General features: G+C 38.0%; 5 protein-coding genes and 1 long non-coding RNA gene across 9 annotated transcripts; 2 read left to right on the forward strand and 4 right to left on the reverse strand.

Annotated features, from left to right (window-relative positions):
• Nucleotides 1-553: 553 nt before the first annotated feature.
• Nucleotides 554-1,851, forward strand: LOC149268849 (uncharacterized). Its single transcript, XR_016270353.1, has 2 exons — nucleotides 554-1,390; nucleotides 1,550-1,851. It is a non-coding gene; the product is annotated as an uncharacterized LOC149268849 (long non-coding RNA).
• A 2,518-nt stretch (nucleotides 1,852-4,369) lies between these two features.
• Nucleotides 4,370-5,284, reverse strand: LOC108617280 (uncharacterized). Its single transcript, XM_018013012.2, has one exon. It carries the CDS (start codon nucleotides 5,207-5,209, stop codon nucleotides 4,544-4,546), a length of 666 nt encoding a protein of 221 aa, XP_017868501.1. The 5' UTR covers nucleotides 5,210-5,284; the 3' UTR covers nucleotides 4,370-4,543.
• A 6,527-nt stretch (nucleotides 5,285-11,811) lies between these two features.
• Nucleotides 11,812-15,548, forward strand: Targ (Tarag). 3 transcript variants are annotated; one of them, XM_018009279.2, is made up of 7 exons: nucleotides 11,812-12,065; nucleotides 12,128-12,510; nucleotides 12,665-12,957; nucleotides 13,022-13,358; nucleotides 13,411-14,036; nucleotides 14,098-14,647; nucleotides 15,127-15,548. In XM_018009279.2, the coding sequence occupies exons 1-7, from the start codon at nucleotides 12,040-12,042 to the stop codon at nucleotides 15,399-15,401; spliced, it is 2,490 nt and encodes an 829-aa protein (XP_017864768.1). In that variant the 5' UTR covers nucleotides 11,812-12,039; the 3' UTR covers nucleotides 15,402-15,548. The 3 variants fall into 3 exon arrangements, with proteins under 3 accessions (XP_017864768.1, XP_089328464.1, XP_089328465.1); XM_089472338.1 differs by having other exon boundaries at nucleotides 13,420-14,036; XM_089472339.1 differs by having other exon boundaries at nucleotides 11,813-12,061.
• Nucleotides 15,391-85,281, reverse strand: mspo (M-spondin). 2 transcript variants are annotated; one of them, XM_018013008.2, is made up of 6 exons: nucleotides 84,433-85,281; nucleotides 32,340-32,707; nucleotides 32,057-32,278; nucleotides 28,258-28,493; nucleotides 17,398-17,841; nucleotides 15,391-17,263 (listed from the first exon to the last, which is right to left on the reverse strand). In XM_018013008.2, the coding sequence occupies exons 1-6, from the start codon at nucleotides 84,917-84,919 to the stop codon at nucleotides 17,245-17,247; spliced, it is 1,776 nt and encodes a 591-aa protein (XP_017868497.1). In that variant the 5' UTR covers nucleotides 84,920-85,281; the 3' UTR covers nucleotides 15,391-17,244. The 2 variants fall into 2 exon arrangements, with proteins under 2 accessions (XP_017868497.1, XP_089328467.1); XM_089472341.1 differs by lacking the exon at nucleotides 84,433-85,281 and adding an exon at nucleotides 32,772-32,955.
• On the reverse strand, nucleotides 21,357-21,853 carry LOC149268850 (uncharacterized). Its single transcript, XM_089472342.1, has one exon. It carries the CDS (start codon nucleotides 21,791-21,793, stop codon nucleotides 21,482-21,484), a length of 312 nt encoding a protein of 103 aa, XP_089328468.1. The 5' UTR covers nucleotides 21,794-21,853; the 3' UTR covers nucleotides 21,357-21,481.
• Nucleotides 22,162-26,648, reverse strand: LOC108617281 (uncharacterized). Its single transcript, XM_018013013.2, has 3 exons — nucleotides 25,842-26,648; nucleotides 24,688-25,780; nucleotides 22,162-24,609 (listed from the first exon to the last, which is right to left on the reverse strand). The coding sequence occupies exon 3, from the start codon at nucleotides 23,706-23,708 to the stop codon at nucleotides 22,632-22,634; it is 1,077 nt and encodes a 358-aa protein (XP_017868502.2). The 5' UTR covers nucleotides 23,709-24,609; nucleotides 24,688-25,780; nucleotides 25,842-26,648; the 3' UTR covers nucleotides 22,162-22,631.
• Nucleotides 85,282-144,179: the final 58,898 nt, after the last annotated feature.

Below are 144,179 nucleotides of genomic sequence, written 5' to 3' on the forward strand. Positions count from 1 at the left end.
TTTGAATTGCGCGGCACGTTTGCTGCCTATTTGAATTACGAGTTTGTCAATAGAATCCCACGCGCTGCGCCCGCTCCCTCTCCTAGGCCATCTCAAATAAATGTCAATAAACATGACAGCCACTTGTGACAGCAGCAAATGCTGAAAAGCACCCACTCGCTCGAGTGTTGAGTGCTATTTTGAGCTGCTTCAAGATATGTCGACATATTACGTTATGGGGGCTCGAAAAATATTTTTATTTTTGCACATAGAATAATATTTTAAATTAACATACAAATATACATACACAGACTATAAAAAGAGGTTGACAAATATTGCAGTGAGATAGACTTTTGAAATAAATGAATAAATAACTATTTCCCAGTCATATTTAAGTAATATGGATAAAAATTGGAAAACAATTTAATGGGAAAAAAACAAAATTATATTTGGCCAAATTGTAGAGAATGTCAATAAGGAAAAATACTCTTGAAAAATATATTAAAGATGTGACATTTAAAAACTTTACTTTAACTTTTTCTTTCAATATAATACACAAAATATTTTGAAACTACATCTGCTATATCTTTATTTATTACATTTATTTAATACATAATATATATCTCTTATATAATATTAATTTTATATACACATATCTGACGTACATGTGTTACGATCTAAGTGCATTTTAATTACTTTCGCTTTTCAATAATAATTCACTACAACTTTTAAATTCTGCGATTCAATGAATGTGTGATTTCCTGTTAAGAACGCGAATCGTACGGGTTTTGGGTAGCTCATACTCAGGCACTCCCCACTGGAGCTGCCCTACGCGTTTCAGTTTCTGTTTTCCTTAAAGCCTTAAACATGTTTCCGAGAATGTCCTTCACGCACAGTTACGTCTATCACAGCTGCATAAATGAACTTAACATGGCTAAATCGCCCCTTAGCCGGCACTAACAATTTATGGCAATGGCTGCATTCGCTGAACAGTTGGCAGCACACTTGCGGCACTTGGGCCGGGATGTTTTTAAACAGCATGGCTGCCATTCCCGGGGCCATGCAGCGGCAATAAAAGAAATTATAAAATAATATTAACAATCCAGCAACAACTATGGCCGAGCTGGCATTTAGCGCCGCACCACGAACCAGACTCAACAAAGTGTATAAAGTGTAGCCATCTAAAAAAAAGGAGAAAATAAATGAAAAACCAAAATATAAAAGCAGAAGAAAGTGCCATTTTACGTTAACGGTTATGTGGGTGCAGTCCGCTGCGACCTGCGACCTGCGACCTGCGACCTGCTGCGGTATGTGGCAACTGTAGGCGGGCTTAAAGGCTAAAGCGGCAAGCTGCAAGTTGCAAGTTGCAAGTTGCAAGCTGCAAACTGCAAATAGCAACAAACGGCGGCAGGTAATAAAGGCAAAGGCCAGGACTGCATTTAAGCAGCAGCAGCAATTTAGACCCCCGACTAATTGTACGACTCTCTCTGACTCTCTCTCTCACTCCCTCTATCTCTCTCTTTCTCTGTCTCAATTCTGGCCATAGCTTAATTTTGTTTTTTTTTTTTAGATTGTCACTCGTGCGAGCCTAATTTGAGTGAGCGGAACGGTGGAACAAACTTTTAGCGCAGCTACTGAAATGTATGATCTGACGAAAGTAGGCGTGGCTCATAAAATAAAGAGCTGCTCATTGTTCAAAGCAAACATTGTTCAAAGGAATCAGGAACTCAATCCTCAATCTGCACCCTGTTGCACACGTTGCACGAGGTGCTTAGTCAGCTCAGTTAGGGCATATGACTCTAGCTTTAACTTTTAGAAATAGTGTTCTTAGGTTTTAGTTGATATAGTTTGAAATAAAGTTTTGTCACAGTATTGCTTAATTTGTATATGTAAGCCCTGAATCCATTGCAGATGACAAATGTTTCTTTTAAATGTATATAACAAGCAGTAGGAGGCGAGGCAGATCCTATAACGTTTACATATTCTTCATCGGAAGGACGAGCTTAGTCGGTGTAGACCTTTCCGTCTGTGTGAACATGTCGACTCAGTAGCTATAAGAGCTTGAGAGCATTATAGCATATTCACGAATCGCGTTCTGTATTGAAATATGTTTTTATTGTCTTCGAATTGTATCTGTAGTTTTAGCCACTGCTTCACTTTTGTGTTTTGAACGTGGCACCCTTGCAACGAAGTTTTTTCGTTCCTGCCGTTGCCTCAGCCTGAGCACATCAAGTTGAAATTACCCGCGTGATTCCTTCAACTTGTTATTTTGTGTGAATTTATACAAGGGATTTTTTTGCTATTTATTTATTTATTATTATATTTATTATTATTATTATTATTATTATTATTATTATTATTATTATTATTATTATTATTATTATTATTATTATTATTATTATTATTATTATTATTATTATTATTATTATTATTATTATTATTATTAGTATAGATCAGTTTGATAAATTGAGGAGTTTTATATCGTTCGAGCATAGTGTTTTAAGCAACGTATTAATTGCCACATGAAATCTAATCTGAATCCTACAATTATATTTTGTTAAAAGAACATTTACAAAAATATTTTACTAAAGCTAATAGAGCGCATTTCAGGATAAACATCCTTTCGCCCACCCCTAAAAGAGAGCACACATTGTGGAGCTCGCACATTTGTGGTTAGCTCTTTGCACATATCGTGCTACTGGCCAGGCGGGTGGCTGAGGTCCGTATGCGACTCACAGAGCTCTCTGCATCAGTGGCCCATTGCTGTCGTAAAGCCTCATTTTGTTTAGGTGGTGAGTCATGTGACACGGAGCACCCAGCTCAGTTAGCTGGGGCATGGGGATGGGGGCGAAGCAGCCAGGCAAACATGCATAAAAAAGTTTTATAATAAAATTATTTGTTTGGGCCCAAATAGACAAGTTTTCAGCCATACATTTCATTTGTGCGAAATGTCACTCTGGGGCATACTTTTGCCCAACAACCGAGCAACTGAACAGCAGCAGCACCACCAACAACAACAACAACAGCAACAGCAACAAGGACACATGTTTTGGCAAATCTGCAAGTGAGGTTCAGGACACGCAGGATTCCCAGCCGAGGAGGCAGTCGGCAGGCCGTCAATGCCAGATCTCTGGCAATTAAACATGGCCTGGCCAAACATTTGCATTTATGTGAAAAGCTGCAGAAAATAAAAAAATTAAATGGAAATAAAATGCATTGCATTTCTGTTGGCGCTTTTCATTAGCCAGGCCCCAAGGAGCAACAGCAGCAAAGGCATCAGCTGCTCCTGCGGCTCCTGCTGTTGTCTGGCACCCAAAGTGACTTTCAATGTAAACGTCAGCGCTTTGTGCTGTTGACATTTGTGTTCGTCCAGACGACAGTCGGCGGGGACAAGGACAACGACAACGACAACGACAACGTCGACGTCGACGTCGACGTTGAGGGCAACAATTTGCGATAAACATCTCAGCGGCATGCAAATCCCTTTTAGGAATGCCACCAGGCGCAGAAGTACACTTCGCCATTTCGAGAGGCGCGCCACAAAGCAAAGTAGCTGCAGCTCTATGCTCGGTGCGGCATCCCTTTCGACTTGGCATTAACCAACACTGGCAGCATTAACATCAACTTCAGATTGCACTCGAATTGAGTAGACAGCCAAGCTATAAGCTGCGCCCAAGGAAGCCTAGCTAAATGCACTAGCAATCGAATTAAATACATATATAAACAGAAGTACATACATATATGAAGTCATTGCAAGAGATCACAAATTATGGCAAATACTTCAAAGTATCTGCAATGAGCCCCATTCAAAGCTACTTTTATGTATTTACAATGAGTGAGGGCATATAAACAGCAAGAGAACTGCGTAACATTCTTGCAAATCCCCTCACTTACGCCCCACCAGGGCAAGCTCTGCTACTATCCCCATTCGCAAAACATCTTGTCCAGCATCGAATGCATAATGGAAGCCAATTTACTATAATAGATATAATATAATACAAATTAGTCGGAATCAGGGCATTAAGGTCAATACAAACAAATAATTGTCAAATGCCCTATTTGAAGAAATCATACCTCAGTTGATCTTTCAAGGCCACAAATACAATTAAAAAGCCCTATAACTGAGACAGAAAATGATTTGTTGCCCTCGTCCGACATATCATCCATAGAATGGGATGGTTCATAGGAAACTAGCAAAAATCTTCAGCCTTTTTTCGGATTTAATATAGCAAAATATTTATTTATATAATTAATAATAACTTTTAGCCCCTTGTTTCTTTGCAATTTGCAATGAACAAATTAATAATTATGAGTTATAAACTCAGCAATGAGTATTCAATATATGTATTATATAAAATATTTATATAAATACTTATACTTATAGACACTGTTTATAATATACATACACGACTTTAATATATTATATTTTCTCTGTACAACTCATTATGGATTATTGACAATTTGGTATTAAATATGATAAACAAAACGATTTGTTTTTTTAGTCTGGATCACGTCAATTATAAACTTGTCTAACATGTGGCCTACGTTGCTTGACCTTCTGTATTCACCGATATAAATTTTGGTAGTAGCGCCACACATCGCAAACGGATCGCGGATGGAGACTATCCGAGGATGCTGACTTCCATGCCGCAGTACACTCTGAGAAACTCGGATAGCGGGTTCGCGGCCTCTTGCTGGCTTTCTGCACTGCTCTGTCCTCAACTGTGCCCTTCAGGCCCTCGGACTCGGGGCCCTCGGTTTCTGTGGATAGCTGGTCGGGAGTATCGGGGGGACAGTACGGCCTGGGTGTCTTAACGCGACGTTTGATCTCTGGTGGTATCATCTGAATATGTTTGATGGTCTTTCTTCTTGGGGCACAGTCCACCCAGTTGGATTGGAATGCCCGATCTAAACTCTTACTAGGCTTGTATAAGCGCGTATCAAGTCGCGTATTACCAAAATTTGGGACTATACCATCTGGTCTGTTTGGCACACTAAAGCTCGGAAACCCTAGACGAGGTTTTGCCCTACTCCCGACATCTGATTTTTGTGGCCGGACCTGCTCCTTATCCACTGGCTTCATGGTCTTCTGTACCCAGTACGACTCCTTCTTCGCATGTGCTGCATGGACTTTGGAGCTAACCATGCGACGAGTCGGTACCCTTTTTAAACATATTCTGGGAAGATCTTTAAAAAAAGCCGTCGAGTTACTAAAATTTTTTAAACTCATGATGAAAAAAGTTGAAAATTTTCAAATGCGTACAAAAAGAATGTTTGAAACCCAACAGAATACTGACATAATGCCTACCAAAAAACTCTATGTGGCCTCGCCGAGTGACAACAAAAGCAATACCAACTGTAGATTGTAGAGAATTAAAGTCGGAAGAGAGAAACAAAATTGACATACATATTTTCCCATCCCGTTACATAATCTGGGTTCATTTAATTGAAATTATTGTTAATTTGAATATTACATTTTATTATTAATGATCATTATATAATATAACAGCTCTAAAGGCTTTCATTTAATTTAAGTATGCATTTTGGACAGCTCAACAAATAATGCGGAGCAAAACTAAAAAGCAAAAAAAAAAAAAAAAATAATTAAATAAAAAAATTATGCTACACTTTTGAGTATGAGAGTCGGCTTGGTATTTGAAATGCATTCAGAGAGTTGATTCGCAGTTGCGAACCGGACCCGGTGCTAGACCAGCTAAAGTGCAAGGCAGCCGAGGCACTGTTGAGGCAATTCTGGGGAAAGTTCCAACAGCAAACAATAAACAAAACGCACTAATTAATTAGTGAGTGGGCATTTTGTGCCCTCTGGGCCAATAGATGCCTGCCCGTTCACCAACGCGTCCCAGAGCCCGGGTGCGAATTTTCGTTTTCGTCCATTTCCGTTTTTGCAAACAACAGCTCTATGAGAAATTGTTTTTATACCCTGAACCCATTGAAAATGGGAAATCAGGGTATAATGGTTTTGTGAAAAGTATGTAACAGGCAGAAGGAATCATCGCAGACCCCATAAAGTATATATATTCTTGATCAGGACGACGAGCTGAGTCGATATAGCCCTGTCCGTCTGTCCGTCCGTCCGTCCGTCCGTCCGTCCGTCCGTCCGTCCGTATGAGCAAAAGGATCTCAGAAGATATAAGAGCTAGAGAGCTGAAATTTGGCAAGCATACTCGTGTATACCATAGGCAGTACAAGTTTGCTTTATTTTTTCGATAACTCATCCGATAACTTTTTTATCGAGAATAATCGAAAAATCGACAATGTTTTTTCAGCTTATTTTGAACACTTTTAGACCTGGAGACTTCAAATTTGCGTTGTATATAAAGTTAATGGATACAAAGATTTTGTAATTTACAGATTTTGGATACCACGCCCCCTTCGCCCCCAATTTGTAAAAAACGCATTTCAAGTACTAGAGACTTGTGCTTTGAAATGTACACACATTTAAGCCATATGATTACGCTCTAAAAGTTTCATTAAGATCGTATGTCTACAAAAGAAATTATTCAACAAATAAATTCTCGTTATATTGCCCACACTGCAGTGCAGCCCAAGCGCAGCCGCTGCTAGCTGCGCAGTTTGCAAAGCGCGTGCTTATACGTGCATGTGTATGTATGTGTGCATAAAAGAAGTCCAGAATGATTAGAATATCAGTTTGGAGGGTTCAGGGTATCTCCTAGTCGAGCAGTCTCGACTGGAGCCTTCTTACTTGTTTTTTTTTTTTTTTTTTTTTTTTTTTTTTTTTGCAAAAGGCATGGATGGTCCTACGTTTTTTTTCTGAACTGGTAGCAGCAATTTCAGGCTTGCCAAATTGGGCCCGGGGCAGCTGCCTTGAAATCGAAACGGCCAAAAGATTGCGCCGCCAAATTGTTAACAGCAATTGACCCAATTTTATGGCCCTGCACTCATGCATATCTCGCAGGAGCTGGAGGAAAAGTATGGCAGGCGAATGCGGCGTAAAAGCGAAAACTGCCGGAGTCCGTTGAATGTCCAGGCACGGCGTAAACTTAATGTTTTTTCCGTGCATTTTTGCACCCCTCCTAAGGATTGGGTTTGCTTTCGTTTTTTTATTTTTTATACCCTGAACCCATTGAAAATGGGAAGCCGGGGTATAATGGTTTTGTGAAAAAGTATATAACGGGCAGAAGGAGTCATCGCAGACTCCATAAAGTATATGTCGGGTCTTCGTTATCATGTTCGTAGTTAACTATTTCTTATTAACGCTGGAGCTACGTGAATTCCGTGTACGTGTGTTCATATCTTCAAAATACAAGTCATCTCCCCGAGACATCTCTTAACAATCTGGCCATACTATATGTTGCCACCTCATAACACTACGTGACACGGACTACACTCAGCAATCGGACAGTTTAGTAATCCTGATTGCCACTCACAGCATATAGCTATCGATATTACCAATCGATATCTACAGTCATTCTCCGACACGGCCATACTGACAACAACACGTCCTCGTGTTATTTTCCCTTCAATATTACACTCAGTAACCATGATTGTCACTCACAGCATATAACTATCGATATTACCAATCGATATCAACATTCAAATAATTCTCCGACACGGCCATACTGACAACAACACGTCCTCGTGTTATTTTCTTTTCAAATATCTTAACTCAGAACAAATTTATTTCACAATATTCTACTACTGAAGACATTCAGGTCCCATGCCATCCAACACAACATATCACAACAGTCTAGAGATCCAACTTTTTGGCATTCACCTCTCTGATGCCTCAGCAACACAATTTTTTGGCAGTCGCATCTCTGATGCCTCAGCAACACATTTTTATGGCAGTCTCATCTCTGATGCCTCAGCAACACATATCTATGGCAGTCTCATCTCTGATGCCTCAGCAACACATATCTATGGCAGTCTCATCTCTGATGCCTCAGCAACACATTTTTATGGCAGTCTCATCTCTGATGCCTCAGCAACACATATCTATGGCAGTCTCATCTCTGATGCCTCAGCAACACATTTTTATGGCAGTCTCATCTCTGATGCCTCAGCAACACATATCTATGGCAGTCTCATCTCTGATGCCTCAGCAACACATATCTATGGCAGTCTCATCTCTGATGCCTCAGCAACACATATCTATGGCAGTCTCATCTCTGATGCCTCAGCAACACATTTTTATGGCAGTCTCATCTCTGATGCCTCAGCAACACATATCTATGGCAGTCTCATCTCTGATGCCTCAGCAACACATTTTTATGGCAGTCTCATCTCTGATGCCTCAGCAACAACTTTCATAACATCTCTTTCGATGCTTTCATTATCGTCTAATTCTGCAGGATCTTGTTGTGTTGGCATGGCTAACAAACTATCATGCGAATACTTTTAAGTCCTTAAGTGTATATCTGTCTCCATCTAATACATCAACAATCAAAAACGGACCTTTGTACTTGGGGTCCAAGTTAGTTTTATGTCTTTCTTGGGCCTTAAGTAGGACATGATCTCCTATCTTAAACTTTACGATTTTAGCTTTATCTTTATCATATTTAGTTTTATCATATTGAGCATTGCGTCTCATATTATTTTTAGCTTGTACCCTGACTGGCTCTAAATCTACGCGATGCTCCTCATCGCCAATAGGCAAGAGACCAAGCGGTCGAGATACCTTTCCAATCAAAAATTCTAACGGGCTATACTTAGTGACACGACTGTTTGTGCCATTTATAGCTAATTGTATCTCTCCTAAAGCGTCTTGCTAGGAACGCTGACTAGTTTCCACTGCTGTAAGCATGTTCTTTAGTACACTCATGATGCGCTCAACTTGTCCATTAGCTTGACTGGCACCGGTCGCTACCAAATGAAAATCTATTTGATTACTTGAGCAAAAATCTTTAAAGCCGTTACTTGCAAAGCTTCTGCCCTGATCTGCAATAGTACGATTGGGTCCTCCAAAAAGTGCTATAGCAGATTTTTCTTCAACGCAACGTGTGATGAACAGTGACATATTCCTTCACATCACCTTTGCCACTCAACTTGCTCCTAATGTATAATGCCAAGGTATTTCAATTTTAGGAATGTGATACATTCCATTTGTATTTTCCGGACGAAGGCTTAGAAAATTTGTATGTTATACTATGCCATACACATTTCCTTACATATTTCATCATACTTTGAAACCAACAAAATGTACTAGAGATCCGTACCTCGGAACACACACATCTGAGCACCACGATCACGCTCCGAAAGTCCCACAAAGACAGTCCCACCACAAGAGAAACCATCCAAACAAAAAAATCCCACAACACCGGTCTCAACGCAGCGCAGCCAGCAGAGCGGGTGCATGCGCCACCGTATGTGTACACAAAAATGCGCAGAATAACCAGAACAACAGCCCAAGGAGCCAAGGGCATCAAGCAGTCGAGCAGTCTCGACCGAGCACTGTCACTTGTTTCATATGCAAAGCTATCTTTAGCTAAGGACTAATACACCAGAATCAAAGATAATTGGAAAGCTCTCACCTCGGATCAGTATACTTATCTTCGATTCATCTACCACACATATTTCAGCTACAGTCGGACATCAATTTTCAGCATCAACGTCTGCCACGTCAGCGTTAAATTTTCGTAGAATGACGTCACGTTTCTGCTGCTCACTTCACGTATGTATTGGTAGCCTTGACAAATTCCATCAAATTTCGGTTTTGTAGGTCCAAAATTCGTACGCCACTGCTCCTCCGAGAACGTAGGAGGTGGTGCCGATCCCACTTCTGATGTCGGGTCTTCGTTATCATGTTCGTAGTTAACTATTTCTTATTAACGCTGGAGCTACGTGAATTCCGTGTACGTGTGTTCATATCTTCAAAATACAAGTCATCTCCCCGAGACATCTCTTAACAATCTGGCCATACTATATGTTGCCACCTCATAACACTACGTGACACGGACTACACTCAGCAATCGGACAGTTTAGTAATCCTGATTGCCACTCACAGCATATAGCTATCGATATTACCAATCGATATCTACAGTCATTCTCCGACATATACATATTCTTGATCGGCACGACGAGCTGAGTCGATATAGCCCTGTCCGTCTGTCCGTGAGTGCCATAGGCAGTACAAGTTTATCACATTTTTCGATAACTCATCCGATAACTTTTTTATCGAGAATAATCGAAAAATTGATTTTGTTTTTTCAGCCTAATTTGAACAACTTTAGAGAGACTTCAGATATACTGTGTAAATACAGTTGATCGATACGAAGATTTTGTCGCTTTCAGATTTTGGATACCATGCCCCCTTCGCCCCAAATTTGTAAAAAAAATCAAGCACTAGAGACTTGTGCTTCGGAATGTATATACATTTTAACCATATGATTACGCTGTGAAAGTTTCATTAAGATTGTACGTCTATAAAAAGAAATTATTCAACAAATAAATTCTTATAATGTTGCCCACACTGCAGCGCCACCCAAGCGCTGTCGCTGTTTACTGCGCAGTTAGCAGAGCGCGTGTTTATAAATGCATGTGTATGTATGTGTGCATAAAAGAAGTCCAGAATGATTAGAATATCAGCTTGGAGGGTTCAGGGTATCTCCCAGTCGAGCAGTCTCGACTGGAGCCTTCTTACTTGTTTTTATTTGTGTCTTTTTTATTGTTTGTTTATTTTTTGACGTGCGCAGCAGACCAAAAAATGCATGAGCCTGAATGAGAGCACTGTTATGCCTACACTTTACCTGATTTTATTTTTCATTGGCTTTTATTGCTGTGCCGAGCCTTGAGTGGCTTAGCAGCTGCCACAGAAACGAGAGTACTCAATACATTTGCTTGCAGAGAGCATTTATCTAATCAAGTTAACAGTTAACAAATTAAACAGCGAAACCCCATTTGCGGATATCAAAGTGAAACTAAGGGACGATAGAAATTTTGATGGATAGTTCCCTCAACTGATATGAATTGCAGTTGCCCCTAGAACAGTCTTTACACGCTTCAGCATGGGCAATTAAACCAACTCCTTCAGCTTTAAAGCTAATACAGGATGTTAGGGAGAATAGAAGGTAGAAAGTATATAACTGTTGTTTAATACCTATTTAATATATCAATATTATTTTATTGCCAGTGCTATGGGTTGACCTACACATAACTAATACTACGAGATGGATGAGATACAATACGAGCAATGAGAAGTTATTACATAGGGATTAATATACGCTCTTTAGATATGTATAACATTCCCATTCAATCAGGCATGTGAGCATGCGAGAGAGAGAGAGTTACAAAGATTATGTAATGTGTATATGTGATATAAGAGAATAATATAGTATCATCCATCATTTGGCTGGCAGTGCGAGTCTCTTTGGCCTATGGTTTCCCATCAAATTGCTCTTCTGCCGTTTGAATAAATAATGCTGTAAATTAAGTAACTAGAGTTCACTACTCAAAATTCACATAAAGCGCAAATGCACTTGGCACTTTCCTAGACGAACATGCGCGCATTCTCCGCCGGAGCCACAGCCAAAGAGTGGCGGACGTGGGAGCCGTAGAAGAAGTTGTGTGCGGGACATTGGAATGATTTCATTTACTTGCAATCAATGAAATTGCACTGATGCAATTTCGCCGGGCCAAAATAAACAACAACTGGAGTGGGGAATGGCAAAAGTAACAGTCGCAGTAAAAGCAACTTGCAACTTACTACTTGCAACTGTTGCAGGAATGCGGGTGCGGGTTGCTGCAGACTGCCTGACTGTCTCTCTGTCTGTCTGCCTGCCTGTTTGTCTGCCGCAACAGATGCCGGTTCGACGTCAATGTTTGGGTCTCGCGGTCTGCAGCCGGGAATTTCTCATATTGCAGCCGGGACATTTCTGGCTAACAGCACGTTGCACCCGGACAGGCACCGGGACCGGCACCGGGACTGGGACGAGGCCATACTCAGCGGCTGCTGTGACTGCTGCCTTACAGCTGTCTTATGCTGATAGTTCACGCGCTGCCATTGAAGTTAAGACTGGGGGACTGGATGTGACAGCCAGCACAGGGATTTGAGAAAAATGTCAGCTTGCTTCGAGTCGAAAAATGAGCAGAAAACGTAGTCAGGGTAGGTGAGTACGCCTTGGCGGTGCGTAGTAGCTCCCAGCTAACCACCGGCTTAACCCATCCACAGTCGAGCGTCTCCGACGCAACATGCCGCGCCCGAGGAGGAAGGCGACAGCACGGCACAGGGAATGACTGCATCGAGGACCGACGCTGAGACGGTGCCCTCCGATGCGACGAGCCTCAGCACCGATGAAGGCCAACAAGAGCTACCAGGGATTCTGTCGGCGCCCGTCATCCTGGTGGCTGGTCCATCACCACCTGAAAATGACGATGCGGAGGCCAACACTGATCCTGAGCGCCCGCGCAGTCACGAGACAGGTGGCACTGAAGGCAGACGAAAGGGGCCATCTCAGAGTCAGGGTGTGCAGACGAGGAGATCCTCCAGCAACTCCTACGACTATGACAGAGAAGAGCCGCTGCTCACCAAGAGGACTAAGGTATACAAAAAAAGTACGTTTGATATGTTTGAATTTGTGGAGAATACTTCAGTCTTGGCAACCCTAAGTTGGGGAGGAAGTGAATGGACTTTAGCAATGGCTTCTTAAGAACTCACTTCTGGAGTGCTTCCGTTCTTAAACATCTCCCCTTTTTTCTCTGTTTTTAGGAAGTGTATCACGAAATCCCGCTGTCGATAAATCGGAAGACTCGATTCTTGATGTTATCACGTCCTCCCACCCTGCATACAATTCACAGTTAGTATCAGGAAATGATATGACAGATTTTCCGCAGTCTGAACCATCGGATAGGGAAAGAGCTACCGAAAGCAGCAGCAGCCTTATGTACAGCAGCAGCGGAACGATAATACTAACCGAGGCGGAGTTAATGGATCTCGATCCAGTCGACTTTCAGCAGGGCAATCTTCCGCCGCATATGAGGCTGGAGTCCGGCCTGGCCTTCGTAAGTGGGTGAGTGGAGGACGTTAGTCAGTCGCAACTGACATTCGCTTGCAATTACCACGTAGATCTACATGGCGATCCCGCCGGACGGTGGCTTTGGCTGGGTCGTGCTCATTCTCAGCTTTCTTGCCCAGCTCATTGTGGATGGCATCATTTTCTCGATTGGCATTCTGCTGCCCGCCATGGAGAAAGACTTCAAAGTGAGCACCTCCGCGGTGGCCCTGGTGGCCAGCATACAGATTGGATGCTACTTCATGGGCGGCGCCTTCTCCAGTGCGCTGATCAACAGCTACGGATTTCGGCCTGTGGCCATGCTGGGCGTGGCCATCTCAACGCTGGCCTTGTTGGTGGCCAGCTTTAGTCCGAATTTGACTGTCATGATATTGGTCTATGGCATCGTTGGTAGGTACCAAGTGGGACTGTGTGTACTAACACCCAACTACAAAGGCCGCAGTCGCCGCAGGTGGACCCGGATTGAGCATGATCTGGGTGAGCTCTCAGCTCATCATTGGATTCTATTTCGAGCGCTATCGTGCGCTGGCCAGCGGCTTCTCCTGCTCTGGTGCTGGTGCTGGCATTTTGATCTTCTCGATTACTAACAATTTGATGGAGCAACAGATTGGCTGGCGGAATACGGTCCGGTGTCATGCCTTCCTCGTCTGTCTTCTGATTTTTGTGTCGATGGCCTATTTGGAGGTGAAGCCATCGCCAGTGGGCGTAGTTCATCGCTTTCCGGAGATCAGCTCCACTTCTTCCGAGTACTACGGCAATTTCTACGTCCACAATTTTCTGAGCGAAGACCTCTCCATGAAGAGATCTCATCCCGTGCTAGATACTTTCGAGCCCAACAAGAAGAAGGAGACTAAGCGCAAACGATGTAGGAACCTCATTTGTCCCTGTTGTGTCAAGACTGATCATGACGATGATAAGTCCATGCGCTCTGAAGTCAACTATCTGGTACGGCCGGATCCTATGCAGCGCGACGATCTCTTCTACACGGGCCCCGTTGACTACGACGAGCCGCATCGCAGGGAGCAGTTTGATGGCAAGGAACTCGAGCTGGTGGGCACCGAGACTCATGTAAGCGAACCTCATCAATGCCCGGCCAAGGATCTCAGCACATTTTCTTTGCTTTCTCCAGCTGCAAAGTGCCGCCTATGGTCTGCACAATATTCACAATTATGACAGCACCGACATGTCGGAGTGGGTGTCCGTCTCTGACGGTTACGTTGATCACCGTCCGGTTATTCACAAGCGCGCCGCGACCCCCGTTTCTACTCAACAGAAACGCCACGTGTCACACAAGAGTCGCTGCTGGATCCATCAGAAAATCTTAAAGGCCATGAATCGTTTGTTCGACATGCATTTGCTGAAGAGCTATGAGTTCCGTGTGCTGCTGGCGTCCGCTTTCCTGTATCCCATGGGCTTCAATATACCCTTTCTCTACTCTAAGATGCGCACCACGGTTCCCAACCAACACGCCCAGATGATTGGCCCCGCCATCGGCACCTCCAATTTCATAGTGCGCATTCTGTGCGGCTTTGTGGCCTACAAGCTGAGAAACTGGACGAACTACATCTGTGGGGGTGGCATGGTCCTAGGCGGCATCGCGGTCTTAGTCAGTGCCTTTTTCGGCAGCGACTTGGTCTGGTTTCAAATTCTCTACGGGCTCTGCTACGGCGTTGCTCCAGGTGCCTTTCCCTGACTAAAACAGCACAGAGACCACGCTTTGATACTCTGTTCACAAGACAATGTTTGATGACTGACCGGCACTTGACTCTTAATGAAGAACATTGACTTTGAGTGAATCTCCTACAGTAGAATTCGGCTATAGCGATCGTCGTTGTAGTCGACCGACGATGCTATAACCGTATAAGTCTACTCATACGTGTGTAGAGGAACCAGATGTTATAAGCGGAGTGGTGATAGCCGGACAGATCTTCGTCTTTACAGCTCAGCTGCCAACGAATCTGCTGATGAGCTTTACCCTCACTCACTCTTGCAGTAACGAACTTAAGTCGTAGTCGTAATACTCATTCGTTGATATTGACTAACGGACTTTTCACACAACCAGTATACCCTTTTTGTAAACTTCTGAACAGAGTATTCCCAGACAGTCGGCATTCTTGCAGCCCACACCTTTTACCTTTTCGCGTTTCTCTCTTTTCAGCTGTCTATGCCACGTTGCGAGCCCTCATCTATGTGCGGTATTTGGGCCTCTCGAAGCTGACGACCGCCTTTGGCATTACCGCCCTGGTCATGGGGGTAGGCGTGTTCCTGGGCACCACCTTGGGTAGTGTTATGGTGGAGACGACTGGCGGTTTCATGGCTGCATTCGCGTTCGCCGGCTTGTGCATAATAATGTCGGGAATGCTGAAGCTGATTTTACCTGTTTTGATAAAGTCGAGAAACAATCGCTTAAAGAAAAAGGCTGTTTTCGTTTAAAGTACAGTTTACGATGCATTGGTTTTATTAATTATTGTTGTTGCTTTTGTTCTTATAGCTTGTTGTATTTTACAAAATATTTTATGCACTTGCACGGCTCGCTTGTTTTCCTGTTCTTGCAATATATATGGTTTTTGTTTTTACATTTTTTGTTATGTCTGTTTAATGTCTAAATGGATTTATTTTACATTTTATTGGCTACTCAAACTGTGGCGCGCACTGTGCATGTCCAACTGTCCAAACTCGGCTTCGACTTTTATAACTAAGCTCAAACAGAATATTTGTATTTTTTACATTACATTTCATTGACTGACTCTAGCTAGGCTTCTCAAACTGTCCAGTTATCGGCAATTGTAGGTTCAATAGTTGGCTATTCCCAAAGATCTATGCAGCTCGAACTGTGCTCTTCAATGCTTACTGTGTGACTCTCGAACTGTAAGTGCTAGATGCAGATCAGAGATGATATCAAATCAAAATCTTGACTTGAACTTATATAGCTGCCACCTCACGTACAATCTATGTTAGTTTCAAAATATCCGAATGATTGGAAACTATCGATATCTGAGTTTTAGCTAAAATTTGTTGATATTGCCTACGCTGTGACTCCCAAACTGTCTGTTAATCAACATGACCATCAAACCTTACTTTTATTTTGGCCTCTAATCTCCAATGAACGTGCTTTCTTTTCTAATTAATGTTTGACCTTTTCATTCTACATATATTTCGTCTGTGGCTCTCAAACTGTTTGTGGCTTACTCGAGCTGAATTTGCTAGATTTTCATCGACTGCAGTTGCTTGACTTTTGCTTTTCTGTTATTGCATTCTGTTAAAGTTTAATTAGCTTAGTTTACATCTAATGTTAGCTTAATTGCTGTTACACACACACGCACACTTTCATAGTGTAAGAGTATGTGTGTGTGTGCTGTTTTTTATATTTTATTACCTTGTTTGGTTACGCAAATGTTCACGCTTTGTTTTTTATTTTATTTTATTTTTATTTTATTTATTTATTTTTTGGTTTAATTTGATTTTAAGTTAATATACTTTGATATGCGAGGGCGGTTTAATAAAATGCCAAAGGTAAGTGTTACAAAATCTCTTAAAATTTCGGTTAAATGAAAAGCTAATTTTTGTATATTAATTGTTTTCATTCGAAATATTTAATTAATATTTACTAAGCCGCTCTCGCATCGTCGCTTTGAATCTTAAATTTGTACGTCTACTATAAAGATTTTGTTGTTCGCTTTTGTTTTTCTTTATGTATATGTATATATATATTTATATATGACACATAATTTGAAAGATTCGCTTGATTTGTTTATACATTAAAATTAGCTTAAGCAACTGAATTAAGAACTTAACGACAATTTATTGGGACTTTTTATTTTCTTGATTTCATCATTTCTTGTTTCGTGTTAGCCAAATGAGTGAGAGCTATTTTGCTTCACTTGATTCCTTTCCTTTAAATCCTTTTTGCTTTTAATATTGTCAGTAGTCTTCGGTTTCATATGCAATTTCCATGATTTTCCCTTTCATTATTTTTCCATTTATATATATGTATGTATATATGTCGAAAATGTTACTGTCTGCATTTGCGTGCACTTTTAAAATCAATTTTCAATTTCGTATCGTAATCTAAATTTAAATTAAAATCGCTCAGCAGTTGTTGGGGTTTGTCTCTGCCTCTCTCTGGTCTCTCTGGTCTCACTGCCTTATTCCTTCTGGCCCTCTCGCTCTCCCGCTCTGTCTCTCCCTTCCTCTCTGCACTGTTGTCCACGAAAAGCAATTCTTACGCCTTAAATTAAAATTATATATATATGGCCTGAGCTGGGGCAGAGCGCGTTCATGTGTCTGAGTCGGACCTGCAGTCATTATGGAAGAAATTAAATGCATATTTGAATACAATTGAGCACATTGGGCAATGAGTGGGGATGGACTGGGCAGGAGCGCAGGGTACTAGGGGTTAGAGACGATGGGGTGCTTGTCCGGCACTTACCAATTAAAATAGCTCTGCGGCCCGTGACAGTTGCGCTCGGTGCCACACCATTTGGACTGCTGGAGCGCCGGGCAGGGTCGGCCGCCGCGCTTGCCATGCTTGATGACTTTGCGATATCGATGCATCTCGCCAATGCCGCAGCTCTTGCTGCAGGCCGTCCACTCGGACCAGTGGCTGACGCGGCAGTCGCGACGCCGCTTTGACGCCAATGAAGCGCGACGCCGCGTCGAGCCTGCGCCGGACTCCGATGCAATACCCGATCCAGAGCCCACGCGTTCTGCTGTACCCGCAGCCGAAGCTGCGACCTTTGCCGGGTAGCCGGTGATGTTGTTGTTGTTGGCCGCATCGTTGCGTCTGTAGCTGCTCGCAATACTCTGCAGCAGTGCATGCTTATCGTTCTTGGGCACCACGTTGCCCACTCCCGACAGTTGGCTGTTGTTGTAGCTGCGAGTGCGAGAGAGCAGGCAGAAGTGGATGTCAAATTAATTAAATGGAAGATACATAATATCGATAGGATGCTTAAGCTACACATATAGTATGAATTTCATGAAAGAATAAATATCTATTACTTAATATATGGAATTTATTCAGATTTATTTTCCATCATCTTGTTGATGGAAAATAAATCTGAATAAATTGATATCTTTTCATACGTATATAAATATATAAATATGGTCTGAAGTCTACTAAAATATTTAACCAGAATTTCTGATATTTCAATGTATTTGTAAATATTATGTGATATTTGAATCATTTATTTCATTAATTAAATTTCCTTTTTTTTTTCTTTTTTCTTTCGAGTGTCACATTCCGTAGAACTGAAGATACCTAAAATGACGGTGAGTTGGAGTGGAAATAAGTGCTATGAAAGTTGAGTAGATAAATGATGATGATGAGTGAGTGGCGAATAGAGATGATTACATGAAATGATTGAATGAAAAACAAAATTACGCAGAAAAATATCTTTAAAAAATTAAAATAAGAGAAATATAATAATAATAATAATAATAATAATAATAATAATAATAATAATAATAATAATAATAATAATAATAATAATAACAATAATAATAACAATAATAATAACAATAATTTTTATTATGATAATATTAATAATAATAATGGAGTAAATGTTGCAAAGTTGATGAACGTGGATATCAGATGGATATTGCGTGATTACAATACTCCTATTAAATACCTGAAACATTTATAAAAAATAATTCTTTAAAATATTTATAATTCCATCCAAATGGATGGAAGCAGAACTTGAAAGCCCCTTTTGGAATATAATAAATAGACTGATTAGGGTTTTCTATGTACTCAATGCTAAATATTGTTATCAGGTAAATGCCGCTCACTGTGCACAGTAGAATCGGGTATACCTTGGCATCGTTAGAGAGTTGTCTGGATGGATCTAAGCGATATTTTTCGTCGCTTGTCGCAGACACAGTGAACGAGCACAAATTGCGCATAAAATAACATTTACTTGCTAAAGTTTGAGGCGCTCGTCTAACGGTAATTGCCATAAATATGATCAGCGCAAATTGTTGCTAATAGCACACTCGCACACACATTCACATATGCACACACACATATACGCTGTGCTGGAGTACATTTTTGACTCTGGAGGAAAAAAGTAATGTTTGTAATTTCAATTTGGGGAATTTTCTTCATTACTTTCGCCAGGCAGTCGACAGTCGCGAGGCAGCTGCGGCCTTTGGCAGTGCGACAGTGTTTTCGTCGCTTTTCCACAGTTTTCTTCGCTTGGCTCTGAGGCTTTTCAGTCTGTCGACTCGGTTGGACTCTTTAGTCTGTCGCTACACGTTTTCAATATTTTCGCCAATTTACTTGCCATTTTTGCGGGTCGGAGCAGAAGCCCCCTTCCTGCTCTTTTGATTCCTTCTTTTTTTTCTTTTCATTATTATTTGCGCGATTTTGCACGGCATATACGCGGCATGTGTATGCAAATAAACGAAAAGTGCAGGAAACAAAACACGGAAGCCAACCAGGAAGGAAGGAAGGAAGGAACCTGACGGCGGCACAGCAAATGTTGCTTACATGCCCCGCCCCGCACCGCCCATCCTGCTCTCCACTGACCTGTCCCGTTCCGTTCCGCCTCGCTCAGCACAGCGGGCGAACTGCAAAAGGCAAATTTAAATTGAAATTGTCTACAGCTGACGTGCTGAAATAAGAACGCGCACAGCGCAAAACACCTTGCAACAACATGGTGAATACGTAATCTCTCTCGCTCTCTCTCTCTCTCTCTCTCTCTCTCTCTCTCTCTCTCTCTCTCTCTCTGGGATGGGTAATTCTCACTGTGGGCGTAGGTGTATTAAGGAGTAAGCCACACAGCTTTACATATCGTGAGCTACTTAGCGCAATCATAAAGGCAATTCTATCGATTTACAAGCAAACTCTTAATATAAGTCAAAATTCGTTCTACATGCTGATGCTGTTGCTAAAGAGAATTTTAATGATAGTAGATTAGTTTTAGCAAAGAATAAATGAAAATAAATTCTGAAATTATTTGCTGTTGACAGTGAGAGCTAGTTTAAATAGTTCCGCTTGTCTTTCCGTTTTCATTATATTATATTCTCCTGCTTCATATTTTGTCAAATCCGTCATAAATCTACCTGAACCGAATAAAATGATTTCTATTGTCTACATAAAACAATTTTGGGTCCGTCGAATATGGCAGCCTTGAGGGTTACCGTCGAGTACCTGTAATAAATCAGACTTCATGATTTTCTCTAGTAATATTAAATATTTTGTTAACTATTCAGTTTTTTCTTAGCTTTTCAGCTTATCGTTTTCAAATTTGATTTTTTTTGTTTGGAATTTACTTCCATGTGCTTGGTTATATTTTAAATAAAAAAAATAAAATAAAATAAATAAATAAATAAAAAGCAAGTAAGAAAGCTTTAGTCGAGACTGCCCGACTACGAGATCCACTGAACCTTTCGAGCAACTGATATTTCAATAATTATTCGCATATTTACACATAAACGCACACACACAGACATACGTACGCACGCATAAACACGCATTGGCTGCAGTGTTGGCCTACTATAGGAACTTAATTATTTAATAACTTTTCTTCTGGAATATCTTCATGAAACTTTCAGATTATGAATATAACATATAACATTTGCCAAAGCACAAGTCTCTAGTATTTGAAATACGCCTTTTACAAATGTAAGGGTGAGGGAGTGAATTAGGGGTGGGGGGTAAATTTTAACAAAACCCGAAATTGTATAAATCGCATATAATTATACATTTAAATTTTGGAGACTCTAGCTTCAAAGGTGTAGGAGATATATAAACTTATTACTGGTTTTCGACATTGTTTTTAATCGACCAGTTATCGATATTTAATGATGAACTCGATATGCGCGTGCTATTCACGGACCTAGAAAAAAATTCAAGTCTCTAGCTCTTATATCTTCTGAGATCGACGCGTTCAAATATACGGACAGACGGACGGACAGACGGACGGACAGACAGGGCTAAATCAACTCAGCTCGTCGCCCTGATCAAGAATATATATACTTTATGTCACGCCTCCTTCTGACTGTTACATACATTAAACAAAACCATTATACCCTGATTTCCCATTGAAAATGGGTTTAGGGTATAATAAAGCCACTTGCTATTTTGAATTTAATTCTGTGTAACAATAAGTAAATAAATAAAATATTTTAAATTTCAGAGACCTTTGGTTTGTATGAATTATAAAATTAGTTGTTTGGTATAATTTTATTCTAAAGTTAACAAATGATTGTTTTAGTTTTAAGATTCTTATATTTAAGCCGGTACTCGAAGAACCCTCTGGTAATACGACTCAGCTCAGTGCCAGTGTTAAAGACATTTTTTGGGGGATATTTTTTCAAGTTTAAGTAAACATATAGACAACACACTATAGATATACATATACTCCCTCCTGCATAACAACAACGAAATTGCGCTTCAAAAACTTAGCAATTTATTCACAGTCATAACATAAGGATAGATAGAAATGAAACATATACATATAGGAGATATTACGGGTTACACACAGATTCACACACGCTGAACGTAACTAAGTCTACATTATGATACAACAACAAACTTCCGGCTGGGTGTAGACCGTGGCTGTGGCTAAGCCGGGTGCTGGCGGTCCGTAGTTCTCAACAATGACGGGTGGTCGTGGGGCAGCGCCGACAACAATTGGCGGTGCGCCAATAACGACCGGCGGCGGAGCAAGGTTAATGCCCACTCCTATGGGCGGTGGCCGAGCGCCAATGTTGACATCCACATTAACATTCGTGCGTCCGGGTGGCGGTGGTCCGGGCCGAAAGCCCGGCGGGGGCGGGCGTTGCGCTGGGCCGGGCCCGTAACCGCGTCCTGGTGGCGGCATCGTTCAGATCCTCGAGTGTAGTTCCGCGGCCGTTGACTGACCGCTGACTGAATGCCGTCAAGTGTTTTTATCGCAATGGTCATTCACTGTGGAGTTGCCCACGAGTGGGTAAACTAATTAATTATCAATTACGCTTTGGCAGCGACGGTGATTTTGTTTGCACCTTCGATTAGATAAGACGCTGCGCGACAGTGGCGCTGGCTTAACTTCACATGCTGCTGATAAGACGGCTTTGTCATCGATAAGCGATGACTGTGCTGCCCCAGCGGAATGTGAGCCACTTAAACAACTCTGCTCTAATCGAGAGCTGAATGTTAAGTAAGCGAAGATTCTGACTAACAGAACAGCAGCTGTAGTGCAAGGGAGATAGCGATAGTTGAACTCGAACTCGAACACGTAACAGAAGAAGGAAGTTCTGTGCGCCGTAACAGAGCTTTGACTGTTAGTTTTCTCTGAGATTAACAACATTCGAATTTCCTTTAAAGTTAACAGCGTAATGTTATGTGCGTATTGATAACTCTGTTAATTACTGTTAAAATGCACAATCGTGTAACGTTATGTTAACAGTTGTTTACTTTGCTGTATAAATGTAATTGATTTGAACTATGTATACCAAAAATTACGTAAGAAATGTATTTAAGCAATTCGTTTTCTTAATTTTTTTTATTATACCCTGATTTTGTAATTGTGTGCGTATGTAATCGTATTAAGCAATATGCGTAATTAACAATATTGTTAATTACGTAAAAACGGTTTTATGTAATTCGATTTTCCGGCTATTTCTATCTAATCCCGTATAGTCTTACAGACTCAACTCAGTTTGGATTTGCATTGTTGCCTAGCAAATGGCGCAGCAGCAGCGCTTCTTGATGCCCTGCGATGCGGCCTCACTGGAATCCGTGCTAACTCTGTAGTTCTTGCTGCGCGTGTCGTTGTGGTCCACGGATACCTTGCCGACGAGCAGCATGGGTGGTGCAGGTGGTGCAGCCGTTCGCAACGGCGTCACTGTAATAATCTCCATTTGGCTAACAGCCGCTCTTGATGGACTTGCCGTTGGTGGAGTAACTGGTGTTAGTGGTGGACTCGCTCCTGTTGCTGCTGCTGCTGCTGCTGCTGTTGCTGCTGCTGTTGCTGCTGATGTAGGTTGTGTGCTGACGACGGCCAGTCTCTGCACCACCCACCCCGAACTGTTGGGTGTGGATGGCACCTGTTGTGGTTGCTGCTGAACTGTTTTGGGCGCCGGTTGCTGAGGCGGCGTATTCGAATCCGGTGGCCCTACTGTCTGCTCAGTGGTTGCAGCTGGTGTTGGAGGTGCGGACAGATGCAGCTGGGACTCAATTATGCGCGCTGTTTGCCTCACAGTACCCGTCGGCGAAGGGGTGGCTGGTGGTTGACTGCGCCTGAAGTTGGTGGGTGACGGCGGTGTCTGAATTACAGGTGGATTCGGTTGAGCAGCCGATGCCATCGACTGTTGTGGCGAAGCATCCAAATCTGTTAGCCATACAAGCTGATCCCCCTCCTCGGTGGGCGTTAGATATGGCGGTGAGCTGTCTGGCAGTGGTGGTGGCAAGCTTAGCTGTAGTGCAGCCTGTTTATGCTTATGCTGGTGGTGGTGATGGTGTTGCGTGTGCTGCTCTTCTTCTTCCTCTGCTTCTTCTAGCTGCTTAGTCTCCATAACTTTCTGCTCGTCACTGACATCAGTTATGGTCAAAGTCGTTGCCTCCTCCTCCTCCTTCGTCTGCTGATGATGACGATGATGATGATGTTTGTGGTGATGATGGCGATGATGATGTTCACGTATCCCTTGTGGTGTTTCAATTGTGGTTATATCTATCTCTTCATTTATCGTGGTGGCACCACTTATCGTTTCTGAGCTAATTTCTTCAATGCGCATTGTTGTTGTTGTATTTTCCATTGTATTTCTTGCACTCGCGGTCCGCTGTCCGTTGGGTATTCTCTGCGCTGCCTGACTAAAATTTCACAGTCACGACCCCGACAATTTATAGTCTAATGTTTATGTCATAGCAAATGTATTTTCATGCCACAAATCCATACCAATGGTCGCTAGTTAACTGATAAGATAGTTGCCAAAACTAGCTTTTATTTTGTCACTTATTCCGCTTTTGGCAACGCCAATTGAGTTTTCTGACAAAGGCGGAAATAGCAGTGCATTGAAAAACTATAGCATCCCTATAACTATATCAAAAGCTAACAATAGCCATTTCTATGTAAATTTGTGCGTTAGCTTTGAAGATGTTATCAGAAAACGTTTTATGGATTGGTGCAGTTGTGGTCAGAGAAGCAACAACCGACAGCAAAATTCTTTCAAAATAATAATATATACATATATATCTAATACACATGTTTCTAATTGAATACTTTTAATATCGCCTTACTACTGGAAAGAAAACAGTTTTTATTTGGAATGCTACTTTGTTTTAATAAATTCACATGAAGAGCTACCTGCAGTATTACTGTCATAGATGGGGTGCCTGATATATAAAAAGTCATAACATATACATATGTATCAAATTATTTTATACATAAATCTAAATAATTATATTTTTTTTTCTCGACATAACCCACTAAAAATAAATATCTTATCAATTTACTTGCTAGCCCCGTTTCCATAAGAGTATTTAATCTTCGGCTTATTGAAATAGATTTTGGTTTATTTGTTGCCTTCAGTTTTTAGCTTATTTGGCAGCTCTTTGATTTGGCATTTATCTCTGGTGGCTGCTGGGGCATTTTCTCTGCAGCTGCACCTTCTGCCTTGCTGGCTTGCTTCATCTGCTGTTGCTGCTGTACATTTATCTCTGGAAATTGCATTAATTTTTGATATGACTATTTCGATATAAGTTCCATGTACTTCGATCAGTTCTTATCTGTCTTACTGCTGCTCTTCGTTTCTTGTTTTTGGCGCTGTCTTTGTGCATTGGTTGCACTCGCTCCAATAACCACAAGTGTCGCTGGTGGTATAGACATCTCTCGGATTGTTGATGCTTTAGTCTGGGCGCTGCTGAGGCTACTGTTGCCACTCACAGGCATTTGCCTTACTTTTATTAGTCGCACAAGGCAGAGGCTTCACGGCCTGATAAGATATTAATAGATACTTCATACCTGTCCAAATGCCTGGGCTCATTTCATACTATAATTGATAACTCGATGACGTCATGTGCTTAAGGCAATTCAGGTGCGAAAATATTCTTGAGGGTATTCACTCGATTATGGACTGATAGATATTTTAATATAATAATAAATTATTGACTATTGCAATGTACTGTGGATTTTTATTTTATTTTTTATCTTCTGTTTATTCGTATTCATACACATAATTTTGTTCAATTAAGGATGTCTTATATATATTGCATTCTATTTTTTTTTTTAATATCTTTTGAGAACGATAAACTCGCTCGATATATATTAGTGGAATTGGAATTGAATTTCTGGGATTTTTTTTTTTTGGTCCTCTTGGAGATCTCTTGCTTGATGTTTTCGTTTTAGTGTGCTACGTATATTTGGTAATTTATTGGTTATTTTCTATAAAAGCAACCTTCTAAATATTGTAAACTCGAGTCAATCAATATACGATTTTCTCTGTTTCTTTATTTCTGCGCATAAATATTTTACAGACTTTTCACTTGCTCCATTTCTGCTTTTAAAATAATAGAATACTATAGAGATACAGTTAGATCATCTGCTTCACTGAATTGAAGTTCTACGAGTGACTCTAGAAGTGATATCGCTACAGAACTTCTTAGCTTCTATTTCGATATTAATTGTTTTTAATCTTTATTCATCATTAATCAGGCATGAATAATTTTCTTTCGCTTCCTTCTTTAATTGGCAGTGTCTTGTCCTCTGCATTTTCCATGTCGGATTCTTTTTTCTCGTGCCCTTTCAACAGTTTCTTGTACCACTTTCTATGTGTTTTCTTGGTGTTTTCTTTCAGCTGCTGCTTTGCCTGCTGCCGTTGCTTTCGCTCAGCTGCAGATTTGATATATTTTTAATAATTGAATACTGTTTTTCTTGCAAGTTTCGAGCTTACTTTTCGCCAGCTGCAGCTCGCGTTGGCGCTGCTGCTGCAGCTGCATCTGCATCTGCTGCATGCGTCCCGGCTGCTGTTGTTGCTGCCCCTGCATGTTGCATGCGCTGTTCATAGCAATGAGCGTGATAGTCGGTGCCAATGCGTACATGTTGTGGCCGCTGAGTGCAGGGTCGAGTGAGTGATGTGGGTGGCTTTCGAGTGCCTCGGCTCTTATAAACAGACAGAGCAGCGGAGGCGCGCGCGCTGGCATTGATAAGATTGCGAGTAATTACACTGTCCGAGCAGGTTTTGGCGCTTGGCATTGCTTTGGCTGCTTTGGTTGCTCTGGCGCTGTTGGCGCTTTTGTCAGCTTGCCAATTGCTGTTGAAGCCAGCCAGCCACGCCCACGCATGGCCATCGGCACTTTAGCCAGCTGGCACTCAGACACGTACGCAGCCACCCTCCAGCCGTGCAACGCCTCCTGCTTAGCTCCGGCTTCGGCTTGTCATTAAATATGCAGGTTAGCAGTGCCAATGGTGCCAAAAATCCACTCCAGTTGCACGATGCATCGTGATGGGCGTGGCACTGGATTAGTTGTCGCCTTCGCGCTTCGCATCCTGCACGTCGAGGACACTGTTGTCTATGTCGAGTTGAAATCCTGTCTTGAGTTTTTCGAGCCCATTTGTATACCCTGGCAAGCCACGGTAAATGAATTACGCTGGATCTTATATCACTTAATCAATGTGCAGTCGATGGCAAATATATCAATACAATATAAAATTCGAATATTTCTTAGCGAAACTCTTCAATTTCAGCATGAATTTTGGTTTATTATTATTATTTTTTTTTTTTTTTTGCTATTTTTATCTAATATATAGTAAGTAATATATTAACTTAAAATATTTGTGCTAAATCGTGCTAAAATAATCGCTTTTAAGCAGATGGCAACCAATTAACCTTTATTGATATTATAAATTGAAAATTTATAAATTTAGTAGAACTCAGATATGCCGAGTTATACCCAAAAAATAAACACACATTTTATTCTATCAAAAAACTTTTGCCGACGACTGTCTATATATATAACCCAATATCTCATCTTAGCCCAGGCCTGCCAATAAATAAAAAGCGAGTAAATTATTCTTTATGACCCGCCTATTGGCTATAGAAATTTATCTGAACAGACGTCAGGAGATCATCATCACAGCATCACTTCATGCACTTGTAAATATATTTGTTAATGGGGATTGTGAAACGAATTTACTCATCCAACTATCTCATGGTAGGGTACTCGAGAGGCTCCTTCGCTCAACTATCTTTTGTCAATCGGATCCTGAGCTATCGAATTGTTAAATCTCATGGTAGGGTATTCTTTAGCTGTCTCTTTCGCTCAACACCAGCGTTTTCTTTCTTTGTCTTCCTTTGCTGCTGCTTTGGAATTGGGGCGAGTTCTCTTTAAAGTTGCAACATTAGCCCAGCTACGTGCCACGCTCTCAGCCAGTGTCTTGGGCCCACTTGCAACCTTCTTGCAGTGGCGTAGTGTAATGTGCCTTGAAGTGTGTTGGGCTGGAGAGCAGCTTTTGTTTGCTGTTGCTGTTGCAGTTGTTGTTGTTGTTGTAGTAGTTGCAAGCAGCTGCTTGAAATATGCTGCAAGCAGTTTTCCACGTCGCAGACAAACACCTGACGCATATGTTAAGTATGGCAAATTGATGTTTGGCTCGCATTGGCAAGGATATGCAGACGGATCCTGCCTTTCAGGCTGCATTCCGTCATTCACATTGCGCATACGTCACGCAGCTGCTTAAGCAGCTTACGGCTGGCTCTATACACATGTACAGACATATTCATAGATATCTCTCGATAGACATGCATTGACAGAGCTTAAAATTTAAGCACTGACAGTTGAAGCAGCCTTTCGCTTCTGAGGGAACCACGGCATTACGCATACGCCTGGTGGGTTCTTTACTCTTCATCTACTAACAAATCACTTTTCTATTTTTAGCTTCAATGAAATTATTCCGTATTCATGAACAGCTGAGATTTAAATATACAATTTCTCGAAAATTATAATTAGCTCTGGCCTTGAGCTCAATTGTTATGGATTGCTCCCCAAGAGACTCCATTAAAGCTAATTACGCACATTAGTCGATATACTACATTCAAATTAATTGGCTTAATGTGAAAATTCTTTTAGGCACTGGTAAATTAAGAAATGTGGAGTGAGATGCACGACAAATTATTATGGAATATTTTATTATTTTGGGTTTGGGTTTTTATGCTTTACCGTACTCTTGTACGTATCTTGTATTTAAGATATCAGAATTGTATGCAATTCCTAAGAATATATAGGAACATTAAACATTTCCAGCAGTATTTACTTTACGTATTTCCTCAGTTACAATTTCAAATATAATATGAATTCCCTGGGTCTACTCACTTGGGGTTCATTTTGGCCAGCAGCTGGGAGCGAATGCGCTGTCTCTCATCAGTGAACGGTGTCTGCAGTGCCCAGTCCCTGTCCCGCTGCCTCTCCCGCTCGATGCTGGCTGAGAGCTCGTTGTTCATCTCCACGTGATTGTGCTCGGCGTCGAGGTGGGTTTGGGTCTGAACTGTTTCATATTTGCGATCGTCCTCGGCAATGTTGAATACTTCGCTCAGTTCGTACTCCTTTAGCTGCAAGAGCGGAAAATGACGGAATTTCAGACTGGGCAAAGCAAATGTTAAACACACACACACTTACATGAGCTCCTCCATGTGTATGTGTGTGTGTGGCATATTAATTTACGCGGATTATGTGCCTGGCATGAGCAAAGCAAATGCTTCCAGCTAAATACAAAACAGGTGCATGAATAGCTCCAAGTGTGTATGTGAGTGTGTAAGTCGTATTTGTGTGTGTGTGTATGAGTACAGGTGCAGCTAACGCGCTGCTAATTTCAATTTGTGGCAAATATTGACACAGACACAGCACAGAATAGAACGTTGTGGCAGGTGTGCCCGTCGGGGAGGAGGCCAAAGAGGCAGAGAGGCAGCTCTTCCTGGCTACGGGGTCTGTCTGACAGCGACTGGCGGAGGGAAAGCAGGGAAGGAGAGAGAAAAAAACTTTTGCTGGCGCGCTGTCGCGCATTTTAATTTATTTGTTTGGGCTGCTGTCATTTTCTATATAGCAGCGCCTCGCATTGTTATTGCCACATTGTTGTCGTTGCTGGGCTGACTGTTTTTGCCACAGTTTTGGGGCCAGCAGCGGCTTATCAGGGGCTACCTTTTCGCAAATGCGTCGACAGCGCACGGCTCAGAACGGCGTGTTGCTTTTGTGGCATTAAAATACACACACACACTCACACGTACACTCATATACATATATAGACATAATCCGCACACTGCGAAATTCCTTGTGGATTACAAAAACAGAGCCAGATCCAAATCCAGCTCTCAGCTCTCGCAGTCTCAGTCTCAGTCTCAGCCTCACACAAATTCCATTCCAATCCGAGATTTCATGCCCTTTTGGCATGCGGCAAATAGCGTACAGAGCATTTCTGGCATTCACTTTTGCATTTCACAGAATTTAAGAATTTAATACCCAACCAAATCAACACATAATTATACCGAATAGCAGGCAGTGGTTAGAGGACAACAGGCAGAGAGCAGGGGGCAGTGGGCGAAACTGGAGCTTGGCTCGGTCCACACATGTCTTGGCCATAAAATGAAGCAGACGCACATTTCGCCTAAGTAAATAACTTTCCATTTCGTTGGCCATAAACAAAAGTAGACAAAAATAAGCTGAATAAATGCAAGAGTACCCCTAACAGCGGGTATTGTATACCCTTTCGTCTCTACTAAATTGTCTTGGAAAAACATATGACATAAGAAAAGGATGATTTTAACATAAATATTGTATAAATATTTTCTTCTCATTATATTTAACAAATAAATAATTAACTCATTAAATGAATGAGTAAATAAATAAAAAACAAAAAAAGGGAAATATAATTTCATTAAAAAAATTAAATTTCTTCTTCTACGTGTAAAATATAATAATTTATTAGAAGATATGCGATAGTCCATATACTCGGTGTTAGGGCAAACAAAGGAGTAGCCACTTTTACTGCCTTCAGTTCTTCCCACAAGTGCCACGCCTCCAGCCATAGAAAATAAAACTAGAATTAGTAGTGTCAAAAAGGCGTTACAATAGCAGCAGCAGCAACAACAAAAACAACAACAACAACAACAATGACAATAACAACAGCCTCCCCACACAAGAACGAGGCTTTGGCCAACTGGCGCTGAGGCTGGCCGGCAAATAAAGAATAATGACCGCACGTACAGTGTAAGTGCCACGCCCACACCCAAGGCTCAAACTATGCAAACGTAGTCGAAACAGCTGCCAGCCAAGGACTAGGCGTAAATTTTATGTGCGGCCGAGAGACGCACATAAAAGCAATTTTGATGAGCGCCAACGACTGCGGGTCCGTTCCCCCCGTCCGAGAGTTGTGGCTGCTCCTAGGGGGAGGTACAAGCAGCGGGAGGCGAGAGGCGAGAGGCAAGTGGTACGATTCTATGTGCAGTGTTCCTTATGCATGGTGGAAGTGTAAGTGCCGCACTTTCTGAACAACGTACGTCCAGCAATATAATTACAATGCCTGAATAGCCGCCCTCTCTCTCTCTCTCTCTTTCTCTTTGTCACTCTCTCTCACTCTCACTCTCTGTGCAGACGTTTTTACTGGGCTTTTTTTGAGGGTGCCTTTCCACCCATAAGAAATTTAGCATTCAGATTGTGCTGAAATGTTTCACGTTCAGGTTTCACGATTTGCGGCAACTAATGGATAGACGCTTATTAAGGCCAGTGGCAATGGAGCCCATGGAAATGCGACAGACCCCATTTGGGTGGTGGGGGCCAATCGAGATCGTGGCCAAATGTAACTAAGTAATGTAATGGCGATTTATATATAATTTATTGAATACAAGTATTCCCGTAATTGACGCGCACTACGGGGACTGCATTTATATGCGATCTGCGACAGAGAAGCCTGCGCCTGGGTTATATTTTACGAAATTGATTGGGGACCATGGGAACCATTTGCTAGTTATATGAAGTACTTCGAGCTAGCCAGCGGAATATTGACGGGACTACATTAAGGGAACTGCATTTCGTTAGGGTTCCGGAATTTGCTGCATCTGCTTAAATTTAGGAGACATATGAGGCATTCATTGAATGAATCACATGTAATTGATATACAAACTATAAACTAGAAAGGGATATCATTCATCATTCATTGCTGTTCGTCTCATCAAATGCTGCCAATCACCTCTCATGTGCAATCTCAATACTAACTACGAATTAAGTCATAGCCATGAGAAAACTTTAAACTTATATCATTTATACATATATATAATGTGTATAGAATTTCAGTTCAAATTACTTAAATTAATGAATATTCAAATTAATGAAACTGATCTCGCCAGCCTAACAAACATGCCAAGTAAAGCCTCTGAGCTTTAAGGCTTGAACAATCAAAATCAATCAAATCAACCACATTAAACAATAACTATTTCACCCATCAATAGCATACATGCATTTATTCATATATGAATTATTATATTCATGTATTGACACAACTTTCGTTGCATATTCCATCTTGAATTAAATTCAATATTTTGACTTATATTCTTCTATTCTATTCTATTCTATTCTATTCTATTCCATTCTTGTTGTACTACTCTTGACCCTGATCGCATAATACGATTGTCTGGCCAGCACTTATGAAGGAGGCAAACCAAATTCAGCCATTAAAAATTCATTGTTGGGGCCACAGCTTTTCAACATTTCATTTAAATGAAATTAACACAATTTCCTTCATTTTTTTTTTTTTTTTGCCGAACAAATTCTTCTGGCTCGCGTTTTTCGTTCGGCCCGCTTAGCGTCAGCTGCGCGGCGAAGGCAGCTGATTTATAAAGCGCATTAGCACGCAGCCACAGGAATACGGTCTGGTACCTCGGAGCACACCCACACACCCACACACACAACGGCGTTACACATGTTTGACGCCATTGTAATGCTAATGGCTCATTAGCACTTTGATTTTTTGCGTTGTGGACTGGGAGTGGAGTCTTTGAAGGGCGCACATGAAAAGTCATTATGGCTGTAAACGGGGGCACCATTTTGACTGCTAATTTGCAGTTAATTAAGTTGTTTAAGCTTTTTCAAGAGCGTTAACTCTGTGCGCGTCCAGCTCCCTTACCTTGATAAACTGGAAGGTGGCGATGGGCGGCAATCGCTTGCTCTTCGGATAGTAAAAGCTGCCCGCCGGATGGGCCGGATAGCGCGAGGTGATGCGATAGATGACGCCCTGGGGCGCCGTTGGCCAGTTGGGTGCGGTGAAGGTGAAGCCGTTGTCGGTGCCCGCATCGAGTGGATCCAGCTCCACGGTCACCGTATCAATCCAGGAGCCGCCCACGCAGAGCTGAAGGAGAAATTGAATAATGCTGGGTCAAGCGCATCGGAATTGATTTGCGGGGTCTCACCTCAAATGAGTCGACGCCGATGAACCAGTCCGGCGAGGGCACAATGCGTGTCATTAGCGACACCAAACTGTGATTGCTGTCCACAAACACCTTCGCCTCACTGCGTCCCGCTCCCAGCTGGATGGCCGGCAGGCTAAACTCGTCAAACACGCTGCGCTCGGCCGTTGCAGGAGCAGATCCTGCACTACCAGCACCGGTTGCTGCTGCCGCTGAGGTTGCCCGTGCCTGTGCCTGCATCTGTTGCTGCTGCTGCTCGCCGGCATTGCTGTCCAGCAGCTCCGTTTTGCCCGTCTCGGCGAACTGCTTAACGCCTCCCGTTGCCGGCTGTCCGATGTGGTATAGCGCATAGTTGGCATTGTGTGTGCGACCTGCAAGTGAGAAAGAGAGCGGGAGTGAGTAAATGAGGGCGCTGAAAGGTGTTGAGTCATTTACATTTAATGAGCTTTCGCAAAAAAAAAAAAAAAAAACAAAGCGAGAAAAAGATGAAACAATTGCACCAAATTGCGCAAACATTTGCATTGCAACCGGCACGCGACAGTCGACACTCGCAACTCGAAGCAGGAGACTGTGGACTCGGTTCACTGCCGTCAGCTGCTTTCATTTGCCGTCAGCTTAAATATCAGATTAAGCATACGCCGCGTGGCACAAATTGCCCCCGCAGCTGCATTAGAGCAACGCTCATGTGTGCGCGCTAAAGTATGTCATTAGTAGGGCGCTTTCGCTGCTCACATATGATACGTTCATTATAGCAGGTGCTGGAAAAAGCGCATGGAGTAGGCACTTAGCTCTTAGCAGAAACAACCTGAGCATTCATACGGATTATATGAAATTGGAATATTTGTAATTATTATATAATGATGGATTGATTATAATGATATAATAATATTCTAAACAATGTTGGAACTAATTTTAAAACCAACAATTAATATAAAAATATTCCATATTATCTGACAAGTGAATCAAATATCAAGAGCAGTTAAAAATATTTTTAGATATGGCAAAGTTTACTTCCCGTTCAAAATATGGAAAGAGAGTCAGAGAAAGAGAAATGAAAAGCTGACCAAAATTTTACAGCTTGAGTTGAAAATCGATTGATTGGTAAGGAGAAGAAAATATGAAATAATATTCGATACCTAATGTATATTATACACAATGCAACTATTAATTTCTTTATTTATACCAAGTCATATGAGTTTAGTCCTCATTCACATACACAAATACATACATACATACCAAGAAATATATTTGACTATGATGGTGTTTAGTAACTTCATTCTTCTGAATCAGGATGTTTATACCTAGGCTTATGCATATTTTCAATCCTCAAATCTACTGATGAGTTTGTAAGGCTCGAAATTCGTCTCTTACATACTCAGATCACTCAGGGGCTCAGTCCACACATTGGCCACTTATTGATTCCTATCGTAGGAGGCATGAATGCGTTGCTTGTATATATGTATGTTCATGCATGAACATATACATTTATATATTCATACATATTTATGTACATACATGAGTAATTAAAGCATTTGTTAATTCTAATTTTCATATGGAAGACTTACAGGTGTTGCATTTAATCGTCCCCCATTTAGCGGGGCAATCCCATTCAAAGTTACTCAATTCATCAATCAAATACTCGTGCAACTTATTCGAAACAAAGTTTTGCATTGATATATATATGAGGCCATTCCCTGTTTTTGTCAGCCGAGATGAGCATCTAAGTTATAAAATGCACAAATGGCTATTCACAATTCCTTGGGCAGTTCTTGGCATCGCTCGTGCTGGCACACAAAAACTTTAGCCGTGCCCTACTTAATTAGGGCCATAAAAAACGTCTTCTACTTATAAGCCGTCAACATCTTTCAATCTCAATTGCTTTCATGGCAACAGGAATCCAGGCAAAGTTTCCGGACAGCAGAGTCAAAGCCAATTCCGAGGTCCGCGCAAAGCGCCATTTGCAATTATTGGCAAGCGACCCAAAAGTATGCAACAAACTTGTCAATTACACAAAGTGCAGGGCAAATAAACAGAAATAAGCGAAAAAATGGGCGAAAGAAGGCGGAGAAGCGAAAATAAAAAGCTGAAGCATAAATAATAATATTGCATTTGACACAGTTTCCAAACAGGTTGCCCATAGGCACCCGCCCGCGTCCCTGCCCTCGCTTCCGTCTCCGCCAACAACCCTCTCTATTTGCTGGCGGCATTGCATAAAAGCGCAAAAGTTGAAAAGGCAAAAAAATGCTTTGTAGTTGGGGCTTTCATTAGCCAAGAACGTTGTCAGAAAGAGAAAAAACTTGTAAATTAAAAATAAGTACGAAAGACGGAAAGAGAAAGAGAAGGAGAAAGAAACAGCTAGGAGGGAGGGAAAAGAAAACTAATAAATAAGCTGACACACTGTGGGAGCCATTGAAAAGGCAAATGGCAAAGAAAGGAAAGCAAAGAAAATATCTCAAATACACAGGAAAACAAGACAAGTCGGCGAGATAAAAAAAGAAACACGAAATGTGGCACAAGTGGCATGTTGCAATGTTAATTGAAGACAAATAAAAGCCTAGCAATGGCAGCTGACTGAGACAACTGATAGCAAGAGAGGGAGAGGGCGAACGAATGGGGAAGGTGGGCCGAGAAGATGTGGATGAAAACAGACGGAAAACCGCAGCCAAGAGCAGCCGCTGCGATGCGGCTATAACTTCAAAGGCGCTGCAGCGTATGTGACAGAGTGGGCGTGGCAGTGGGCAGCAGCCACTGCGGCAGCGTGTGACAATTTCGTTGAGCCACTAAAAACAAACAGAAATAAAACAGAAACAGAAACAGAAGCAAAAGCAGAAGCAGAAAAAGACATCGCTCTGCCCGAAGGCGAATTGGAGCGCAACATTTTAAATTACTTGTGGCAATGGACATGATTTTTCTCTCTCTTACAAAAGAAAAGAAAATATGTGTGAATAGAGGGGGTGAGAGAGAAAGAGAGACTATATATGAAGCATGAATATTCTATGAGGCTTTGGCAAATAAAAAAGTCTGAACGAAATCAGTTGAAAAGTCGTAAAGAGATAAAGTATCAAGTGTTAGAAGAGCAATCCTGAGATCTGAAAAAATTACATTATTGAACTAATTATGCAAGAAGTCAGAGTAACCCTATGCACTCAATATGAGCGTGACAAGCTATCAGATACCCTGAACCGACCTAACCGATCTGCATTCACAAAGATACCAATTTTAATCCGTACATGAGCACACACACAAATAAACATCTAGAGTTCTAAGCATTAAACTGGATGTCTTTAGCTCTTATAAGTACTGAAAACAACCCATACATATGGATAGACTAAGAAATATATGTACATTCAATTATAAAATAATTGATGATGGCGTCAATAATATCAAATGTAGTTAAAATGTGTATTACCTTAGAAATGGCTAAGCAGTTTGTTTCATCTCTGTTGTTTTCACTGAAGCCGAATTAGACTTGCTTCTGTGGTAACAACAGAGATCACTGATTTCAAGATCTTGCATTGGGTGCCTTATATATGTTAGAGTTAATAAAAAATTACTGACAAACGGACATATATTTGGGTATCTTTGATCTTTGATATCAGCTTTAACAATACAAGACGTGCTGCCTGGACTGCGCACAGGTAGAACATCTTCAGGCCTCGAGCCAGAAAGGGTCGCTAGATGGCTGCTTTACTTCCACTATTTTAGCCAGCCTCTGTTCCTCAGCCTTAACAAAAAAGAATTTACGTCCGTTTGCCTTGCACTCGGATATGTTTGTCTGTCAGCCATTGTAATGCACTGTTTGGATATCTGTAAAATGGGGACATTGTCCACAGTAGGACCTGAATAAGATAAGATTAAGAATGAGAGGGTGAGAAAGAGAAAAGGCGAGGAGGCATTCAAAAAGTCTATAAGGGTAGATTATTAAATGCAATGAGTTCAGTCTACCACATGAGTAGAATCAAGTCAGAGGAAGAGACTATCTGAATATTACCAAAAATAAAAAAAATAAAAAAAATAATAGTAATTAGCTGCATGAGTAAAGTGAATTTTGGAATTATTTAAACGCACATCTTTAAACAAAGAAACCTCAATGACGCGTGATATTAATATTAACATACAGTATATATTATAGCTTCATTTTACCAGCTTGTATCGGCATCATTGTGGGACAGCAGATAATACAATATCAATAATATTTTCTCTCTTTTAATGCTCTGCCATATTTCAAACACATAAACGTCATTAGGCCATGACAAATGCACATCTGTCACTCGTATCAGCGCTGGGGCTGGGTTCGGCTGGAGCTTATGGCCACTTTCGCTTTCTGGCCAATATGCCGATATGGGCAGCAGCTCAATCAATTACGGAATGGTCATTGTGTTGCCCACAAAATAAGCATAATAAATTTGCAATTAAACGCTTAAACTGTGCAAATGGTTTGCCAATGCGGTAATGCTGATTGTGGTGCAGTCAGCGCTGCTCAAATGGTCATTGGTTAAATGACCATAGCGAAAGCAAGCAACAGAGAGGGAGAGGGAGCAACAGCGAAAGGGAGAGAGAGCGGCCAGCAGATAGATCTGTGCCGTCTGGGAAAGAGATAAATGCGCGCTGTAAAAGCAAACAATGAAAAAGCCAATGCGTGCGACCGAAATAGGCCGGGAGAGAGAGAGAGAGAGAGAGAGAGAGACAGATCCAACAGGACGTGAGTGTAATTAATGCTTAATTATGCACATTAAAAGCCAAAACCTGACAGGACGGCTGCTCCGTACACCGCTGGCCACGTAATAAATGCGCGCCACGTATGGCCCATAAATTACGCTTTCTCTTCCCCCACCCCTCCCATAGAACTGTATTGTGCGCATGCCGCAAGGAGCGCGGGTCGAACTGCCATGGCAGCTGCAAAGCTATTTACAAATATCGAATCAAAACTATTTGCTCATATCATAATTGGGAATCGCAAACTGCAATCCATTAATACAGACTTGCCGAATCGACAAAAAAAGAAACTAAGAGAACAAATAAGACATCTCGAGACTGCACGACTACGAGCAATTCATATTTCAATTATTCTTCGAGTTTTTTCTGCAAACAGATGAAGGTTTATTATGGGAACTTTGCTGTTTAATTGTTTTATAACTTTTCTGGTAGGTGGTCAATATTTATAACAACAAGTGTATAGTTGCCAAAGTCTGGAGTATATGAAATACATTTCTTTTGACGAATGGAGGGAAGGGAGTGAGAATTTCAAAGTCTATTAAATTCATATAGGTTTAAATGTAAAAGTTTTAGAGCCTACCTCTAAAGATGTAGAAGAAATTATTTTATAATTGCTTTAGGTCAGGGTTTTAACGATAATAAAAAAAAATAAATAAATAAAATTAAAATACTTATCGAACTGCAACAAATTTTTAATTGTCTAGCTCTTACATATATATTCTGTAATCGGCGCGCTCAGACGTAATGCAAGCAAGAAAAAACTCTTTCGACTCAGCTCGTCAGGTATATACATATATGGAGCGCTGTATGGGGTGTGCCACGGATCCTCTTGCGTGTTACATACATTTCAACAAGCCATTATACCCAGAGTTGCAATTTTCAGTGGTTCAATGGGTATAAAAAAGGCCAAATAAAAAACTAAATTGCAGAGAAATGCAATGTGGCGCAGTGCCAAGAATTCTGTCATGGGCGTCTCTATAAATAATTGGATGATAATGTGAGTTTTGAACTTTAGAGAGATATGCCGACTCTCTGAAAAAGTTTGCGCAAGGGCAAATATAGAGCTGAAGAGTTGGAATCCAGCTATCATAAAATAAAATAATCGAGGTTCTGGATTAAGTCTTTGTCTGTGTTAGGTTAACAGCAAAGAAATATGAGATATATAAAATGACAATATCTATAGTTGGCTAACGAGTATTTTATATGTTATGTAAATTCATTTGACCTATCAGCAAGTTAAATGTTAAATGCATGTACAAATAGGTAGTCTTATTAACATCTAAATAAATCTCTTTACATGTAAAATGAATCAAATTAAATAATATTGCTGTTTTTTATACCCTGAACCCATTGAAAATGGGAAATCAGGGTATAATGGTTTTGTTGAAATGTATGTAACGGGCAGAAGGAGGCGTGGCAGACCCCACAAAGTATATATATTCTTGATCAGCGTGACGAGCTGAGTCGATTTGGCCCTGTCCGTCTGTCTGTCTGTCCGTCTGTCCGTCTGTCCGTCCGTCCGTCTGTCCGTCTGTCCGTCTGTCCGTATGTTTGAACGCGTCGATTTCCGAAGATATAAGAGCTAGAGACTTAAATTTTTTTGTAAAATGTTCGTAATTACAGCGCGGATATCGAGTTTATCATTAAAAATCGATAACTCATCCCAATCTTTTTTTATCGATAAAAAACCCTATCGAAAACCAGTTATAAAATTATATCTTCTACACCTTTATTGCTAGAGTCTCCAAATTTATAACGTATGCTTATATGCAATTTATACAATTTCGGTTTTTGTTAAAATTTACCCCCCACCCTTAAATTCACCCCCTCACCCTCACTTTTGTAAAAAGCGTATTTCAAATACTAGAGACTTGTGCTTTGGCAATTACATGCATATCCATGTTATAATCATAATCTGAAAGTTTCATGAAGATCGTACGTCCATAAAAAAAGTTATTAATCAATAAGTTCTCATAGTAAGCGCACACTGCAGCCCATGCGTGTTTATGCGTGGGTGCTTGTGTGTGTATGTGTTTGTGTATGTGTGTATGTGTTTGTGTATGTGTGTGTGTATGTAAGTGTGTGTATGCGTGTGTGTGTATGTATGCCTGTGTGCGTACGTGCGTGTGAAAGACGCGAAAAATTATTGAAATAGCTAACACTCCAAGGGTTCAGGGGATCTCGTAGTCGAGCAGTCTCGACTAGAGCTTTCTTACTTGTTTTTCTTCTTTTTATACCCTGAACCCATTTTCAATGGGAAATCAGGGTATAATGGTTTTGTTGAAATGTATGTAACAGGCAGAAGGAGGCGTGGCAGACCCCACAAAGTATATATATTCTTGATCAGGGCGACGAGCTGAGTTGATTTGGCCCTGTCCGTCTGTCTGTCCGTCTGTCCGTCCGTCCGTCTGTCCGTATGTATGAACGCGAACTATATTTGTATTGATTAAATTGTAGTACCTATTTGCTTTTTAAATGATTTTAAAACAATCTTATTATTAAATTATTCCTTTGGGAAATATCAATATCAATCAATATCTAAATCATAGAAAGTCGTTATTGCGAAATATTTGTAAGTAGGAATATTGGAAAATAATAAACAATAAATATATAAACATGTATGTCCACTGAGAAGTCTGAGAAGTATATAGCTATTTTTACAATATATAATTATGTCTATATTAGACTATCTCTATGTTATTATTAACACATCTGCTGTTAGGTAAAGATATACATACATACGTATATTTTATTCGTTGTATTTATTTAGAAAAATAGAAAATAAAGTAATATCATTAATATCATTAGCTAATGCCAGAATTGTCCATATGACTTGAAACTGTTAATATGGTCAGATGAAACAATAAACAACCATTTTGAGTCATATGGATAATCTCGGCATTAGCATAGAGATCCTACAGTCTAGTCTGTTGACTGTAACATTACAGGCAAACTGTCAATGACTCAAAGAACACGTCTAATCTGGTCAAAAAGTGGATAATATGGCAAGGATTCAAGTCCCTGAAGTGTCCTGAATACTCTTCAGACATGAATATCATTGAAAATATATAGTCATGTGAAATCGCAGCTTGCGAATTATGGGTGGCTCCAAATGGAATGAAAGAGCTGTGGGAGAGGAACAAGGACATTTGGTGCGCGAGTTTGCTGAAATGGTGCGACAAAAATGATGGCAAATGACATTAATGAGCAAAAAAGTCAAAAGTGCTATGCATAATTATTAAAAAATGATTAATAAATACATTTGTTGAAAAATGACCCGGGTGCAAAACTGTAACATTTGACATTCTTTACATTTTTATTTCTTATAATTATTCCAGTCAACCGAATGATTTCAAATTTTCAGGTAAGACAGCTAAATACCATACTAACAAAATAAAATTAAGATCTTAAACATCCATATAGCAGAAGCAAAAATACAGACTCTTGAAGTTACAACATTGAACTCGTGTTACAGTTTTGCTCGTCACTGTACATACTTATATTTTATTCGTTGTATTTATTTAGAAAAACAGAAAATAAAGTAATATCAATAATGAAATGAAAGGAGAAGCAAGGCAATTATGTCTTTCCATCAATATGAAAACAAATAAATTTTCGCATAAAAAGTATAGGATATAAATTTTCATTTCGTGTGAGCAATTTAAAAGTAATTTTCTACAGAACTGCCCGAGGCATGACTCATCCGCCGCGTCGCCATGCCACTCGATTGGCAGCGAATTTTGTTGGGGGCCGCGACTTTTTAGCACGCCTGAAAGTCAGGTATTAATAAACGCGCGGCTGTATGACACACATTTGCTCAGTTCGCTGAAGCGCTGATGCACAGCTGACACACTTTGGCCATCATCGGCAACACGATCATGATCATCGGCATCGGCATCGGCATCGTCATCATCGTTTTCATTTTTATGCAATTTCGCTTAAACTGTACAAAAATGAATTACGCACACTTTTTGCCCGGCTGTCACGCTCGATTTCCAACAATTTCCGCAAAAATTGCCATGAAATATTTTCACTTTGCTCTCTTTTCAGTGACACTTTTTCTTTTCATGCCCGGCACGAATTTTAATTATAGGCAATAAATTTGTTTTTAATAGCCGGGCATTAAGCACAAAGCTCAGCCAGGCTGCGCAAAAATGACTAAATAAAATAGTAAAAGAATCAACCTGGCATATCCAACTTCTGATGGAGCTGAAAGCTGCTCGAAGATGCATTCACGCTGCAAGCCCGAATGGAACACGTGTGCTCCATCAGCCGCAGACAGCAGCAGATCTGCGAACTGTCACAGCAGACAGATATATACATATACATATACATATATCTCTGGCGAAATAAACATGCATATGTATGCCTGGGTGACTGTTGAATTTATGGCATTTGCCATTTGCCGGCGTGAAAAATTGAGAAATTGCTTTTGTGTATCTGGCCAGTGCTTAAATGATTTGTTTTCTATTTGAGCTGCTGGCCATGAAACACGATATTCATTTTTCAGACACCGAATATTATTTATAGAAATATGAAAAACACAGGTGCTTCGCCAGACAGGTTTAAATAGTATAAATGAATATATAATGGACTTAGGTAATTTATTCTTATGTGGCACTTGGAATGACACATTTTATTTCAGTGCAATCGAGCAATTTGAAATATATATAAAATAATATTATTTGAATTGCAAAATTTTATGTTTGTTTTAAATAAATATTGTAGATAAACAAATATATACTTGCGCAAGAGAAAATATTTTCAAAGATGAAATTTCGTTACTCAATTCAAAAATGAAATTTTACGTTCACCATGTTATTAAATGCTAATATAAAGTGTTGCTAGTCCAATAAAATGGACTAAAACACTATACAAAAATTATAGCAATATTAAAATTTAAGTAATTTGAAAAATTTGAATGGCAATTGAGTTCGCTCTCCATCCGTTACAACAATGATTATTTATTTAAATTACTACAGTAGACAATCAATATATGGTACTATAGACAGGCGCCACAACACTTCGATGCTCGATGCAATAAATTTAATTCCATGCTAATTAAAAATGCAATACACCTGTCCACTTAATGTTTGAACTCCTTTTGCGCTCTCCCGCATTTTCACTTAATTATGTATGTCAAATTTAATTGGCTTGTCAGTTCGCATGCAAACAGAGCGCCGCATGCACGCAGCGAAATCTGAGCGGCACGCTATAAATATATTACACAAATGTGTGTGTGTGTGTGCGCACACCTGGCGTATGCATGATATATTGAAAGATACGTATGTATGCATATTTTTATGGCATACGCCTCCCTCAAAGAGCACAAACAGTTGTTAGACAGATGCACACACACTCGCACACTCCAAAACAAACACACACACACTCGAGTATAAATATCATTTTTGGGGCTGTATAAATATTTGCATTTTGCTAATTTCATTGCTCAACGATGCGTATGCGCAATATATGCCAGCTACATAATGCAGCAGCCGAGGCAGAGGGAGGCCAATTTGAGCAGCAAATTAAATTTTAAAGCGCGTGCCAAGGAGATGCTTGTGACTGCCGGCATGGGTATGGGCGAGGGGATCGGATAAGTCAGCATCAGAAACACACAATCAGAAATCCTTGCAGCAGCCATTTGAAATGCAAAACTCGTGCGCTGCATTTGGAAATCTGCGACATTGTCACATATCCGAGAATTCAGATGTTCTCTCTCTCATTCTAGTCAGCTACTGCCTAAACGTCAAATGTGTGTGTGGGCGTGGGCTGTCACCCCAGAGCCGGGCTTAAAAGGACCTGTGTGCGCATTACGTATACGCCGCATATGCAAAATGTGAAAAAAAAATAAGCAAGAAAAGAAAATGCTTATGATCTGCGTTGCTTAATTCTATAATACCCTGTAATTGCGATAGAGATAAAATTTATAAATTTATGTTTTATTCGCGATCTGTTACAATACAAACAAAACTATCTAATTATCTACTAATTTATCTATCTATTTTAAAGTTTTTAAAAATAGATTTTAACTATATATATATTAATTTGTTTACTAGCTGAATCTAAAAAGAAATCATTAGAAATACGGTATTGGAATTGAATACAAAATTGAAACTTATTTGATGTACCTAAAAATATTAGAATTTGAGGAATAGCTTGATTTGCTGAACATGGATAGAGAATATAGAGATAATAAAAAGTATATATTTCAATTTTACTGAATTATCTCTAGCCATTTAAACTTCCACTCTTCATGGCTTTCTAGTTACAGGGCATTCAGATATATGTAGATGTTGAAATTTTGATGCGCCCCATAAAGCAGCCAAAATGTTGGCAGTGCGGTTCGCGTAGGTGGGAGTCTGAGACAGAGCCTGTTAATAGTAATTTCGAGTCATATTTGCTGCAGCACTTCGCAGTGCGGCATTGGCACTGATAAATTGTCAACTTGCTGACGTCTGTGATGGAGGAGGGGAGTAATAGTGTCTGCAGTTCAGAGAGAGAGAGAGAAAGAGAGCACGCTTTCGTTTCTCTTGGCCTCTTTAGAGGCCGGAGATTGACGGGCAACGGCTGGGTGTGGGGTAAGCCGCAGCCCGGGCCAGTTAGCAGCCAAATAAAATTTAGCCATTACTTTAATAGCCCAGAGAGCTGGCTGGCTGGAGGCTTATGCAACCTTTTTCGGGTCCGACCGAATGCAGTTTTGTGGCTTGGCCCGAGCAATGTCTTTTATAATTAATGTGTGTGTATGTGTGTGTGTGCTTGTGTGTGAGCTAACAACGTAGACATAGAAGCATAGACCGGGCTTAGGCGAGCTCTAAGGCTTAGGCCAACATTGCGGCATTTAGGCAAATGAGAGACTCAAACTACAGTGAACCCTGCACCCGCACGAACACCCCAAAAAGCCATCAACTGGGGCAATTATGTAGACAAACAAACAAGCTGGCATTAGAGTTGTCACTTCACTCCGCCTATTGATGTGTGTGTGTGGGTGTGTCTGTGAGCAGGCTCAAAGGGATTACAAACGAAATTGACCAGCAACATAACAAGACAGCAACAATAAAAGCAACAACAACAAGCAGAAGGAGAAGAAGAAGAAGCAGAGCAATAGGCAAGAGCCTTCTGTCTTAGATTTGCAGTTTATAAAATCACGTGACAAATGAGGGTTGGCTAAGCCCCTTTTGTCCATCCAGCTATCCAACTATCCATCTAACTGTCCAACTAACCGCCTAGTTTTGTCCTTGCTGCCAGCTGTCATTTGTCTTATGGCCCACATGTGATTTGGCCCAACGTAGGTGCACGTCCCAGCCAATTATTCGAGCTCCGAGTGCCCAACAGCCATGCGTCTTCAACCAAGCTGTAAATAATAATGGACAAAGTCATGATGAGACTGGTTCTCTTGTAGGTGAACGTACGTACGTGTGTGCGTGTGTGTGTGTGTTTTGTGTTTGTTTTAATGATAGTTATCGCAAGGCATGTAAATTATGTCATATACATATGTTAAGAGATAAACTTTAAAGCAATCAAAATAAATTTGGCTCTCTAGGAATTTATCTGGTACTTAATTTGTGTTCTTTTATTTATTTTATATATACATTTACACATACATATACATATATTACAAATAATATTTTTGAATGCATTCAAAAATTCCTTTTCAACGTTTAAATTTTTGTTTTTCATCATGAATTTTTATTGAATTTGAATAAACTCAGATGATTTATTAGCTTTAATGTCTGTATTTAGTCTGCATTTTTTTTGCTGCACTCAATGCCTACCAAACCGCATAACGAAGAACTTAAACTTTGTAGCTTTTCAGCTCAACAAAAAACGGAAAAAATTTGTGGTTTCATGGCTGAAAATTGCATTGGAATAAATGTATTTAGATATCAGAACATTATGAAGTCATGAAGAGTGTATGTATGCATGTGTGTGTGGGTCTGTGTGGGTTTGTTATATTTTTCATGCCACTCGCTGGCCTGCAAAAAAACTCGAACTGTGATTGAGTATTGGTATATATGTATATAGGAAAGTGTGTGTGTGTGTGTGTGTGTGTGTGTGTGTGTGTTGGTATTTTGGCTTACACTCTGGTTACATTCATTATAATGGCTTATTGTAGCATGAAAAGTGTGTCAGTCGTGTTAGCTGCAAAGGCAATGCTGGCAGCAAAAACAAGCTTGGCAGCAGCAGAAGGAGGCAGTAGGCTAAGGGGCGTGGCTGCAATGTGTGGGGGCTGCAGTGACAGTTGACTGCAGCTCACAGTTACAAGGCACGTCACGGCATTGTCCTTTGTTTGCATTGCACTAAGCAAACACAAAAGCCAGACAGGCACACACACACACACACTCACACGCATACAAATAGATAGTCTTTCCTATATGAAGAGGGCTTAGCAAGGACATGTTTCAACTACACACAAATTGATGAGCATCGCGTGCGCATTTGTTACTTTCATTTTTTTTTTTTTTTTTTTTTTTCATTATTTTTACCATATACCCTGTGTGTGTGTGTGTTTTTTTATGTATTTTTTCTTTTTTGTGTTGCGGCAATTTTGATTGATTTCTTGTGGCAAGTCAGCGACGTCTCCCACAGATTGCCGACTGCCAGCGCCCACTCGCCACATGCTCAATCTTACAGCACAGTGACACACTTCTATATCTGTGTGTATGCACACATATATGTATATGTGTGTGTCGTAAATTGGCAAAAGTAAAAGTCATAAAATGTTACTGGCAAATTCCTCAGAGCCAAGTTTCTTGTACGTGCCGTAACAGTCAACACATTTGTTGCATTAAAATAATTGAACAAAATTGTAAAACAAATAAAACACAAGATATATACGTATATAAATAAATACATGTATCTTAAATTGTATATATATAGAGCCGTTCGCATCGATTGATGTTTGCCTTGCGAGCCTCTCCGGCACTTGACTGACTCGCAACGCTTACTTACAGCGACGTAGGGGGCGTCATTGGGGGAGTGGCAAATGCTTTTCTTACTTTCTCGTGTCAGTTGCTGCGCCGCGTCGCAGCATGAAAATGTTGGCAAATTGCAGACAGCAATTCGAATAGTGAGTACAATTCAAGTATCAAGTGTGAGTATGTGCCAGACATTCATAATATAATAAATGTATGTGAGTGCTGAGTGTGTGTGTGCACTGAAAGTGCCTGACGTGTGTGTGTGAGTGTGTTTGGCACTTGAGTGATGCTAAATGTCTTGCAAGAAAGCAAAATGACATTAAAGCACAATTTACAAGTGACTGCGCTTCAAGTCGAACATATTTTCCAAATCGAAAAGCTGAAAATACTCTGGGTTCGTTTCGTTTCGTTTGCGAAGCAGTAGCTGCAATAAAAATGTATTTTTCATCTCTTCTATAAGAGATACTTCAAGTGGAGAGCTGTATAAATAAATAAGTTATTCACTCCAGTTAAAATATAGAAAACAAGAAAATTCCAGAAGTTTTATATATATTTAGTTATATTCATAGACAAGAAAATTAATTCAAATTTGAGCTTTGAATTCTAAGAAATATTTTATATTATTGATACCAGCTCATACATCATTTTCCATTACTTTCATTTTCTGTTTACTTTCATTTGCATAATTCCTTTATTTTGAGCTAGCCGTTGAACTACTGCCAAGAAATTGGCTCCACATGAAGCCAATTATCGCATTGGCCAAAGGCAGTAACAATTGCTAAGATAAACGGAAGCCGTTGAGGTAGAAAGCTGCACGCTTGGCTTATTCCACATAGTTAATCACGAACTGGAAGTGATTTTTGCTTAACTGCAGCAGCTTAGATGCAACAGAAGTTGCCTCAATCTCAGTAAACGAAAGTAAATTCACTGAAGCGAAGAAGTGGAAAATTCAAATGGAAAACACATGTCAGAACAAATATATATAGAGAATATATGTATTTATATTCTCAATCGATGCTACTGCCTGTTGTTGCTGCTGCTTGGTGCTCGTCCATTCATATGCGAACAATGCAAATGCAATCAACCAGCATCGATGTAGTCCACACATCAATTACATGGAAACCATTTTTGCAGCTGCTCTTGGGAAACTAATTTTGATTCCAATTTGGATTTGCAGTTGAGTCGAAGAGATCGAAGTCCAATTAATTACCAAATGCAACTTGGAAGCCACAAATGTGACTTAAATAAGAGGGAAAACTAATATCCTAGTCGATGCTAGCCTGAAACGCTTAGCTAAGAGATGCTACTTACTATGTAATACATCAAATACATCAAATACTTTCAATAAGAACCAGTTTTTTATCAAATAAAAAGTTGAGTCTTTATTGTAATTTATTAAAATTATCAAAAATATTGAATTTTTAGTATTTTGAATTAAAGAAGCAAGCAAATATAAAGGTTTCTTTAGAGTTCACAATGAAGTCATTGTGAACTCTAAAGAAACCTCTATATTTGCTTGTAATTTATTTAAGGTTTTTCCTATCCTATTTTTCAGCTTATCAAGCTTTCTGTCACTGTTTACTTTGCTTATCTAACTATCAAGTCATTTCACCTGATTTTATCACGAAAATATCCTTAATAATATAAGGATTCCCTCTAGTTTCACGTATTTTTATACCCTGAACCCATTGAAAATGGGAAATCAGGGTATAATGGTTTTGTTGAAATGTATGTAACGGGCAGAAGGAGGCGTGGCAGACCCCACAAAGTATATATATTCTTGATCAGCGTGACGAGCTGAGTCGATTTGGCCCTGTCCGTCTGTCTGTCTGTCCGTCTGTCCGTCTGTCCGTCCGTCCGTCTGTCCGTCTGTCCGTCTGTCCGTATGTTTGAACGCGTCGATTTCCGAAGATATAAGAGCTAGAGACTTAAATTTTTTTGTAAAATGTTCATAATTACAGCGCGGATATCGAGTTTATCATTAAAAATCGATAACTCATCCCAATCTTTTTTTATCGATAAAAAACCCTATCGAAAACCAGTTATAAAATTATATCTTCTACACCTTTATTGCTAGAGTCTCTAAATTTATAACGTATGCTTATATGCAATTTATACAATTTCGGTTTTTGTTAAAATTTACCCCCCACCCTTAAATTCACCCCCTCACCCTCACTTTTGTAAAAAGCGTATTTCAAATACTAGAGACTTGTGCTTTGGCAATTACATGCATATCCATGTTATAATCATATTCTGAAAGTTTCATGAAGATCGTACGTCCATAAAAAAAGTTATTAATCAATAAGTTCTCATAGTAAGCGCACACTGCAGCCCATGCGTGTTTATGCGTGGGTGCTTGTGTGTGTATGTGTTTGTGTATGTGTGTGTGTATGTAAGTGTGTGTATGCGTGTGTGTGTATGTATGCCTGTGTGTGCGTACGTGCGTGTGAAAGACGCGAAAAATTATTGAAATAGCTAACACTCCAAGGGTTCAGGGGATCTCGTAGTCGAGCAGTCTCGACTAGAGCTTTCTTACTTGTTTAAGGTATATTTATTCATTTTAAAAGAAAAGAAGCTAAATAGAAAGAAAACAAAATTAATTTTATTGTTATGTGCATGAATCGATTTAGACCTATCGATAGATGACAGCGCTGCCGAACATCTGTATATTTAGCTTCTATATGGCTTGGTTCTCAACAGTTGATGATACCAATTAGTTAATTCTATTTCACACTACCCCTTTATCACCAGCTGCACATTTACAGGGTATAGCTGCAGGCAGTGCAGCCACATCGCACACATGATTCAAAATCAATCAATGAGTCAAGCGCCAGGCACAAATGTATTTATATTACAATTGCTGCAATTCCTACAAGCACTAGTTAGTGGGCGTGGGCACACCCACCCACCCCAACTAATTAGCATTTATTTAATTAATAAATTGGTTGTATTATTGAACTCGGCGCTGGCGAGTGCAGCTGACTTCAAATCCAATCGAAACTAAAGAGCAAAGTGCAACTGAAGCTCGTTCATTATGCGCAATCACAAACGCATATATTCAGCATGTGTGTGTGCAATTGTTTGTGTGGGTGGGTGCGTGTGTGCGAGTGTGGTGTGTGTATTGCGCTCTAGCGCATAAATAAACAACGCAAATTTGCCAATTTTATACATATATAAAATGTACCAAATGGCTGCAAACAGCAGCGCCGCAAACTTTCGCCAACAACCTGTCCCTACTCCTGCTGCTCCTGCTGCTGCTCCTGCTGCTGCTCCTACTCCTGCTCCTGTTCAATGGGTAACAAGTTTACACAACAAAATGGCGCCACGTACGCAGACTACAAGTGCAGCGTGCACAGCGAAGCTCCACGAAAAAAGAGTCAACTTTATATAAAAACAAACTTTTGTTAAACGCAATGTTTATTGAGCGTCCCCAAAGTTTGGAACGCATCTTAAGGTAACCAGCTGAGGATGAGCGCGCTGCGTGAGTGACTCGTGAGTGCATCTCATGAAATTGACATACACTTTGTGCATATAGAAATATTAGCTAAATTTGTAATTGAATTTATAATGGAATAGCCTAGATAGAGTAGAGGTATTAGCTTATGGAAACTGAACCAAACTCTGTTTATTTCAGTCAGCTTATATTTACAGTAGCTGCTAGTCATGATTTATACATTAGCATATCGAGAATACATAAACCGGAAGGGAATATGATTAATATCTAAATATTAGCACAATACAATTAAGACTTTTATTTTAAAATTTGGTTCCTTGAGCTGCGTAAGGGTTTGAGAATCATGCTTATATCCTCTCATCTTAATTAATTAACAAAACTAATACATAATCAACAGAAGTTCTTTGTTTACTCAATTTCCATACATTAAATACTCAAATCAATATGAACAATTATTGGAGCTGAGAAGTTTTCTTGCTTAATAAATTTGATTAGAGTTTAGATAATTTGAATTATTTGCCAATTTGAGCCGGATAGTAGATCTTGCATATTTATATACATACATACATATATATTTTAAGTGTTTACCAACTTTCATGTCACGCAATCATCTCGACACGCACACACACTCACCAACCCACACGTGTGTGTGTGTTTGCACATTGTCAGCGCTAGGTGGAGCCAGCGGCAGCCGAGCAGAGCCAAAGAAAATGCCATTTCACTGTTTATTTGTTTGTTTGCGTGTTGTTTGTTTATTAGTGGAATTTTTAATCAAAGTTGCAGAACTTGACATACCTGAGCAGTAGCAGCAGCAGCACGAGAACAGGTCAAAGTTTCCTCTTTTTTTTTTTTTTTGGTCTTTTTGCTTTTTGTAATCAGGCGACCGCGCGGCGCTTTTTGGCTTTTTTCCCACTGTGTGTGCTCTGTGTGTAATTCCTTTTGGCTGTTTTGTTGGCTAAACTCTTGAAACTTTGCTGCCATGTAAACTGTCAGCGACTGCGTGCACAATACACAAACACACGCACACACACACACACATAGAGAGAGTCTACACACTTGAGCGCTTATCTTACTAAGGTCTAAAAAACTTTTGTTTACACGTTGCGCCCTCGAGACACATACGCATACAAAGCAAAAATACTAACTAGGCGTCCACACAGAGAATTGTTTATGTTTATCTACAACTTTTTCCTGTAGGTAGCAAATATATATATACATGTGTATTAAATAAATATACAAGCAAATAGCACATGCCTAGCTCTGAAGTGCTGTAATAATAATATTCATATCTATAAATGTAACTATTATTAAATCTTAAGTGTCTACATGAATACGTCTATAGTTACAGACGAATATTTATAGAGAAGTCGATTTATAATAAAACAATGCATGAAATATAACATCGCTTAAAGATATGTTAGTTTTGTTATTAAAAATAGAAACCCAAATATAGAAGCCGAACCATAATTTTTTCATGGGCTTCAATTTCAATCAACATTTTTGATAGTGTAGTTATAAAGGTATTCAAATATATTCTGTGCATTGCTTATTCCCAATGTAGAGAGTTTTGCTACCAAAATGTGCTAGACACGCTAGAAAAAAACTGAAATTTGATTTATGACGTTTACATCTATATATACATATATTACATTATTATACATACAGACATTTATATTATTATAGATACAATGTATAATATGTAATATATGTATATAGTATATATGCTTACATACATAGTTACACATATGTAGATATTTACATAATACATCTGCATATTGAAATTCACAGAAATGATGCCGCTTATTCATTTGATTGACATTGACTATTTGCAGATACTGTTATTTCTGAAGATATAATACACAATATTGATTTGAATTATTTCAGTGTTGGTTATTGTGAATAAGAGCGGCGAGAACTGAGGTGGCAGGAGAAGGCTACAGCTCTCTCATTATGCTCTCCTCATATATTGTAATAAAGCCAAAATCATTTTGAGCTCAAAAACTCTAGTTGATAGCGAGCTCTTATTTCATAGTAAGTGTTCTAAAATATATACTTTTAGTTTCTCCTGCCTCTACGTGTGCTCGGCTGCCTGCAAGCCCACACGCTTCTTAAGCTGTTATATATATTGGAAATCTGCTACTGAAGGCTACGCTCTTGCCCTAGACTATCGCAATGTTAACTCTTTTGAATTCTTATATTTAACTCCATTGTCAAATAGGTATGTGTAGCTTTTCTTCATATACAGAATATATCGGGTATCATTGTAGTTTTTTTTTTTTGGGTGTTAAAAATTCAGCTGACTTTTTAAAGCCACTTGACTTTTAACCAAAAATTAATCAATTAGCCATATTCATGTGCCGAGTTTTGCAGTTTAATTAACTTTTGAAAAATACCAGACTTTACGCTCTACCTTGATCAGCATTCGCTGGACAAGTCATTGAAGTCAGTCAGCCAGGACTTTCATATGTGTGATGCAGATATTTTCTTGACCACATTTATTGAATATTTACGCCATATTTCTGTGTGGCTATAAGCCGCATTTTGCCAGATTGTTTTTTTTTTTTTTTATTTATTTAACTTACTTGCTGAGATCGTTTTTTAATTAAACGCAGTTCGGTCACGCCAAATGGCATTAAAATTGTTCTCAATTTGCATATGGAAAAGAGGGCAGCATCCATATGGCATATACATACATACATACATATATAAATCTGAATGCATTGATAAATGTGAAAATATTACACACACGTCGGATGGCCAATTGAAATGAAAATAAAATACGCTAGCAAATTTCAAGTGCATGTAGTGCATGTGCGGGCATGCTTTCGGGTTGTGCAATATTTTTTACAGTATTTACATTTTTAGCATATTTATGCAGTCCCAGCAGGAGCAGCAACAGCAGCAGCAGCAGCAGCAGCAACAATGTAAGCACGTCAGCAACTGCAGATTTTTCGAGTGGTTGTTGTTGTTGTTGTTGGTGTTTGGCATGGCATGTTGTTGCCCAGCAGACCGTAAAGGAATTGCAATGCAAACAGAATGTTAGACATGCTAGACGACGCTTTCAATTTCGAACTGCAGGTGCACAAAACTCAAACTCAAACTCGAAATCAAACCCAGCCGAACCCTTTGACTCCCACTCGCAGCTGCATCTAAAGCTTAAATGAGTTTTCCCAACGATTTTTCCAGCTGTTTAAATGGTTGGCTCGCAAATGGAAATAGTTGCATTGCTTTACTCTGCGCTCAATCGAAATATGGCAACTATTTGGCAATTTAAGCGTCCGAAAGCCTCGAGCAATGGTCCAAAGTTTTCACCCCAGCAACAACAGCAACAACACCAACACTAACAACTCCAACAGCAGTAGCGGCCGCACAAAAGTTGCGCAAAAAACTAAATATAAACAAGCATATAAAAAGGGGCAACTAGCTGGCAGCAACAAAATCACATAAAGGAAAACTTGGGAGCATAATAAAGGCGAGAGTGCACGACTCGAAGTTGACCTGCAGCTGGGGCTAAGTAACTCGGATTAAGCAAACATACATTGCATAAGGGATGAGGCTAGAGGTAAGCCTGCATACCAAATGTGCTTGCTCAAGTTCTTATACTAACTAAATTTATAGATCTAAACCGAGTTTGTCCGGCTTCTGTAACGAAGTCTAGGTACAACTTTGGGATTGAAGAGATGAGAAGTCTTGTGACAAGTTCATAAAGACGGAAACAGCTCATAGAAATCCTATCTAAATAGAAAGATTTATAATGAATAGACATGAATAGTGAGCTCTTAAACTGCCTTAACTCTCCTCCCGCACTGCCAGCCACCTGTTTCAGGAGTGAAAATGGCTTTATGTTGCATGCAACTGCTGCTCGTTCCGCACAAATTACAGGGTATGTAAAATATGTGAGGCTGCCGCAAGCTGTACAAGCCCAACAAAAGCGTAGCAAAAATTCATTTCCCAATAACGAAATGGAAAAAAAAAACAAATTTTATACAAACACAAATACTGACGCAGGCAGCTGCGGTAAGCAAAAGCCGCAACTGGTCAAAGGAACGCAACGGGTTTTTTCATTTTTGTTAAAATGGCTAACAATTTGTTAACGGGTTCGCCTCAAAGATATTCAATGGATATCTATATATTAATAAAGATGAAGAGCACTGTCCCTCGGGTGGATCGAACGCCATCAAATAAAATGAAATGAGCAAAATAATATAAAATTGCAGAATATTGAAAATTTTTATAAAATAGATATATGATTGCGTATACGTCGCTAGCCAAGTGTTGATGTTACGTGAATTATTTATATATATATTTGCCACAGTGCGCAAGGTTTCGTAAAATGATTTAAATATTTTACATTTGCTGCCTAATTATATTTCAATGAAAATTCACGTATTTTGTGATAGATGACGAATAGTAATAAGAGAGGCCCTTGAGCTATTAAACCACGCATATCTCTACTGCTCCATAGCCACAGCCAACCACATGTGTATGCCTGAAAGTGGGTCAAAGCCCAATGCCGCAATGCCTGTGCCGCTCTTGCCTGATATTTCTGTTGCCAAAACATGAATCAATATGAGTTTCTATTTTCCAATATTTTGTTTTTATACCCTGAACCCATTGAAAATGGGAAATCAGGGTATAATGGTTTTGTGAAAAAGTATGTAACGGGCAGAAGGAGGCGTGGCAGACCCCACAAAGTATATATATTCTTGATCAGCGTGACGAGCTGAGTCGATATAGCCCTGTCCGTCTGTCCGTCCGTCCGTCCGTCCGTCCGTCCGTCCGTCCGTCCGTCCGTCCGTCCGTCCGTCCGTATGAGTGCGTCGATCTCAGAAGTTACAAGAGCTAGAGAGCTGAAATTTGGCATGCATACTCGTGTGTACCATACGCAGTACGAGTTTGCTTTATTTTTTCGATAAATCGTCCGATAACTTTTTTATCGAGAATAATCGAAAAATTGATTTTGTTTTTTTAGCCTAATTTGAGCATTTTTAGACCTGGAGTCTTCAAATTTGTGTTGTATATAAAGTTAATAGACACAAAGATTTTGTAATTTACAGATTTTGGATACCACGCCCCCTTCGCCCCCAATTTGTAAAAAACGCATTTCAAGTACTAGAGACTTGTGCTTTGGAATGTACACACATATTTACCATATGATTACACTCTGAAAGTTTCATTAAGATCATAAGTTTACAAAAGAAATTATTCGACAAATAAATTCTCATAATATTGCCCACACTGCAGCGCAGCCCAAGCGCAGTCGCTGCTTACTGCGCAGTTAGCAGAGCGCGTGCTTATAAGTGCATGTGTATGTATGTGTGCATAAAAGAAGTGCAGAATGATTAGAATATATGCTTAGAGGGTTCAGGGTATCTCCTAGTCGAGCAGTCTCGACTAGAGTCTTCTTACTTGTTCGTATTTTCCTTTATTATTTTTGCTGTGTTTTGTTTTGTGCTGCCTGCACAAATATTTGGAAATTGAGGGGACACGCCCACACACATGCGGAAATGTAATCAGTGGGAGCTGAGTTCAAAGATGGCAAAATTCCTTATTCAGGGCAAAGGCAAAAGAAAAGTCGGCTGCTAAAAAAAACCAAGGAAAATATGCTGTGGCAATTAATTTTAATTAATTTTATGTGCTTTTTTATTTTCAGATTTCTTTTTTTTTATTATTCTTTTTTATTTAAGCAAAGGAAGTCCACGAGCTTAATAGATTTTTCCAGGAATTTATTGGCGGCTTTGCTCTTAATTTCAAATTGGGGAGCAACCGCAACGAGCACTGCCGGAAAATGAAATGGAAAGCGCAAATACGAAAAGGCCCTAGCACTTAACAAAGGCAAGGACCTTTGCGCAAAAGGATATCAGTGCCGTTCCGGCGACTAATGTGTTCCGGGAGTGTGCCAAGACGGGCCACTCGCCGCCTTAGTGGGCGGCATTTGAAGCGCCTCACTTAGGCGTCGTTTAGCGATAAAAGCGACATTTGGCATGCCAAACAGTTTGTCTCCAACTTTAAACTGTTAACTGTAAACTGGCACTGGGCACAAAAACAAAAGATAGTCCGCACTTTATGTACTTCAGCAAAGATACCCTGTAAACTGAACATGCGCTGTAGGGCAGGCAGGACCACGCATTGCTTCAACTGGAAAATTAATTCTGAGTAGAACTAACACACTGAATTGCTGATGCTGAGTTGATAACGTCTGATATTTTTGACTCTATAAGAGCTCTGAGACTCTGAAACACAAGAGTCTTTTAATTTGGCATACAGTTTCTCTAATCGACAAAGAGATTTAGAAATTAAATTATTTCTAACAGTAGAATACAGTCTTATCCAGTAATCAGTAATTAGTATGTGAATATGAAATTGAGAAATAAGTGACTATATTAAAAACTGAAAAATAAAAAAAGTTTGTTAAAAAAATATATATGCATATAAAAATAATAACCCTATTTTATGATTTTCCTATAACAAAAATACTAAAAGCTAAAACAATCCGCAAAAAAAAGAGAGGTATTGAAAGCTTAAAATTGTTTTTATTGAGTAGATATGAATTGTATATAATTAAATTATAAAATTATATATAATTAATTTAATAAAAAAAAAAAGGCTAAAAAATGAACCGTCATTAGCTTGGCCAATAGTCTTAACTACAGCGTATACAGGATATTTGTTAGTCGAGCTACTGCCTTCTCACTCAGTTAGCTTACTTAGCTTACATCTTGCATGCTGTTCTTCTCGTTCTTGTTGTTGTAAAAACATATTCAGCAGATTCTGTAGATGGTTTTTAGGACGTTTGCAGCAGCAGCAGCAGCACAAGCAGCAGCGACGTCGACGGCGACGGCGACGGCATCAGCGACAGCATTTGAGAGTGAAATATCGTTAACCTAATTTCAGTTCCAGCGGCTCCAGCGGAGTTGTTTTTGTGGCCAAGGCTCCGCACAATGCTTAGCCATAAATTTGCTTTATCTTTATGACTTGTTTTGCGTTTTGTTCTTGTTTTCTTTCGGCTGCTTTTCTAAATTTCACTTTATTTTTTGTCATTGCCGCCCTTTTTCTTGCCCGACCTCGTGTTAAATAAAGCTGCACGAATTAGCTTAAAACATTTTTTTTTCTGTTTTCTTTTTGCTTTCCTTTTTAGCATTTATTTTCTCTCACACTCGGCGGGGGCACTTAAAATTTATGTTTTTGTTTTAATTTTTATTGGCAGCCATTTTGGCAGCGTGCGAAGCCAAAGTCCTGCGAAGATTTCTCACTAGGCAACGAGGTGTCTGCGTGTGGGTGTGAATTTGTTTATGCGCGCGCTTATCACACCCTTGGGTCTACTTACAAAGGCGCTCGACACTCAAGAAAACATATTAAAATCGATAAAAAAATAATAATATGGCAAAGGATATGTGATAGCGCAGAACTTGTTGTCGCTGAAGCTTTCGACTCAAAAGTAAATATATATTTATTTTGCTCAAGTGCCAATCAGATAAGTCCATAGTGGCACTTAGACTGAAACATTAGTGTAAATGCGAAATGCGGGTCTTTGGGATTACACATGCATTCAGGCCACATCAATGAAAACTAAAGAATATTGAAGGCTCTTAAAAAAGCAATAAGTGAAATGAAATATGAATATAACAAGCATTGATATTTGTTATGGAAAAATATTAATTAAGTTAGTATTTTCCATCGAGCGATATTGACTAAATGACAATGACGCATATACCACAGTACATTATATTATATCCAACGATACTATCGAAGGCTCTAAAGGGATCTCAGCAATTACTTAATACTTAATACATAATACTAGTATGTTCTAGAAACAACTCAAATCCTGAATTCATCAGCCTTAAAGGCATCGCCTAAAGAAATCTCTTACTACTACTACTAATGCTAAATTATATCAACAATTCATGTCTTGAGGTCTTAACTCTGTAGATAATGCTAATAGAAACTATTCGTGAGGCAAAGGAATAAATGAATTCTGAAATTATCATCTTTACAGCTCTCTTTTACTTAAACAACTTTTTCCATCTTATTTTTCTTTTAATTGAAAGTTGACAGATATTTTAATAATTGAAACCTGACCCAAATGCGGAAAATTAGCTGCCAACTGCAAAGGTATCCTTAACTTAATCGAAATCATAATCATATTATGGCACCTGCTGCATGTGAAATTAAGTTCAAGTGAATTTGGGTTAATTGCTTAGGCAGCTAGCTAGAAATTGACTAAAGGCAATTGAAAATCTCAGCTTGCAAGCAAAAATGTATGGCACACATACACGTGCGGCAGTATACGCTTGTGTGTGTGGGTGTGCATGTTAATTGTAAAATTGATGACTATCGCAGGCATTTAATTTAATGGCATTTGCAGATTTTTGCTGCGAGTGCAACAACAAATGCAATTAAATCGGTTAAAAATTGAATTAAATTATGGCATATTAAATGTTGTGGATGAAATGCGATTAAAATGATATATGAAGAGCGTTAGGGCCTCGCCCTCTGAATAACAAACGCAGACAAGCAGCTGCATTAGAAATTAATGCACAACAAATCGCATATGCAGGCGCATTTGCTATGAAAATTATAATTAAATATTTGATTGATATCCCAGGCCACGGGGCGTATGAGCGACCTGAGTGTGGGCAGTCTGCGCATGAATATTAAAGGCTAATTAAGTCTAGGGGTCGGGGACAGCACCTTCTCCTGGCCAACTGACCAGTTCATGTGTAATTGAATCGCCCAAGCAAACTCAGCAGCAAATGCAGCAGCTGCATTAAATTTTAATATCCAGGGACTGCGCGCAGCTAATTGACAGCACTGGGCCGTCGAGTAAGCTCCTCCGAAGGCCGAAGCGTAATCAAATTTATGCGAGACAATTGAAAGTGCGGCTATAAAGCAGGGAACGTAATACGCATTCATAAACAACGCAATAACAAAGCAAAATGCGAAGGCAATATGCAAATGAATGAAAAGCGACTGTCAAATGCCCAAACAGCTGCTGGCAGCCAGACGAGCAGACGGCAAGACGACCAGACGACTGACTGGCCATAAACGCAGATAACAACAAGGAGGTGAAAGCCGAAGTCCACCTGCTCTAAGCCAAGCGATTGCCGGGAATATATAAGAGCAATAAAGTTACAGAGAAAGGCTGATGTAGATTTCAAATGAAAAATTCATTTAAAAAGCATTACATTTTTTCATACATTATTATCATATATCAAATAATTTGGGACTATATGTATATATAATAATATATAAATAAGTCGTTTTATCATAGATCAAATAATTAATAAGGATAGAGAATATATTAGAAATCATAATATATAAATAATATTTATAAATATATGTATACACACACACATACAAATTCTAAACAATATATAGATCACATATTAAAATTTATTGCTCAAGCAAGTAATTTATATGATATACTTTTATTTAGGCGCTGCATAGCTCGTCACAAATTCAGAAGGACCCTTGGTATCAGAGTATGCTGCCTGCGAAGTTGAATTCATGACCACTTCGGACTTTGGTCGTAACGTCTTTGAGGAAAATTTTCAATTAAAGATGCGCAACGAAAAAGGAGTCAAAGCAAATGTTGTTTGGAGCGAAATTAGGAATTAATTAAGGCAGCAACAACAGAGAACAATAACAACAATAACAACAGCAACAACAACAGCAAAAAATGCCGTATAATTTCAAGCGGAAACCAGCCAAACAAACAAAACTACGTAAAAGTGCCCTGGGTTAGCCTATACAAAACATGGCAATGGAGTAGGGTCTGTTGTCTGAGAGGGAGCTAAAGAGAGAAAGATAGAGAGGGAAAGAGGGATAGATAGAGCTGGGCTGGAAGTTAGGGATAGCTAGACCGAAAATTTATTTGAGCGTTGATTGCGCGCAAATGATGATCATTTAATTAAGCACGCAACGACGCACAGGCCAGCAACGGGACACAGGCGGGCGGAAGCAGCGGGTGGGCCGCCATCTTGGCCGGAAGTGGCGTGCGGCACCTTCATTTCGAAGGGCCGACGTCGCCGCAAAAAGAACACAATCTGTTTGCGTTTTGCATTTGGCCGCGACCGCAGCTTGATGGGCCTGTTATGAAATTCGTATTTTCCTTCAATTTTTATTTATTTTTTGTATTTTTCATTTTTTTCTTTTTCTTTCTGCTTGGGCCAAGTTTGGACTTTGATTGGTTTACTTAATGGCCTCTTGTCAGCGCTTGGAATTGCAATTTTTGTTATTTTGATTTGCATTGTAAATTGGGCAGCTGGCTACAACAATTTTGAGCACTGGCATTGATTAAAATTGTATTTATTTTTAATTAAAAGCCATTTGCGAGCAAATTATATGGGCTCACAAAATTAGCGTTCAAGGAAAAAGCGAATTGAAGGAAAGAGAACGAAAAGATTTTTTTAGTTTTTTTCTAATTGGATTTCAAATTCCAATTAAGTGTCACAAAATTAACCCTGATGGAACATTGAAGTAATACGACAACCAAAAAAATTTCTTTCCGATGTCTTTTGACAGACTTCTGAATTTTAGGCATAACAATTTATTTTTTATTTAAAGATTTTGAGTAAACAAAATTACTATAAGTTTAAACGGTATTATATAATTTATAGCTCCGCTCAAGAATTAGGATTGGAATTAGGAGACTTAGATGCCCCATCACTCAAGACTCGCTAAATTTTAAATTTATTAACTAATCCCATAAACGTATTTTCCGGCCCTATTTTATAGCCTATTTAATTAATTTCTTGCTACTTTAAATTGACGTCGGTTCACTAAAAATTATAAATAATAATTTATAATAAATAAATACATACTAGCAATATAATTATACATATAATCAGCATCAAATAGTGCAGATAATTCATTGTTTTTTATTTTGGCCAATTGTATTTAATCAAAGCAACATAAATTTTCCAATTGCTCTGAAGCTCAATAACCAAAAATTGTTATTTCACAATTGCGATTGCACAAAAGTTTTTCCAGCTCGTTTCAATAAATTTGCATAGCCATTGTCACAGATCAGGCATACATACACATACAAGCACGTGTGTGTGTGTGTGTGTGTGTGTATTTTGTGTGGTAGTTGGTGCCCTTAACCAACTGTGCTGCGGATACTTATAACTAGCATTGTCCTGCCATTTGCTGCTATCATCTAAAGCGGACTCCTGGGATTTTGCCAATGCCGCATTTTGCAGTCATATATAACATGGGGCCCACGTTCCGCACACCAACGTTGCGGCAATTTGTGGACGCACACACTCACACTCACACACACACACACTCACACTCGCACAGATATTAATACCAAATGAAAATTGAAATTATGTCTATGCCCCACACTCGAGAGTGGCGCAAATGCGCAGGACAAACTTTTATGCCCCTCGTGAACTGGCTGCGAACTTAGTGCCGGCTGTGCTCCAGTTCCGCTCCACAGTTATTATTCCCCCACACCCCCATACACACACACACGCACGCACAATCATATCCATAATCAATGATAATCCGCTGGCGTATTATAACCGCATTAACAGTTAGGCACGTTCGATACAATTCGTTACGTTTCGATAGATTTCATGCTCATTTCAGCTATCGCTGCGTACCGGCTGTGTGGGTGTGTATATGTGTCTGTGTGTGTGCGAGTGTGTGCGAGTGTGGCATAACAAATATAATTGTGTACAATTTGCGTAACATGCTTTTGGGCAAGTGCGGGTGGGTGGGTTTTAGTGCGCAAATTGAATTGCAACCAACTTAGCTTGATTTACGTAAACCCACAAAAAGGCCCCACACAGCCCCAGACAGCCCACCCAACGACCACAACGCACCACCCGTCCGAAATTCTTCATTATTTCTGCTGCTGCCGGTGAAATGCGTGCGGTATATCATAAAGCGTAAACTGTGACTGCAATCACTGTGAATGCTGATTGTTTTCGTTGGGTGGGCCTGTGGTGGGGGCGTGGCAGGTGCGGGAGGGGCGCTAGGGGACCCTGCTGTCGGGTATCGTGTTTCGGCCAGCATCGTTGCCAGCAGACATAACCACAAAATCAATCAAAAGAGTATGGCTGCTCGTAGCATTATATGGCAAATGAATCGAAAAACGCAGCTGCAACCGCAGCCACAAGACAAATGACAGTTTAAAAGTCTGACAATAAATGATGCAGAGTAACCAGCAGCATCTCCCTCCGCTCCACCCTACCCGCAGCATCTCAAAAGTTTACCAAAATAATTGTTTCCCATTTCCACTTTTCCAATGCAATCAAATCAAAGCGAGCCGCAACAATGTGGCTCATTAAATTTAGATCTTCTGCAGCGTCAAAATTGTCTTTAAATTGGTTCATCTTCGGCTCTGACTGCGTCTTATTTATTTTGAAGTTACCAGAATGGTTTCCTTTGGAAATGAGCTTAGTTTTTCCCAGCAATCTCTTGTCATACTCTTTATCCCTGGATAAAAGGAAGTATGATGCTGTGGCGATATATATAATTATGATATGAAGTCTACCAGCTGAGTTCACCCCTAATGCGTATGTGTGCGAGCACTCTCACTGGCTATATTTTTAGGAAAAGTTTACATCTATGCAATATTTTAAGACTGAATATTTAGACAGCTTTATCTCTTCCTTTAGACTTTGATAAATCCATATTATAATTATAAAAGATTAGTAGACTTTCAAATTCATTACGTGGTCCTCCATGGTCACAATATTTGCCTATCAGTGAATTACTTGGAAATTATAATGATTTAGGTTATTGATTTTCCTATAAATCAGAATGACTGTATAGAAGGTATAGATTTGCTTGCAAAATCTCTTTCATATTCAATTTTCAATATTCACTTGTGCAGCATGAAATGTAATGCAATTGAAATTTAATATCAGCCAATAAGCGTGAATTTGTGGCTCTATAATTTGCCAAATTATAAGTCAGTGTAAATGCAATATCCAATATCAATTATATAATATCTTCGTTAATTAAATGCTGTCTCTATTATCATATTGATATAGTTAAAGCTATATTTTATCTCAAAAGTTAATCGATGCCATTTTGCTATTGCTGTAACCCTAAACAAATTTCTTGTTGATTATTTCATGGTGAAGCTGTCAGTTTATAGAGTTTACTATGAGATTTACTGCAGAGTTGTCTATTATTCTCCTCGTACTCTTGATAATAAATACTATAGCCCATTAGTTTGATTGCATAGCTGCTTCAGAGTTCATTCGTAGATTCTCTTGCAGAGGTTTATATCCACATTAAACTGTCTTGTGTTGCTCTCTATCAATCCAGAATCGCTCATTAAAAAGTCATTTATGTGCTGCAGAGTTCAATGTAACAATCTAATTGACTTTTGGGTATTTATGACGACTTTAAGTGCAGTGCAGATGTCTACTGAGAAGTCTGTTTAACTTCGTAGTTGATGGCTTTAAATATGCTTCTACCCCAGTGAAATGCATCAATTTAGAACTTGCCAGAACAGCTTTTCTGGTGTACGTCAGCTTTGAAACAGTTGCGGGGAGCGAGCTGGGCAGTTTGGCAATGTGGGCGGGGTTAAACGAGAAATTTGATTACAACCAACATAGGCGAAACTGCATTAGTGCATAAATCCATGTCAAGTCGCTGAGAGAAAATTCAATTAGCTGACATAATTCTATTTATGCGCTGACAGCTGGCAAACGCTACACAATATACGCCGAAGGGGTTTTCCAACTTGACAACTATGTGTGGGTGCTTGTGTGCGAGTGTGTGTGCGTGCGGGTCCTGTTATGGTCTGATGCTAGAATCAAGCCCATGACTACAGCGTCGCTGGCAAAGTCATAAATTTGGCAATGGCAGCATTGCCGGCACGTGGAAATTAAGTGATGAATACCATAGGGCGCATAAACTTGCCAAAAGAGCTCTCCCCACACACACACACACACATACTCACACTTACATACTCGCATTTAGGTCGCTGTGCCTGGCCATATAAATTGTGAAATTGTTGAAGCGCAACGTTGCGTCCTCCTCCACATTTCCCCCTCACCCATAAACCTGCACGCAAAAATATTGAAAAATATGGCGAACGCTGAACATTTTGTGAAATATTTTTACAGACACACACTCACTCACACACACGGACGCACACAGTGTGTGTCTGCTTCGCTGCGTGGCCAACGTGCCGTGAGCCCTCTGGGCACTATTAACCCAACTCCGCGAGCTGCGCAACTGTCCAGAACTCCCTGACAGCTCCACAGCAAATGATGCGCTAATCCAATTATTATCAATTCAGTGACAGGATGAAGGAAGGGTTCGTCCATCCAGCTATAGCTGGAGCTTCGCCCCACATCGGCAGCAGTTGCCCCAGCGGCCGATTGTTAAAAATAAACACGCCGCCAAGTTGATTGAATATAATAATCCAGATTTGCTTACCTGCAAATAGACAGAAAGAGAAAGAAGAGCGTGAGAGATGGGCATGAGTATCATGAGAAATAGGCTGAAAGCTATACAAGTATATAACTCGAAATGTATATACACATGTGTATGTATGTGTGTGTGTGCATATATATGTATTCATATTAGATTGACTGACACTTAGCTACCAAATTGCCAATTGCGCTGCCTTGTGCTTGGCAACTCTTTCTTTTGGCCCACATCAAAGCCAAAATGCAAACTTTCCCGTTTGCCATTTAAGCTCATTAAAAATGCATAAGTCTTGAACAAACGCTGATCAGAGTTAAAGATAGCAAACAAAATTTTCTCAAAATGCGCATAAATTCTCAGTTTCTCTTTGCCCAAATTGATATAATGGCAGAATAAACCGTTTCTATGTACCATAATAAATAAAGAATTACGGCTTAAATTTGCTTTATTTATTTATTTATTTTTTTTTTTTTAAGTGTTTCTCTCAAAATAGATTTTATATCAATTCAGAAAATATTAATATATTAGAGGGTGGCAGGGTTTCGTCTCTTAAAAGTTCTTCTTCAACGGATTTCATAGCACATGAGTGTCTTATAGACGTCTTGCTCGGAAGTAATTTCAATTTTCAGTTTTTCAATCTTTAAGCATCAGATATATAAATATCCTAGTCTGTGATTTCGCAGTTAAATCAATATCAATTAAATCTTGGGTCCTGCTTACAACAGCTAAATCTAATAATAAACTATTTTAATAATTATTTTATCTCAAACAATAGTTTTCATATTTCACAATTTATAAATAGAATAATTATTATTAGTATTAAATGGAATTAAGCGGGGGGCAAACATTGCAAAGTCGAATTTTAGCAGCTGGCAAAGGGCATTGCCCTACCCCAAGGCGGATTCGGAGACACTTATCAAAGTCAACTCACTTGTCAGCTGGCCTTAAATTTTAAACAAATAATAATATTTGCCACTCTGCCGCAGGCGAATGCCAAACACAAGCCCGCCGAGCTCGCCCAAAATCCAGGCAAAACGGTAAAATGCCAAGGCAAACAAACAAATACCCACACATACACACTCACACACCCACCTTCATTCACACGCACACAAACAACATGACTGCAAATTATCTGGGGAACAGCAGCGTCAAACGGCGGCAAAAAGGGCTTCAACAGGAAGGCTGTGGGGCTCCAGGGTTAAGGGTTGGGGCTGCCGCTGGGGTTGGGTCGAACTGCGGGGCGGGGGATGGTAGGTGTTGATACCGAAGCAAAAGTGTTTGGCTCTCTGGCTGATTGTGAAATCGATAAAGTAAATCGGTGAAGCGATAACATAATAAATTCTACGTTTCATGCTCAACTACACGTTGCGCCACCGCCCGCCCACAGGTGGCGCTGATATTTATACCCTGTATTGCTTCGCCAATCACTTCAGCTCACACACACAGAAGCCATTGTATGCGTGTGCGTGTGTGTGCTTCTGTTTGTGTTTGTGTATGTTAAGGGCACATCAATTTTTATGATCTCAAATTGCAAACGTATTGTAAAGCAACGCATTTACGCTTCCACCTTCCCGCTGCGCCCCCTCACACACATACACATGTAACTTACATATACATATGTGTGTATGTATGTACGTAGAAAAAACCGAGTTGAGCAATGCAACAATCAATTTCCTTTTTTAAGCCTGTTTGTTTGTTTACTCTGTCGAACATAACTCAATGGAGCCAACACACACACGTATATATACATGCACAACAGTAATAATAACAACAATCAGGACAACCCTTTCGAGCCTTTTGTATAACCCTTGAGAAAGTTGCGCACTGAAAGTTAGCCACAAAAGCCAAATGGCATATGGCAATTCAGTTTGTATGGCCATGTGTGTATTCGTATGTGTAGGTGTGTGTGTATGTGTGGGTAGTTCTTCAGCTTCATAGAGATGAGAGCATTTTCGAGCTGCACTGAACGTTGTGAATGACTGTGAGTGTGACTGTGAGAGTGACTGTGACAGGGACTCTGACTGTGGCAGGAACAGTGACTGTATAAGGTTTCAAATTTAAGCTAAGAATCGGTGCCTTAAAGGCAGCACAAAATTGTCTGTAAAACACAAACAAATAAAATAATAATACAAATACAAATACAAAATTAATATAAGATATTAAATAAAATAAAAATAAATATTTAATTTTAAGACATCTAATTTATTACTAATATGACGTCCTACAAAAAAATTTGTTGTGTGTGTGTTTTGAGTCTATAAAAAAATATGAAGTTATATAAATATAATAGATATACAATATTAGGGAATTCGCTACTTGAATCACTGTTTGCGTCACTCGTTCGCAGTCACTGTGCTTGACGCATCGCAAACCCCTTCATTTTTTTCGATTAGAAACTCAGCCATAATTGAGCCGCAGCAATAAGGGAAAACTTTTCATATCTTTCGGCATTTTTTCTGACATTAATGTCCCACACACACATCGACACACACACACACATACACACACATTTTTGAGTATTTGCTGATTTCGCATTTATTTCGTTGGCACTTTTAACCTTTGCGCATTGTGGGCATGAAAATATTATGAGTAGCATTAAAATTTGATGTTGACTCTGCTTTCAGTTCGTCCCTGCCCACGGGGGCGGAACGCCTTTTCTGGGCGTACTGACGCAGACCGACTATCTGATGCTGAATGCCTCCACCAAAAGGCCCTCAATCGTCGGCTACAAATCATGTAGGGCCCATCAACGCCAGCAAAGCCTCAGCCACTGGCCTCGAGTCCAGTTGAGCTCGACAGTTGGCGCACTTGGCTCCACTGAGCGCTCCAAAAGTACAGTTGTCAAGCGAAATTTATATCAACAACTACCGCTCAGCCCCAGCTTGCACTTTGCAAATACTCTTTCCTTGGCTGATGAACTACACGAGGTGATTTGGATATATATTATTTGTAAGACTTGAGATTAACATGAGAGAAATTTCTGTTTGCAAACTATGATAGATTGGCGCTAGCAGGCAGAAGTTGCGCCTTACAGTAAATATACAAATATGCGAGAGGGCACTAAGTTCAGTCGGGGTCTCCCTTTTGCAAAAAGAAAAGAAAGGTCTTTGTTTCAAGTGTATTATGTTGCAAGTCAAATGCGTAACAAGTTTCTCAATTCAATTCTCTTTCTCTATGAATTGAGCTGTCTGGAACTCAAATCGTCCGGCTAATCCTAAAAGTTTGCTTAAATACAATAAATAGATAAACAAATTTTCTCGCAATATTTCTTACTATACAAATCAAAAGGATTTGAAGATCGAAATAGTATTATTATATTACGAAATATTACAATATTAACATTAGTATGATAACAATAGATTCAAAGCGTGATGAAGATATTTCTAGGTCCTCACTCAGAGAATTTCGGACAAAATAACGCTGCAAAAATTTTTGTTTCCGCTTTCGTATAAATATATCACAGTAAGTGCATTTATTTTATTCTTTTATTGAAAACAAATTATATTTTTTAATTTATTATGAATTCATATTATATATATTATGATTATTTGTATATACTTTTAATATTTTAATATATAATAATATAATTTAGATATAATTTATGCTTTTTTGTTTCTCTATTTTAGAGTAAAAACTTTAATAATTCGGCAGCGTATTCGACCGTCGAGTCAGCCCACAACGAACAGCTGCTTCAGCTGGTGTTTTAGTGGCTTTGCCTTTGGCAGTGTCATTTAATTGCTGGCCCGGCTGACCAACATAAAATGCGCCAACATATTTCAAATGTCAAGCGAGGGCAAAAGGAAATGCAGAGCGGGGGCGCTGGGGCGCTGGGGCAGCGAGGCAGGGCGTGGATGTGGGGCCTGGCAGAGCTTAAGGCGCAAGTGAAAGTGCTCTTTTTCGGGTGCTGCACATAAATTTATATTTAAAGAAGAAGAAGAGAGACCCACAACAACAACCTTAAGCAACCAAACAAACCACGCAGTTTATTAGACTGCCACTTGATAGGGCTGGGCAGTTCTTAGCCCGTAGATGGGGAGGGGAGGGGTTGTTTAAGTCGCGCCGGCTAGTTGACCTTTCGGTCTAAAGCGCGGCGTGGACGGCGTCGCTAATTGTAACTTAATGTGGCATTTTTATGAGCGCGTTAATTAAGTGAAATGTGCTCGAAAATTATGCAGCCAGCGGGGCTGGCCAGCACGTGCTACAGTTAAAGCCATCAACTTATAGCCCAGTTAACGAAACTAAGCAAAACTAGTCACGCCAAAAAAAAATATAGAAAAGAGAGTGAGAAAAAATGAAGAAAACTTTTTGACCTTAACAATAATTTACACTTACGCAGCTGGAAAAGTTAGCGCCCCTGCCACGCCCCTTGCCACAACAGGCTGCAAGTCGTTGCGGTCGGTTAACGCGACAATAAAAAACACTTTAAAAAACGCGTCTGTGTTGTTGTTGCCACCGTTGCTGTTGCTGCTGCTGTTGTTGTTGTTGTTGGGCGTAGGAAAACTTTTAATAAAAAGTAGCAGCAGCAGCAGCAGCAGCCAGGGCTTGCTCCCTGCCCATAAAGTGAAAGTGCCCGAAACTTGGGCGTGGAAATTGCAATTTCTTCTGCTGCCACTCTTTAGGGGCGGTTGGTGCGGCTTTTGGGGCGTGACGCATTGAGGCATAAATAACAGCAACATTATTCACACCAACAACAGCAGCAACACCAACGGCTGTTACCTCGGCCTCGCACTCTCTCACTCTCACTTTGTCTCTCTCCCACTCTCTCTCTCTGTCTCTGTCTTTCCACAAAACACGCCCCGTTGTATGCTATGGTTTTTGTTTGGCTGCTAAGCAAACTCTAAACTGTCTCAAAACCAAACTTGAGCACAACTTTCTTTGGCCAACACAACGACAATCACAACAACAACTACATCGGTGACAACAACAACAAGCAGCTTAGTCAACTTGACTTTTTTGGGGTTCGCGTTGCTTGCGTTAAGTTTATTTGCTTTATTTACGCTTAGCCAAGTTTTTACTTTTCTAACCGACCCCCAACACACACAAGAAGACGTCTTTCTACTCCTCCTCCTACTCTTGCTCCTGCTCCAGCTCCTGCTCCTCCATTACCCCCACTCAAAGTATATTTTTTGACGCTTTAGCGAATTTTCTTGTACATTCAAGTTGTTCATGTTCTTATATTTATTTTTATTGGCCAAAACTTTGAACGCACTTAAAATGTGCCTCGAATTGATCCAGCGCTAATAGACCTAAATTAGTAGATCACATGTTGCCAATCAACTTTAAGGTTGACTTATTTATATTTAGACCACCTTTTCGAATAATATTCTTAAAGAAAATAGAAGTTGGTACTATAGGAAAATATAAAAATTGCACTAAATAATAAAAATATATATGCGAATCGAGCCAAAAACAACAGTGCATGATGAAACTCGAACATCTAAGGCAGGATCTGAAATATATAAAATGTCTTTTAACGACCTAAAGTTGAAGAACAAAGCAATATAATATTCTACTTTCAGCTTTAAGACAATTTAAAGTTGTTATATTATTATTTTCTAACCACAAAGTCGTGCACCCTACGATTGCCAACAGGCCGAACTGTAATTGGTTTTGCAAACCCCAAAGAAATTTGTGATTTGATTGCTTCGAAGGGTTTGTCAGCCACTTGCACGACGATGCCGTGAAAATGTACTTAATATTGTTGGCAATATTTAATCTGAAGAGTTTTCACATTTAATTTGCTGTTGCTTTGCTTTGAAGTTGTCCACGGTATGGCTGTTGTTTTCCTGCGGGCTGACAAACCCGAGCCCGAACGGCAGCTACCCTGGTCTGTTTGCTGGAGACTTTGTGCGCTGATTTGTATGGGCTTCCAGCTAGCTGCGCCCACTTGAAATGCATTGCGATTACTTGAGGGATAACGGTTAATTTGTTACCCGAGCAGTCCATCATCTCATCTATCCCAGCTCCATCAGCGCCATCAGGCGATGCGATAGCAATGACTTTATCTTATTATACGCCTGATTGACCAGCAAAATTGAGCCGCCGTATGGCCATAAAAATGAAAAGTTGTATAATTTTCACACAGCACACTTTGATGGTATTCCAGCTTCTTTTCAGTGGCTTTTCCTGCTATTCGCTATTCGCTATCCACTTTCGCTATTAACTGGGGCACAAAATATTGCCACTCCCTGGGGTCGAATGCGTACCAATTGCTCACTATCAAAACTTTACCACTTTGGCCCACTCTCCGCTGTCCCCGCACCGCGCTCCTCTCTCTTCCCTCTGGCTTGGCAGCTTGTTAAATTTTATTTTTATGTCTATGTCTTTGAGTCTTGCCACATCAAATTGCTTAATTAAATGAATTTATGTTTTATTGCTTCATTGCAAGCACTCAAATTTGATGCGAGGCGCCGCCGGCAACTCCCAACAACAATTTATTCAGACGTGTCACGTAGCTCTCCACGGAGTTTCACTCCAATGCATAAAGATAAATATCTATATATATACATAGACAAAGAAATATATATAAATATCGAATTTAATACGAGGCAACGTCTGTTTTGGGCGCTGCTCCTTCGGCCTTTCCTTAATTATTGCGTTAAACTGTGCCAGACAGTCGCAGGCGCTTCGATAACACTGAGAGTGGGACACGCGTGCCTCGGCATACGCAAATGAAATATTTGTATAAAATATGTGTGTATCGAAGCCCAGACAAAAATGTCACAAATAACGTTGAGATTGGGGTTAGGTAGGAGACACAAAAATGCCGAGAATGCTGATGGGAACATATAAAAAAAAAAACGGAAAAAGCGCAAAAAAGAAAAAGACAAGCACAAGAGTACTGTTAATACAGTAAAGTCTAGAATTAAAAAAATATATACATATATCTTCAATTAAATATATATTAAAATCATATTAAGAACCAAACTAGTCCACTAGTTCGGGATATATTTCATTTATGAAATAATTGCAGGTTAAAGGCAATCTAATCTAAACAGAAATTAACTAAATATCGCGAACCAGCATTTGTGTACCAGTATTTTTAACTGCGGTATCTACCAATTGGGTGAGCTAGTCTATCGTGGTATTTTGCTCTCCTTGAACACATCAATCAAGAAATCAGTATATCATATATCCATTCATTGGCATAAAATAACAAATTTTATTGAATACATCAAATATCTATTTATATAGGAATCCATCGATCCATTTATATACCATTTCCTTTATAAACTCTGTTACCAAGTCATCAATCTGCTTATCAATTGGCTATTCTTTTTGATCGATTGATAAGAATCCATTTATCTACATACTAAAAATGCCATGTTTAAAGAGATTATTTATGTATATAAATATATATGTATACAGTCATACTTAATAGTTTGTAATCTAACTAAATTCATAATTCATTCATCTACAACAACAATATTTGTGTAGTTAAGTTTATGCTATTATCTGAGCTGCCATAAGTGCTAAAATAATTTAACAGCACAGCACTAAAATTACTTTGCAACTATGATGAAACGAAGCTCTTGGTCGGTGGAATAGTTAGCGAAGAGCGAACTCGAAACTGTTTGTCGCAACTGTAACAGAGCCTAAAAGTCAAGTCGAGTAAGCTGTTCCGATGAATGAGAGATTCACAGCTCGCATTAACTTGAGCCGAAACTTGTAATACCCACTTGGTCGGGGTTTACTCTGCTCCTCTTCTTCTTCTACTTCTGCTTCTCCTGCTGCGATAAAGGTCTAAATAAGTAGCAACTGTGCTATAATTTGTAGACATTTCTCATAGAAGAACCAGCCGTAGGGCGCAAACGAAACAGACACAAACAGAGTCGCACACATACACACACACACACATGCACACCCAGACAATCAGAGCGCATTAAGCAAAGGCAGACAAAGTTTTGTGCGTCGCGTCGGCTTTGCCACACGCATGTTGTCTGCGCCTTGTCTGCCGCATAGAGCGGAGGGGGAGGCAGGGGCGCGCAGGGGGCGTGAGGTTCACGCCCACACACAAAACGCACCCACCTGGCCAAGATTTATGTAGTCCAAAAGGTGCGCGCGTCTTAAAGTTGCCCGGAAAAAGCAATGAGCATAAATTTATGCCCCAGACAAGGGCAGAGACACGAGAAAAAAGTACCAGAAGGGGTTACAAAGGGCGTGAGTGTGCGTGTGTGCGTGTGTGTTTGGTCGCATTCGTTGTGGTCAGCATAATTAGGCTGCCATTAGCAGCAACTGTAACTTGTGGCCCCGGCATAACTCAAAAGCCAACTCCAGAATATCTTGGCCAGATTTTTTATATGGCCAGCATTTAGGCATTTTGTGTGGTCAAAAGTTTTTGGGATCTCGGCCGATTCGGTAGAAGAAGGGAGAGGCTTGCCCTCATAAATAACCCCAACGACAAGAAAAAGGAGAAAAGAAAGGAGTTGTTCGATTCGGGTTTCATTTGTCTGCCGCATGCAAATGCATTATTAATGAGCCGCTTTGTAGAATTCATGATTTATGGGTGATACTTAATTAGGATCTTTCGGAATTCAAATGGATTTCCATTCGCAACGGCTTATGCATATATTTGTATTCTGCCTGTAGTCTACTTTTAAGCGCCGAGCATTAAATACAAACAAAATTACAAAAAATAAACATGCGCACGCAAATACACACACACACACACACTCAAATACATGCAAACGCAGTCAATAGCATAAATAACAAAAACAAGAACTGTGTAAATATAACATTTAAATCAGAATCAGAATCAGGCTTTGTCGCTTAAGCACCAGCTGCCACAGTGTTGTTGTTTTATTTATTTATTTATTTTTTTTTTTTTTTTTTGTGGAATTTGTGTCATAAATATTGCAATTAAAATGTCATGATTTTTATGCCCCACAATAAAATAAAGGTAAAATTTTGTGAGATAGATAAAATAAATGGGGTAATACAGACAATGAGAGACAGTGGAAGCTCTACGGCTAGATAAAAATCAATTTATAAGTAAGGGTTTAATTTAACAAAGATTAAATATTGAATGAATGAATAGTATTTAAAGAAAGAAGTACTAGTAGATTAACGACTGCTCAATCAATTCAAAATTTATAAATATATATTACTCAGTGTCAATAATAATAAAAGCATTTATGCAATCCAAATAATATTTATATATATTTATATATGTATGTATGTACTATATATCATACCTCTCTAATAACTTTATTTTTTATTATTTTTTTTTTTTTTTAAGATATAATATAGTTTTATTGCAGCTTTTGTCGTAAACTCTGTAGCGCATTTATACCTCTAATAACTATTCACCGTTTCTCTATATTGCTAAAAAAAAGTCTAAGACCAACCGATTTCGGTTCTGCAACGAATTTATTCACAGTTGGACAGGAACCTCTTTGTAAAGTTTTTTTTTTTTCCACATCAATGAATACCACGGCTAACAGTTATATGCGAGCTTGGACAAATTCATATCCATACATATGTACATAACTTACAAACATGTATTTATTTTTATTGTATATAAAGCACAATTGGAAAATATTTCAGTTTCATTCAGATATTTCATAAATACTCTGTCTGTTTTTTATAGGGTATTCAATGATCAATCGTTTTTGTATAGTTTACCTTACTTTATTTAAATTTACTTTTTATATGTTCTGAAAAAAACTTTGAATTTATTACAGGCAAAATTAACAAAAATACTTCTTGTGTGAACAATTTTTTTGAAATCTAAGTAAACAAAAGGAATTAACAAATTAAAATTTATAATGCCTTTTGGCTATCTATCAGATTTATTTAATTAATACTTATATATATCCAATAATTTAATCAAGCACAAATCATTGCAAAGAAATCCTCTTAAGAAATTAGCTCAATACAATTAGAAATGTATAAAACACTGACATTGCAAAACATAAAGAAATAATTTAAAAATATTAAAGTATAATTGAAACAATTTACATTTTCGTTCGCTATCTCTAAGAAAAAAAAAAATTGTGCAAAAATGACTTGGAAACACCTAGAGCATAAAAGTAGAACCTAAAGGAATGTTATTTACATGAGATTCGTATTATCCCAATCAACTATTTAGCGAGTCATTTGCCAAGCAAACGAGATTTGCAGTTCCGAAATAGAACCCTGATTAATATTGCTTATATTATAGACATTTTTAATATAACTAGTTTTTTTTTTTTTTTTTTTTTTAATTTAATAAAAATAATATTTATAATTTAAAAAGTTTAAAGTACTATATTATAGACATTTTTACTATAACTAGTTTTTATTTTATTTATTTTTTTTTTTTTAATTTAATGAAAATAATATTTCTAATTTAAAAAGTTTAAAGTACTAGGGCCCAAAGAACATACAGTATATAATAATAATAATTTTCTTTAGTTTATGTTAATTTTAGATTCCATGGATGTAAATTAACAGCAGCTGCTAAGCCTCCCGCATTGTCAGTCATGTTATTAACTGCTTAATACACTGATAATATAATGCTCTGCTAAGAAGAAGCAGAACTTCGATGTAGTCTTAGTTTTACTCTCGGACTTGTCTACAACGTTTCCGCTACAAACCGCTTTCAATATTACATTAAATGTTCAAATTGAAAGTGAGCGGATATTTGAAACTACCAATTTAAAAATGTATTATTTATTATTTTAGCTGTAATCTGAAAAAATATATAGAAATATGCATTCCAAAAATATTATTGTATGCACTTTGTAAATTTAAACACTCGGGAAAATTCAGCTCAGCACATCTGAGGTATAATTAAATTGTAATCATATAGATAATGTAATCACATTACAACAATAATTGCCTCAATTTGTTGTTGCTTATTCTGCTGTTGTTTTTGTTGTTGCTGCCTGTGTTACAAAAACAAATTGCGCAATTTATTTGTAATTAGCGCGGCTAATTTATGCCAATTTGCGTAACGGAAAGCGAAAAAAAGAGTTAAGTGTGTAAACGTTTTTTATATTTATTTATATGTATATGTGTTTATTTTATGTTTTCAAATTTATTTTTTTTAAATAATTTTTTTTTATTCATTTCTTGTCAGTTCTGCGCACGCTTTTTTTTTTTTTTTTTTTTTAATTAACAAGTAAATATAATTAATTGAATATACATATATGTATACCGTATAAATAGATGTGTATGTATGCATATAAAGAGAACGATTTTAAATTGATGGCAAATTAAAATTGGTTTAAAGCGCTCAAATGCCGCATTAAAATAAGCCGAGCCTTCCGCTATATGCGTAGCACGTGCGCATAAATTAAATTATATGCTGATGCGGCTGGTAGCCCTGGCATCGGCAGCGGCAGCGGCAGCGGCAGCGGCTGCGTCGCCAGCCAGTGTTGGATAACTGACAGTATATCAAATTTCATTCATTAATTTCCATTTGGCAATGCCGCCACGCCTGTCGTCTGCGAGCAGACAGCAGCATCGCCGCCGACTATCCATCAGGGCATTTCGGCAGGGGAGCAGGGGTGGTTGGTGGGCCTGGGCCTGGGCCTAGGGTGGGGCTGGATGTGTTGGCAACACCCTAGAGTCCAACGCTCCTTGGCAGCGTGTAATTCAAAACCTGTGCGCTGTTTGCTGTTGCCTGTTTGCTGTTTTCTGTTGTCTGTTGTCTGTTTTGTGTTGTTGTATGTTGTGCTCTGCTCTGTTGCCTAATCATGTATGAATGAATAATGACACGAATTTGACAAAGCACAAAATGTGTAGACATAAAAGACAAGCAACAGCAACAGCAACAACAACAAAATTTATTCATGCACGTAAATGCGCAGCATAGAGAAGAAGTAGAAATTGAAGAAAAAGTAAAAAGAAAAAGTTGGTCGGGAAACTTGGGTCGAAGACGTAATATCCTTGCAGTCAAAAGACGTTGCATGCATTTATATATATTATTTTACATATTTATTCTTTTTTTAGCATAACAGTATTGATTCCTTCAATGAAAGTTTTAAGTGGAACGTATACCATTCTGATAGTCTTAATACTCTCACAAAGTTCAGTTCCCGTTTGACATAGTTCGATTTATAGCTCAGCTACTTCAGGCTTATATTGCTTGACAAAACTGATGTACCCTCTGTCAGGCTAGTGGCCATACAAGAACCCTACGAAAAGAAAAAAATGTGGTACAACAAATTTGTTTTGGCCGATCCCAGTGTGCGCTGTGATTTACCAAGGACGACAAGTAAAAATTGCAAAACGCGGCTCAGCTTACAGAAGCGGAAACTGGAGCTGGGCAAGCGCGTAAGCGAGTAAGCGAGGGAGTGGGCCGGAAGGGGCGTAAGTCATAACAAGGCGTGGCTATTCGAAACCCAACGTCTAGCTAAGCATATCAAAGGCGCGACGAAAAGTTAAGCAGCGGTTGCTTCTAATTACAACACCTCGGAGCGCGAGCAGAGTTGGCCAAGTAGCTGCAAGTGGCAAGACAACGCCCCGCCCGCCCCCACCGACAACTGCCTCCATAAAGCCAAAACTGGAATGGCTAACAAAGAGAGAGCAAAAATGAAGCAGCAAATTTACATTTATTATTAATGTACTTATGCTGCAGCGCACAAAGCTGTGTGCTATGATTTTAGCAGAGTATATTACATATTACAGGTATACTACTGCGAGCATTATGAATTTGTAATGACGTTTGTTACGCACACTAAAATCCCCAGAGATGCAGACCATCTGCAGAGAGTCAGAGAGTAATCAGCGCATTGAAATAAATTCATATTTTTTATTATCTTCGTAGGAGAAATATTTTGTTTATTTTGAGTTGCTTTTTCGTCTCTGTTATTATTTATAGCTTGTGCAAATTTAATTTAACTAAAGAAAATATTTTGTATAGGCAAAATTCAAGTATAATTCGAGCAAAATATTATATTCCTTACTTTAAAAAGCCTCTTTGTGGCTATGTGGATTAAATTGTATTATAATATACAGAAAAATTATAGATCTTTATCACTTTATATACTTAGTTGAAAAATGTTTCTTTTCAGCTCTTCCTAACATTCTAATCTAACATTCTGTTAATGGCAGCTCACAAGTGTTAACACCCCTTAACATAAAGTTAAATATTTAGTGAATATATCTTGAGTTGCAATATATTAAGCATTTTTACATCATATAACATAACATAATGCTAATGGCGTTTTAAAAATGTTAACACAGTGTTAAAAAAGCTCAACTTTTAACTGTATATATTGAGATAGTAAATAAAGAAGAAGAATTTAGAGCAACTTGAAGAAATAAACAAATATTTTTTTATTTCAAATAAAACAAACTAATTTCTAATATTTAATATAAATTTATAAATCAATAAATATATTATACACTTCTTATTTAAGTATTGATAAACAATTAAACTCAAACAAAATGAAGCTACTTAGCAGATTTTAGAGCTGGCAGCCAGTCTAGCTGAATAGCCATGAAAAGTTAATACATTTATTTTTAGAATTAATTTCACTTTACCTTGAACCCAAAGCCCCGAAGTCGTCCTGAGGGCAATCGAATCTAAGGTCACGAAATAACAAATTATTTGCCTCTCCTTTGTTTTGCCTTGGCAAAGCATGAGTTTAGCTTTTGCTGACTTATTTAGAAGAAAAGTATGACCTACCCATGAATGCTCGAGCTATATGAATCAAAAAGTTATTCCTACGGAAAGAGCATTGCAGCAGTTCTCTACCCAGACGCACTCACACTCACACACACACATGCATAAATTGATTGCTATTGTAGTTTTCCACCGAGTTTGATTGGGCGAAGCAGACAAGCGCCTTATGATTTCCTCTTTGTCTCATGTTTCGCTCGTCCTTTTTGTGCGCTGAGTGCGTGTAAAAAATTGCAAACATTTAAAGTTTGTTACGAGACGAAACGCAAAACTTTGCCAGCAACAAGAGCAAAAGGTGCAATGACATGGCCCAGACCAGACTGAAGGCTGAAGGCTGAAGAGCAGCAGCTAGAGTGCTGCCGGCTGAATATGTGTCTATGGGGGTGCATAAAATATATCACACACGCACGCACACATGCTCAGACTGTGGGTGGGAATTAGGCGCATGTTATATTTATGAAGCACACATATAGAGCTGCGGAACTGGCAAAAGCTTTTTATAATTCATTTGCAACCAAAAGCAACAAACATTTTTGGCATTTCATTTGCGTAACTAGGTGGCTTAGGGTCGGTAAGAGGACGGGGCGGAGGTGGGGCGGAGTTGGTGTAAGGAAGCTTGCACAATAAAAAAGGAGGCGTGAAAAAGCCGCAGGCTTAACATTTAACACCAACTACAGGAGCACGCACATCCCAGAGGCCAAGGCCCAACAGGATCATGGCCAGGACACGCAGGCAATTAACGCAACGCTCAGGCAGCCAGGGGCACGTGATAGCTGCAGTATAATGTCAAAAGGAATTACGGCCTACTTCAAGGTCTTCAAGGCCAAAGAAGCTTGTCCTCGTTTATGCCCACGGACACAGGCAATTCTTGTTATTTACCATCTAGTTTTATTGAAGCACTCATTCGCGTTAGCATTGGCTGCCTAACACAGGCGGATAGGCCGGGCTGCACAATTTACATTTAGCAAAGGACACAAAGCGCTGTTTGTCCCCTCTCGAAATCAAAGTTTTTGTTCGAGTGGCTCGATTTGAAATGCACTTGCGAGCGGGCAGCATTTCATTTGAAGCGGCACAATCAAGGCTGCAAGCAGGGAAAGGCGCAGCGAGCATATCCTGGCGAAAGCACTTGAGAATTGAGAAACAAAAAGCACTGGCAATGCAATAAAACTGGCGAAATAGAGAAAAAATTTTATTTATTTTCACAGAACTTGCGCTAAACAAAAAGTGTTGAATGCCCCATTCGGGCCAAAAAGTATCCAGCACAAAAAGCAAATAGCTTCAAAGCGAAAAAAAATAATAAAATAAAAATATGAGATACTTGGAAGATAATCAAGAGCCGCGCAACTGAGACATATCCTAGATGGAGCAGAAGATGCAATAGTATAAAGATTAAAGCTCTATCAGCTAATGTATATGAACAGATCAATAATATCTTGGATTTGATTAAATATTTTATAAAAATGTGATTGACTGAATCAGCTATGCTTGCATTATTAATTTTTCTCTTGATTAATTATAAAAATATAAATTATGTATGGCCTCACACAGCTATAGCTTTTAATTCTATTTCAATCTTCCTTATCCTTATCACTTGTTAAAAACATTTGGAGTATTCTTAAATCACAATTGTAGTATTCAGATCAGATCTTCCGTTTAATTATTGCCTTCTTTTTCTCTTCTATCATATATAGGAAATCTCACAATTCCAAAGTATCTATTTCTACCTCTCTTTTGATACAAATTTACTACGCTTATAGAAATCTTTTCTTCAATTCAATACATAAAAATATTCTTAAAAATGAAAATATTAAAAATAATATTTGGCAAGCTCAAAATATCAATTTTCCTACTCTAAATTATCACTACTTCACATTTCCTCTACTATTCGGCTTTTAACCAATAGTTTCTATGGCGTATGCCGGCCCACGCTTATAGCGAATATACCCCATTATAAACTTCATGCTTTAGCGGGTACTGGAAAAATATGTCGTTGGCATTGCAACTGGCGCAATGTGTCCGAATCGCGTTCGGGTTCGGCGGCTAGCTGGGTTGCATGGAGGCAAAAACTTTATTTTGGTTTCAATTTGCGATAAAAACAAGCTGCAAGTTGGCCAAAACAGCGGCGCCCGGGCAGCAGGCAGGGGGAGCGGGCAGCGGGCAATGTCACCAAATGAAATTTAACAACTCGCTGGGAATACGAGCGCGGGTGCAAAGGACAAGCCGGTCGGCGACTTCGTCGTCTTGGGTGCCATGACTTGGCACAAAAGGCACAAGAAATGCATTTGCTGTTGTCGCTGCTTGTTTTTCAACATTCATAATAAATTTGCAGAGCACAAGCCCACGCCCACGCCCACGCCCACGCCCTGGTCGAGCCCAGGGCAAGAAAAGTAAAACAAGAGCAGCTGCAACTGCAACTGCAGCTCCCAGAACACTTTTTTCCTTGTTGTCCCGCTGCTGTGCTAGCTCATTGCTCGCCAGTTGAAATGTAACGGATGCTGAAATTTATACATGCATACATAGATATATAGGTATGTAAGCATCTATAAACAGGATATGACAGGCAGCAGGAAGCTGTCTGCCAGCTATCCCAAGTGCAGCTTCTACTAATTCAGCTGGTTTTTGTGCTTCCAGCTTCCCGGGCTGCCTTTGGGCGTTTCTAAACGCCGCCTCGGAGCCTGTTGAGCAACAAAAACAGTTCCTCTAAATATTTGATGCTCTGCATGAACTGCTACGCATATTTATTGACAAATATGCGCATTGCACGTAAACGAGAATCCTGCGAAAATACTTCAGGATGCTCCGCAGCATGGCAGCATATTTGTTTAATTTAAAGCTTTCCGTTTTGCTTCTTCGCTCTGTAAGCATGACATAACTTTCCTTATCTACTTGAAAACCTTCTATTTGCTTGTTCACAAGACCAAAACTATGTATATAAAGCTGGTTTCTCATTCCCACATCTTAATTTTTAATCTTTACTTAAATTTGAATTTCTTATATACTATATATATTGTTTCAAAAATATTTAATGAATATATGTTTAATACAGTTGCACGTCGTTCATTTGGCTCAAAATTTTATTTTGATTTGCTTCAAAGTCCTCCTATTCGAATGAGGGCACGCTGTTTAATTGATATTAATTATAGATTCATTTTCATATATAATACTATACTACTATATAAAATCTGAGCCAACACAATTTTGATTTTTTTTTTTTCCTTGAAAGAATATGAAAAAAAAGCAAGCTTTTGCTTGGTATATATTGCAAAAAAGAGAATTTCAAAAGAAAAAAGAAACAATATCGGAGACCAAATATCAATATTAATTTTATTATTACATATAAACGCCCAAGGTTTATAAGAGTTTTTCAGCTAAAATTACATATGTTCGCATGTTTGATCAGTCTGTAGTACCTGCAAAATTTTTCCATGGATCAGGCTTTACACATAAGGCTTTTATTGCGTTTTCCCTTCAATTTTTTATGCCATTCACGCTAACTTTATTAGCGATTTTTTAAGACCAAATAAATTTCAAATAAATAAAGCGAAAATAAAGGCTATATAAAGCTAGGCACAAATAAAAGATTGAGTGGGTGTACAATTTTTTATTTATTAGCAATTCACATGAAAAGAAAGGAATGAAAGTGGGAAAACTTTTCAACGAAAAGCATCAAAAATTTATCGCTCGCAATGCTCGAAATTGTCAAGTCAATATTTTAAACATAAGAAGCGCATTATTCGCATTATATCGGTTAGTTACGGCCAGCGGAGAGTACGGACTGTAAATCTGTGGACACACAACTAGCACGAGTTGCGTATAAATCACGTATACGCAATGTTTTCCAATTGGTGAATACTATAAATTACAGCGTCGACACAATAAACAACGCAGACGAGATGAGAAAGAATGATGGAGAGGGGAGAGAGAGAGAACGTTCTAAAGCTGAAAATAAACCGCAAATGCGAGAGAAGAGTGAGAAGCAGGAGGGAGAGAAAAGGAGAGGGAGAGCACTCAGCAATGCTGCATTTAATTAGAAACGACTTTAAAGTAGTTCTGAGAATAATGTTACTTAAATAAACTTGACAGAGTTTCTAGTCGAAGTTTTCGCATATTTTACATATAGTTTAAGTTTAGTTCTTGATGCATTGCTTACCGTTTGTAATGCTCAGATTATAATCTGGCAAACAAAATCATAAATAAACAAAAGTCTTATAAAAAAAAAAAAATGACTCAACTGAAGTGCAACAGCGCGAAAATCAAAACATCAAAACTCAGCAGAGCCCCAACAAGATGAGCAAGAGACAGAAGAAGAAGTAAAAGAACATGAAGAAGAAGAATAAGAAGGAGAGGAATAGCAACAACAACAACAATAATTGAAAAGAAGCAGCACAAGAGTAGCTTTTGAGCAACAACTTTATCCAATTCCTCGCTGCGCTCATGCCTTGTCCCTAGGGTATGTTCACTGTGTGAAGAATGATGTAACGGTCGAAGGTCGAAGATATTTTTAGCATGAACCAGATATACGTTAGGCGTGTCTTATAAAAATAAATTTAATTATATTATGACAAACAGGGATAAAATTAAGCAGAGAATGTGTAAAAAATATATGTTAAGATAAATTGATTAGATATATGTATCGTATAATTAAGAGAGTCTTACAAAGTATTATGATATAAAATGTGAAAGCATTCTTTAACGATTATATTAAATGATTATATATTTTTGTTTGTTTTTTTTTTTTTTTTTTTTTTTTTCAACTACATTATCCTCAGCAGAAACTAATTATTTAACCTAATATGATATTGATAAGATCGGTATACATATATATTTATCTTGCCAAAATAAATCTGCGAAATGACAGATTTTGATCAGATTTGTATAAAATATAAAGCACAGGTCTGACTACTCTATCGTAAACAACTTATAAGTTATATGTAGATAGATCTATGTTCATGGACTAAAAGTTAGAGTAATTCAACTTCATTATATATGTATGTTCATTTTGTTTCTCGTTCTACTTTCCTTTTTGTTTTTGCTCAACGCTGAGGCAAGGCATACAGCGCCTAAGCACGTACAAATCGCATTTCTTAGGCGATAGTCTTATCCTTTTTTATGGCTGTGCGGGTGTATGCGTGTATGTGTGTATGTGTGGGTGTGTGGGTGTGACTGAAAGTATGCTACGGCAAAAGGCAACGCTTGTTTGGCTGTCAGATTTACTTGTCTACTCTCGCATTGCCATTCCCTCGCGCTCCCTCCTTGGTGCTATGCATCCCTCTCTCTCTATCTCTCTCTCAGCCACCCACTCTCGCTCACTCCTTTATGCTCCAAGTGTGTGTCTGTGTGTGCTATAAATTGACAGCTAAATCTGCAAAAACATGATAAGACTAGCGACATGCCAATGCGGCCAAGGACTCCCTCCGCAACCCTGCCCCGATGTGTGTGCTATCTGTGTTTATATCTGTATCTCATCTATTTGGGCCAGGCCTCTATATCTATCTACTTAACCCAACAACAATATAAACAACAACAACAACAACGACAACAGCGACAGCAACAAATACAACCAAATATTTTGGGCTGCGAAATTGCTTTTCGATTTATTTTTATATGTCTGCCAAGTTGCGAGCATTGTGACAAATTAGTCTTAACTTTTTTCTCTTCCTGCTTTGTTATTGTTTATTGTTGTTGTTGCCGTTGTTGTTGTTCTGTTTTTGCCAACTTGGCAAATTTTTATAAGATTTTTATCAGTCCCCAATTCTATAGAGCAAACAGTTAGATTCTCAGCTAAGCGTGGCCAATAAATTCAACTGATTAAACTCTTGATTAAACGCTTATATATGATTATATACGAGGAAAGGATACAAAATTAAATTAATTTTATTTACTGCTTTGTTATTCGTGAAAATATGAAATACAAAAATAATCATTTGCAATCTTGTGTCAACATGATTACTAAATATTTGACTAAATTCAATATCAAATACGAATAGACCTTAGAAAGAAAATCGTAACTCAAAAACATCTAAAACGCTTTTAAATATTTAAAAGACAACAAACATATTAATATTAAATAAAATGTATTTAATGCATGAGATACTTAGTTAATTAATGTGTTTAAAATATATAACACAAGAAAAGTAAAGAGCAAATTAAATTTTTAATTTAGAGACGGAATAAATTCTGACGGACAAGAAATGGAACAAACAAAATTAAATAGAAAATGTTATTACTAAAATAAATAAATAAAAGATACATGTTTAATATATAAAATACTAAGTGTATACTAAGTATTAATCTCATGCTCTCTTTTCATTCGTACTTTTATTTTATATATAAGAAATATATGTATATTATTTCTGTAAATTATATAAATTTTTTGTATTTTGTGTATAAAATATAAAATATTAAATTTACACTATAAATTATAAAATATAATTATAATATATAATTATAATACATTATAAAATATAAAATACATAAAAAACTTAAAATAATTTAGTCATAACATTTTCATTTTAATAAGAATTTAGTTATAAATATAATTTTTTATAGGTTATTTTCATAGTGGAAATACTACAATACATAGAAGAATACTATACATATTAATTTCAGACAGATAATAATCACATTTTATTCTGCCTCACACATTACCTGCATTATCTCATAAAAACACCTACGAAATATATATTTATCATTTTAATTGTTCTATAATTTTTCCCTAAATTGGCAAAAGCCTATGTAAACCTAATTAAAATTTTCCACAGTCCCACCAATATACCCGTTTTACACATTTTAAATTACTCGAGAGCTAAAAATGAATCGATACAAACTATTCCAGCTGAAGAACCAAACGAAACTTCATAATGATTAAGTTTCCACATGTTATTTCAGGTGTGTCTATGTTTTATCTTCTATGACTAGGACGAGGGAAACTTTTTAGCAAAGCAAAAATTGCGCTCAACGAGGATAAATGAAAACATAAACTTTGGCCGCTCTTACCTAGGGTCTTGGTCCATTGGGCAGTGGGCCGCCAGTCCGGATAGTGCTTGGGGAAGAGTTCGCGCGTCCAATAGGTGTGCAGGACGACCTTATAGACGGCCAGGCGGTCCAGAGTGCAGCCCGTTAGGGGGGCTGGCTGCGTGGCTGCGGCCGGGGCTGCGCTGACGGCTGGCGTATTCTGCGTGGGCGTGGCATTGGAATCCGTGTAGTAGTAATTGCGGTAATTGCCATTCACATTTGCATTCGAATTGCCAGTGTCGAAGTTTATGAAGTTTTGATTGTCGAGATTTTGTCTTTGTTGTTGCTGTTGTTGTTGTTGTTGCTGCTGCTGATTGGCAACGGTATAGGCGTATATAGCCGGATTTGATATGAAGGATGCACCGTAGCTGTTGCCGGACTGTGCTTCGGATGCAGCAGCGACGGCAAACGCAAGCAGCGAGCAGAGCATCGCTACCAGCAGCTGTTCGAATTTGAATTTCGCTTTCATTTCGCTTAATTTCGAATCTCTTGTGTTTCTGCTGTTTTTGTCAACTGCAGCCGCCTGGTTTATTTATAGATTTTGGATTATTTTCTGCTTTCTATATCTTTCTCAACTTTGTTGTACACTTTTACATTGGCCGCTGCTTATAAATAAATGCACGCACACACGCACCGACACAGTCACTCACACATACACACACACATGCAGGCGCGCACATGTGTAACGCGCGCGTGCTTATTTTTGGGTTCCTTTTTCCCTGTTGAAATTCACGTGGCAGCGACGACGCGTGCGATTCCAATGGGCTACGACGAGAGCATCGACAACCGCTTACTTGCAAAGTTCGTTGCGTACTAAATGCTGAGCGCATGTTGCGGCAGTCGCGGCGACAGCCAAATATCACCCAGCGACAGCATAACGGCAGTTATGCAGCGAACAGCAAGCAGTGAGCAAAACAGCCCGGCAGAGAGAGAGAGAGAGAGCGAGCGAGCGAGCGAGTGGAGAGAGTGGCCGCCGGCTGGTACTTTTACGCTCTGTGTTGGGGAAATTTCTTTTCGTGTTGTGTGCGAGCAGAAAAACGAAAAAGCAGCCTGTTGAGCTTTGGCTACAGCAATGTGCGTATCACTCATGTTGTTGCTGTTGTTTCTGTTGTTGCTGCTGCTGTTGTTGACCTCAAGGCTTTGGGCACATTATTGCACATTTCCTTTTCGGCATTTGAATGGGCAGCGTTAATGAAGCGCTACTTGTCATGCAATTAACGGTAACTACCAAAGCGCCGACTGGTATGCAATGCCAACTGTACTTAGCGGCACCAACGACTCACAGAGCGAGCGAGAAAGCAACAACAACAACAGTTGCCAACAATGAGCGCAATTTTCGATTAAAATCAATTGAAGCACTTTAATTGCTACAATTCAATTAAACAACGCGCTAATGGACAATGCACAACTAAGTAACAACAACAGCAACAACAACAACATAAACAATGACATCGATTTGAAGCGTGGGCCTTCACGCACACAGGCTCACACACACACACACACACATAGTTGGAAATGAAGGGAAATTCTGGTTAGTTTTGCGTCGAAATTACTTTTCAATTCTTTGCGCATTGTTTGTGGCAGCTTAAGTGGAGCTTGTCAAGCCGAAACTTTTAGTCCAGGCGCAAACACAAAAAAAAAAAAAAAAAGAATCACTTACCTGGATCTTACACCCAAAAACTAAAGACACTGAAAAAAAAAAATAATGTAGTTTAAGCGAGTGCACAGGAATAACGTAAAGTAGTAAAAACCTACGGTAATTCATTCCATGGCATTTGCTGATCCTGAGCGGCTCTAAGGGAAATCAGTGTGGCCAACAGGTTTGTTGGAAGTACATAAAAGATATTTGAAAAAAATATATAGGAATTCAATAATTTACTATTTTTAGGATGATATGATTAATTGTAGATCTAAATTAAATTAATAAATTGAAGCACAAACTGTATTCAAATCTGATCGGCAAAAGTATTACCTTTCAAATTTTGTAAATTTCAATTTATTTTTCTCGATTTTAAACTAAATTTTTTCTTGTTTCCATTTCACTTTGAAAATGGCAGCACTGAAAAGAATTATGGAAAAATATATTAAACCATTTTAAAAGAAAAACCATTTTTTTTTTTTTTTAATTTGACAAATATTTCAAGTTAATAAACTTCAGGAAATATATAACATTAATTATATATTTTATATAATTACATTAGTTTTATATTACAATTGTCTACACTTATATAATTTATTTCATAATACAATTTAATTAGTTAATTATTATCAAGAATATAACTTTTTTGTTTTTTCAACTATAGTCAACTCTAGTTATGTTCAGTGTACTTTCCACCCAATCTCTATAAACGCTGCACACATAATTGCTATTGACACACACCAACACACACTTAAATACCAAACACTCACACACACACACACTCGCGCGTGCACACCTACGCTCAACACAATTATACTATCCGAAAATGGCTGTTTTGGGGTCCTCGAACAATTATGTGTTGCACTTAAACGATTTGCACGTGATGTAGATTGTGTCGTCAACTCCCATATGAATACAACAACCGAACAGCCACCCATTTGCTTCATTACCCCCACCCCCGCACTCACCAACCCCCTCTCTCTCTCTCTCTCTCTCTCTCGCTTACACCATACACTGTAATCCTCTGCACGCTCGCGTGCTTCTCTATGTAAATTGTGCGTGCGTGAAATTTATTGCAGTTAATAATAATTGTCCATTTACAATTCGTATTGTCCGGGCTGTCGTGGCCACGCCCCCGACGACCACAGCGCCCACTTGTGGTCAATTATAAAGGACAATTTGCTTTTTGTCTTAGACAGGTTGGTAGTGCCCATGCGAGAGTAGCTAACGGTCGAAGGGGGAGTGGGGGTGTGGCAGTTGCCCCTCTGGGAGGCTTTATTGCGCCTTAAATGCCGTCCATTAGTTGGAAGCTTTACTGTTTTATGAGCCACAGTTAAATTTATGCTTATGATGTGCTAATGTTTCTAATGTTCATTTTGTGCTTTGTTTGCTTAATGGCCAAGTAAAAACATTGCCAAACCAAAAGAAAAGCCCAAATTGTGATTAATTTGGGTAATATGTGGGATGATTTAGACCTTGAAATCGCTAATATTGAAGCAGTCGAATAGAAAACAGCATCTAGTAGGATATACATGCATATTCAAGAATCCAACACATTCAAATTGAACAATACGATTCCTTAATAATAATAAAAACTAACAGGTTTCCATGTGATCATTAAACCTACATTGCAGCTTGTAACACTAATGTGTGCCACCACTGTGAGCTGCTGTAGCAGCCAATATATAGGGAAATTGCGCTCAGCAATTACGCTCTGCACAGCCATTGCACAGGCGCACTGTGCACTCGCTCTCGCTTACTCTCTCCCTTTATTCGTCTCTCCCACACCTGTACACACACTCACGTACACAGTTGCACGCGGCATTGCGTTTCATTGAGTAAAACTGAAATCGAAAAAAAAAAAAACAAAAATTCATTCGTGCATATTACACGCAAATGTGCTGTACGGATAAGTTGAGTTAAAAACACACACACACACGTACACACGATATATGCATGCAAGCAGCGCCAATGAGCTTTGGCTCTGGCTTTGATTTCCGCTTTCATCTATTTGACTTGCATTCACCTACACCAACATACACACTCATACACACGCTCGCAAACAGCTGCAAAATTCCTAATAAAGTTGGCATTTGCCAAACAGAGACACAGACGTGCAGACAAACAACAACAGAGCAACCCAAGGGCCGCTGCCCCCGCCCTTCCTTTCCCTTCCCATTCCCTTGCGCGCATCACACACCTGTACCGTTATTGTTGTTGCTTTTATTGAATGTTGAGCAAAAAGCAGCCAAATGCAACAACAGAGGCAGCAGCCGTGGCAGGGGCAGCGGCATCAGCAGCAACGCAGAATCGTAGCATACGTGTGCATTCCCCACCTGGGACACCTTACATTTGCATAAAATAAAAACTTGTGCGGGTGCTGCTGGGTATTTCTCTTTTTTTTTTTTTGTGTTCTCTTCTTGCTTTTTTTATTGCAGCGCATTTTTTAGTTGATTTGCGTTGTTTTATTGCGCTTTATCCAATTTTTGCTGTTGCTGTTGCTATTGTTGTTCGTGGCAAGGCAAATAAATAAATCCACTCAAAATAAATGCAACCACAGCAATAGCAACAACAACAACAAGAACAGTAAGCATGGCTGCAACTGTTATTTTGTGTGACGTCACATTACTTCTTGTTGTTTTCATAGACTTCGACTTTGGCTCCGTTACGTTTTACAGTTATTTATGCGAGGCAGCCAAAAGCTTTACAGTAGCAGCAGCAACAACAACAACACTCTGAATGCTTATCGTGTGTGTGCGCGAGCGAGAGGCCCTGCTATTGGTGCTTTGTGGTTGGCCATTTCGGAACATTCGATTGCGACGCGTCTGCCATTTGAGTGTGCTGTAAATTTGACAGCTTTTCGATATGAAGGCGGGGATATTCGCCTCCATTTATTTTGGATTTGGATTTTCCATTTAGTTACAATATTGATAAAGATAAAGAAAGCTCTTTTCATTTTGTCTTCTGATTGTTTAATTTAAATGCGTTTATTTAATAGCAAACAAATTGGCTTATTTCATAAAACACACACACACACACAAATTTTATAGTCGGCCTATTTAATAATTCAATATTTACGCAAAATATGTTAATTGAAATTAAAAATGATTTCCTTTAATTGAAACGTTAAAAAGCCTTTCAGCAAAATGAATTTTTTGAAAATAAAAAATCCATATCTACATATTTTATCTATTAATTCACTTTGATTGATTACACTTTGCATTTTTTTTCTATTTGTTGCTCTTATTTAACAGCACATAGTTTTTTGACGTTGCCAGACTAATTAAACTGTGGCATTTACTTAAATCAAGTTAGGCTGCGTCGAGCCATAAAAAAGTTGCATCAAGGCTTTTGCAACTGATGCGCATTAAGCTGTTTCATAACGGTAAATTTAAGCTGAAACAAGAAGAAAAAAACAAACGAGCGTTAAAACTGAAGGTAAAAAGCGCTGCCAGAGTGGGTGGATAAGAGACAAAGAAAGAGAGAGAGTCTGAGAGAGAGTGAGAAGGAGAGCAGAGACAGAGACAGAGGCAGAGGCCCGCTGCCTGTGTGCATTTTAATGAAATGGCAACTGATTTAAAGCGCTGCCCCAAAAACCAGTGAACTGTGTGCGTGTGCCTCTCCATGAGTGTATGTGTGTGTGTGTGGGTGTGGGGCAACAGGTCTGAGTTGCATTTTCATAGCATACTTTTCAGCGCAGCCAAAATGCGTTATGCATGAGCACTTGCAACTGCAGCCGACCAGCGTCTGACACAGTTAGGCATCAAATTATGACAGAAGGCTCACCCGACCCCGCCACGTCCATGACCACGCCCACGCCCACTGCCACTGCCACCCGCAGTCTGCCTGGCAGCACCAACTATAAAGGTGCTGCAGCTACATTTAATGACTTCTGCCTCTCGCGCGGCCCGTGCGCCGTCTCGCTTGCTCTTTAATTTGCGCCGCATTCAGTTCAAAGCAACGTCGAAATTTATGCAATTAATGTGCCGCAATGCATTTCCCATGCACTTTGACACTTGCAACATTTTCCTCAATTTTGGCTCACTTTTTCCTTCCTCCCTTTTTCGCTTTGCCTCTTTTTCGACTTCTGCCAAATAAAAGTGGCCAAATTAGCTTTGGCTCAAAGTGGAAGCCAAGCGGCGGCAGCGGCGGCGGCGGCGGCAACGGCAACGGCTCTCGACCAAAAACTGACAGTGACAGCATTTTGGTTGGATTCGGGTCTACGTGAGCCCCGTTTTAATTAAGCGTGCCAAACGCCCCGTCCAAAAAGTTTGTAAGCCGGGGCGGCTCCCACTCCGCTATCCCCTCTCCATTCCCACACTTGTCCTGAAGTGCAACACTCATAGAGGCTATAGCGCTTTCTCTCTCCGAGCACTCTCTCTCCCTCTCTCTCTTCCTCTCTCTGTATATATAGATAGCCATCTCTATCTGTCCCTCTCTACCTCACTCCATTATATGGCTGCTGTCACTTGTTCGGCCTCAAAACGCATTTGTGGCTTTGTTTATTACTCTCACAACTCGTTGTTGTTCTTGTTGTTGTCGTTTTTGCTGTTTGGGTCACAGCGAACATGGCCAACAAGTTTTGTCATGTGCGGTTAGCCAGAAATGTCGTTGTTGGCAGTGCATTATAATATAGAATACCTGCGTGCCACCTACATAATTAAACCAAAAATATACAAATATATAAAGTTATATAGTTATATGCGATGCTCTATGGGTGGGGAGTTCCAGTTTTAAATAATAATTAAATAATTTAATACAGTTATGAATATAATATATTATATTTCGATAAATTTAGAAGAGAGCTATGAGAGATGACAATTTTCTCAAAAAACTTCGGAATAGCAGATAATAATATAATAATGAGAGAAAGAAGCAGAAACAGAGGGAGATAGATAGAGAGAGGGAGAGCGAGAGACAATCTAACAAAAGATATCGATATGTAAACAAAAGAACGCTGACAAAGCAGAGCAAAAATGGAAATATGCGCAGGAGGTATAAAGCGAAATCGATCTATCAGCTCATTTATAGCCTGATTCATGATGTAAACGGTTAAATGTAATACTAATTAAGTGTCTGTCAATTAATATCAAATTGTTGACTTACGATGTAGCCTTGAGTTGTCTATGGACTGATAATTCCACAGAGTAAAGAGAAGTCCTCAGCTTTATAAAAATGGTTAATATGAAACAAATATTAAGAGCAAGCAATTATAATTGAAATACGATTATTAAAAAAAAAAAAAAAAAATACATATTGCTAAAATGCAAATTGTTCAGATTTATGTTCACCCGAAACTCCCATCAGGGCATCGAGGTATCTGTGGGGTCTGTGGGTTCCATGGCTCAAATGGCTTCGGGCAGATATTGTCGCGTCATAATTAATTAAATTAAAATGATGACACAGCAAATCGCATTTGTCGATTGTTCAAATTTTGCCCGTCGCGTAATTATCGAGCATAATAGAAAATGTATTCTACCCATTTCCTCTATTTTCGCGCTGTAACAACATTTTCCGCCCGCTCTCGAATCTAATTGAAATTATGCAATTTGCGGTCGCCCAATTGAGCAGCCAATGGACAATACTACAACAACAACAACAAAAACACCAGCAATAACAACAATTGGAAATCCTTTATGCGAGCTTAAATAATTTTTAATTGATTTCCGATGATTTGGACAGCAATTAATGAAATCAAAGAGAGGGAAACGGCGAGACGAAAGAAAGAAAATCAGAATGCAAACGCATGGAAAATATGCATATAAATATTTTTTTATTATTTTAAATCTAATTATTATAAAATAATTTCACAACAGCCGCCTGTTACGTCATCAGCCCGAGCAAAGAAAAAAAGAAATCAAATCAAAATTTATTTGGGAAAAGCATAAAAGTGAAATATACATAATCGTGCAGGCAAACAAAACACATTCGAAAACAAATTTACATACATACGCACATATAAATTTTTATATATAGATGTGTGTTTATCATTATTTGCTTGGAAGCAAGCAGAATGAAACGAAACGAAACGGAACGGAACGGAACACACACAACGCCGCACGACCCATAAAGATCCACAAAGAATAACATTTCTGACAGCCAACAACACAAACAGCATAAAACAACAAGCGAGACATGCGAGACTACATGCTAGACGGCCAATATACCCTGGAATGAATGAAAATTAAATGGTATGAAATGAATGTAATGGGGCTGGACGAGTTGTTGCCAATAAGAATATAAGGAAATGGTGGTATAGTTAACTATCGATACTTTGCAATTATAGCATTGATACTTAGCTATAGTGTAATATATCTCAACGGGAATGTGCTCAAGAGAAGGAGAAGAGAATTTAGTAGTAGAGGGCAAAGCGAAAACGATAGCAGCAGATATAAAAAAATAATAATAATACAATTTTTTAAAAATTTTAAAATATTTTTTAAGTATTAAACAATTTATTAATAATAATGATAATAATATTAGTATTTTTTTTTTCAATTTCAATTTATTTCACTCTTTGTTATATTTACATGATATTGTGAATGGTATTTTACAAAATTTTTTTAACTAGAATGAACTAGAATTTTATTATAAAAACTTGGAATATATTTTAAAAACTATTAATCAAATTTTTTTTTTTTTTTTTTTTTTTTTTTTTTTTTTAAGCAATGATATTAACAATATAAATAGTAATAAATATAAATAATAAGTAAATACATATAATAGCGTATAGGTAGCTAAATATATATTGAGTATAGCTAAATACTGTTAAGATACATATACGTAAAATATTGAATTGCCTATCCTCTCATATCCAGTTATATTTTATATTCCCGCCTAATCCAATTGATAAACTTTCAACTCACATTCTGTCGCAATATTAAGCGCAATATACCTCTGCATCAGCAGCTTCTCTACAGGGCATAGGGACCGCAGCATATTTAGAAAGTTTATGGCCATAGACACACACACACAGTCATACACACACAGATGAATACATGTGCTTGCATGTAGGTGTTGGGCGTATATTTACTTAAAACTTTAAATAACATTAATTATGCGCTAAGCCTTTCAAAACTGACAAATTTTGACGTTGCACTGGATTAAGTCACATTTAACGAGACATTCGACAAGTGGCAAACGGATTTTTAATGAACTCTGGCCACACACACGCAAATGCCCTCTATAGATATATATATATATGTGTGTGTGTGTGTGTGTTAGATTTAGTACGAAAATGTGGGACACACATGCCAGAAATATATTAGACTCGTCGTAAATTAATCGGAATATTTAGATTAAACTGATGAAGGTTACCAAATTAATTAGTAAACAAATAAGGGCTTCACACATACATACAAATATACACTTTGTATACCATATTTTATATGGGCAAAGAGAAATTTTTAAAATTTCAAATTGCAAATAGCTTTCCATATTTTGCATCAGAATTAAATAAGTTTGTATAAATAATAAATTCAATTTAAATCAAATTTAAATCAATATCTTAGCCATTGACTATTTTTACAAAATAAATCACTTGCCCTGTTATAATACCAATGCGAATATATAAGTCAATGTCTGTCTTTATTCATCTGTATACCTCTATTCTTACCCACATATTTTATAATCCCAATAAAAATAACTACTTATTTACTTTTTATATTAATATTCCTATCTTAATTATTTTCCTATTTTCTGTTGACATTTTTCCTATCCCCATTCATATGCGTATTCCTACATCGATAGATATATTCCCCTTACACTCTCTTTATCTATGCCACATCCACTTTTATTTAAAATTCATCCCTTTCCGTTGTTTTTACAAATCTACGTCAGTTTATTTCCAATTAATTTTCTATTCCGTCCAATCCTCATTCCTTTTCCTTTCTTTTTGTTTCTTTTCTCATTCTACTCAAATTCTCATTCATTTCTTTCTTCTTTTTCTCATATGGGCCTACCCTGACCATAAAGTCAACCACGACTTTAATGCTAATTGAATTTGCAAACTAAATTTAAACCTCAATCGCATGACAGGCCACAATTTCATCAACGTACAGAAATACTTTTGCATATGACTCGAGCTCGTGTTCAGCGGGCTCATTGCTCATCTTTCGCTCACTAATGGACCTTCACAGCTTCGGGGCGCCTTGACATTGCCGGGTCGGCACTTTTCGTGTAAGTAAACACACTTCATACGCTGTGCTCATCCTCATTAAGTCAGTCAAAAGTAGGAGCACTCATCACATGACACGAGCCAAAGCTAAACTACAACTGTTCCTAGCAGCCGCCTCCTCCCTCAGCCAGCCCAGCCAGCTCTTTGTATTGGTCTGTCAAAATGTGTTTTTCCTTCTCTTTTGCCAGCGGCGCATAAAACTTATGACAAGTTTTTACTATGCCTTGCCAGGGACTAGCGATGGGCGCGTGACATATCTAGAGTACTCGAAATAGTACGAAATTGTATTGGGCTGAGGCTAGATAAATACATATATTAAGGGCTTTGTCCCCAAATTTTCATTGCAAATCCAAATTTTGTAATGGAAATGGAAATTCCTCAACTAGCCAAATTATAAATAATTAAAATTATAAATAGTTGAAAATCACAGAAAATATATGGATAAATATAATTATAGATCCTCAAAAGTGTTTCAGATTTAGGAGTCAGCTTAGTTGTAGACCTTCCAACAAATGCATCTATAGAATCCCAGCTAAGCTCTTGAAAGTTGCAATCAACCCTTAATTACACATTTAGGTTTCTACCCATTTATTGTTTATCCATTTGAACAGTCTGAATAATCCCAGATCAGCTTAACGATCATTCGCTGCCCTGGAGAGCTCTATGTAACGTTTTGCGCACTGCATTGTGATGTGTGCTTTTTTAAAGACAACATAGAGTAGGTATAGTTGATAATTGCTTTTAGTTTAGTCTTGTTTCGCACTTCATTATCGATCAGATGAATGCAACTCATGCAAATTATTGAAATTTTTATAGACATAACAGTTATTTCAAATAAAAATTGATCATTAAAGGACTACGTTAACTCTTAATGATAGTATTCATGCCATGAAACTTGCTTGAAGGCACTTGACTACCTCGCATCGATATAAGAGAAAGCCTCAACATTCGCAGCGTTCTATCATTATTTCTCGCATCACGACTTACTTCGTAATTAGATATACATTACACTTTATTCTTTAGGATTAGACAAGACTTTCATTCATTCTATTGTTTCGTTATCGTGTCACGACATACTTCTCTTATCACGCAGCCACACCTAGGGCAGACACATAATAATTTTGGTATATTAGGCATGCGTATTGTGCGTACACGAAAATACAAAAACTAGCGTATCTAATGAGCAATTCTAAAGTTTGCATTTTCGTGTTGCTTTCGCCCCTTGTTTGCGTTTTCATTTGCCCGCGCATTTTCCGCACTTCGTGCTGTTGTTGTCGTCTTGAGTAGACCCTCGTTCGTCTGCCAGACGCCCCAGTGACAGCTTGAGAGCTAAATTTTCCAACGCTGCGCTACTTGGGATCATCTCGGTCAGAGCTAATAGGCCGCCGCGAGTTAGATGCGAAAATAGTTTTCCCCCTCCATGCCACTGAGGCGCCTCCTCAGCGCCTCCTCAGCACCCTCGCTGGCGTCTTGAGTGCCTGAGTGAGTGATTCACGTCAACCAAGGCATGATTCTATGAAGCTAAATGAGTTGTCGTTTTTATTTCAGTGAGTGGGTGTCTGCCGGGGAGCAGCAACCGGCCAAGCAGGCGGGAGCTCTTGCACGCTCTTGGCGATGCTTCAAATGTGCTTGTGGCACAGTAAAAACTCGACAAGTGGAATGAAAAGCTTAAGCAATTAAAGAGCTGCACGCAATTCTCAGCTGAAATTAAAGCTTGAGGGTTGCAAATTTCACATTTAATACCAAAGCTGAACATGAAATATACGTGCTAGGTAAAATCTTTTATACATTATGAAAAAAAAATAAAAATAAATAAATAAAAAAAAAAAAATATATATATATATATTTAAGAAACATACCACTCAAAGATCCTTTGGGGACTCTCTTTAAAGACTAAACAAATTATACTATAATATATAAATGATTATTATTTAAAAAATATTATAAATTATTCAAAATGCGAACTCTCCCATAGAATCAAAATAAATAGCTGATATTATTATTATTATATTATTATTATATATAAGTAATAAATATATTGGAAATTAATATAATATTATGAGAGGAAGGAAGTTTCTTATATAGTATATGAATAACTCTTGCTATAAGAGGACATTGCACGCTTTTTAAAACATGAGTTATATTTACGTAAATACACATCTATATATTTATTAAATATTTGATTTTTGGTGCTTCACTAGAGTGTTTACTGTACCTTTAAACAAGTCACCATTAAGCTATAATTTTATTTGTCAAATGCGCTGGACGAATTTAAATTTTACAAAGATTTGCGAGTTGCTTTCCCCACTGGAACGAATGGAAATATTTGTGCTTAATCTGCAGCTGCAGCTACTTATTTACTTATTAAATATTTGTAATTTTTGCAACGGCTAAATTTGTTTTCCCCAGAAGAGGACGATGCAGTCGAGCAGCTGCAGCAACTGAAGAGCCGGAGAAGAACTTTAATGACACATTTTCCGATCAAGTATGCAATAAGGAATCTCAGCAAGGCATAGAATTAATTGACATACCCTGGATAAACCAAGTCACACTAAAAGGGAAGGCTCAAGTGACGTAAACACAGCAGCGGTCTTTTGAGGCAAATGAGAGTCTAATTAGTTATTAAACCGAATTGATCTAGTCTAGTCTAGTCTACAAACTGTATCTCAACTTTAATAACTTCATTTACCCCTTTGAGCTGATTTTAATACTGACTTGCAGGGTGTGCTGATGCACATGACTTGTATACAATATTGAACTGGATAATTAATTGTTTATTTATTCAGGATTCTTTTGCATTCTATTCTTTCATCTTTCTAGCTCCTAGGAATTTATAGGGTAAGTGATTAGTCGGGAAAAGATCATATTAACTTATCAGTAAATTCATAATTAATAACAATTCACAACATTAAATATCTCGATCTATAATATTGATGCACTGGGTATCTTGTGGCCTGTCATATCGCTCATCTCATTCCTCAACTTTGTAAATTTATGCATATTATTTTTAGAGCTCAACGCGGGCTGCACGAGTTTGCTTTGGCGTCAGCGCAAGGCCAAGTCGCCTTGCAATGGATTATGGCTAATTTCTTGGAATTATGTGGGCCGGCTAAATGGAGCGAAACACTTCGAAGGTGGCGTCGCTACTGCAACGTGGGGCAGCTACCTTTGGCGCTGCTGTTTCGTGACGCAGTTGCCTTTGCCTTTGTCTTCGCCTTCGCCCTCGCCTGTCAGCGGCAATTCCTTTTCCTTTAGCATTTTAATTGCCCTGACAGGCTAATTGCCCGACCTGCCGTGCAGACGGCGCTGCCATACCCTTTCCAGCCAGCTGTATCGATATGAGCCCAGTCCACAGCGGAAAAAAGAAGAAGAGAGAAAACTGTCTTTCGGAACGGGGATGGCTAATAATAAAACGCTCACAACTGCTAGTGACAAGTGGGGCAGCAATCCGAGTTGCCACAGTTTCAGCTTGCACAATGGCGGCTGTCATTTCGTTTATTGTTGTTGACTTTGTGCAGCCACTGAAAACCGAACACCCCAAGAAAAAAACAAAAAAATAAAAAACAAAAACAACAAACAAAAGCGAAAATAAAACAACGCAAATATGATATTTTAAGCGTCTCGTGTGCGCTCGCAGTCACGTTTGGGACATCAGGCACAGGCGGTGCCACATTCTGTGCCCAGCGCCACAAAGTTCGTGGCACGCAGCAAATGATTTGGCCAAAAACTATTTATTGAAAATTATCGTGTAATGTGCAGTCAGCTAGCTTACTTCCTCTCTCTCTCTCTCTCTCTCTCTCTCGCTCTGCCCCCGTCTCTGTCCCTCGCACGCCCTCACTGAATCGCTTTTGATATGGGTTCTCGCTTATCGCCTAAGCCAGCTCCCAGTTCTCAGTTCCTGCGAAAACAGTTGCGGCAAATGTCAACTGAATTCATAAAAGGAAAATGCTTTCAATTGGCTGTTGCAGCTATTGAAAAGTGCGTGAAAATTGTTCTGCTTTCGGCTCTTCTAGTGCCCCCATCTCTCTCTCTCACTCTCTCTCTCTCTTTCGGCACTCCACAATCGATTGTTGGCCAGGTTCAAGCAGTATTGTATTTCTGTGTCACATGTTATGGTCATTCGAAATGAAATTGCCAAATTGGAAATTCATTTCACATTGCATTTTCCAGCTGTGTTCATTTCATAATATGAATTCGGTTAAATTTTCAATTAATGTGCAACGCAAAGGTGAGCAAATTCATGCAACTCATTTTCAAATATTTCTTAAATATTAAAACAAATATATCGATAGCTGTGGATAAAGAATTTGATAGGAATCTAGCCACAGAAAAGCCCAAAATATAATTATTTATTTATTTACTTCAAAGTTAGAGAAAATAAAATAAAATATCAGATACAAAGGCCTGTAATTATTGTAATTAATATTTTTGAAATTTAAGTAGTGAAGGCTAAAACTAACCTCCAATCGAATGCTATAATTATTTGTGAATATTGTGATAAGTTGTAATATTAAATAGAGTGAAATAAATAAATAATATTTTGTAATGTAATATTGGTAATAATAATATTGGCTGAATATATTAATCATGAATTTAATTAATATTTTTAGTTGCATGAAAATATTACTTTTTATTTATTTATTTTTTTTTTTTATTAAATATTTATTATTCCATGGAATTATATTAAAATTATTTCAAAGTTATATAAATATAATATCCGCTATTTTAAAACTTTCTTAACTTAAATAGCATGATTTTGTGGGCGTCACAAAGGAAAGGATTGTACAACGAATTTAGAATTTTAGAATGCGTTTTCTCCCCTTTGGGAAAATCAGATGAATGAATGCTGAAATGATCGTCGCTCCAAAACAATCAAACTTAACTTAGATACTTGGTATACAATCGATAGACGCTTAACATAAAGATTTAATATACGATCGATAGAGGCTTATTATAAGGACGAGCTTCATTACAATAGTGGAATCAACAGACTTAGCCAATTGGTACTAAAAATATAGATTTGGTACACCATCGATAGGCATTTCAACTCGAAACTTAATATAACAGACACATATCGATATTAAAATTTAACAATACTAGAAAAATAATTCATACTAATTGTCATAATAATAACCTATATGGCAATCAAAGGTTTCATATGGTGTGTAACTGTAGCATAGGACACAAAGTGCTGCCACCATTAATATGTTTTATGCTCGTAGTTTATAAATCTGATAACAAATTCAACTCCATCGAATATAATATACAGCTCATTCTGGATAGATACACATATCGACCCCCTGGCACTCAGATTGAGTGCATTATCTTTAAAAGTAAAGCCAAAGTTGCTTCACTAACTTACTGCATATGATATCAGGAGCTGTGAATTTAGTTTTCAATTTTAAAAATGCCCCTTCAACATCCAATTATAGCTAATTATAGAAGCGGTCTGCCAGTGAAACGCCCATATATCTAAATTAAATCGTCCCATAAAGGGTTTCACATGAATTGTAATCCTTCTGCACAACTACCTGGAGCTGCCCACAAGTTAAGTTCTCGATGTCAACGTGCAGTTGCTCAGTGCGTGCCGCATACCGCATGCCGCATGCCGGACGGCCCATGACTCAGCATGGCATGCGACATGCGACATGTGGCATTGAGTGGAATTGTTTGTTTTAATTGCTTCCTTTTGGCTTGCCTCTTGTTGACAAATGTGTATTTAATTTATGCAGCTGCTTTTGCTTTGACTAAGATTGCCTCAGTGTTGGTAAACGTTGAAAGCGACACCGCCATGGCCACGCCCACGCCCACACCCACACCCACACCCATCCTCACTCTACTCCAGCCCCCACTCAGAGCGAAGCCGATGCCGCGTCGCCTTGAAACTGAATATTTGGACAGCTTGTGAAATTTGAAGCTACAAATTTTTGCTTTATTACAAATTTTTTCGTTGGCTCCGTAACTTTGTTGGTCGATCGGAGTGAGACGCGGCTGGGCGGCAGCCAGGGGCGGGGCTGCCTTGTCACACACAGTGGGTCAAGTTGTCAACGCCACAGTTGCCACGTTCCCTTTAAGCCACCCAGCGGCAACTTGTCGCCACTTTATTAACTGTCAATCTGCGCTTGTTTTTAACTTCCACTTTCTAAGGGCTGGTTCAATGCTCTTCTTAGAGGTTCGACATGGAGCATATGGGGCTATGGGATTGGCCTGTGACACGAACAGAAAATAGAGCGGCCTGGACATTAGATCAAAGTAAAGACGGAAATAGTAAATCAATAAACTGATTTTTAGAATTTATTGAAAAAATAGCATGAAATGAATAAGTTTACAACTTCTCAGTATAACAGAACAATTAATATAGTCTCTTGATATTTCATGTATATATGCACGCAATACGCAGGGCTTCAATGGTTAAATATCAATTTGAAATCTACTTTCAAATATCGAGGGCAAACCAACAAATATATAAATAATAAAATTTTATTTAAATATTTTTCTGTTATACGATGTTTTATATGTGTTATACGATGCTTTAATATACTCTGTTCTTGTATCAATGACGATAGAAACCCTAAAAAGAAAATAAGTCAAGTTTTAAAACTGTTTTCTTGTACCGTTTATATTCCCTAATAAGGTAGCTTATATCTTATTTCTGAGTTTTAAAAAATCATAAATTATATTATTAAAATCATTGGTATATCCAGAATGCAATCTTTTGAATCAATGTTCTCTATGGTTGCTTAAAGATGCCAAATTTTTATTAAAAATTTTTGAAGTCTATCTTTTAGTTAAATATATGTAAACATAATTACATTCAAGCTAAACAGTCAATTTAATACAATGTAATTATCATAAATACTAAAATAAATATGTAGCAGCTTATATTCCTATGTCAACTATTTATTCAATTTTAAAAAAGCAGAACATTGATATACCTTAAAAGTTAGAGTATACATGGCTCTATTCACAAATATTTAACATCTAGTTAAGAGATTCATGAAGCTCCTTTCAATCAAAACAAGTCACACGGACATACATGTATCTTTGAACAGTTAGAGTATTCAATGTGCGACTTGCTGCTGCTCTCGGAAGTCTCTCGTTAAATAAGCAACGTAAATTATAAATGAAATACTTAACATCCAGTTAACCCTCTTATCAAATTTTGACAGTTCGAAACTAATCCCCTTCGTACATCTCTCACGAGTAAGAGCATTCAATGTGCGACTTGCGGCTGCTCTCGGAAGTCTCTCGGGGCTTCTCTTAGTATTTGGCAGCTACTTAAATTGTTTTGCCAGGCGCTGTTTAATTTCATATGACAAGGCACGCGCCTAGCACCTGTCTCCTCCGGCTGTATGCCCGGGCTTGTAGCTGTCTCCTGTCTCCTGTTGCGCCTCACAAAACACGTAATTTAATATAAAATGTCGTGTTTTTGGAGAAGAAACCCAGAAGCTGGGCCGGAGCGCACGTTCAATATTTCGGGCATATGGAGCATCGCAAATACCCTGTGTTAAATTTTGATTGTTTCTGTTGATGTGGCGCCATGCGGGCGGGGCATTCGCGTGTGGCATGCGTGCCATTAACCCAGATGGCACAAGAGCTGGCTGCTGCAACATCAAAGCGACGATTCTGATGATGCTCGAATACGTTGAGTGCGAACACGACTGCGAGCGACTGCGGCGCCCAGCGGGGAATCCCCAGTGCACGAAATGGGAGGGGCTGAGGGGCGCCTGCAGCACGGCAATGGCCCTGCGCAAACAATGGACGTGCATATTGAAGTACATGACACAATTGCGGACAGCAAAATAAAACCCAACAAAATATAGAAAAACTAAATAAATACAAATACATATACAAATGCATATACATGCATATGTGTGTGTCTGTGTTTCTATAGAAACAATGCAATGGCAATGGCAGATGAAAAAGTGTACAACTTGCACTTCATATATTTTTGTGCTGCACACTAACAAATTGCATACAAATACATTTTATCTGTTGTCAATTTTGTTGTTGTTGTTTTTTGTTTCTGTGAACTGTTTTGTCAGCATTTCATGGAAACAGCCTTGACATGCCACACGCTGCTGCTGCTGCTGCTGCTGCTGCATCTTGCCACATACTCATAGCACACTCGAACAGCGCATAAAGACAGCTCAGTGGGCAATCCTGTCAAAAAGAAATACTTGATTTATTTTCGACGTCTTCCAAGCGAAGTGGTCTTAATGTAAACGAACATAGAAAAGAAAATATCGAACCGGAATTATGATGGGAAATCTCAGAATAATGAGAAATGAATCTCGATTTGTAAGCAAAAGCTTACATATATCTACATATGTATAAATATGTGTAACATACAAAAGTAGACTACGTAGATTTGCCTTTTAAAATTTAGCCTAAAAAATGCATCTGTAAATGAGAAAAGTCAAGAGCATAGATATATCCATTAATAAGTATATGTATGTAATAAATAGAAATATATTACAAGCATTGGCCTTTTAAATAATGTATTTTTGAAGCACTTTCTTCAGTTCGCTATATTCAGATATAAATATTTTTTTAGCCATTTTATAGGCACTTGCTCATGGATTTCACGTAATTTTTAACTGAACCACAACTCATCTGACGCTGCAGTGTTTGATTATCTTCACAAACGCATGCGATAAGCAAAAAATTAATTCACATCAGAGTATTTAAACGGTTCGTAAGGACGAACAATTACTGCCTATAATTTTACAGTTTAAAGTATGCAAGCACATTTTTCCTTTGAGTTTCAGAACATATGTAATTTCAGCTCACTTATAAAACAGACAGAATTTGCTAATTTATGCGCAGACAATTATAATATTTTAATAAACATGACATATCAAATGTATCTAAAAAAAAAAAATTAAGCTATTCTACTCAATTATGGATGAAGCTCTTAAGGGACTTACGTCAATTACTTAATATGCAAGACAGATTTTTGGGGTACATAATTGTACTTGAAAAGTGAACTGGAATGATCTGTGTAATGCTTTCAAAGTAGCTTTGAAAATAAAGGTTTGTTATTCCAGAAAATGTTCAATCAACAAATACTCCAATATAAATTTTGTTTTCAGAGATATCTTAAGTCAATAAAAACTTGCAAAATATCCATTCATTCATTTTAATAACTCATATGCTGGATAATTAGAAAAACTTCTTATACCCTTAAAATATGTATTAAAACTGTGAAAACAGGATATAATGATTTTGATAAATGTATTTAACAGACCGAAGGAAGTGTGGGTTATATAAGTATATTCTTGATCAGAACAACGAGCTGAGTCGATATAGCCATATCCATATGCCCGTCTGTCCACATGTTTGAACGTGTCGTATGTGTGTGTGTGTGTGAAAAGAGCCTAAGATCCGCGAAGGGGTCAATGAATCTCCTAGTCGATAGGTCCCGTCTAGAGCTTTTTCACTTGCTCTGCATATGTTATGCAGTATACAAAATAAATCAAATAATTGTAATAATATTAACAACAACCATTTCTGTTTTCCTTTATCATATTTAATTCTAATTCCATTTCTAAAATCATTTCTTAAACGTAAAATGTTACAAATAATTTTATTTTCTTCGAGCTCATGATTTTCTTTATCATCTGCCACTTGAATAAAATGAATAACTTGAATAAAGAAAAAAATTGGATCCGCTTTTGGTAAGGATTTTGGCAAACAAACCGATGTCATTATGGGCAGCTTCAATTGCCACAGATTACACTAAGCATGAGCTGGCAGCCTGCCCCACAGCAACTTCACATGGAGAGGAAGAAGAAGAAGAAGATGATGATGAAGGAGCAAAACCTCTTGGCCACGATTACAATGGGCCAATTGTACGGGCATATGTTGCCACTTAGAGAGCCGCCGGGGCAGCCCACTTGGCGCTTTGAGGCTGTCGACGCATAATTGGCGCAATTCAATGGACGCGCTGTGAAAAATGAGGCCAGGTTGGGGCTGCGGATGGCCAGGAGACTGGGCGCGTGGCCCAGTGAGTGTGTATAAATAAATAAATGTGTCAGAGGGCAAGCGATTCAACGAGCGAGGCAGTCAATAAATAACAAATTTGATTTGGATGTGCGCATTTGTTGTGGCTGAATGCGGCTCGAGGGGGCTGGTACCTTTGCCTGGCCACAAAATTCGAGGCCAATTAAAAATCTAATACGCAGCAGAAGTTATGACAAGGACACAAGTTGCAATTGCCAAATGTTTGGCTTAATTAGCCCGGCAAGGAGCAAGGCCAGAGGAACCAAAGCGTAACCAAATGCCAACGTTTGTAATTTAAAACTGTCAGCGACAGGCGAGGACTAGAGTCCTGTCCCTCGTTTACAACATGTCTGTTTCTCTCTCTCTCTCTCTCTCTCTCTCTCTCTCTTTCTGTCCATCTCATTCGCTTACTCCTTCCCTCAGTCAGAGTGTGCGGCACATGTCCAGCCCCGGCTGAGTACTATAATTTATTAGCAACAGTCACCGCATAGACTAGCTCAGCGCCACGCCCACTGCCACTGCCACCGCCACTGCCAGTGGCACATCCGCCCACCCACGCACCATGCACGCACCACAATGCTCCGCCATGATAAATGGCATTTATATTGGGTTACAGAGCGTTTTGTGCTAACCAGCGGCACACTTCTTCTGCCAGCCATAATTATCAGCGTATAGCATTTCGCTTGCCAACTCATTGTCATCATCATCATCATCATCACCATCATCATCGCTATGACTACGATTGTAATTATTATCAGCAGTCGCTGTAAGCTGACATTTGTAATTATTTGCCGTAATATGACATTACTTATGCACACTTAATGCTAATTCCGCTAAGGGTCCCCACGAAAAAGAGTTGACAGAGCTTGGCTAGAATTTGAATTCGAATCGGAAATGCCGGAGGATTGAATTTTGCCTTGAATAAATTAAGGTTTTGTCTACTACAATTATGTGCATGATAATTATGTGAATAGCAAGTTGCATCAAGTTGAATCAGTGTGAGTTTTAGAAAATTTTCCTTTTGCTCAGCTAAGCATATTTTGTAATTGCATTACAATAATTCAATAAAGATATTTAATTAGAGAAAACATTGAAAACGTTGCGCAAATAGATTCATTGGCACAAAAGTTGGTTTAAATTCATCATTATTATAAAACACGAATATTGTTTTGTTATTTATATACTTTCCCCTCTTGTCAACTTTGTGGGATCTGCCATGTCTCCTGCTGTCTGTTATCTACATCTAACACAACCAATGTTTCCGATTTGCGAAAGGAGCAAGGTACAATAAGCATGAGATGGATTAGATTAATCCCAGTTCTTAAGGGAACTATAGAATGAATTATAAATATTTATGTGCATGAGCTATTCAGCATATCAACAAATCAAATATGTATATATAATATATATTTTACTGAACAGCGTAATGAGGTAATCCGATTTTGTGTTCCTATATATCTGTCTCCCTCTCTATGACGTCTCGATCTGTCTCGCTGTCTGCCCAACAAAAGCAAGAGACGAAGAAGAACTACAGAATATCAGTATATATATATAGTAATATATCCATCAGCACTCACCCACACTTAAGCACGACACCAAAGCCACGATCCCCCTTATAAACAAGTCGCCTCAGCAACAATCATCCCATCGTCCACTTATACAAACGAGTCGCACTCCAACGCATTAAACCCTTCTCGTGGGAACTGCATACGCACCATATTTGGGAGTCACCAATCAGGAGCGATCAGGCCACTCACTTCACCAAAATCACGCCACCATCGATACACATTTCTAGCTATGTAAGACAAACAAATTTTCAATCAGTATCTCAGTTTTAATTCAGCTCTAAGACCACTTGTACTCTGATATAAGTTATTAAGAATAAATAAATTTTTTTTTACTCAGACAATAACGTCGGTCTTATTATTATATATATATATTATTATATAATATACATTATATATTAATATGCAGCAGTGTTTATTTGGTATTTATATTGAAGTAAATCGAAGCTGGAATCCTTAAAGCAGCAGAGAGAGTTCCCATTGGTCACTTAAAGCTCGACTGTAACAACCTCTACCTGACGTCGGGCTCAACATTTGAGAGCAACTTAGGCTTTGAGTGGCAGTCGCCCTATATAAAGGGCAGCAGCTGAAACATTTCTTCAGTCGTACAGGTCTGGTGGGAGTCAGTGAGTCGTGCAGTGCAGTAAAGAGAAGTGAAGTGATCGATCGCTAAGCATTAAAAACAGAGGAAACGCTTAGAGGAAATAATTAGAAGAATACTTAATACTTACTTTTTCCACTTATACAAAAAATACCACATGCATATACACATATACATAATAAAAATTCAATAAATAAATAAAACCCGTTCACTTATTCAAATCCAACTAATAAATATACAATTCAACTTCTATCAAGTTTCTTTCTTAGAATTGACATGAACACTCTTATATCTATGAGAAGAGCAATTAATAAATATATATTTGGCATTGAACATTACTAACCTCATCCTGGCATTAAAAGCTTTGTTATTATTTTGATCAACTATAGAAAATATTATCTAATATATAATATATTAATATTTAATAGTTTTTAATTTTTGTATCCCATCTCAAAGGCAGCAATATTAATAGATTTTGAATTCACTTGAAGTTCTTCATATTCCTTCTGGGATATCTAAGAGTCGATTTGCTATCTGCTGTGCTACCATATAAACTCTGACCTTCATTGATATTAAGCAATATTTACTTAACCCAGACCTCTGTGTAAAGCGCCTTTGGGCCAAATTCTAGTCAACCGTAAGCCCTATTCGTAGGACGGTCTTTTCTCGCTGTTGAGATTTGGTGGCAAGTGCCAGGACTTGCAACAGTTTGCAGCATGATTCCTTAAAGCAATTCGTTGCCACAAGTTGCGCTGCAAGGCAAAAAAAAAAAAAAAAAAAAAACAGGAATAAAACTAATTGTGATCACACCTCATTTTCCTCATTCGCAGTGTTTTATATCCCTTTCCATGCTTGGAATTACCAATGAAGAGAAGAAGAAGAGACATTGTAAAATATATGAATTAATGTTTGCTCAGCGACTTTGGCAGTGGGTTTTACTGTTGACTTAGCAGGCGGCATGGTTATGCACACACACACGCACACGCATATGCACACATGCACGCACTTAACTCTAACGCACGCACACTCACACATGGCTGTTTGGCATGGAAAATCACAAAAACAAATTAGTTGCGTGTAATTTAATTTGAAATGCTCGCGCGTTTATCAAACAAAATGGAAAACTGTGTAATGGAGCAGCGACAGCAGCTGCCGCTTGCCACTTTCTTGTGGCACAGTTAAAGGGGAAGCAAATGCTAATTGGATTTTGCCTCAACATGCCAAGCGGAGCATCCTGTCGCTCCTTCTTGGCCGCTCTCTGTGTGTGCGTGCGTGCCTTTGATGGCCAAGTTAATAAACATTAAACGCAATTATGTTGTTGATTTTTTTTGCTGCCTCAAGACTTTCGTCGCGGCTGCTCCCTGGCAGACGTTGATGCTGATGCTGATGCTGATGTTGACGTTGACGTGGCAAGGACGAGTGAAAGCAAATAATCTTCCTGGGATGGCCTAGCTCGATGCTCCACTGAATCAATAAGCAGGAAAGGGTTTTTGCTCAAGATGAAATTAGAGTACTTGGGACAATGAATAGATTAGGCCTAGCTGACTTGACAGTCTCTCCATCTCTGCAGAAAATTCGAGATATATGGGTAATTTATTACAGATACGTACATACATATACTCATATTCTGCAGACTCCTCTGTTCTCTTGTACATGTGCTACGTCTTACTGAAAGGTCATAGCCCTGATAACAGTTGTATATTCTCGGCTATAGATGCACTGAAATGAAATGTATTTAAAAATGTGTAGGCATTTAAGATTTAGCTAACGGTACTCACACTTCAACTTCAATCGAAAATTTTTGTTTTAATTTTCGTGGCTGTCAAAAAGTTGTTGCGAAACTTTTCCAACAGCCCGTTAATCAATTTGATGGTCGGAACTGAAAAACCGATGAAAACCCTACGTTGATTTCTGTCTTAGGGTTTGATTTTTTTGGGGGCATTATACGCAAGTATTTTGTTGGCTGCCACACAGTTGGCTAATTAATACGATTAACTACCAAAAAGCAAACACAATTGGCTGCTGGGCAAACAATAACACAAAGCACTCAACTTTTTTGGTGGGCGGACGGCCCTGATGGGGGCTCTTTGGAGCTGTTGAATTGCAGGATTTCAGTTTTGTCAGGCCACTCAGCAAGGGTGGCAAGTCCTTGAGCAAACATCATTACACACACACACACACACACGATGGGTGGACGGGCGAGGGGTGGGAGACACGCTTCAGATGTCAGCACCTAACGCGCTTTAATGCAGGTGATTAATTGCTTTTGAGGTTCGTCGGCTGCGTGTTGGAAAATTTTCAAAATTTCATTAGCTCCGTGTGTGTGTGTGGGTGTTTACTGAACTTTTTGGCAAGCTTGCGAAGAACGAGAGAAGGCCATTGGCGTGACTTTTGCAGACAATGCCAGCCCCATTTCTAGATGGCTTCGACGAGCTAATTAAGTTAAAGCTGCCGCCCGGTTCAGCTGCTGACATAGCCTGCTTCTGGCTCTGGCTGTGGCTCTGGCTCTGGTTCTGGTTCTCGTTTTGCTAATGATGGCAGCAGTCTCTCAGCACTCGCATCACCCCCTCGTTGCTGCTCCCCTTTAAATTGTTTTTGATTTACTTATTTCCGGCCTGATAAATTACATTTGCCGCCAACGACAAAGTTCAGGCCGCCATTTTTGGCTAATGCGCAAAGTTTTCTCCAACTTTTGCTTGTAGTTTCCTATTTGATTTTTGTACTTTTTCTTGCAATTCACTTCCACTTCCCCTCGCTCTTCCTCAATTCCTCCTTTTGGCGGCTTGTCAGAAATGTTGAATAATTTATTCATATGTTACGTGGCTGACAAATCGCACGTGTCGACATTTTCAGGCGTTTTATTGTCTGATCCCCGCTGTGCAGCGCAAATGCAAATTTAATTAGCCTTTGCAGTCTATTAAACTCCCATTTACCATAAATGCCATATATAAATCAAATCCGAATCTCTGACAAGCGAGCCAGAACGTGATTTAAGTCCAAACAAATTCAAGCTGAAAAAACAAAAATATTTTGCAATTTGCCGTTGGAAAAATGTGTTTCTTAAGAGAGTTGCGGGCAAAGCGGGTCAAGCGGGCACTGATGATACCCTGTGTTAACAGCGGCACGAAGGATAGCTCAAATTATCAATTAAGAAACAGATGCGATATATATATGTAACATAAATACTGTAAAGAAGTAAATTTTCAGCTGTAAATGTTTGACACTAGGAGGATTTTTGGGAAACGGGAATAATACAAATTGCGACTATCTCAACACCACCTCCGGTTTCGTCTCCTCCTCCTTTGTTTTTCCAGAGAACACCGTATTTAGACTTCACTTTTTCTTTCTTCTTTATTAACTACTTCACAAACTTCGACAATTTTTCGTTTCCTTTGACCTCTTATGCTTATCTTTCTACGACCGGTCACCGTCGTGGTCTCTAACGCACTCCCATGCGTCCGACCTCTACGACGCTCTCTCACTCACTAAAAAACGTCGGCAACGCAACTCTCCACTCGTGAGCTCTTCACGCAGGGTTGCGCTGCCGATCGCCGGTATCCTAAGAGCGCAAATCAAATTCAAATTCAATAAATAAGACGGATTACTACTACTTAAATACTACAAACTATTACTACTACAAATCAAATTCAAATTCAATAATTAAGACCGCTTACTACTACTTACATACTACAAACTATTACTACTGCTTACATACTACAAACTATTATTATTGCTTGCTATTATCGGCGAGCCGCCTTACAATCCCCCCCCCCCCCCTTCCCCATCTTACTTAACAAGGAGACGACTACGGGTCCTGTGGTCGCCACCGTGATGTTGTACGTAATTCTCTTCGTCCTTGATTCTCCCACGCCTTTCGATTGCTTGCTCACGGCTCTCTAATGGTTGCCGGGAGAGTGCGTCGGCCACCACATCTAATTTCCCTCGGCCTATACCGCCCTTAGACCTCGACTTCTAGTTCCACTATCTTAACTTCCGGAGGGCGCTCCTCAGGCTCTTCCTCCAGACCCTTCGTCCTCGACATCTCTTTATTGACCAGGTGGACGGCTCGTCCTCGTTTGACGTGTCTTGCCCAGCAATCGGGAATCCTCCGCCCGTTAACACCACACTCTCCTTTCGCCTCGGAAACCAGCACGGCGCCTCGGGGCCTCTCTTTCGTTCTCGTTCACGAGCCTCTGGTCGAGCGAGCGAGTTCAGACCTTCAGACCGTATCAGGGACGCCTCTCCGTTCGGTTCCTTTTTCACTGTCAACGTGAGCGCCGCGTTGATACAGCGCTACGTGGTATCTATGGCGCACAAGAAATCCATCCCCAGAATGAGATAGTCCAGCATCGTCGGCATGAGAAGCACCGTCATCTTTACCACCTTTCCTGCGAGACTCACTTCTACGTTCATCCTCTTCGTTACTTCCAAGCCGTCGGCCAATCTAAACTGTGACTGCACGTCTTGGAGTTCGCTTCGAATAGTCTGCCGGCGCACACAATCCCCATTCATGAAGCTGCGTGTGGCTCCAGTGTCGATTGTGGCCGTCATCGTCCGACCCCCAATAACCACTTCCGCGACGATCCTCCCCTCCTCTATCGTAAGGGGATTCCTAGTCTTGTTTTCGCTGTCTAGGCGCCGCCGCCCCGCTATTGCGGAGGGCGCTCCAGTCCGTTTCCCGCGTCGTTTCGCTTGCAAGACGGTGCCTGTCCACTTTGACATTCCTGCGCGATTTGGCCAGCTTGCCCACATCGATAACATGCTCGCCGGTGTGGATAAGTCATGACGCCTTACGTACAGTCGGTAGTCCGGTGCAGCGTTCTCGCACGCTCGGTACAACTCCCGTGCCGTGCTGTATCTTGCTTGGCGCATGAACAACTTGAGTTCGATCAGGTAGTCTTTGAAACTTTTTCCTTCTCGCTGGTGCGCCCTTATCCTATCTTCCAGGAGTTCGAAGTACTGCAGGGGCAGGAAGAAATCCAAGAATTCCTTTCTTAACTCGATCCATGATAAGTCATTTAGTCCGCTGGTCACGAACTCTTCGCTTATCGCTCGCTCCTCCACGATCTCCACGAATCCCAACGGGTCCGTCTGGCCGTCATATCCCATGCCCCATTTCCTCACTTGTTCGGCGGCACCCCAGGGCGGGTGTATCTCCGGCGGGAGCGTGGGCACGGGGATTCGCCGATTAGCCTTTGGAGTCGTTGGTAGCGCCTCGTCTTCCTCGCCATCCCTCTGCTACTGACACCTCCGGACTCCGGCCGTGGTGCTCGCCACAGGCACACTTAGTTTTAATGACGCTGATGGGGCGGGACCATGGTCCTGAGCTTTACGCAGGCTCGGCTCCGATTTTTGGTAGGCGCAGCTACCCATGCTTGGCGCGGCGCCTCCCAAAGCGAACTCGACCCCTACGAGAAACGTTTCTCAATCTCGGCCAATCTCGCCTAGGCCTCCGCCGTGTAGTTATTGCTCTGAATAGATGACGAGAGTCTCTTCCTTAGATCTCCTGCTTGTCCCTCGCCGTCCAGCCCGAACTCTCGAGTTATCACGATAAGCTCCTCCTTGCACCGCTGGTAGATCCAACCGAAGCTTAATCCTGGGTTATGTTATTCTCCACCTTCCATTCTCGTGTGATGGTTTCTCTATTCCTATCCTTATTCTAGTCTTATCCTATTACGGCTTATTTTATTTATTTACTTATTCTATCTTTATTCGTTTCATTAGTTTATTCATTCGTTCTTCTTCTTTGTTATTTATTTATTTTTTTCCGTTCTATTTCTCTTGCTTTGCTTTATTTTGTTAATTTTTTTGTTTCTTTCCTCTTTTTTGTTTCTTTTATTTTATCTTTCTTTTCTTTTACTTTCCATTACTTTATTTCGCCTTATTTTCTTTAATGAAATAACTATAGATGACAAATACCCAATGCCTATCATGGACGAAATACTTGACAAATTAGGAAAATGCCAGTATTTTACTACTATTGACCTTGCCAAAGGATTTCATCAAATTCAAATGGACTCCAATTCTATTGCAAAAACTCTCAAAAAAAAAAACAAGGACATTACGAATTCACACGTATGGTGTAGTATGTCTCATATAATAATAATGATCTACACTATATACACATATACAAGAAACGATCAAGTAAAAATAAATGTACTTTAAATATTATCGGCCACACAAGTGGGCCGCTCATATGCAAGATCGCTTGGCAAGCCAACGGTTATAAATTTACATATATGTACACTGTTGCCTTCCGCAGCATCGGCTCATATAGCTGTGTCAGCATTTGACCGCCTGACAACCCAACGGCTCATATAAAGAACTAATGTATATGCCCTTTGCATATACATAAATACATACTGCGCTCTCTCGCTCTGCTGCCCTCAGCGGCAGAGATCTATAATAAGAATATAATATATATATATATATATATATAATGTACTTTTATCTTAAGACATTTTTTGATTCTTATGATTCGATCATTTAATAGAGAGCATTCAACGAAGTAACATCGAACATTTATTTACAAAATTAAATTTCAAAATCACTTCAGAAGTATATAGCCCCAGGGAAAAAAAAGGTCATGGACTTTTATTTAATCGACAACAAACAATTTCCTTCAAAAGCCGTGATTGGCTCGAAACCAAAAGAGCTATGATACAAATTTTCAATGACATGGGAAAACCCACAGAAATTAAAGCAGACAAAGATTCATCGTTTATATGCGCAGCCCTTCAAAACTGGCTAAAGTCTGAAAAAGTACACATTAGTATACCACTAGTAAAAATGGCATTTCCGACATAGACAGATTTCACCGAACGATCAATGAAAAATTAGGAATTATTAGCACAGAATCGGACATAGAAAACAAACAAACTAAATTTGCAGCTATTCTATACATTTAAAATTACAAGAAAAACACTTGACAGCGAACAGAACTCCCGCAGACATATTTATTTACGCAGGCACGCCTCAATATGAAACACAAGCTAATAAATCGAACAAAATCTTAAAACTCTGTTTTCTGTTTTTAATTGATTAAATACAGACTACACACACGCCCCACTAGTTAAAACTAAAACTACTACACCATTTAAGAAAGCAGGCCAAATAACGCAAACTGACGAACAAGACTAATAGAGGAATACAAATCCAAATTCGAAAGAAAAAATAAGACTAACGAAAGTAAATATAACACCTAATTTCAGAAATCACCATGTTAATACTCTTACTTTTATCAATGACATCCCCTACTTTTAACCAAAGTATCGAAATCAACCCAATAAAAGCACCAAACGGTTACCTTATTTTCAAGAAAGGAACAATGGACCTCCCATCTGGCTACGAATACCACTATCTAACAGTAAACCTAACAAACATACAAACCACATACGACAACTTACTAAAACAAGCAGAATCATTCAAAAACATTTCTCCCATAGAATACTTAATGGAAAAATTGAATCGTCAAATACGGAATACAAATTATTAAGAGAAACAAACGAGGTTTAATAAACGCAATAGGCACAGTAAATAAATATCTTTTTGGCACTTTAGATCAAAATGACCAGAGGGCTCATAAATACGACGAGGCAAGAATGACAACGGACAACACCCAAATGTCTCAGGCGGATTTATTGGAACAACTGGCCATCAGGGAGCGCCAACTGGAGCAATTACAACAAGCTTACGTACAACTCCAGGCTAACAATGGCAATACAGCGCAAAAAGAAAGGCTGTTCAAAAATATTAGCCATCTGGCGACGTTTACCGGCACTGGGAACATAACCATTAACTCATTCTCCAGCAGTGTGGAACACTTGCTAGGGAGTATAGTTGACCCCGAACTCAAGAAGGAAGCGACCAGATCAATATACTACAAGACTATTCAAGGACAAGCGAAGGATATCGTGATCAATATACCAGCCCCGGACGATTTGGAGATGATAAAAGCAACACTTAAGCTACGCTATAGACCAGACACGGAACCGCACCAAATCTACCAAAGGATCTGTCATCTGAAAGTGAATATGAGGACGTTACTAATGGCAATACTAATACTGACGACGATGACAACAGTTAACAGAACGCGTGCTTATAAGTGCATGTGTATGTATGTGTGCATAAAAGAAGTCCAGAATGATTAGAATATCAGCTTGGAGGGTTCAGGGTATTTAATTTGCATAAGAGCATAAAAGCTCAACAAGTCCAAAGTCCAATTAACAAAAGCTTGAAGCCAGGCCTACAAAACTCCAACATAATTTAGCATAGGCAGTTCAGTTTCAGTTCAGTTCAGTCCAGTTGCATTCACAAATTATTCTTGATAAGCAAATCAATTGTACTCCGTTGTGAAAAACGCCACGATCGCCTTTATCCCTCAACATAAACAAATCGCCTAAGCGTCCACTTAGAAACAAATCGTCCCAGCGTCCATTTAGAAACAAATCGTCCCAGCGTCCGCTTAGAAACTGTCATCCCATCGTCCACTTATATAAACAAGTCGCACTCCAACGCATCGAACCCTTCTCGTGGGAACTGCATATTCAGCATATTTGGGAGTCACCAATCAGGAGCCATTAGGCCACTCACTTCACCAAACTCACCACACCATCGATATACATTTCTAGCTATATAAGACAAGCAAACTCTTACATGGCGTAAGAATTATTGTATATTATTATATAAGTTTTTTTTATACCCTGAACCCATTTTCAATGGGAAATCAGGGTATAATGGTTTTGTTGAAATGTATGTAACAGGGAGAAGGAGGCGTGGCAGACCCCACAAAGTATATATATTCTTGATCAGGGTGACGAGCTGAGTTGATTTGGCCCTGTCCGTCTGTCTGTCCGTCTGTCCGTCTGTCCGTATGTATGAACGCGTCGATTTCAGAAGATATAAGAGCTAGAGACTTCAAATTTTTTTTAAAATGTCCGTAATTACAGCGCGCATATCAAGTTTATCATTAAAATTCGATAACTCATCCCGATCTTTTTTTATCGATAAAAAACCTTATCGAAAACCAGTTATAAAATTATATCTTCTACACCTTTATTGCTAGAGTCTCCAAATTTTTAATGTATACTTATATGCAATTTATACAATTTCGGTTTTTGTTAAAATTTACCCCCCACCCTTAAATTCACCCCCTTACCCTCACTTTTGTAAAAAGCGTATTTCAAATACTAGAGACTTGTGCTTTGGCAATTACATGCATATCTATGTTATAATTATAATCTGAAAGTTTCATGAAGATCGTATGTCCATAAAAAAAGTTATTAAACAATTAAGTTCTCATAGGAAGCGCACACTGCAGCCCATGCGTGTTTATGCGTGGGTGCTTGTGTGTGTATGTGTTTGTGTATGTGTGTGTGTATGTGTATGTGTGTGTGTATGCGTTTGCGTGTGTATGCGTGTGTGTGTGTGTATGTGTGTCTGTATATGTGTGTGTGTATGTATGCCTGTGTGTGCGTACGTGCGTGTGTGTGTGCGTGTTTCTTGTGTAAGCTGAAAGACGCGAAAAATTATTGAAATATCTATTGCTCCAAGGGTTCAGGGGATCTCGTAGTCGAGCAGTCTCGACTAGAGCTTTCTTACTTGTTTAAGAATAAAATTTTTGTTTATTTAAACTATAACGTCGGTCTTATTATTATATGTATATATATTTAGTGGCATAATCATAGTGATTACTTCCACAATATCCAAACGCTATTCCCATAGCCAAAATAAACGAAGAACAGCCAAGACTGGCATCGATGGAAATTTACTAGCATAAACATCATGCTTGGTAAACAGAGAGCGGCCAAGCCGTTGTAGTATGTCTCATATAATAATAAAATTTATCCGACACATAGTGATGTACACTATATACACACATACAAAAAGCGATCAAGTAAACATAAATGCACTTTAAATATTATCGGCCACACAAGTGGGCCGCTCATATGCAAGACGCATTAAAGTAGCCGCGTGAGCAATTGATCGCTTGGCAAGCCAACGGCTACCACTTGTATATATTTAGATATATGTCCACTGTTGCCTTCCGCAGCATTGGTTCATATAGAGAACTAATGTATATGCCCTTTGCATATACATAAATACATAGTGCGCTCTCTCGCTCTGCTGCCCTCAGCGGCAAAGATATATAATAAGAAATCTATGTACTTTAATAGAGGAGGACAAACCACACATTATAAATCCAGATTCAAAAGAAAAATGAAGACTAACGAAAGCAAATATAACACCTAATTTCTTACTACTCTTACTTTTATCAATGGCATCCCCTACTTTTAACCAAAGTATCGTAATCGACCCAATAAAAGCACCAAACGGTTACCTAATTTTCAAAACAGAAATAATGGACTTACCATCGGACTATGAATACCATTACCTAACAACAAACTTAACGAAAATACAAATTACATATAACAACTTACTTAAACAAACAAAATCATTCAAAGAAATTACCCACATAGAGTACTTAATAGAAAAATTAAATCGCCAAATGAATGGAATACAAATGATTAAAATAAACGAGGTTTAATAAATGCAATAGGTACAGTAAATAAATCTCTTTTTGGCACTTTAGATCAAAACGACAAAGAAGTATTAGAGCTCAAAATCAACAATTTAGCATAAAACAATGACCTGTTAAATAACAGACGTAGTGAACAAAAACATAGAACTGCCTTATAACTTAATCATCTCACAAGAAGCAGATACAAAACTAGATTCAACATAGAACATTTCGTAGAATACATAGAAGACATTGAATTAGGAATGCAGCTAACTAGATTAGGAATTTTCAATCCCAAACTTTTACAACATTAACACATGTTAGATATAAATTCCGAAAAAATTCTAAGCATCAAAACTTCCACTTGGTGTATATCAGACACAAATGAAATATTTATAATTTCGCACGTACTAAAACAAATAACTAAAACTCCACTCTATCAGATTTTGCCTTATCCAGATGAACAAAATAATACCCTAATAGAAAACACCTATGAAACTTACTATACACTAAATAATATAGCATATGTAAAATCCACAGAACGAAAAAAAAATAAACGAATGTATAAACAGTATAATAACCCAAGCATCAGCAGAATGAAAATACACAAAACATTTTAAACACACCAAATTAACTATATAGAACCAAACATAATTTTAACTTAGAATTATCCCAAGACAAAAATCACTCAAAATTGTAATAAAAATAGTATTCATATTCAAGGTAATAACATAATTAAGATATACGATTGTAGCGTTCAAATAAACAACATTTCAATTGTAAATACACTTTCAGATTATACCCAAAGCATTTGTGTAACAAACAATATAACAAAACAAAAAAAAAAAAAATAGAGCCAATATCATACCTCCAGACAAAACAAAAAGTTTTTAGAAAACACAAAAGATAATAAGATATTTAATAATATAACAACCACAACATTTTTAATAACACTAATAAGCTTAATACTATTCATCATTGTTCAATGTAAGTCTCTATCAAAGAGAATTATTATAAGACATGAAACAACTGTAAAATCAAACAATTCGACACCAGAAGAACAACTAACCCCCAAAAACCTTCCTCTTGGACCATTGGAATCCACTCCACAGCTATACCCGACATTTCCTGCCTGAGGACAGGCTAATTTCTTTGGGATGGGGAAGTAATATATCCACCAACAACACACACATCATTAAAAATTTAGAAAAATTAAAATTAAGTACGAATAATTCAAAAATGGCTACAAATCTAACAGCAGATATAATAGCTCAATTGATAGCAATCCAAACTAGAGTACTTCAAGAACAAATTACAGAATTAAAATCACAATAAACATTATCATCTAATAATGAGCAAGAATTTAAAACAACAGTAATCCTGCCTGAGGACAGGCTAATTTCTTTGGGATGGGGAAGTAATATATCCACCAACAACACACACATCATTAAAAATTTAGGAAAATTAAAATTAAGTACGAATAATTCAAAAATGGCTACAAATCTAACAGCAGATATAATAGCTCAATTGATAGCAATCCAAACTAGAGTACTTCAAGAACAAATTACAGAATTAAAATCACAATAAACATTATCATCTAATAATGAGCAAGAATTTAAAACAACAGTAATCAATGACGCGATTCGATGCGACGAATCGTTAATTAATAATTAAATCTTTATCTGAGTTCTCAGGAAACCTGAACGCTTATGTAAGCTGGTGCGAAGAAGCTTGCGGCGCTATGCGAATATATAAATAAGGCAGTAGAAGATACGTAGGTGCCTTAACAATACTTAGAAACGAACTCACTGGTAGGGCAAACGATATTCTAACAAATCATGGAACCGTACTTAGCTTTGAGGCGATTCTTGCCAAATTAGATTTTGCATATAGTGACAGGCGTCCGATGCAAACTTTAGAACAGGGTAATTCATGAGTTCTTGAATATTACAACCTGGTTAACAAAAAATTAACTCAGCTAATAAACCAAACTATTATGGCATATGGCGACAAAGCCAATGTAATTAACGAATTAAATAATAACCAGTACAAGTCACATCCCATCAGCAATTTAGCAGCTAATTTTAGCTCTAATACTGCATAAAATGCAGTTTTTCTCGATTTGACTTTTACGGTTTGCCACGCCCCCTGATAGCGGACAGATATACGTCGAAGCGTCTGATTTGCCACGCCCCTGGTAGGCGTAGATATATAATTTTCACCCATCTTTACAGAATCAAAACATCAGCTTACGTGCAAAATTATAGCATTCTAGATTCACAACTTTAGGAGATACAGTTTTATCCGATTTGCTACGCCCCCAATGGGTGGAGATATATCCGCCATAGCTCGTGATCTTGGGTTTCCGATGTGAACCTACATACCAAATTTCAGCTTTCTAGCTCTTCAACTACATGACTTCTGGTATATTGGAAATGCATTTTCCGATTTGCCCCGCCCCTAGGCGGGAAAACACTTATAACACTTTATAAATCAGACAGACGGACGGACAGCAAGACATTGCACAAAACCAATATACTCATTTCACTTTCGTGAATGAGTATAAAAATGAAAAGATGACACTCCTTCATTGAGGAATGAAGGTTTATAAAGTATGGTGGGGGACTATACTTTATAAACCTGGGTCAACCAACGTTGTTGTTGAGTAGTAAACCACATTTCCACTAAAAGTAATCAAATGCCTGATAGCGAACCTTCATCTTACAATGACAGCAGAAACCAGAAAACAGAAAACCACTGAACCAATTTAAACAGCAACTACTCATTTCAAAAAATAATTTTACTATCCATGACAAATATAACCCATTCAATAAAATAAGACATTATAGAATACGATACACTAGATAACTTAATTAAAATACTCAATAAAAATATAACTACAGGAATCCATAGCAGTCTTGAAGACCTATACGTTGTAGTATGTCTCATATAATAATATATATCCAACACACACACTATATACACATATACAAGAAGCGATCAAGTAAACATAAATGTACTCCAAATATTATCGGCCACATAAGTGGACCGCTCATATGCAAGATCGCTTGGCAAGCCAACGGTTATACATTTACATATATGTACACTGTTGCCTTACGCAGCATCGGCATATATAGCCGTGTCAGGATTTGACCGCTTGACAACTCAACGGCTCATATAGCGAACTAATGTATATGCCCTTTGCATATACATAAATACATACTGCGCTCTCTCGCTCTGCTGCCTTCAGCGGCAGAGATATATAATAAGAAATCTATGTACTTTAGGCTAAAATTTGATTTGAATAAAATACGGAGAGCATTCGCTGTCCAAACCCAAAACGAGAAAGACGTTGCAGTCGAATGTTTTATTACATGGCGACCGTGACATGGTCTGCCCGCCAGTATCTACATCAGTGTTGTGCTAATAATTTAAAGCAGTGACAGCATACAAGACTCGTCACAATCAAAATGAAAGAAAGTGAAAATGAAAGTCAACAGCGACAGCAGCAAAAAATACAACAATAACAACAGCAACAACAACAAAAATGAGAAAGAGCACCAGTGGCCACGCAACAGCAACTGCGATTTATATTGATAAATAAAAGAAAAAAAGAACAAGAATTGGAAAATCTGAATTCCAATTATTAATCAAACTTCTGAAACCAGGAATGCCACAATGCCCAAAGTCACCATAGACAAACCGAAGAAGACGTGCCCAAATGACTGCGAGGGACCTCTAGGAAGCCCACATTGCAATTACACGTGCAAACACTGCACGACCGCCTGAGCCCATAGGCCCCGGACATCAGCAGCAGAAACAACAGCGTGAAAGGCAGGCCGCCTTTTACGCCATCGAGGGAACATCAGCGAACCAACCGGTGACGACCAGCTGATGTTAGTTTAACTAAAAATTAAGAACAAAATTTTTTTTTTTTGCACTGCGATGCATAAACATAATTAATGTTAAGAAAACAATTGAAAAGCGGAAGCGATAATTGCATTGCCCGCTAGCGTATGGCCCGTGAAGCCATACACCTAATGAGCAGGAAGATCACTGCGATGATCGAGTAGGGAAGATACGATTGATATATATATATAAGAAAAAAACAAAAAGAATAATAATTTTTTGTATAATCAAATAAAAATGAAAGGATAGTTTTTAAAATCTTTGTATTTTTCAAGTATATATATAAAAAAAAGAGAAATTTTAATTTTAGTTATAAAACCGATTTCACGAAACTACAAAAAAAAAAAAAATTTAATTTCCAAAATGGGTTGGTTCGGAAGCGACGATACCCAAGCTAAAGATAATACGGCGAATGTCGTAAATAATGTTTAAATCATCGATCATGCAGATGATCTAAACGCTATTTGGATATTGTTATTAATTATGACAATAGTAACTGTCTGCCAATTTTTATTAACAGTTTACGTCAAGCATAACAAATTAATTAAACGTAGATACTTGAATAGGGCGGCAGATAACATCTAAAATGAAAGACAGAATAGATCTAATTTTAAGAGAGAACCCAAATTTCATAATAAACTCCCTAAATATTTTGCATAAGCATAAAGAATTTATCAAACTTCATGAATTCGAAAACGAATACATTAACACATACCACTGTATCACAAGCCCACTACTCGGCTTATCTAAAATAGAAAAGGGCATAGTATTAAGTACATTGCCTTACGTAATGATTAAAACCAAAGAGGAGAAACATCCAATACTTGGTTCAACAACCATATTATTAGTACGATTGCATCGCTAAACGAAAATCATTTCCATTAAAGAATGGAATAGAACGAAATTGCAAAAAACATTGACGCATTTCGTTACCAGTTTTAAAAATCATACAAGTGCATCAACAAAGATGCAGTTATAAAAACTAATACATTAATAAAACACATAGATATAATCATAAGGGAGTATAACAATATAGTAACAATAGTAAATAGATACGATAAACGATTTACAAATGAACACAAAAGCAAATGTTTAAGAGTTTTAAAATCTCTAAACACAAGACTTATATCTGTCGCTAATAGACGACACATTCAAATAAATGTGCCAAAAAATCTAAACCTATTGGCGGAATTCAATCCCAGTCAATTAAAAGATTTAGACGAATCAATAGAGTCGAGCGACACAGAATCTGATAGTGATATTGAAACACTAGAAGAAAAAAGTAATATACCACAAACAAAAATGGCAAATCAGGTCGCATTAGATAGGGAATATGTGAAGCAGGTTTCCTCTTCAGTCCCTGAATTCGATGGTAAAAAGTTATCATTGAATAGGTTCTTGACATCTTTGAGGCTTGTTGAAAGAACTAAAGGCGATCAAGAGGATATAGCGGTTGAGGTGTAGTATGTCCACTTTATTAAATGTTCACTGTATTCAAGACATATATATATTTACATACACAAAGAATGTCACCAATACATTGTTACAATTAAACATACATAAATAAGAAGTAATATGATCACTCTCAAGTGCATTGGCCTCAACAGTGCACTAACTCCGCTGAGTCGGCATATTTTGCATGCGCGACTGTTTCGTAAACAAGTGGACACATTACCCCCTCTCCGTCTGCGACTCTCGCCAGACCATTAAGCTAATATATAAACACTTATACCTAAGCATATATGTATATGAACGAAGCCGCTCTGCTGCTGGCGTAACCGGCAGCACAGCTATGCGGCTCTAGCTATAAGAATATAATATACATTCTGTAAATTCATTATAAAACGAAGTCTAAGAAGGCACGGACGTGCCATCATAAATAAATGCTTTCATCAAACAAAACAATTCGACTAATAATTTCTCAACATGGCCGCGGTTATTATAATAATAATAATGATCGCTACAGCTACCAAAACACCAATCAAAATAACTATAGAGGAAATTATAATAACAGAAGTAATAGAGGAAACAGTAGAGGAAATAACCAGCAGAACAGCGGTTATAGCCGATACAATAACAACAATAATAACAACAATGTTAGGGTGGCCCAAAACACATCGGGAAACTCACAAAAACCTTTAGAAAATCAGCAGTAAAGATATCGGAAATTCACACTATCAATCTCAGCAAAAATATATATGTAAAATTCACAAACGCTAGTACAGGAAATGAATTAGTCTTTTTAGTCGACACCGGCGCAGACATCTCAATATTAAAAGAAAATTCGGATGTTTATCAAAACATCCAAACAAACAATATAATTAACATACAAGGAATAAGTAAGGAAGTTACTAAATCCAAAGGATTTACGTCTATAGAAATACAAACTTCAAAATATATAATTCCACACGATTTTCACATCGTGAATACAAACTTCGCTATTCCATGTGATGGAATACTAGGAATAGATTTCATAAAGAAATATAACTGCGTATTGGATTTCAATCCAACTGAAGACTGGCTAATAATTAGACCAAACAATTTAAAATATCCCATTTATGTTCAAATAACATACAGTTCTGGCAACAACTCCTTAATTCTGCCAGCAAGATCTCAAGTAATCAGAAACATTAAAATAAACTCAGAAGAAGAAAGTATACTTATTCCAAATCAAGAAATTCAGCATGGTGTTTACATAGCAAATACCATAGTAAATTCTCAAAACGCATTCTTAAGAATACTAAATACAACTAACGAAGACCAATTAATTAGCATAAATAGTTTAAAACATGAACCACTTTCAAACTACGAAGTAGTTACAACAACTCCAGAAAAAAGAGAAAAAATTGTACTAAGCCAGCTATCAAAAAATTTTCCGCCATTATTCCATAAACAGCTAACGTCACTGTGCGTACAATATAGTGATGTGTTTGGTTTAGAAACCGAACCAATGACCACAAATAATTTCTATAAGCAAAAACTGAGATTGAAAGATGATGAACCGATATATATAAAAAATTATAGAAATCCTCACAGCCAAAAAGAAGAAATTCAGAAACAAGTCAAAAAACTAATTGACGACAAAATAGTCGAACCGTCCGTATCTCCCTATAATAGCCCACTTTTATTAGTTCCCAAAAAGGCCCTTCCGGGCACTGAAGAAAAAAAATGGCGATTAGTAATTGACTATCGCCAAATAAATAAAAAATTGTTGTCCGATAAATTTCCACTCCCTAGAATTGATGATATTTTAGATCAACTAGGTAGAGCGAAATTCTTTTCATGCCTAGATTTAATGTCAGGTTTTCACCAAATAGAACTCGAAGAAAGATCAAGAGATATTACTTCATTTTCAACAACCAACGGTTCATATCGCTTCACGCGGTTACCATTCGGTTTAAAAATAGCGCCAAATTCGTTTCAGAGAATGATGACTGTAGCATTCTCTGGACTTGAACCCTCTCAAGCATTCCTTTATATGGATGACTTAATAGTCATTGGTTGCTCCGAAAAACATATGCTCAAAAACTTAACTGATGTTTTTGAGAAATGTAGGCAGCACAACCTAAAGTTACATCCAGAAAAATGTTCATTTTTCATGCATGAAGTCACTTTCTTAGGACATAAATGCACAGATAAAGGAATCTTACCCGACGACAAAAAATACGACGTCATTCAAAATTACCCAGTCCCACATGATGCGGACAGCGCTAGACGATTTATAGCTTTTTGTAATTACTACAGACGATTCATTAAAAACTTCGCCGACTATTCTCGTCACATAACAAAGCTATGCAAAAAGGATGTCAAATTCGAATGGACGGCGGATTGCCAAAACGCCTTCGAACATCTAAAATCGGCATTAATGAATCCAACACTCCTCCAATACCCAGACTTCAGCAAAGAATTTTGCATTATAACGGATGCTAGTAAGCAAGCTTGTGGAGCAGTCCTGACACAAAACAAAGATGGACTTCAACTTCCGGTAGCATACGCATCAAGATCTTTTACTAAAGGAGAAAGTAATAAAAGCACAACAGAACAGGAACTAACAGCCATACATTGGGCAATAACGTACTTCAGGCCATACATTTATGGTAGACACTTCACTGTCAAAACAGATCACAGGCCACTCACATATCTATTTTCAATGATAAATCCGAGCTCCAAACTCACCAGAATAAGACTTGAACTAGAGGAATATATTTCTAAATATTTCTAAAGGGAAAAGACAACTACGTAGCCGATGCGCTATCTAGAATAACAATAACAGATTTGAAAAATATACAGACAAATAATAAAATTCTGAAAGTCACTACCAGAAATCAAAGTAAACAGTTAAATTCCTGCGCAGGAAAAGAAAAAGAAAAGGAGGTCTTGCAAAAGCAGACTCCAAATGCTTCTAAGCCCAACGTATACGAAGTCATTGTAAATGACGAAGTACGAAAAGTAGTGACCTTGCGAATAACAAATTCTTTATGTTTATTAAAACAAGGAAAGAGTGTTATCGCAAGAATTGATGTTAGCAATATGTACACCAATGAAACTTTTGACTTAGGTCAGTTCTTTCAAAGGCTTGAATCAGAAGCCGGTATACTTAATATTAGCAAACTCAAAGTGGCACCGAGCGAAAAGATCTTTGAGATTATCTCAATAGAATCTTTTAAATTAATGGGCAATAAATATTTAAAATCTTTAAGAGTAGCGCTACTCAAGCCGGTGACCCTATTATCAAACGATAATAATAAAGAAAAAGAAGCAATACTGTTTACGTTCCATGACGACCCAATACAAGGAGGTCATACTGGAATAGCCAGAACGATAGCCAAAATAAAAAGGCATTATCACTGGAATAAAATGACAAAAGATATATCGAATTATATAAAAAAATGTGAGAAGTGTCAAAAGTCTAAAACGACTAAACACACAAAGACTCCATTAACTATTACCGAAACTCCACAGAGAGCTTTCGACAGGGTAATTGTAGACACGATCGGTCCTTTACCCAAATCAGAATACAGAAACGAATATGCAGTAACTTTAATCTGCGATCTAACAAAATACCTTGTAGCAATCCCAATTAAAGACAAAAGTGCGAAAACAGTAGCAAAAGCTATATTTGAAAATTTTATTCTGGTATACGGTCCAATGAAGACGTTCATTACGGACATGGGTACAGAATATAAAAATTCAATAATTGAAGACTTATGTAAAAATCTTAAAATTAAAAACATAACTTCAACCGCACACCATCACCAGACAGTAGGTACCGTGGAACGAAGCCACAGAACACTTAACGAATTCATACGATCTTATATATCAGTCGATAAGACAGATTGGGACGTATGGTTAAGATACTTCGTATATTGTTTTAACACAACACCCTCTATGGCACATGACTATTGTCCATATGAGCTCGTGTTCGGCAAAACGTCAAACTTGCCAAAAGATTTTAATAGCATAGATAGAATTAAGCCACTATATAATGTAGAAGACTATGCTAAGGAATCAAAATTCAGACTAGAACAGGCATATAAGAGAGCTAGGCTAATGCTAGAAACAAATAAGAAAAAACAAAAAATTTATTACGATAGCAATAGTTTAGATTTTGAATTAAAAATAGGCGATAGAGTTCTACTAAATAACGAAACAGGTCATAAGTTAGATTTCAAATATACAGGACCATACAAAGTAGAAAGCATAGGAAAAAACGATAATATAACAATTTCAAATAATAAAAATAGAAAACAAGTAGTACATAAAGATAGATTAAAAATGTTTAATTCATAATCAATTAATTGCAAAAAAAAAAAAAGGGAACAAAAATAAAAATATAAATAATTAAACTAGTAAAAAAAAAAAAAAAATCAAGAACAGGAATGATCAACCTGCTTGAAACAAAACACAAAAAATATATTTGGATAAGTAATATAACTAAGAAAATAACTCCATTAAAATTACGTTATTTTTCAAAAGGAGGGAGATGTAGTATGTCCACTTTATTAAATGTTCACTGTATTCAAGACATATATATATTTACATACACAAAGAATGTCACAAATACATTGTTACAATTAAACATACATAAATAAGAAGTAATATGATCACTCTCAAGTGCATTGGCCTCAACAGTGCACTAACTCCGCTGAGTCGGCATATTTTGCATGCGCGACTGTTTCGTAAACAAGTGGACACATTACCCCCTCTCCGTCTGCGACTCTCGCCAGACCATTAAGCTAATATATAAACACTTATACCTAAGCATATATGTATATGAACGAAGCCGCTCTGCTGCTGGCGTAACCGGCAGCACAGCTATGCGGCTCTAGCTATAAGAATATAATATACATTCTGTAAATTCATTATAAAACGAAGTCTAAGAAGGCACGGACGTGCCATCATAAATAAATGCTTTCATCAAACAAAACAATTCGACTAATAATTTCTCAACAGAGGTTATTAAATCAAAAATAACCGGAACAATCCTATAAAAAGTACAAAATGAAACCACTATATCCGGAATTAATTAAAAATTAAATGATAATGTAAAAGAGGAATCAACCGATGTTTTAAAAGCCAAATTGTTAAACATAAAACAAAAAGGCAAAACAGCATCCCAGTATACGGCTGAAATTGATAACTTGCGGAAGCAGTTAGAATCAGCTTATATTGACAATGACAAAGAATCTATTACTGCAATGACCAAGAACTGCGAGCATGAGAAACTGAGAATAATTCTAGAAGCAGGAAACTTCGTTACTTTCAACGATGTGATGGGTAAATATATCCATTGCAGCACTGAAATGACTCCAGCAAAGCCGAAATAATAGAGGAGGTGGTTACCGACACCAAAGAGGTAGAGGCAATGGCCGCGGTAACTACAACTCCAACAATAATAACAACAATAACAATTACAGAAATAATGTTAGAGGCCGAGGTTACAATCGAGGAAGATATAATTCCAACCGAGGCAACAACCAAAACTACCATAATAATAATAATAATAATTATGGCAATAACCATGTCCGAGTTACCCAAAGCAATTCGGGAAACGGACAGAATCCTTCAGATACTCAGAGCAATTAAACAAAAAAATATATACACTCAATCTCAGTTTTAGCATCTTTATAAAAATTAACAACGAAAATACAGGAAAAATTTATACACTATTAAAAGACACAGGTGCAGATATATCAATTTTAAAAGAAAATATAGATATCTTTGATAATGTAAATAACAACATTTCAACACAAATATCAGGCATTGGTGAAGGTTCAGTTTTTTCAAAAGGTTTAGCATTCGTAGAATTATCTACAGGCAAACATGTAATACCACATGATTTCCATTTAGTCGATAAAGACTTCCCAATTCCAAGCAATGGCATTATCGGTATAGATTTCATTAAAAAATATAATTGCCAATTAGATTTCACACAATCAAGTGATTCTCTAATACTAAGGCCAAATAATCTAAATTATCCAATACATATACCAATCATACACACATGTGATAATAATGCCACAATACTTCCAGCTCGTGCTGAAGTAGTCCTTCAAATTAATATAACTTCTAAAGAACAAAATGTTCTTATTCCAAACCAGGAAATCGAAGAAGGAATTTTTATTGGAAACACTATTTCCAATAAAAATAATACATTTGTCCGAATATTAAACACAACCAATTCAATTAGAGTAATAAACCTTAACAAGATAAAAGTAGAAACGCTAAGTGACTACGAGATAGTCCAAGAAATTAGCGAAGAGAGACAAAATACTGTCATGAAAAAACTAATTAAGAACTTTCCACCCCTGTACAAACAAACTTTAACAAACCTCTGCACAAAATATACAGATATATTCGGACTAGAAACCGAATCGATATCTACAAATAATTTTTATAAGCAAGAACTAAGATTAAAAGATAAAGAACCAGTGTATATAAAAAATTATAGAATACCACACGCTCACAAAGAAGAAATAGACAGGCAAGTCAATAAACTCATTCTTGATAAAATAGTAGAACCTTCAGTTTCTGAATACAACAGTCTGATATTACTGGTACCAAAGAAAAGTTTACCAGGTTCAGATAAAAAACGATGGCGATTAGTAATAGACTATCGTCAAATTAATAAAAAGCTATTATCTGACAAATTTCCACTTCCAAGAATTGATGATATTCTTGACCAACTAGGGAGAGCTAAATATTTTTCATGCCTAGACTTAATGTCTGGATTTCATCAAATAGAGTTAAAAGAACAGTCTAGAAATTTAACGTCATTTTCGACCAGCAATGGTTCATATCGTTTTACACGATTACCCTACGGTTTAAAAATAGCGCCAAATTCTTTTCAAAGAATGATGACTATAGCATTTTCTGGATTAAACCCTTCACAAGCTTTCTTGTATATGGATGACTTAATTGTCATCGGTTGTTCTGAAAAACACATGATCAAAAACTTAACAGATGTTTTTGACCTGTGCAGAAAACACAATCTAAAACTACATCCAGAAAAATGTTTTTTCTTCATGCACGAAGTGACATTTTTAGGTCATAGGTGTACTGATAATGGTATTTTACCAGATGACAAAAAATATGATGTCATCGAAAAATACCCAGTCCCCACGGACGCTGATAGCGCTAGACGATTTATTGCATTCTGCAACTATTATAGACGTTTCATTAAAAACTTCGCCGAACATTCACGGCACATAACTAGATTATGCAAAAAGAACGTCAAATTCCAATGGTCTGAGGAATGCCAAAATGCATTCGAATATTTAAAGAAAGCCTTAATAATAATAAAGAATTTTGCATAATTACAGATGCAAGCAAATACGCATGTGGAGCTGTACTAACACAAAATTATGGAGATAAACAACTCCCAGTTGCATACGCTTCACGCTCATTCACCAAAGGTGAAAGCAACAAATCAACAACAGAACAGGAACTAGCAGCAATCCACTGGGCGATTACATATTTTAGACCATATATTTATGGCAAACACTTTACTGTAAAAACAGATCACAGACCACTAACATATTTGTTCTCAATGACAAACCCCAGCTCAAAACTTACAAGAATGAGATTAGAACTAGAAGAATATGACTTTACTGTTGAGTATCTGAAGGGAAAAGACAATTTCGTAGCTGATGCACTCTCACGCATCACTATTGAAGATTTAAAAAACATTACTAAAAATATATTTAAAGTCACTACAAGATATCAAAGCAAACAGAAAAAATCCCGCGCGGGGAATGTTCAAGATTTGCCTAGGCAAACACTTGACAACGCTTCAAAGCCCAACGTATATGAAGTCATTTGCAATGACGAAATACGAAAAGTAGTGACCTTGCACTTAACGAATAATACATGCTTTTTGAAGCATGGAAAGAAAGTTATAGCAAGAATTTATGTTGACGATCTGTACACCAATGGAACCCTTGACTAAGGTCAATTCTTCCAAAGGCTTGAAAAGCAAGCCGGTATACTTAGAATCAGCCAAAATAATTTCAATAGAATCTTTCAAAAGAATGGGCAATAAGATATTAAAAACATTAAGAGTAGCGCTACTCAAGCCGGCGACCCTAATAAATAATAATAAAGATAAAGAAGCGATACTGTTTACATACCATGATGATCCAATTCAAGGAGGTCATACAGTCATTACAAAAACTTTGGCCAAAGTAAAAAGACATTATTATTGGAAAAATATGACACGTCATATCAAAGAGTACATAAAGAAATGTCCAAAATGCCTAAAATCAAAAGTAACAACAAAAGTAAAGACTCCAATGACAATAACGGAAACCCCGATACAAGCTTTTGACAGAGTGATAGTAGACACAATAGGTCCACTACCACGCTCGGAAAATGGTAATGAATACGCAGTTACGTTAATATGTGATTTAACAAAATACTTGGTATCCATTCCAATTCCGAATAAAAGTGCAACAACTGTTGCCAAAGCTATATTTGAAAATTTTATTCTGAAGTACGGTCCAATGAAGACGTTCATTACGGACATGGGAACAGAATATAAAAACTCCATTATAAACGACTCGTGCAAATACTTGAAAATAGACAACATAACATCTACTGCACATCACAACCAGACTTTAGGGACAATAGAACGAAGTCATCGAACATTCAATGAATACGTTCGTTCATACATATCTGCAGACAAAACTGATTGAGATGTTTGGATACAATATTTTACATATTGTTTCAACACTACACTATCAGCAACGCATGAGTATTGTCCATACGAACTAGTCTTTGGTAGATTACCGAGACCATTCGTAAACTTTAATAAAAATAATATAGTTAACCCATTATATAATTTAGTAGACTATGCTAAGGAAATAAAATTTAGATTAGAAGTAGCATATAAAAGAACAAGAGTTATGCTAGAAAAAGCCAAGGCTCTTAGGAAATTAGAATATGATAAAAATGCTAAAAATTTTGATTTAAATGTAGGAGATAAAGTACTAATAAGAAACGAAACAGGGCAAAAATTAGACCCAGCATATATAGGACCATATATAATAGATAAAATAGATGATAATGAAAATGTTTTCATTAAGGATAGTAATAATAAGAAACAGAAAGTACATAAGGATAGGCTAAAAAGATACAATAATGAAAAGGTTTCATGAAATCGGTCTGATCAACCAAACAAAAAAAAAAAAAAAAAATTTTTTACATTTTAAATTACCATATATTTATCTTTCATTTTTATTTTTATATGAATAAATTGATTTAAAAAAAGAAACAAAAAAAAAAAAAAAAACTATATATATACTTTTTTTTATACCTATTATACATATATATTTTATATTATACTTAAATAACTCTATATATTACGTTAATCTTTTAAAAAGGGGAGGTGTAGTATGTTTCATATAATAATAAATATCCAACACACACACTATATACACATATACAAGAAGCGATCGAGTAAACATAAATGTACTCCAAATATTATCGGCCACATAAGTGGACCGCTCATATGCAAGACGCATGGGAATAGCCGCGTCAGCAATTGATCGTTTGGCAAGCCAACGGCTGCCGCTTGTATATATTTACATATATGTCCACTGCTGCCCTCTGCAGCATCGGCTCATATAGCCGTGTCAGGATTTGACCGCTTGACAACTCAACGGCTCATATAGCGAACTAATGTATATGCCCTTTGCATATAGGTATATACATAAATACATACTGCGCTCTCTCGCTCTGCTGCCCTCAGCGGCAGAGATATATAATAAGAAATCTATGTACTTTAATAGAGGAGGACAAATGTGTGTGAAGACTAACGAAAGCAAATATAACACCTAATTTCAGAAATCACCATGTTACTACTCTTACTTTTATCAATGGCATCCCCTACTTTTAACCAAAGTATCGTAATCGACCCAATAAAAGCACCAAACGGTTACCTAATTTTCAAAACAGAAATAATGGACTTACCATCGGACTATGAATACCATTACCTAACAACAAACTTAACGAAAATACAAATTACATATAACAACTTACTTAAACAAACAAAATCATTCAAAGAAATTACCCACATAGAGTACTTAATAGAAAAATTAAATCGCCAAATGAATGGAATACAAATGATTAAAATAAACGAGGTTTAATAAATGCATTTCGTAGAATACATAGAAGACATTGAATTAGGAATGCAGCTAACTAGATTAGGAATTTTCAATCCCAAACTTTTACAACATTAACACATGTTAGATATAAATTCCGAAAAAATTCTAAGCATCAAAACTTCCACTTGGTGTATATCAGACACAAATGAAATATTTATAATTTCGCACGTACTAAAACAAATAACTAAAACTCCACTCTATCAGATTTTGCCTTATCCAGATGAACAAAATAATACCCTAATAGAAAACACCTATGAAACTTACTATACACTAAATAATATAGCATATGTAAAATGAATGAAAATACACAAAACATTTTAAACACACCAAATTAACTATATAGAACCAAACATAATTTTAACTTAGAATTATCCCAAGACAAAAATCACTCAAAATTGTAATAAAAATAGTATTCATATTCAAGGTAATAACATAATTAAGATATACGATTGTAGCGTTCAAATAAACAACATTTCAATTGTAAATACACTTTCAGATTATACCCAAAGCATTTGTGTAACAAACAATATAACAAAACAAAAAAAAAAAAAATAGAGCCAATATCATACCTCCAGACAAAACAAAAAGTTTTTAGAAAACACAAAAGATAATAAGATATTTAATAATATAACAACCACAACATTTTAATAACACTAATAAGCTTAATACTATTCATCATTGTTATATGTAAGTCTCTATCAAAAAGAATTATTATAAGACATGAAACAACTGTAAAATCAAACAATTCGACACCAGAAGAACAACTAACCCCCAAAAACCTTCCTCTTGGACCATTGGAATCCACTCCACAGCTATACCCGACATTTCCTGCCTGAGGACAGGCTAATTTCTTTGGGATGGGGAAGTAATATATCCACCAACAACACACACATCATTAAAAATTTAGGAAAATTAAAATTAAGTACGAATAATTCAAAAATGGCTACAAATCTAACAGCAGATATAATAGCTCAATTGATAGCAATCCAAACTAGAGTACTTCAAGAACAAATTACAGAATTAAAATCACAATAAACATTATCATCTAATAATGAGCAAGAATTTAAATCAACAGTAATCAATGACGCGATTCGATGCGACGAATCGTTAATTAATAATTAAATCTTTATCTGAGTTCTCAGGAAACCTGAACGCTTATGTAAGCTAGTGCGAAGCAGCTTGCGGCGCTATGCGAATGTAAAAATAAGGCAGTAGAAGATAAGTAGGTGCCTTAACAATACTTAGAAACAAAGTCACTGGTAGGGCAAACGATATTCTAACAAATCGTGGAACCGTACTTAGCTTTGAGGCGATTCTTGCTAAATTAGATTTTGCATATAGTGACAGGCGTCCGATGCAAACTAAAGAACAGGGTAATTCATGAGTTCTTGAATATTACAACCTGGTTAACAAAAAATTAACTCAGCTAATAAACAAAACTATTATGGCATATGGCGACAAAGCCAATGTAATTAACGAATTAAATAATAACAAGTACAAGTCACATCCCATCAGCAATTTAGCAGCTAATTTTAGCTCTAATACTGCATAAAATGCAGTTTTTCTCGATTTGACTTTTACGGTTTGCCACGCCCCCTGATAGCGGACAGATATACGTCGAAGCGTCTGATTTGCCACGCCCCTGGTAGGCGTAGATATATAATTTTCACCCATCTTTACAGAATCAAAACATCAGCTTACGTGCAAAATTATAGCATTCTAGATTCACAACTTTAGGAGATACAGTTTTATCCGATTTGCTACGCCCCCAATGGGCGGAGATATATCCGCCATAGCTCGTGATCTTGGGTTTCCGATGTGAACCTACATACCAAATTTCAGCTTTCTAGCTCTTCAACTACATGACTTCTGGTATATTGGAAATGCATTTTCCGATTTGCCCCGCCCCTAGGAGGGAAAACACTTATAACACTTTATAAATCAGACAGACGGACGGACAGCAAGACATTGCACAAAACCAATATACTCATTTCACTTTCGTGAATGAGTATAAAAATGAAAAGATGGCACTCCTTCATTGAGGAATGAAGGTTTATAAAGTATGGTGGGGGACTATACTTTATAAACCTGGGTCAACCAACGTTGTTGTTGAGTAGTAAACCACATTTCCACTAAAAGTAATCAAATGCCTGATAGCGAACCTGATAGCAACCTTCAATGAATCTTCATCTGATATTGAAACTATACATTCAGCCGACAGCAGAAACCAGAAAACAGAAAACCACTGAACCAATTTAAACAGCAACTACTCATTTCAAAAAATAATTTTACTATCCATGACAAATATAACCCATTCAATAAAATAAGACATTATAGAATACGATACACTAGATAACTTAATTAAAATACTCAATAAAAATATAACTACAGGAATCCATAGCAGTCTTGAAGACCTATACGTTGTAGTATGTCTCATATAATAATATATATCCAACACACACACTATATACACATATACAAGAAGCGATCAAGTAAACATAAATGTACTCCAAATATTATCGGCCACATAAGTGGACCGCTCATATGCAAGATCGCTTGGCAAGCCAACGGTTATACATTTACATATATGTACACTGTTGCCTTACGCAGCATCGGCATATATAGCCGTGTCAGGATTTGACCGCTTGACAACTCAACGGCTCATATAGCGAACTAATGTATATGCCCTTTGCATATACATAAATACATACTGCGCTCTCTCGCTCTGCTGCCTTCAGCGGCAGAGATATATAATAAGAAATCTATGTACTTTAGGCTAAAATTTGATTTGAATAAAATACGGAGAGCATTCGCTGTCCAAACCCAAAACGAGAAAGACGTTGCAGTCGAATGTTTTATTACATGGCGACCGTGACATGGTCTGCCCGCCAGTATCTACATCAGTGTTGTGCTAATAATTTAAAGCAGTGACAGCATACAAGACTCGTCACAATCAAAATGAAAGAAAGTGAAAATGAAAGTCAACAGCGACAGCAGCAAAAAATACAACAATAACAACAGCAACAACAACAAAAATGAGAAAGAGCACCAGTGGCCACGCAACAGCAACTGCGATTTATATTGATAAATAAAAGAAAAAAAGAACAAGAATTGGAAAATCTGAATTCCAATTATTAATCAAACTTCTGAAACCAGGAATGCCACAATGCCCAAAGTCACCATAGACAAACCGAAGAAGACGTGCCCAAATGACTGCGAGGGACCTCTAGGAAGCCCACATTGCAATTACACGTGCAAACACTGCACGACCGCCTGAGCCCATAGGCCCCGGACATCAGCAGCAGAAACAACAGCGTGAAAGGCAGGCCGCCTTTTACGCCATCGAGGGAACATCAGCGAACCAACCGGTGACGACCAGCTGATGTTAGTTTAACTAAAAATTAAGAACAAAATTTTTTTTTTTTGCACTGCGATGCATAAACATAATTAATGTTAAGAAAACAATTGAAAAGCGGAAGCGATAATTGCATTGCCCGCTAGCGTATGGCCCGTGAAGCCATACACCTAATGAGCAGGAAGATCACTGCGATGATCGAGTAGGGAAGATACGATTGATATATATATATAAGAAAAAAACAAAAAGAATAATAATTTTTTGTATAATCAAATAAAAATGAAAGGATAGTTTTTAAAATCTTTGTATTTTTCAAGTATATATATAAAAAAAAGAGAAATTTTAATTTTAGTTATAAAACCGATTTCACGAAACTACAAAAAAAAAAAAATTTAATTTCCAAAATGGGTTGGTTCGGAAGCGACGATACCCAAGCTAAAGATAATACGGCGAATGTCGTAAATAATGTTTAAATCATCGATCATGCAGATGATCTAAACGCTATTTGGATATTGTTATTAATTATGACAATAGTAACTGTCTGCCAATTTTTATTAACAGTTTACGTCAAGCATAACAAATTAATTAAACGTAGATACTTGAATAGGGCGGCAGATAACATCTAAAATGAAAGACAGAATAGATCTAATTTTAAGAGAGAACCCAAATTTCATAATAAACTCCCTAAATATTTTGCATAAGCATAAAGAATTTATCAAACTTCATGAATTCGAAAACGAATACATTAACACATACCACTGTATCACAAGCCCACTACTCGGCTTATCTAAAATAGAAAAGGGCATAGTATTAAGTACATTGCCTTACGTAATGATTAAAACCAAAGAGGAGAAACATCCAATACTTGGTTCAACAACCATATTATTAGTACGATTGCATCGCTAAACGAAAATCATTTCCATTAAAGAATGGAATAGAACGAAATTGCAAAAAACATTGACGCATTTCGTTACCAGTTTTAAAAATCATACAAGTGCATCAACAAAGATGCAGTTATAAAAACTAATACATTAATAAAACACATAGATATAATCATAAGGGAGTATAACAATATAGTAACAATAGTAAATAGATACGATAAACGATTTACAAATGAACACAAAAGCAAATGTTTAAGAGTTTTAAAATCTCTAAACACAAGACTTATATCTGTCGCTAATAGACGACACATTCAAATAAATGTGCCAAAAAATCTAAACCTATTGGCGGAATTCAATCCCAGTCAATTAAAAGATTTAGACGAATCAATAGAGTCGAGCGACACAGAATCTGATAGTGATATTGAAACACTAGAAGAAAAAAGTAATATACCACAAACAAAAATGGCAAATCAGGTCGCATTAGATAGGGAATATGTGAAGCAGGTTTCCTCTTCAGTCCCTGAATTCGATGGTAAAAAGTTATCATTGAATAGGTTCTTGACATCTTTGAGGCTTGTTGAAAGAACTAAAGGCGATCAAGAGGATATAGCGGTTGAGGTGTAGTATGTCCACTTTATTAAATGTTCACTGTATTCAAGACATATATATATTTACATACACAAAGAATGTCACCAATACATTGTTACAATTAAACATACATAAATAAGAAGTAATATGATCACTCTCAAGTGCATTGGCCTCAACAGTGCACTAACTCCGCTGAGTCGGCATATTTTGCATGCGCGACTGTTTCGTAAACAAGTGGACACATTACCCCCTCTCCGTCTGCGACTCTCGCCAGACCATTAAGCTAATATATAAACACTTATACCTAAGCATATATGTATATGAACGAAGCCGCTCTGCTGCTGGCGTAACCGGCAGCACAGCTATGCGGCTCTAGCTATAAGAATATAATATACATTCTGTAAATTCATTATAAAACGAAGTCTAAGAAGGCACGGACGTGCCATCATAAATAAATGCTTTCATCAAACAAAACAATTCGACTAATAATTTCTCAACATGGCCGCGGTTATTATAATAATAATAATGATCGCTACAGCTACCAAAACACCAATCAAAATAACTATAGAGGAAATTATAATAACAGAAGTAATAGAGGAAACAGTAGAGGAAATAACCAGCAGAACAGCGGTTATAGCCGATACAATAACAACAATAATAACAACAATGTTAGGGTGGCCCAAAACACATCGGGAAACTCACAAAAACCTTTAGAAAATCAGCAGTAAAGATATCGGAAATTCACACTATCAATCTCAGCAAAAATATATATGTAAAATTCACAAACGCTAGTACAGGAAATGAATTAGTCTTTTTAGTCGACACCGGCGCAGACATCTCAATATTAAAAGAAAATTCGGATGTTTATCAAAACATCCAAACAAACAATATAATTAACATACAAGGAATAAGTAAGGAAGTTACTAAATCCAAAGGATTTACGTCTATAGAAATACAAACTTCAAAATATATAATTCCACACGATTTTCACATCGTGAATACAAACTTCGCTATTCCATGTGATGGAATACTAGGAATAGATTTCATAAAGAAATATAAATGCGTATTGGATTTCAATCCAACTGAAGACTGGCTAATAATTAGACCAAACAATTTAAAATATCCCATTTATGTTCAAATAACATACAGTTCTGGCAACAACTCCTTAATTCTGCCAGCAAGATCTCAAGTAATCAGAAACATTAAAATAAACTCAGAAGAAGAAAGTATACTTATTCCAAATCAAGAAATTCAGCATGGTGTTTACATAGCAAATACCATAGTAAATTCTCAAAACGCATTCTTAAGAATACTAAATACAACTAACGAAGACCAATTAATTAGCATAAATAGTTTAAAACATGAACCACTTTCAAACTACGAAGTAGTTACAACAACTCCAGAAAAAAGAGAAAAAATTGTACTAAGCCAGCTATCAAAAAATTTTCCGCCATTATTCCATAAACAGCTAACGTCACTGTGCGTACAATATAGTGATGTGTTTGGTTTAGAAACCGAACCAATGACCACAAATAATTTCTATAAGCAAAAACTGAGATTGAAAGATGATGAACCGATATATATAAAAAATTATAGAAATCCTCACAGCCAAAAAGAAGAAATTCAGAAACAAGTCAAAAAACTAATTGACGACAAAATAGTCGAACCGTCCGTATCTCCCTATAATAGCCCACTTTTATTAGTTCCCAAAAAGGCCCTTCCGGGCACTGAAGAAAAAAAATGGCGATTAGTAATTGACTATCGCCAAATAAATAAAAAATTGTTGTCCGATAAATTTCCACTCCCTAGAATTGATGATATTTTAGATCAACTAGGTAGAGCGAAATTCTTTTCATGCCTAGATTTAATGTCAGGTTTTCACCAAATAGAACTCGAAGAAAGATCAAGAGATATTACTTCATTTTCAACAACCAACGGTTCATATCGCTTCACGCGGTTACCATTCGGTTTAAAAATAGCGCCAAATTCGTTTCAGAGAATGATGACTGTAGCATTCTCTGGACTTGAACCCTCTCAAGCATTCCTTTATATGGATGACTTAATAGTCATTGGTTGCTCCGAAAAACATATGCTCAAAAACTTAACTGATGTTTTTGAGAAATGTAGGCAGCACAACCTAAAGTTACATCCAGAAAAATGTTCATTTTTCATGCATGAAGTCACTTTCTTAGGACATAAATGCACAGATAAAGGAATCTTACCCGACGACAAAAAATACGACGTCATTCAAAATTACCCAGTCCCACATGATGCGGACAGCGCTAGACGATTTATAGCTTTTTGTAATTACTACAGACGATTCATTAAAAACTTCGCCGACTATTCTCGTCACATAACAAAGCTATGCAAAAAGGATGTCAAATTCGAATGGACGGCGGATTGCCAAAACGCCTTCGAACATCTAAAATCGGCATTAATGAATCCAACACTCCTCCAATACCCAGACTTCAGCAAAGAATTTTGCATTATAACGGATGCTAGTAAGCAAGCTTGTGGAGCAGTCCTGACACAAAACAAAGATGGACTTCAACTTCCGGTAGCATACGCATCAAGATCTTTTACTAAAGGAGAAAGTAATAAAAGCACAACAGAACAGGAACTAACAGCCATACATTGGGCAATAACGTACTTCAGGCCATACATTTATGGTAGACACTTCACTGTCAAAACAGATCACAGGCCACTCACATATCTATTTTCAATGATAAATCCGAGCTCCAAACTCACCAGAATAAGACTTGAACTAGAGGAATATATTTCTAAATATTTCTAAAGGGAAAAGACAACTACGTAGCCGATGCGCTATCTAGAATAACAATAACAGATTTGAAAAATATACAGACAAATAATAAAATTCTGAAAGTCACTACCAGAAATCAAAGTAAACAGTTAAATTCCTGCGCAGGAAAAGAAAAAGAAAAGGAGGTCTTGCAAAAGCAGACTCCAAATGCTTCTAAGCCCAACGTATACGAAGTCATTGTAAATGACGAAGTACGAAAAGTAGTGACCTTGCGAATAACAAATTCTTTATGTTTATTAAAACAAGGAAAGAGTGTTATCGCAAGAATTGATGTTAGCAATATGTACACCAATGAAACTTTTGACTTAGGTCAGTTCTTTCAAAGGCTTGAATCAGAAGCCGGTATACTTAATATTAGCAAACTCAAAGTGGCACCGAGCGAAAAGATCTTTGAGATTATCTCAATAGAATCTTTTAAATTAATGGGCAATAAATATTTAAAATCTTTAAGAGTAGCGCTACTCAAGCCGGTGACCCTATTATCAAACGATAATAATAAAGAAAAAGAAGCAATACTGTTTACGTTCCATGACGACCCAATACAAGGAGGTCATACTGGAATAGCCAGAACGATAGCCAAAATAAAAAGGCATTATCACTGGAATAAAATGACAAAAGATATATCGAATTATATAAAAAAATGTGAGAAGTGTCAAAAGTCTAAAACGACTAAACACACAAAGACTCCATTAACTATTACCGAAACTCCACAGAGAGCTTTCGACAGGGTAATTGTAGACACGATCGGTCCTTTACCCAAATCAGAATACAGAAACGAATATGCAGTAACTTTAATCTGCGATCTAACAAAATACCTTGTAGCAATCCCAATTAAAGACAAAAGTGCGAAAACAGTAGCAAAAGCTATATTTGAAAATTTTATTCTGGTATACGGTCCAATGAAGACGTTCATTACGGACATGGGTACAGAATATAAAAATTCAATAATTGAAGACTTATGTAAAAATCTTAAAATTAAAAACATAACTTCAACCGCACACCATCACCAGACAGTAGGTACCGTGGAACGAAGCCACAGAACACTTAACGAATTCATACGATCTTATATATCAGTCGATAAGACAGATTGGGACGTATGGTTAAGATACTTCGTATATTGTTTTAACACAACACCCTCTATGGCACATGACTATTGTCCATATGAGCTCGTGTTCGGCAAAACGTCAAACTTGCCAAAAGATTTTAATAGCATAGATAGAATTAAGCCACTATATAATGTAGAAGACTATGCTAAGGAATCAAAATTCAGACTAGAACAGGCATATAAGAGAGCTAGGCTAATGCTAGAAACAAATAAGAAAAAACAAAAAATTTATTACGATAGCAATAGTTTAGATTTTGAATTAAAAATAGGCGATAGAGTTCTACTAAATAACGAAACAGGTCATAAGTTAGATTTCAAATATACAGGACCATACAAAGTAGAAAGCATAGGAAAAAACGATAATATAACAATTTCAAATAATAAAAATAGAAAACAAGTAGTACATAAAGATAGATTAAAAATGTTTAATTCATAATCAATTAATTGCAAAAAAAAAAAAAGGGAACAAAAATAAAAATATAAATAATTAAACTAGTAAAAAAAAAAAAAAATCAAGAACAGGAATGATCAACCTGCTTGAAACAAAACACAAAAAATATATTTGGATAAGTAATATAACTAAGAAAATAACTCCATTAAAATTACGTTATTTTTCAAAAGGAGGGAGATGTAGTATGTCCACTTTATTAAATGTTCACTGTATTCAAGACATATATATATTTACATACACAAAGAATGTCACAAATACATTGTTACAATTAAACATACATAAATAAGAAGTAATATGATCACTCTCAAGTGCATTGGCCTCAACAGTGCACTAACTCCGCTGAGTCGGCATATTTTGCATGCGCGACTGTTTCGTAAACAAGTGGACACATTACCCCCTCTCCGTCTGCGACTCTCGCCAGACCATTAAGCTAATATATAAACACTTATACCTAAGCATATATGTATATGAACGAAGCCGCTCTGCTGCTGGCGTAACCGGCAGCACAGCTATGCGGCTCTAGCTATAAGAATATAATATACATTCTGTAAATTCATTATAAAACGAAGTCTAAGAAGGCACGGACGTGCCATCATAAATAAATGCTTTCATCAAACAAAACAATTCGACTAATAATTTCTCAACAGAGGTTATTAAATCAAAAATAACCGGAACAATCCTATAAAAAGTACAAAATGAAACCACTATATCCGGAATTAATTAAAAATTAAATGATAATGTAAAAGAGGAATCAACCGATGTTTTAAAAGCCAAATTGTTAAACATAAAACAAAAAGGCAAAACAGCATCCCAGTATACGGCTGAAATTGATAACTTGCGGAAGCAGTTAGAATCAGCTTATATTGACAATGACAAAGAATCTATTACTGCAATGACCAAGAACTGCGAGCATGAGAAACTGAGAATAATTCTAGAAGCAGGAAACTTCGTTACTTTCAACGATGTGATGGGTAAATATATCCATTGCAGCACTGAAATGACTCCAGCAAAGCCGAAATAATAGAGGAGGTGGTTACCGACACCAAAGAGGTAGAGGCAATGGCCGCGGTAACTACAACTCCAACAATAATAACAACAATAACAATTACAGAAATAATGTTAGAGGCCGAGGTTACAATCGAGGAAGATATAATTCCAACCGAGGCAACAACCAAAACTACCATAATAATAATAATAATAATTATGGCAATAACCATGTCCGAGTTACCCAAAGCAATTCGGGAAACGGACAGAATCCTTCAGATACTCAGAGCAATTAAACAAAAAAATATATACACTCAATCTCAGTTTTAGCATCTTTATAAAAATTAACAACGAAAATACAGGAAAAATTTATACACTATTAAAAGACACAGGTGCAGATATATCAATTTTAAAAGAAAATATAGATATCTTTGATAATGTAAATAACAACATTTCAACACAAATATCAGGCATTGGTGAAGGTTCAGTTTTTTCAAAAGGTTTAGCATTCGTAGAATTATCTACAGGCAAACATGTAATACCACATGATTTCCATTTAGTCGATAAAGACTTCCCAATTCCAAGCAATGGCATTATCGGTATAGATTTCATTAAAAAATATAATTGCCAATTAGATTTCACACAATCAAGTGATTCTCTAATACTAAGGCCAAATAATCTAAATTATCCAATACATATACCAATCATACACACATGTGATAATAATGCCACAATACTTCCAGCTCGTGCTGAAGTAGTCCTTCAAATTAATATAACTTCTAAAGAACAAAATGTTCTTATTCCAAACCAGGAAATCGAAGAAGGAATTTTTATTGGAAACACTATTTCCAATAAAAATAATACATTTGTCCGAATATTAAACACAACCAATTCAATTAGAGTAATAAACCTTAACAAGATAAAAGTAGAAACGCTAAGTGACTACGAGATAGTCCAAGAAATTAGCGAAGAGAGACAAAATACTGTCATGAAAAAACTAATTAAGAACTTTCCACCCCTGTACAAACAAACTTTAACAAACCTCTGCACAAAATATACAGATATATTCGGACTAGAAACCGAATCGATATCTACAAATAATTTTTATAAGCAAGAACTAAGATTAAAAGATAAAGAACCAGTGTATATAAAAAATTATAGAATACCACACGCTCACAAAGAAGAAATAGACAGGCAAGTCAATAAACTCATTCTTGATAAAATAATAGAACCTTCAGTTTCTGAATACAACAGTCCGATATTACTGGTACCAAAGAAAAGTCTACCAGGTTCAGATAAAAAACGATGGCGATTAGTAATAGACTATCGTCAAATTAATAAAAAGCTATTATCTGACAAATTTCCACTTCCAAGAATTGATGATATTCTTGACCAACTAGGGAGAGCTAAATATTTTTCATGCCTAGACTTAATGTCTGGATTTCATCAAATAGAGTTAAAAGAACA

This window comes from Drosophila arizonae, chromosome 5, assembly GCF_054131065.1.
Source record: "Drosophila arizonae isolate 15081-1271.41 chromosome 5, UAZ_ARI_1.0, whole genome shotgun sequence".
In the NCBI taxonomy this organism is placed as follows: Eukaryota; Metazoa; Arthropoda; class Insecta; order Diptera; family Drosophilidae; genus Drosophila; species Drosophila arizonae.

Excerpts from the sequence above, each read along its gene's own strand:
- mspo (XM_018013008.2), bottom strand. The coding sequence starts at position 84,919 with ATGAAAGCGAAATTCAAATTCGAACAGCTGCTGGTAGCGATGCTCTGC. Across the intron at positions 32,708-84,432 it reads CCAATGGACCAAGACCCTAG|GTCGCACACACAATGCCAAC; the intron begins GTAAGAGCGGCC and ends TCTCACTTGCAG. Across the intron at positions 17,842-28,257 it reads CTGGCCAAAATGAACCCCAA|CTACAACAACAGCCAACTGT; the intron begins GTGAGTAGACCC and ends TCGCACTCGCAG.
- LOC149268850 (XM_089472342.1), bottom strand. The coding sequence starts at position 21,793 with ATGCCGCCACCAGGACGCGGTTACGGGCCCGGCCCAGCGCAACGCCCG.
- LOC108617280 (XM_018013012.2), bottom strand. The coding sequence starts at position 5,209 with ATGAGTTTAAAAAATTTTAGTAACTCGACGGCTTTTTTTAAAGATCTT.
- Targ (XM_018009279.2), top strand. The coding sequence starts at position 12,040 with ATGAGCAGAAAACGTAGTCAGGGTAG. Across the intron at positions 12,958-13,021 it reads TGGAGTCCGGCCTGGCCTTC|ATCTACATGGCGATCCCGCC; the intron begins GTAAGTGGGTGA and ends ATTACCACGTAG. Across the intron at positions 14,648-15,126 it reads CTGCTACGGCGTTGCTCCAG|CTGTCTATGCCACGTTGCGA; the intron begins GTGCCTTTCCCT and ends CTCTCTTTTCAG.
- LOC108617281 (XM_018013013.2), bottom strand. The coding sequence starts at position 23,708 with ATGGAAAATACAACAACAACAATGCGCATTGAAGAAATTAGCTCAGAA.